Below are 101,148 nucleotides of genomic sequence, written 5' to 3' on the forward strand. Positions count from 1 at the left end.
TCTTTGTTCACTTGAGTTTGCTCGTGGGGACGCAACCCAGCGGCTAATGGCTAAAGACAACTTTATAGGGCACCGCTGTATTGGATGCCACGGGAGACACAGAAAGTGAAGACGAAAGCCTTTGCCATCAAATAGCCTCTGGTGAGCCAGTCGAGGAGACACAACACAGATGGAGCATAGGACAGCCCGAGGCTTCTCAACGGATACCGTCCAGACCCTTATTCTGATGTCATGGGTCTAGGGTCGGGCCCAGGAACCTATCTGATCACACTCCCCAGGAGACTCGCCATCTACGGCAAGTGGATTCTCCTTCCAAGCCTCAGGGTCCTTGGCACTGGGAGACAGTCAGACCAGATGATCTTTCCAGGGCTCTTCCTGCTCTGACATTCTGAGATTCCCCTGGGAAAGCCAATTAAACTAACCCAACACGCTGTCTACGATGGGTACCAGACTTGTGCAGGCAAAGAGCCTTCCAGGAGTTCAGAGGTGGAGAGGTCCTTTGCTGGGAGGGGCGGGGGTGGGGGCGGGGGTGGGGGGGGGTGGTGAGAATGGTCTTTTTTTTTCATGGATTAGCTGTAAGCCAGGCCTCCTGGGATGGAGGACAGATTTGGAGAGGGAGAGGAATTCTCTGGCCAAAGGCTCAAGGCCAAGTGGTATTTCTTCTCTAGTTCTCTATGTGCTTTTTATCTGGGGTTAGGAACAGGGAAGTTGAATTGAAGATAAGGAGTTACACGGAGCACCAGCCAAGGCCTGAGCTCAAGTCTCCCGAAATTTCTTAGATCTTGTCCCCGACAAAGTCCAGTAACCCTCATTCGGCACTGACCTATTGCTATTGTGGATACAGACTTCGTGAGGCCATTTGTTCATTTCACAAGCCTTTATCGAATGCCTACTTTGGCCTAGATCTTGTGTTGCATGCTAAAGATACAAAGATGAGTAAGATATTGACATGAGAGGCCTGTTTGAGCAGACAAGTTCAATGTGATGGGGGTGTCAAGGACTTCTACGTAACATTAATGTGCAAAAGAGGGACTGCAGTTGTGGGGAGAGGACAGGGAAGACCCTGCAGTGGGGGTAGGTTAGATTCACCAGACTGGGGGAGGAAGAGGGGAGCACTTTCTGGGCAGAGGTGGGACAGAAGGGTAAAATAGTATGACACATCAAAAATGAACTGGGGCAGTTTGTAGGCTTACGATCGGTCCCTTGAGGCCCCCAGGGGACGAGGGAGTGGTGGGTGCCATTTAGCTGGGGCCATTGCTTGTGTCTTATCGAATGTTTACACTTCACCCTGAAGGCCCAAGGGAGCTGGGGAGGTGCTTTGAAAGCAGGCATTGACAAAGCAGGTGCTTTGAAAGCAGGCTGGGGAGGTGCTTTGAAAGCAGGCAGATTTGAGTTTTAAGACGTTCCTTCCGGTGGTCTTGTAGATGGTGGGGACGGAATGAATGGAATAATGGCAAAAGCCCTATCGAGAAGACTGTTTCTCTGAACTAAGAAGAGCTGGTGAATTGGGGCCGCTCAATGGAGAGGGTGAGCTATGGGTGCACTGGGGAGCTCCTTAGGAGTTCAAATCTACACAGTTGATTAGCTGGCAGTGGAAAGTTGAGGGAGAAGGGGGAGCTGAGGATGACTTCCCAGTTCTTGCCTTGGAAAATCGGGTGGTGGTGGGGGGGTGGGGGGAGGTGTATTGGATTGTGGGTTAAGGAGAGAAAATGGGTTCCGTACTGGACAAGTTGAATTGGAAGTACCCGCGGGACATCGAGGCAGAGATATCCAGTAGGCAGCTGGATAACAAAAGAGAAGCCTAGCATAGAGGTGCTTCTGAGGAGGGATTTCTGGATCCTGTGTGGATTCTTCCCTTTGCACTTAAAAAAAACCCCAAAAAACCTTTTAATTCCAGCTTCAGGTGTACAATAGAGTGATTCAGCCATTCTATACATGACTCAGGGCTCATCATGGCAAGTACTCTTAATCCCCTTCACCCATTTCAGCCATCCCCCCACCCTTCTCCCCTCTGGTAACCATCAGTCTGTTCTCTCTAGCTAAGTGTCTGTTTTTGGTTTGTCTCTTTTTTGTTTCTTTGGTTTGTTTCTTAAATTCCACATAGGAGTGAAATCATACGGTATTTGTCTTTCTCTGACTTATTTCACTCAGTGTTATACTCTCTAGATCCATCCGTGTTGTTGCAAACGGCAAGATTTCATTCTTTTTATGACTAAGTCATATTCCATTATATATATACATATATACGTATTTATGTATATATATATGTATATATATACACACACACACACACACACACGTATATATGTATATATACCACTTCTTTACCCATTTATCTATCAGTGGTGGATACTTGGGCTGCTCCCATAATTTGGCTATTGTAAATGATGCTACAATAGGGGCACCTGGGTGGCTCAGTCGGTGGGGCGTCCGACTTTGGCTCCGGTCGTGATCTCGCAGTTCACCAGTTCGAGCCCCGCGTCGGGCCCTGTGCTGACAGCTCAGAGCCTGGAATCTGCTTCGGATTCTGTGTCTCCCTCTCTCTCTGCCCCACCTCACCTGTGCTCTCTCTCTCCTTTCTCAGGAATAAACATTAAAAAATTTATGAAACACATAATAGTGCTGTAATGAACATAGGGGTGCATTATCTTTTTGAATTAGTGTTTCTGTATTCTTTGGGTCAATACCCCATAGTGCAATTGCTGGGTCATAGGGTAATGCTATTTTTAATTTTTTGAGGAACCTCCATTCTGTTTTCCACGGTGGCTGTACCAGTTTGCATCCCCACCAACGGTGCACAAGGTTTCTTTTTTCCCCACATCCTGACACTTGTTGTGTCTTGTGTTTTAGATTTTAGGCATTCTGACAGGTGTGAGGTGATATCTCATTGTGGTTTTGATTTGCATTTCCCTGATGAAGAGTGATGATGAGGATCGTTTCATGTGTCTGTTGGCCATCTGGATGTCTTCTTTGGAGACAGGTCTGTTCATGTCTTCTGCCTATTTTTAATTGGATTCTTTTTTTGTACTGAATCGTATTAAGTTCTTCATACATTTTGGACACTAACCCTTTATCGGATATGTCATTTGCCAACATCTTCTCCCATTCCATCGCTGTCTTTTAGTTTTATTGACTGTTTCCATTGCTGTGCAGAAGCTTTTTATTTTGATGTAGTCCTAATAGTCTATTTTTGCCTTTGTTTCCCTTGCTTCAGGAGGCGTATCTAGAAAGATATTGTTATGGCTGCTGTCAGAGAAATTACTGCTTGTGCTCTCTTCTAGGATTCTGACGATTTCAGAAATTTCAGTAATTTCTCTGACAGCAGAGGCAAGAATATCCAATGGGAAAAAGACAGTCTCTTCAGCAAATGGTGATGGGAAAACTGGACAGCGACATGGAAAGAATGAAGGTGGTCCACATTTAGGTCAAAATGAAATTACTGCTTGCCTCCTTTGTCAGAGATTAATTGACCATATATTTATTCTGACCAGAATTTATTTCTGGGCTCTCTATTCTGTTCCATTAATCGATGTGTCCATTTTTGTTCTTTGCATCCCTAACACACTTCTAAGAACAGATTTTGGTGATATCCAAGGTTGTATACTTTCTCCTTTCCAGCACCCTCATACCTGCATTCATGAGACATCACATAGCCATTGAATTCCCCTTAATCGTAAAGACCTTTCCTCAAATCATGAGGGCGATTAGAAGGGGATTTCAGATCTTCACTTGCTGACTCCTATCACTCAAGTGTGGATATTCCAGCAGGCAAAGCAGGCAACCAGACGTTTGTTAAAGCTTCTGGAAGTCACTGTACTTTTTTTTTTTTTTTTTTTTTTTTTGGCATGGGAAGGAAGTAACAGTGGACCAAGCCTATGGACGTTGTGCTGTGAGGTCTGGCCTCCTGGGATGAATTGAAATCGTCACCATCACCATCATCATCATCATCACTAAAGAACTAACAGCTTGAAGAATTTCAAGCTTGACGCTGCGCTGAGGGCCTTTCATGCATGATGTCGCTGAAACGTGGTCATAGCCCCAAGGCGGTACTATTACTGTGCTTACTTTTATCGATGAGAAAACTGAGGCGCGGGGAGTATGAGTGAGTCGCTCAGGAACCTCAGTACTCAGGAGAGCTGGGTCTCCAAGCTGCATCTATCTGACTCCAGAATCCCCGCTCTTAACTGTATGTGGCCTGCTAAGAAAGGCTGTTCAGTCGTCATCGGCATTGCTTTTCCTTCGGAAACCTTTCTCGCTTTCTTTCATCTTCAGTATGTAGCCACCTGAACTGGGCAGCCAGTCAATCGACAGCCGGGATTGTGTACCCGTTTTAAAGGAAGATGGCATACACGTGGAGGGTGGGGCGTGGGACAGAAGCACAGTTCCTGTGACCCAAGGACCTACCTGGCCAAAGACACCCGTGCGATGAGTGAGACTGCACTCCGGGGCTGCGACTGGGTGGAATTCATAAGGCGGGGCTTCCTGGAAAAGAGGCGTACTCGCTCCTTCCCCATCTAGAAGGAAGAGACAGACAGATGGGGAGAGGCGCGCTGGATTTCTATCAGGAGAACTCAGGAGTCCTCGGAGCTTGAAGGGACCACAGAAAGCATCTGGTTAACTAGATTCTGGCCCACCCTTCTCATTTCCTAGGTGAAGAAACATAGCAAGAGAAGAGTGGGGACCTTCTCGGGTGAGGGTTCGTGGCTCCCCAGCCAGCGTTCTGTCTCTGGGGCAGGGGAGGTGGGAGACCAGTACGAGCAGAGTCCTGGGGATGCTAAGAGGTCACGGGCCGGGAAGAATCAGACCGGGAGCGGCCACAGAGCCACCTTGTTCAGAACGCCCTTCAGCAAAAGTCTGGGAAGTTCTGTTGTTGTTTTCTTTTTAAATAATTTCTTTTTTTTAAAAATGTTTTTATTTATATTTGAGACAGAGAGAGACAGAGCATGAGTGGGGGAGGGGAAGAGAGAGAAGGAGACACAGAATCCGAAGCAGGCTCCAGGCTCCGAGCTGTCAGCACAGAGCCCGACGCGGGGCTCGAACTCACGCACCGCGAGATCATGACCTGAGCCGAAGTCGGACACGCCACCGACTGAGACCCCCAGGCGCCCCTGGGAAGTTCTGTTTTGATGTCCACCTGCTCCGGGGGCTTCCACGTGCCTCCACAGTCCAGGCTGACAGCGAACATTTCATCGGCCTGCCCAGGCCGAAGCCACGCCGTCGATGGCACCCGCTTACGGGTTCTATTTACCCAGCACGGAGAATTTCCGACAGGGAACCAAAGCTTCTTTCCTCCAACCACAACTGACACATTTTCAAACAAAGGAACCATAGAGTCCTCATTTGTAAACTCCTGGCTGCCCTGGTCTTTGGTCAGGAAATACCAGGTTTTTTACACGGTGTCAAAAATGAATCGACTGCCCCGTCTCCTCCCACAAAAATGTTGCTCTGCAGACATCACGATGTGGGGGTTGGAATCCCAACCTGCCTGCCTCCCACGCTGCCTTGTCGCGGAGCCCTCGTAAATCAGGAGGCAACCCTTTGGGCGAGGCCCGTGTTTACCTTTGCAGATGAACCGAGGTGCCACGTTGCGGACGAAATCCTTGACTCCAGAGTGGGGATTCTGGGTGCCTTTTGCCTCCCGCCCAGCCTTGTCCTTTAGCTCTCAGCCCTGAGCGGGGAGCTCAAAGGAACGGCTTGTTCTCTTGCTGTAGCTACACCGAGTCTGGATCCTGCTTTATGCTTGCTGGGCTCACGAGTCGCCTCACTCTGGCTGGACATGGGCAGAATGCACCCCTGATGTATGGGGAGGCGACACCTGCGGGCCATGGGATGGGGGTGGGGTAGTAAGGATCTGGAGGGAGGGAAGCGGCTTTAGTGTCCATGAACCCGTCCCTACCTCATCAGAACACAGGCATTTTAAGAGAAAGGGTTTTGAGGAGCTTTAAGACACAGCAAAACACCCCACTGCTTTTATTTGGGATTCTTTTTTTTTTTTTTTTATTTTTTTCCCTCAACATTTATTCATTTTTTGAGAGAGAGAGACAGCGTGAGCGGGGGAGGGACAGAGAGAGAGGGAGACACAGAATCCGAAGCCGGCTCCAGGCTCCGAGCTGTCAGCACAGAGCCCGACGCGGGGCTCGAACTCACGGAGAGTGAGATCATGACCTGAGCCGAACTTGGACACCCAGCCGACTGAGCCACCCAGGCGCCCCTATCTGGGATTCTTAAGATTAGACATCTTATAGTTTGGAAACAATACCTTATGCTATTTTAATTTTTGTAAATGTTTCATTTTGTTCTTTCATTGCTCTCTGCTCTGGCCAGGCACCGTGCTGGCCATAGTGATGAGCAAAACTGTTTTACACATGGTCCCAGACTTCATGCAAATTATAGTCTGGTCGGCAAGCCACATATGAAGCACATAAACGCAGGAATGAACGCTAAGATGCACTTGCGAAAAGTTCTAGAAAGGGGTTCTGACTTGTCAGGAGATCAGGGAGGCCTTCCTTGAGGCAGTGAGGATTTTGCCGACACCGGAGGGATGAGTGGACTTTAACTAGGCGAAGAGTGGAGGGAGGGGTGTTTCAGGCAGAGAGAACAGTACAGATCTTCCTTGCCTTACGATGGGGTTACGTCCCAATAAACCCATCGTAAGTTGAAAATATCCTCAGTTGAAAATGCATGTAAGACACCTAACCTACAGAACATCACAGCCTCGTCTAGCCTACCTTAAATGTTCTCAGAACACCTACATTAGCCTGCAATTGGGCAAAGCCATCCAACGCAAAGCCTGCTTTATAATAAAGTGTTGGATATCTCGTGTAATCTGTGGAATACTGTCCTGAAAGTGAAAAACAGAATGGTCGTGTAGGTAGAGAATGAGTCCAGGAAAAAAAAATCAAAATGCAAAATTTAAAATATGGTTTCTACGGAGGGTATATCGCTTTCACACCATCATAAAGTCAGGACATCGTAAGTTGAACCATCGTGAGTCAGAGACCATCTCTGTGCAAAGGTCCTGTGGTGGGTCCTCAAGAAGGCCAGGCTGGTGGAGCAGAGGGAGGATCAAGGGGAAGCACGGTGGAAGCTGAAGCTGCAGTGAGTAGGCCTCCGAGGCCAAACAGTGAGGGGCCTTGAAGGCCTCGCTAAGGAATTTGATCTTTGTACTAAAAGCCACAGGAAATTCTTGGTCAAGTTCCTTTTGAAAATGTCAGGGGAAGTTTAGTACTTAAAAAAGAAAAGTGTTGTTTTCTTACTCTGAACATATGTGGGTACCTGAATATGTAAATAAATCTCATTTCCTACCGTCTTGGGTTCCCAGGAGAAAAGTCCTCCTGAAATGGAGCAGAAATCTTTGGATTTCTAGGAATTGTGGGTCTGGCGCTGTTCCTTTAACAGCACTTTCCCAATTGGCATCTCCCTTTTGTAACCTGGCCTAGGTATCGATCTTCCCTCCAGCCACTGCACTCATTTAAATTTTGATATTAAAAAAAATTGTGGTTAAATACACGTAACATAAACTCTACCACCTTAACCATTTATTTTTTATTTAAAAAATTTTTTTTCACATTTATTTTTGGGAGACAGAGCGAGACAGTGAGCAGGGGAGGGGCAGAGAGAGAGGGAGACACAGAATCCGAAGCAGGCTCCGGGCTCTGAGCTGTCAGCGCAGCTCGACGCGGGGCTCGAACTCACGGACCGCGAGATCATGACCTGAGCCGAAGTCGGACGCTTGACCGACTGAGCCACCCAGGTGCCCCAAGATTTGATTTTAAAGTAATCTCTACATCCAACTTGGGGCTCAAACTCACAACCCCGAGATCACCGACTGGTCCACCGACTAAGCCAGCCGGGCGCCCCTCCACCTTAACAATTTTTAAGGGTCGAGTTCAGTGGCATTAAGTACATTCACGCTGTTGGGCTCCCATCACCACTGCCCATCCACACAACCTTCAGTTTACAAAACTAAAACTCAGAGCCCATTAAACAACTCCCCATTCTCCCGCCCCCAGCCCCTGGCAGGGGCCATTTTACTTTCTATCAGTTTGACTGCTCTGGGTACCTCACGTCAGCAGAATCTCATTGTCTCTTTGTGACTGGTTTATTTCACTCAGCGTAATGTCCTGAAGGGTCATCCATGTTGCAGTATGTGTCAGACTTTCCTCCCTTTTTAAGGCTAAAATTCCATTATATGTATAGACCACATGTTGTTTATCCATTATGTCAATGGACATTTGGGTTCTTTCCACCTGTTTCCACCTGACTGATGCAAATAATGCTACTATAAATATGGGGGTACAAATCTCCTTTCAAGTCCCTGCCTGTATTTATTTATGTATTTACTTATGAGAGAGAGAGAGAGAGAGTGTGCGAGCAGGGGAGAGAGGCAGAGAGGGAGAGAGAGAATCCCAAGCAGGCTCCGCCCTCAGCACGGAGCTCGACGTGGGGCTTGATCCCACAACCCTGAGATCATGACCTGAGCTGAAATCAGGAGTCGACGCTCAACCGACTGAGCCACCCGGGTGCCCCTCAGGTCCCTGCTTTCAATTCTTTTGGGTATGTATCCAGAAGTGGGATTGCTGGATCATATGTTGGGTCTATTTTTGTTTTCTTTTTTTGAGGAATCTCCATATTGTTTTCTATATGGTTGCACCAGTTTATGTTCCTGCCCACGGTGCACAAGGGTTTCAATTTCTCCACATCCTTACCAACATTCATTGCTTTATGTTTTTTTCTTTTAATAGTAACTATCCCAATGGGTGTGAGGTGGTATCTCATTGGATTTTAAAAAAAATGTTTATTTTATTTATTTTGAGAGAGAGAGCGAGCTTGGGCAGGGGTGGGGGAGGCAGAGAGAGAGGGAGACAGAATTCCAAGCAGGCTCTGCATCATCAGTGAAGAGCCCGATGCAGGGATCGTTCCCACAAACTATGAGATCATGAGCGGAGCAGAAATCCAGAGTCAGATGCTTAACCACTGAGCCATCCAGGCGCCCTTCACTGCTGTTTTCATGTGCCTTTCCCTACTGATTAGTGATGTGGAGCATCCTTTTGTGTGCATGTTGTCCATTTGTGTATCTTCTTTTTAAAAAAAATTTTTTTTAAGTTTATTTCTTTTTGGGACAGAGAGAGACAGAGCATGAATGGGGGAGGGTCAGAGCGAGAAAGAGACACAGAATCTGAAACAGGCTCCAGGCTCCGAGCTGTCAGCATAGAGCCCGACGCGGGGCTCCAACTCACGGACCACAAGATCATGACCTGAGCCGAAGTCGGACGCTCAACCGACTGAGCCACCCGGGCGCCCCAGTTGTATATCTTCTTTGAAGAAATGTCTATCCAAGTCCTTTGCCCATCTTAAAAATTGAGTTGTTTTGGGACACCTGGGTGGCTCAGTCGCTGAAGCATCCAACTCTCGGTTTCGGCTCAGGTCATGATCTCACGGTTTCATGAGTTCGAGCCCCGTGTTGCCTCCGTGCTGACAGTGTGGAGCCTGGTTGGAATGATCTCTCTCCCTCTCTCTCTGCTCCTCCTCCATTCTCTCTCTCAAAGTAAATAAATAAACGTAAACAACTGGGGTTGTTTGGTTTCTGCTATTGAGTCATAGGACTTCCTTATATAGCCCGAATGTTCATTATGGTTCGCAAATACGAACCATCCACTCTATGGGTGCACTCATTTTTATAGAGTGACTTTTTTCAGAACAAGAGTCCCAGTAATGGTCTTGGTGCTAGAATTGGCCTAAAAGGGGAGAACACACCCCGCTCGGTGCAGTGGTAACGATAACACACATTTATCAAGCACTTACTCAGCACCAAGTACTGTTCTAAGTGTTTGCACATATTAACTTAATTAATCTTCCCACTGATGCCGTGAAGTAGGTGCTACTTTATTTGCACCCTGATTTTACAAATGACAAAACTGGGTTAGGAGACTATGTGACTTGCCCGGGGCTACACAGCCAGCAGGTGCCAGAGCTGTGACGCTCCCAAGCAACCTGCTTTTACAACCCAGGCGCTCCCCCATCCCACCGGGTGACTCTCTTACTCTGCTCTCGGGACGGGCCATGGTGTGAGGCAGCCCTGAAAACTGTTAAGGGCGTGAAAAGACCAGAGATGGTTTTCATTTCTGGACATATTCAGAGAACCGCGAGGCTCCGTTGACATGGACAAGCCACTTCTTGGCACACGGGGATCATGAGCATTCAGGGAGAGGCTTTTTCAAGGGACAGAGCCCTTGGTGTGGACAGTGGGCTCCAGAGCGCAGCCTCGAGACACAAAGAACACAAGAAGACGAGCCCTCCCTCGTCTGGCCTCTCTCTGTCACGACCCCATTGTAAATGTTTGTCCCCCGAGAATACTTGCATCTGTATAACACTTAGAAGATGAAACATATTCACGCACACATTGTTCCCTCAGATCTTCATAGTGTTCTGGCCAGCCAGGAAGGGTGGGCTGGTATTGTTACTATTTTATGGATGGGAAAACGGAGACCCAGGAACCTTCGGTGGCTTGCCGAAAGCCCCAGTGGGTGGGCAAGTCAGACAAACAAACAAACGTCTTGGGATCTTTTCCTTCCTTCTTTAATAAATCTTCCATACACCCATCGAAGGAGCCCGTCCCTTCCCCAGCCAGTAGGCCAAGTGGGCACGAAAAACCAGGTGTGTTAACCTCGCCGCGACCTGGACCAGAGCCTGACTCCTGGTTCCCACACGAAATCTTTGCAGGTCATTACGTGTTTGCTTTCTAGCCCAGTGGTCAGCAGTGGGCGCTTGGCTGAGACCGCTGCTCTGAGGGGCGGGGACCCAGGCATTTAGATCCCTCTCTAAGTCAACATTGTCTCCCTTCGGAGATGCGATGACTCTATGAAAGAGGTCCAGAGGTCATTACTGCTTCCACCTAAGAGATGTGGAAACTGAGGCCCAAGGAGGGTAAGTAACATGCCTGAGGTTCTATAGCTAATAATTGCTACAGTATCTGGTTTCAATATCAATATATTTTTTTTTATCACGACACCGAGCTACCAAGTTGCCCAAAAGCCCCCTCCGGGGAGGGAGAGCGACTTCACCACGAAAGCGCTGTATCACAATGCGGTCGGGGACGGTGCAGGTGTGCCCGTATAGACATTCTGGGCAGTCCTGGCGGACGGCAGGGAGCACGCTGGAATAGGCAGCCAGCTCTGTGCCATGGCATGGTGGACACAAACAAGGACTACGCCAATGAGAACCAAAAGAGGCTATTGATCCCGAGCTTTCTATACAGGAGAGTCGGCCAATGTCATTTGGCTTTGGCAGAGGCTCAGAAGCAGGCAGGGGAGCGGGAAAGCTTTACAGTGAAAGAAGGGAAGGCTTCGGGTATGACCTGACTGGAGGCCATAGGCATGGGGAAGCTGGGGGTGGGCTAACTCGAGGCGGGGTGTCCCATGTGATTGGTTGGTGACGCCCTACTTGGCTTCCTCTGGCTCTTCCTGAATTTGGAGGGGGTAGGATAGCGGCAAAAATGGGGAATCTGGAATGATTACTGAGGGGTTGTAGCTTACTTCCCTACCGGTTGCTGTAGAGGCATGGGTCAGAGTCCTGTTGTCATCTATGGTCTGGCTATTGTCCATTTGTACGTTCACCCTCTCAACACAAGGGAGTGAAAAAATTGCCCTTGTTGAAAAATCTATTGCGGTGCTCTCAATGTCCATTGTCAGCATTAAAGAGAATGAAAACAGGGGCACCGGGGTGGCTCAGTCAGTTAAGCGTCCCAACTTTTGATTTCAGCTCAGGTCATGATCTTGCGGTTCGTGGGCTCGGGCCCCGCATCGGGCTCTGTGCTGACAGTGCGGAGCCTGCTGGAGATTCTCTCTCTCTCCCTCTCTCTCTGCCCCTCCCCCACGCTCTCTCTCTCTCTCATTCAAAATAAATACATTTAAAAAAAAGAATGAAAATATTTCCTAAGGTTCTGAAACCTGTGTGTCATTTCCCACGGGCTTAGGGTACTGGGATGCCGGAGATTTTCAACACCAGCCCTAACAGAGTTTGCATTATTCGATTGACTTTGATTGACCCCTCGTGCCTGTCACTGTCGTGCAACACAGAGCAGTTTCCTGTGTATGGGAGAAGAGATTTCAGATAAAAGGTGCTGTTTGGTGCTGGGGAGTGGGGGTAGTATCCAGACTCTTGGAGCTCTGCTCAGTCTAATGAGACTAGGCTGGGGTTGGAGGAGGGCACGCAGGAGTGAGCACCCCAAAATGAAGTGGGGTGGGCATGAAGGAGCCTCCAGGAAATTTTTCAGCTGGGGCCCTCTATTCAGAACACCTTTGCAGCAAATCAGTTGTTTTCACTCTCCCGTGCCATGTCTCATGGTGACTTCTTTCTCTATTTGCATTAATCAACTTTTGTAAAGACTTCCTTTTTTTTAGAGCAGTTTCAGGCTCCCAGCAAAATTCAGAGGAGGCTACAGAGATGTCCCGTATACTCCCTGCCCCCACGACCGCTGATCTTTTTACTGTCTGCACGCTTTTGCCTTTTCCAGAATGTCGTGTAGTTAGAATTACACACTATATACAGCCTTTTCAGACTGGCTACTGTCTTAGTTCTTCTGGGCTGCCGTAACAAAATGCCACACGATGAGTGACTGACCAACCACAAACATTTCTCACAGTTCTGGAGGCTGGAACTCCAAGATTCGGGTGCCAGTACCGTCAGCTGAAGGCCCTCTTCTGGGTTCTCGGTTGCGGACGGTTGACTGCTCAGGGTGCCATCACATGGTAGGAGGAATGGGCTAGCTCTGGGGCCTCTTTTATAGGGGCACTAATCCCCTTCATGAGGGCTCTGCTCTCATGACCCAGTCACCTCCAAAATGCCCTACCTCTTAATACCATCACCTTGAGCATTTAGGTTGCCGACATGTGGATTTTAGGGGGACACGAACATTCAGACCACAGCAACTTCTTTCACTTAGTAGTATGAGTTCAAGGATCTTCAAATTCTTTTCATGTGTTGGTAGCTCAACTCTTTTTTTTGTGCTGAATAATATCCCATTGTCCGGATGCACCACAGTTTATGTATCCATTCCCTTGTTGAAGGACATCTTGGTTGCTTCCGAGTTTTGGCAATTATGGATAAAGCTGCTATAAACATCTGCACGTATGTTTCCGTGTGGACATATGATGTGGAACATCTTTTCAAGTTTCTTTGCCATCTGTGTATATCTGTATACATTCTGATGAGTTGTCTGTGAAGGTCTTGGACCCATTTTTAAATCAGGTTGTTTTCTTACTGCTGAGTTGTCAGAGTTCTTCGTATATTTTGGATAACGGTTCTTCATCAGGTGTGTCCTTTGCAAATATTTTCTCCCGGTCTGTGGCTTGTCTTCTCATTCTCTTGACATTGTCTTTCACAGAGCAGAAGTTTTTCCTTTTAACTAAGTCTAGTGGATTAATTATTTCTTTCACAGATTGTGCCTTTGGTGTTGTATCTAAAAGGTCATTGCCACACCTAGGTCATACCATGGTCATGTAGGTTCTTTCCTATGTTATCTTCCAGGAGTTTTACAGTTTTGTGGTTTTTTTTTTAATTTTTTTTTCTTAACGTTTATTCATTTTTGAGACAGAGAGAGACAGAGCATGAATGGGGGAAGGTCAGAGAGAGAGGGAGACACAGAATCTGAAACAGGATCCAGGCTCTGAGCTGCCAGCACAGAGCCCGACGCGGGGCTCGAACTCACGGACCACTCACGGACCGCGAGATCATGACCTGAGCCGAAGTCAGACACCCAACCGACTGAGCCACCCAGGAGCCCCTACAGTTTTGTGTTTTATATTTGGGTCTATGATTCACTGTGAGTTAATTTTTGTGAAGGGTGCGAAATCTATGTTTAGATTTATTTTTTTCATATGTGGCGGTCCAGTTGCTCCAGTACCATTTGTTAAAAAGACCGTCTTTGCTCCATTGTATTGCCTTTGTTCCTTTGTCAAAGATCACTTGAGTATATTTATGTGAATCTTATTTCTCGGCTTTCCATTTTGCCCCATCGATCTATGTCTGTTCTTTACAAATACCACACTGTCTTGACTACTACAGCTTTATAGTAAGTCTTAAAGTCATGTAGTATCAGTTCTTCAACTTGGTTCTTTTCCTTCAATACTGTGTTTGGCTGTTCTGGGTCTTTTGCCTCTCCATATAAACTTTAGAACCACTTTGTTAATAGCCACAAAATAACTTGCTGGGATTTTTATTGGGGTTATATTGACTCTATAGATCAAGGTGGGAGGAACTGAAATTTTGACAATATTGAGTCTTCCTATCCATGAACATGGGATATCTTTCCATTTATTTAGGTCTTTTTTGATTTTGTTCATCAGTTGTGTAATTTTCCTCTTTTAGGAAACTTGAAGATCTTATACACGTTTTGTTAGATTTATAGGTAAGCATTTCATTTGTGGGGATGCTAATGTAAATGGTATTATGTTTTTAATTTCAAATTGCACTTGGTTATGGCTGACATACAGGAAAGCAAATGACATTTGTAGATTAACTTTGTATCCTGCAACCTTGCTATAATTGCTTATTAGTTTTAGTAGTCTTTTTGTTGCTTCTTTGGGATTTTCTGCATAGACAATCATGTTATCTGTGAACAGGGACAGTTTTGTTTCTTCCTTTCCAGTCTGAATACCTTTTACTTCCTTTTTTGTCTTATTGCACTAGTTACTATTTCCAGTATGATGTTGGAAAAAAGTGGCGAGAGGGGACATCCTTGCCTTGTTTCTGATCTTAGTGGGACAGCTTCAAGTATGATGTGAATTGTAAGTTCTTTGAACATATTATCAAATTAAGGCAGTTTTTTAAGTTCCTAGTTTATTGAGAGTTTTTATCATGGATGGGTGTTGGATTTTGTTAAATGCTTTTTTCTGTATCTATTGATATGATCACGTCATTTTTCCTTTTTAGCTTTTTAATGTGATGGATTACATTAATTGACTTTTGAATGTTGAACCAGCCCTGTATACCTGGAATATCTACCATTTGTTGTGAAATAAATATCATTTGTTTATATGTTGTTGGATTCAATTTGCTAATATTTTGTTGAGGATTTAAAAAAAATGTTTAATGTTTATTTTTGAGAGAGACAGAGCACGAGTGGGGGAGGGGCAGAGAGAGAGGGAGACACAGAATCCAAAGCAGGTTCCAGGCTGTGAGCTGTCAGCACAGAGCCCGACGTGGGGCTCAAACTCACAAACCACAAGATCATGACCAGAGCTGAAGTTGGACGCTGAACCTACTGAGCCACCCAGGCGCCCTGAGGATTTTTGCATCTATGTTCTTGAGAGATATTGGTCTGTAATTTTCTTGTAATTTCTTTGGTTTTGGTATTAGGGTAATGCTGACCTCATTGAATGAGTTAACAAGTAGTCCCTCTGCTTTCATCTTCTGATAGAGATTGTAGAGAATTAGTATAATTTCTTACTTAAATGTTTGGTAGACTTCACCAGTGAACCCATCTGGGCCTGGTGCTTTCTGTTTTGGAAACTTATTATGTCAATAAGTAATTTAAATTGTCAATATCTATAACAGATATAGACCTATTTAAATTGTCTACTTCTAGTGTACATTTGGCAAATCGTGTCTTTCAGGGAATCGGTCCATTTCATCTAGGTTATCAAATCTGTGGGCTTAGAGTTGTCCATAGTATTCCTTTATTACCCTTTTAATGTCCATAGGATTGGTAATGATGTCCCCTCTTTCATTTCTGATATTAGTAATTTGTGTCCTTTCTCTTTTTTTCTCAGTTAGCCTGGCTAGTTTTTAACTCGCAGAGTGGGCCATACTGAACCTCCATCAACTTGTTAGTTATAGTTCAGGGTCCCCCCCCCCCTCCTGCCTCCACCCAGGTACCAGTTCCTGTGGCAGTTTTCTGCTGGTGAATCTTGGCTTTGGGAAGCCATGTCTCCTTGTATTTGCTTGTCTGTCTCTCCAATCTTGGGGGCAACAGTTTGCCTTAAGTCCTCCCCTCTCTTATAGATCCAAGAGGAGTTGTTGATTTTTCAGTCTGCTCAGCTTTGTACTTATTAGGATAGAATGGTGGCTTCTAAGCTCTTACATGCAGAACAGGAAACCAGAAGTTCTACTGTGTCATTTTTTTCCTAGCTTTATTGAGATATAATTGACATATAACATTGTGTAAGTCTAAGGTGTACAATGTGATGATTTGAGATACACACACACACACACACACACACACACACACAACTTTTTTCTTTCCTGGAAGGAACCCAAGAAGTCGGGTAATGGACTTTGGGAGATGAAGAGTCGAGAGGGGTGTTCATGTTTCATTATTTTATTTATTCTTTTTAATTTTATTTTTTTAATGTTTATTCTTTTGAGAGACAGAAAGAGAAAGACAGCATGAGAGGAGAAGGGCAGAGAGAGAGGGAGACACAGAATGTGAAGCAGGCTCCAGGCTCCGAGCTGTCGGCACGGAGCCCGATGTGGGGCTCGAACCCACAAACCGTGAGATCACGACCTGAGCCAAAGTCGGATGCTTAACCGACTGAGCCACCCCGGCGCCCCATGTTTCATTATTTTATACCTTTGTGTGCCACGAGAGTTTTTTTAACCATTTTTTCTTTCTTTGGGGGGAGTTCTTAGAGGCCAGCTACCCTGGCGACATGCCTTTACTTGTCCCACTGACCAGTCACTCAACTCAGGCGTGGGAGGAAGGGCTAGCAACTCCTTCTCCAGGATGTTAGGTAATGAAGGAAGTAAAATGACAGCAGGAGGCTGTTTGGGTAGGCCCCCCTGTGAATCACTGATTCCAGACCCAGCGGGGGTCGCTTCCCTCTCAGCTGCCTGGGCAAGGAAGCCAGAACAGTTCTGTGCCCGGCTGGGTGGTAAAAACCCAATTTACTGTGCCAAGCAAGTGTCCCTCCTCCAGTGGGGTGGCATTCCTGGCTGCGTCTTTGCTCCCTGGGCTGAAGGCTGGGTGGAGGGGGGGGCCTGTGGGCTGCCCCATAGGGGAAGTGACACTTGGCAGGGTCTCCACTACGGAGGTGGCAGCTGGGGGGCCCCAGCTGCCTCACACCTCCAGGCTCTGGGCTAAGCGAAGTGTGGGTGATAAATGTGTGTGCTTTCTGTTTCCTGGTGATTTGCAGGTTGGAGATCATCAGTTTGGCCATGGCTGGAGGTGAGGGGTAAATCGGCCTCCTTCCTTAGTACTCCTGAGGGCCAGGGAGAGGGGGTGAGTGGAAGGGATCATTCCAGAGTTTTCTCATAACCCGGGGAAAGGAAGTGAATGCGTCCAGAAAGAAGCTGGCGAGGACCTTCCGAATCCTTGCACCTTTCCTCCCAACAGCATTGGCCCCCTCTGGGCTCCAGTTTCCACTCGAGAAAGGGAAAATCTGAAAACAGGCCAATCTAGCAGGCAGGCGGATGGATGGAGCTGCGTTTAGAAACTTTCCACAATGTCTGTTTCCAGACTCTTGTCTGTTCAGTCACGCCCACACCTGGAGCCAAGTCTGTGCGATTGGATGTATAGCCTGAGAGTAATAAAACTACATTCGAAACGAGCTACACAAGACAGACTTCCTCCAAATCTGGTTGCTCTTCTCCAGCACAGGGACAAGTCTGGAGTGTGGCAAGTGATGGTGACTTTCCCGATTGTCCCCTCCCTTTCCCAGTCCAAGGTGTCCAGGCAGAAGGAGATCCTCGGTGAGTCTGAAAAGGACCTGATAGAGGGGGAGGGGGAGGGGGAGGAGGGAGAGGGAGGGGGAAGGGAGAGAAGGAGGGGGAGGAGGGGGAGGGAGAGGGGGGATGGAGTGGAAGGAGAGGGGGAAGGGGAGGAGGAGGGGGAGGAGGGGGAGGAGAGGGACCGAGGGGGAGGAGGGGGAGGGGGAGGAGGCAGAGCCGGGAACTGTTTTTAGAAAATACCCGGGTAAGCATCACTCTGCAAGCATTCTGCCTTTTATCCCTCCAACCCCAGGGAGGTGTCTTCCCTCGCCCCAGCCCCACCAGAGGATTGTACTGGGTTCCTCCTCCCCATTCCTTACCACTGTAGCCCTGAACGCCAATCCCAATCTACATCAGCCTCGACCTTCCTGAAACGTTGGGGGTTGGGGGAGGTCCCCGCTCCACCCAGTGTCTGTCATTTTCCCCAGGCCAACTCCCTTAGAGATGGTCCTGGCTCTGTTGGCCTTTGATTCGTGAATCCCACCGGCCCGCAGACGCCCTAGGATGTTGTGAGAGCAGATATTCCGAAGACAGGCTGAGATGTCAGGATGCATGGCTCCATAGAGGCCACAACCCAGCTCTCTAGCTTATCCCCCGAAGCCTTCGGAGATGTCGCTCCATCTGGGATGCTGTGAGCAGCAGTCACGTGGATGTGGACGTGAAACTGCTTTGTCTCTGTCATCCCAAACCCCTGAACCCACTGCTTCTTTGCCAGCCTTTAGCGGGAAGGGAATTCATTTAGTGAGCCTCGGGAGGTAGGGCTGAGGGGAGAAGGAAAGAGGAAGGAGGGGGGGCGCCTGGGTGACTCTCATTCGGTTAAGCGTCCGACTTGAGTTCACGAGTTCGAGCCCCGCATTGGGCTCTGTGCTGACAGCGCGGAGCCTGGAGCCCGCTTCGGATTCTGTGTCTCCCTCTCTCTCTGTCCCTGCCCCAATCACAGTATGTCTCTCTCTCTCTCTCTCTGTCTCAAAAATAAATAAACATTAGAACATTAAAAAAAAAAAAAAAAAGGAAAGAGGAAGCAGGGAGACAGGAGCCAAAAGAAAAGGGAGGAGAGACCGGGACTGAGAGGAACCTTCTGGAATGGTATGCATCTACTCAGAAGTCAGGGAGTCTCACCGTTCTCCATTTCAGGCTCTAGGGATTACAGAGATTTTTCAAGAGCCAGATGTTTAAAAGTCCTAGCAGGGTTTTTGAAGTCAGTCCTGAAGGTTTCAGTTGAATTTACCCTGCATGTTTTCGGCTCACTGGAATCAGTGGTTGGAGCCAGGAAGATCAGATTCCTTCCAGAAGCAATGGAAGCATTTCTCCAAGAACCGGCGTGGGGGGTCACCTGCAGTGTTTGTGTTCTCCCCGTTACTGGGAGGGGGCATCTGTACCCTGCCACCCCTGCAAATCTGCTTTATTGGCCTGGCGTCCTAAACATGTGCCTCAGTAGAAGTCCTCCTCATCCGGCAAGCCAAGTAACGGAATGCACGCCCTCCTGGAACTTACAAAAGGTGGACGCTCTTTCCAAAAGTCTGGCTGTGCACGAAGGTATCTACCTTCAACCTGAAGAATTCCCAAAGCCTATCCCCCGAGACTTGTCTCGGGCGCCTGCTTCCTTACCCAGGGCCCACCGTGCAGTGCTAACGTTCTCTTCTACTGGTCTGTCATCGATGATGGCTGGCCCGTGGGCACGTGAGCATTTTCCGGGCAATGCTATGACCACCGATTTCACAGAACGGTAACATCGAAGTCAACCCAGCGAGGCCCTCAGTTCCCTCGCTGTGGTTTCCGCAGTGCTGTGCCAGCTACTCTGGTAGACGCTAGAAAAAGGGTAAGGAGTGCGTTTTGCCCTCTGGAGGCTTAAAAATCGAAGGGAAGGATATAGGCTACCTGCATGCGAAACACCTTGAGAGCACGAGGAGACAGCACGCCATCACATGTTGAATGCCACTCGCGTGACAGTAGCAAATCCTAGCAGTTATTGAGGCCTTCGTAAGGGACAGGCACCATGTCAAGGGCAGGACATTTATTATCTCAATTTCATCCCCATAAACAACCTAACGGGATAGGTTCTATTATCTCCTTTCTTTCTTTCTTTCTTTCTTTCTTTCTTTCTTTCTTTCTTTCTTTCTTTTAGCAGGGGAGCGTTAGGGGCAGAGAGGGGGCAGGGGGAGAGAGAATCCCAAACAGGCTGCGCGTTCAGCATGCAGCCTGACGCGGGGGCTCCATCTGCGACCCTGGGATCATGACCTGAACCCGCTATCCAGCCAGACGCTCAACCGGCTGAGCCACCCAGGCGTCCCAGTATCTCCACGTTAGAGCCAAGGGAACTCGGATTTACAAGAAGTAAATAATTTGCGGCTGACGCAGTTGATCGAGGCGGGGCAGAACCCAGACGGTAACCCCAACTTTTAATTTTGAAAACACCTTCCAGGCCGCAGGCAAGTTGAAAGACTAGTCTAAGAAGACACGTGTAGGCTCACCTACAATCGCCGACTGTCAACACCTCCCTACATTTGCTTTATCATTCTGTCTCTCTCTCTCCGCACACGCACACACACACACACACACACACACACGTCCCTACCCATTCGTTTTCCTGACTTACTTGGGCACAAACTGAGCCATCATTGCGCTTCACCTCTAAGAACTTCAGCATGGACCTCCTGAGAACATTTTCTACGAAATCCCAATACGGCTATCACACATCAGAAACCTAGGCAGGATTTGAACCCAGTTCTGGCTCCAGAGCCCTGACCGCAAACGGTGTGATAGTTCAGGAGAAGGAGCCATCAGTGCGGTCTGGGAATTCCAGGATGAATTTTCTGCGGACCCTCCGCTACCGGTCATTCATAGCAAAGCATGTCTAGTCAAAGAACAAAATTCTGGGGTTTTCGGGGCGTGGTCTATTTGAGTGGGTGGGGAATGCCAAAGATTTGCCTTCCTACCTAGCTTCTTCTTCTCTGGCCAGCATCAAACCTGGTCTTTCCGGGGCGCCTGGGTGGCGCAGTCGGTTAAGCGTCCAACTTCAGCCAGGTCACGATCTCGCGGTCCGTGAGTTCGAGCCCCGCGTCAGGCTCTGGGCTGATGGCTCGGAGCCTGGAGCCTGTTTCCGATTCTGTGTCTCCCTCTCTCTCTGCCCCTCCCCCGTTCATGCTCTGTCTCTCTCTGTCCCAAAAATAAAAAAAAAAAAAAAAAAACAACGTAAAAAATAAACCTGGTCTTTCCTACAAATAATAGTAACAATGATAAAAATAATAAAATCGGTCTTTCCTAACCCTCCACGGATATTCCAACCCGGGTAGGTAGAAGTTGGTTAAACCATAATCGCAGAAAATCCACTAAGGGGGTAGGCCACCTATGAATCATGGAGCACTGACCATACATGCTAGCTAGAAAGGCATTCTTCCAGAAATCTTAGCCACAGGTGAGGATTCAGCATGCTCCGCGTAAATCTAGTCCTTGGGCAGTTGTGCATCCCTTTCCTCAACAAGTTAGGCAGAGAGGGGCCCATGCACCACCCTGCTCCAGAGACCCCAGTCCCCTCACCGGGTGAAATTCCAGAAGCAGGGTGTTGCCTCTTACAGACTGAAGAAGAAACAAGGCCCTCAGCTACAGACTGGCTAAGACCCCCTGAGGGGCGGGGACCTGGTTTTCTTCTTTCTCCGAGTTCAGGGAAGCCAGATTCAGAAAGGCTGCCAGATTACGCCCAGTCCTGCAGGGTTTAATGATCCCCGCACTGAATGCGCACACAGAAGCCTTGACCTTTCAAAACCTCCATTTCTCTCAATTTAAAAAAGCCAAAAGCCTGCATCTGCATTGGCTTTGCCTTTCACACTCTCACCGGGTGCTTTGAAAGTCAAAATATTGCAAACTGTTGCCTCTGCATGTCAGATGCCAGGGCGGGGACACCTGTTTCTTGAAGCCGGGGTGGGAAGGATGCCCTACAGGGCAGCAAGCATTAGGTGGCATTCGCACTCGCTCTCATTCTTTCGGTCTGATCAGCAGTATCTCCGAATCCAGGCAATGTAAATAAACCATGTTAGCACGTGTACACAATCTTTGCTGCGGACTTCTATCTGAAGGACACGGAGATTTCACAATTTTAAGGACATTCATGCTTTTTTCTTTCCTTCCTTCCTCCCTCCCTTCCTTCCTTCCCTACCTTCTTTTTATCCTTCCCTTCCCTCCTTCCCTCCCTTCCTTTTTTCTTTCTCTCTCTCTTTCTTTCTTTCCTTTCTTCTCTCCTTCTCTCTTTCCTCCCTTCTTCCTCCCTCTCTTTCTTCTTTCTTTCTTCTTTTTCTTCCTTCTTTCCTCTCTTTTTCCTCCCTCCCTCCCTTCTTCCTCACTCTCTCTCTTTCTTCTTTCTTTCTGTCTTCTCTCCTCTCTCTTTCCTCTCTCTCTCCCTCCTTCTTCCTTCCTTCCTTCCTTCTTTCCTTCCTTCCTTCCTTCCTTCCTTCCTTCCTCCTTGCTTAGGGTGTATAAATCACTTTCCTTAAGATTGAACAAGAACGGCTTGGACGGGTCAAAAATAGTGTTCAGACTGAGGTGGAAATGTATGCAGCCTTGCCTGCCTCTCTCTTCTCCCCTCTGTCCCTCCTGCCCCCCTTCTCCCTCCCCCGCCCCGAAGCCTGCAGAATCAAAAATGCCAGAAAGTGCTTATTTACATGGCCTTCCCAAAGCTGTTGTGTGTCCCCCTCTGCCTGGGTAAAGGCCTCTGCTAAGTCCTTAGGGCTCCTCGCCCTCATTAGCCCTGCAGGGACACAGACGGCCTAAGAGCACCTGGCAGTTTGCACCGAGGATGTTGTGGTCGCGGGAAGTCCGAGGCAGAGGAAAAAGGGGAGTTAACAGTTCCCAGCCCTGTAAGGAACAAGCCCAGCCCTTCTGGGACCTCGTTCAGAAGACAGCGAGAGAGGCCTCGGAACAGAAACTTTATCTGGGTTAGTGCATCAGCCCGCGGGCATCAGAGCTGCCCCACCTGCCTTCCCCCCCCCGCTGCGCTCTGCCCGGCCTCTGAGCGGGCCCTGCCGCTCCGAGGCGCGCCGTGGCTGGGTTCTACGGCCGCCCGAAGACTCCAGAGTAAGTGGCGGGTGCAGTCAGGGCTCCGACTAGGCTCCCCGGAGCCGAGGGTGGCAGAGCCCTCGGCCTCCGCCGCGGGGACCGCTCGCCGCCCACAGGACCAGCGCGGAGCGAGTCCTGGCCGGACCCGGGGCTCGAACCCGCGGCCTCGCGCCCACCGCCTGGGGGCAGCACGCGCGGGGAGCCTGGCGCAGGTGGGCGTGGGCCCGCAGACTCCGTCCTCCCCCAACACCGCCCCCCCCCCCCCCCCCCCCCCCCGCCCGGCTCCGGCAGCCGCGCGCGCGCACCTGCCTCGCCTGAGTCCCAGGGAACCCGGGACCGGCCGGAACGCGGGACGGTTTCTCCGGGGCTCTGGCGGTTGTGGATTCATTTCCTCGCGAAGGTGAGGAGGAGACGCTCCGAAGGGAAGATGTCGCCGAGCGGTAGGGATGCACGCGGCAATACCCTTATTCCCGGAGTCCCCTTCCCTGCGCGGGGGTGATGCCCAACCTCTCGGGGCGAGGGTCCTTTGTGGCACTCGTGCAGCCTCGCCGGCGCCAGCGTGTGTGACAAATGGCTCGAGGGTTTTGAGAAGGGACAGCTGCACGAGGACGATGTTTATAAACCAGGCGGGTTAGGGAGAGAGACGGGGGCAAAGCTACAGGTTGCAGCTTGCACGTGTCCAAGCGTAGCCCAAGTCGTCTTGAAATAAAGCACCCCACCGATCTGGGTTTTACAAGGTTAATTTCCTTGACTAGTAGCCCCGTTAGAATAACCTTCGCAGTAATCGGGCACGCAAGGGTACACGATTCTTTTCCATTTTCATTCATGAAGCTGGAACCTGGAATCCCGGCCAGAGATTCACCTCACTGGCTGCAGGTCTCCAACAGCTGAGGGTTGCAGGGGTGCACTTGGCCCCCGCCGTGCTCTCTCCTCTCCTGGAAAGGCATTTCTGTAGACCGGGACTGACAGCCCCTGACCTGCCGGCCCAAAGCACTGTTCCGTGTGATTCTTTGCGGCCCTCCGTTTGGAGTGCTGAACGGAGGTGGTTCAGACACGGAGGTGTGCGTAGACTGACTGCCCCCTTTTGCTGCTGCTTCAAAACTGGCAGCGGGCGCCCCTGGGTAGACGTCTACGCCTCTGTGTCATTCACCGGAGCCCCAGATGACAGAGAGGTCGGCGGGCATGGCCGGGCGCGCCTGGGAGGCCAGCGAGATAGAGCCATTGCCGTGGGAGGTGATCATGGCAATGTCATTGCTCCCAGGCGAGCATCCAGCCCTTCTTCCCCGGGCGCTCATATTAGATTCTCCTGTTTGCGGCCGAACGACGGGCCTTCCTCAGGGCCCCTTCATCCTGATGTCTGCTTTCCGTGGAGGGGATCAGGGGGAGCCTGAGGTCGTTGGGGGTGGACAAGAGACACTCGTGGACCAATGGCTACTCCTGTAGCCACAGTTGAAGGCCTGAGCTCATCAGACGGCTGAAGAGATGGGAGAAGGTAAAAGGAGGCATTTAAGGAGGTTAAGGAGCCACAGCCTCTGTAAGTGGCTCGGAGTCCCTCGAAGGACCTAACAGGCACAGAGGCTCCGTAGACGTTCCAAAATACTGTGTACCTGCTCCGGAGCAAGCTTTGTGCTCAACACTGGAAGAAAGTTTGCCTTTTTTTTTTTTTTTTTTTTTTTTCTGGAGCCAGGCCACAAGCATGTGTTGAAGGCATGCTCTTGACTGAACCGGGACACCCTTGAGAAGCTTTTGCAAGAGGTGGGGTGGGAGGTATGAGCTCAGGAGGAGGGAATGTAAGGGAAGACCGGAGCAGATGGAGGAACCCGGGCCAGAAATGGGAGAGCCGAGAGGAAGGAGGAAGGGACGGAAAGAGAGCGCGGGATTTGGATGAGTGGAGAAACCGCGTTAAATCTCCCCGAGTCGCCTTCGTTTTCCGAGTATGTTGCGCGCTGGACGGTATTCGGCCTCCCAGCTGGTGGAGTTTTCCCAGGGCTCCCTCCCTCCCTTCTTCCTCCCTTTCTTTCTTTCCTTGGCTGCCCCCTCCCCCCACCGTAAGCTTCGCTTCTCTCCCACCTTCCGTCCCCCAACGGCCCCAACAAGGGGGCGTCCTAGAATCACAGCTTGGCCATATGGGGAGGGTTTGTAGCCTTTCGAGGGGCCCCGGTAGGCAGGCTTTGGAAGTCGAAACGCACGGTGGAAACACAGGCTTGGCAGTTTCCTGTCCAGATCACGCCTGGGGTCGCGATTTTACCCGTAGGTGGGGACCTTTATTTTATGAATCGGAGGTGTTCGGGGTGTTTGGCCACTGGTGGAAATGGCTGTGTTCGGAGCCACCCATATGCTTCCAGGCCTTCCACCAGCCTCACTGATACCTTGCTCTACTCCACTTGCGAGGGTACCCGTTTTGGTGTTTAAATTCTGAGCTGGTTATTGTAGATACAGCTGTTGCTTAAGGTAGCTAGCTATTAAGTCCTGCTCTCATTTTTTTAAAGTTTTATTTACTTATTTTGAGAGAGAGAGAGAGAGTGCGCAAAGCAGGGGAGGGGGCGGAGAGAGAGAGAGAGGGAGAGAGAGAATCCCAAGCAGGCTCTGCACTGTCAGCACGGAGCCCGATGTGGGTGGGACTTGAACTCACGAACCGTGAGACCACGACTGGAGCCGAAACCTAGAGTCGGACACTTAACCAGCTGAGCCCCCCACCCCCACTCCCGGCGCCCCTAAGTCCCGTTACTTTTATACACATGGTATGACAGCCGGTGACAGCAGGAATTTATCAAGGGATCAGTGAAAATGCTTACTGGTAGAAGGGAGAAAATACAAGTAGTCTTGCCATAACTACGTGCCCGTGAAGGAGGAAAAGCAAAAGAACTTGCCAGAAAAGATCCCGTAATGGTGACATGGGTGAAAACGCCTTTATTTTAAGGGTGAAGAAGTTGGACCCCAAAGATGTTAAGTGATTCCCCTAGACCAGCACACTGCCACCCTGGGCTCCAGGGCCCGTCTCCCCGTCAGACTGGCAGGCGATTATGGATTATTCCCGACAGCGCGCGTGTCCATGGGACTTCAGTGCTTTTGCGTCACTCTGGTGCTTGGTGGTCATCTCGGGGAGCGTGCCGGGCCGGTGGGCCCCTCCCGTCGTACTAGTGGGCTTCTCCTCATCTAAGAACGGGAGCCGGGAAGGTGAGGCTTAGCGCCTCGGCGGAGGGCACCTGACCGACCAGGGCCCCTGGCACCCAGTGCTAGAAGAGGCCTGACCCCGCAGATCCTTCCAGTAGCTGAGTCTCCCACTGTCTCCCCATTCCACCTGCCTCCTGTGCTCCTGAACGCAGAGCCCGGCCCTGCATGAGCTTCCAGCTGGGGAGGCCAAACGTGAGCCGGCAGAAAGCACCAGAAATGTGTACCCACAGCCCCCGAGCTTAGACCCGACTTCCACTCCTCGCTGGAATTGTGTAATGTAGTCATTAGAGACCCCGGAGGCACTCTGCTTCCTTCTCTTTTTTCAGGTTTTTGTTTGTTTGTTTTCCTTCTAGTTTTAGAAGAAAGGCTGTTAACTCCAGTCCTCTGGCAAGGGGCCCGGACTGGCTATTGCATTTTGCTAACCTGCATTCACCTTGTGGCATCTGTCTGACGCACTTTCCATTCGTGAGAGCCACAGGGGAGCCCTCAAGGCCCTGTCCCAGCCCCCGCCCCCCCCCACCAACCCCCCCCCCCCCCCCCCCCGCTTCAGCCGGGAAAGTTCTTTTTGTTCTTTTATTTATTTTGACACAGAGAGAGAGAGAGAGAGGGAGAAAGAATTCCAAGCAGGTTCCACACTGTCAGCCCCGGAGCCAGACTTGGGGCTCGAACTCACAAACCATGAGATCATGACCTGAGCTGAAATCAGAGTTGACGCTTAACCGACTGAACCATCCAGGCACCCCGGAATTCATTATTTTATTTATTTACTCATTCATTCATTCATTTATATATTTTTAAAACTTATTTATTTATATTGAGAGAGAGCAAGCACAGGGGAGGGACAGAGAGAGAGAGAGAGAGAGGGAGAAAGAATTCCAAGCAGGTTCCACACTGTCAACCCCGGAGCCAGACTTGGGGCTCGAACTCACAAACCAGGAGATCATGACCTGAGCTGAAATCAGAGTTGACGCTTAACCGACTGAACCATCCAGGCACCCCGGAATTCATTATTTTATTTATTTACTCATTCATTCATTCATTTATATATTTTTAAAACTTATTTATTTATATTGAGAGACAGCGAGCACAGGGGAGGGACAGAGAGAGAGAGAGAGAGAGAGGGAGAGAGAGAGAATCCCAAGCAGGCCCACATTGTCAGCACGGAGCCCGACGCAGGGTTCAGACTCACCAACTGCGAGATCATGACCTGAGCTGAAGTCGGACGCTTAACCGACTGAGCCACCCAGGGGCCGCTAAAATGTTTAACTCTGGAAAAAGTCATTAGGAGGAAATGGTTTTAAAAGCTTTTTTTTTTTTTTTTTAATTTTAAAAACGCTTTTGGAGATTTCTCAGAAGGTGTAGTTGGCAGGTTTAATTTGGTCTTTAGCAGCATTCTGAGGGTTCCATTTGCTGCAGGGAGGTTTCGTTTCCTTGGGAATATATTTGAAATGTGGAAAAGTGTATTATTTCATCAGTAGCCAATTTCAGCATTTTATATGAGAATGCTTATACCAGTTCCATCGGAATCCTCTGCAAGCCTTTCTGTAGCGCCCACTTGGGCGTTTGGGGGATTTTTTCACTAATTTCTCAAGTGGCACAATTTTTTGTTGTTTGTTGTTTCCGGACATCAGTAGCCAAAATGTAGTATGCAACTGCTTCTGTCATTTCCTAATTGATTTTTTTGCTCTAACGTTCTTCTAGGTTTATAAACCAATCCATTTTTTTTTTTTTTTTTTTTTTTTTTTTTAGAGCGAGAGAGCACGAGCGAGGGAGAGGGGGCAGAGAGAGAGGCAGAGAGAATCCCTGGGATCATGACCTGAACGGAAATCAAGAGTCGGACGCTCAACTGACTGAATCCCAGACCAGTCTGTTTTTTAAATCTTTCCTTTCCAAATTCATAGTTCTGGTCGGCGGCTAGGAAGTTTGAGGAGCTGATCGTACAGAACATTATAGTAATCCCCGGTTGGCATCTCCACTCGGGTTCTGCTTTAAATGGCTTTACTCTTTTCATGAAATCTCCAATAGCTATGAAAACCAGCCACTCGATGCAAATTGCTGTAAGTCACGATTCAGTAGGAGAAGCGAGGTTGGGTGAAGTAGCTTGTTTTCAGAAGGCCAAGTTAAGGTAGCGAAAAAGTTGCCGTTCGTTCGTTCGTATACCTTACTAACCTTAACCCACAGGCTCCCAGCAGGGACACGGGGAGTGATTTTGCCCCCCTCCCCACCAGGGACCTTTGGCCCCGTCTGGAGACACTTTCAGTTGTCACAGCGAGGGGGAAGGCGTGCTACTGACATCTAGTGGGTAGAGGCTAGGGATGCCTCTGAACATCCTGCCGTGCTTAGGAAGAGGTCCCCCCCACCGCCCCCCCCACAACAAAGAATTTTCCAGCCCCCAATGTCAGTCGTGTCAACCTTGAGAAGCCCCGCCTGAAAATAATAACACGTGACCAAAGTTGTGGTCTGAAGAGGAACACCCTAAGTGTTTATTTAGACCAGCAACATCCAATAGAAGGTTCTGTGGTTTGTTCTGTCCGCTAATGAGAAGCACTAGCCACCTGTGGCTATTGAGCCTTTGCAGTGTGGCTAGTGTGACTGAGGAACTGAGTTTTGATTTTATTTCATTTATTTTTTAAAATGTTTATTTATTGATTTTTGAGAGAGAGAGAGAGAGAGAGAGAGAAAGAGGACAAGCATAGGAGGGGCAGAGAGATTGGGAGACACAGAATGTGAAGCGGGCTCCAGGCTCCGAGCTGTCAGCACAGAGCCCGACACGGGGCTCGAACCCACCGACCGTGAGGTCAGGACCTGAGCCGAAGTTGGACACTTCACCGACTGAGCCACCCAGGCGCCCCATGGACTTGAAGTTAAATAGCCCCATGGGCTGAGTGGCTTCCATACTAGACTCCACTTCAGCGGACTACCACTTTCTAGCTTTATGGTCTCGAGTCATCGAAGCCTTCCGAGCCTCAGTTTCCTCATCTGTAAAATGGGACCCTCACGGCATTACCACAGGCATGCCTCTTTGGGCCTTGGTTGTCTCATCTGCCAAATGGGAATAATAAAAATGATCATCACAATAATGCTACTTCCCTGTCTATGTCAGAGAATTGCTGGGAGGGTCAAATGGCTATGGAAGTGGGTTGTTTTTTTTTTTTAAGTTTATTTATTTATTTTGAGAGAGAGAGAGAGAGAGAGAGAGAACAGGGGAGGGGCAGAGAGAGAGAGGGAGAGGGAGAGATAGCATCTCAAGCAGGCTCTGTGCTGACAGTGCAGAGCCAGCGTGGGGCTCGAACTCATGAACTGTGAAATCATGACCTGAGCTGCAACCAACCAGGAGTCGGATGCTTAACCAACTGAGCCACCCAGGCGCCCGGAAGTGGTCTGAATAGCACAAAGCCCTCTGTAAGTGTCAGATTTATGGTAGGAGTCTGCACACAAGAGTGCTCTTTTTTTAGACGGCACAAAATTCCTGCCTCGGTAGAGTCGCCTTAATATTGCAGATGACGTGGGGAGGTTGTGTCGGAGAGCAGACGGAAACCGGGAGCTCTTCACGACGTCGGGTCCTCCTCCCTCTGTCACCCAGCCAAGCGTGTGGCAGGAGAGTCCAGGAGCCACTCTAAGTGCGCACAGAAGCTTGGCATTTGGGGTTGGGGGGAGAGACACAAAATCCAAAGCAGGCTCCAGGCTCCAAGCTCTGAGCTCCAGGCTCCGAGCTGTCAGCACGGAGCCCAATGCGGGGCTTGAACTCAAGAGTACAAGATCATGACCTGAACTGAAGTCAGATACTTAACCGACTGAGCCACCCAGGTGTCCCTGTTTAGTCCTTTCTTGAGAGAAGGAAAGAGGGAAAGGATTCTCTCTGCTGGGCCAGTGTAATGTCCAGAAGAGCAGGCTGAACTGTTCAGGGACAGGTGAGGACAAAGGACAGAGCACCAGGCTCTGAGCTGGTCACAAGTATAGTGTTCATGAGGGACGTGAGCAGCCTCACCTGAGCCTGGGGGTTCCCTGAAAGAAGCCATTGTGCTCTGTGTGCCCAGAGAGAGGCTTTCTGGGGACAGTGGGTTTCCTAGGCATCTGGAATTTATTTCATTAAAAAAATTTTTTTAATGTTTATTTGAGAGAGAGACAGAGCGTGAGCAGGGGAGGGGCAGAGAGAGAGGGAGACACAGAATCCGAAGCAGGCTGCAGGCTCTGAGTTGTCCGCACAGACCCCGACTCGGGGCTCGAACCCACAAACTGGGAGATCATGATCTGAGCCAAAGTCCGGGGCGCCTGGGTGGCTCGGTGGGCATCTGGAATTCAAACTCAAGCCGTATCTGTGGCCGGTGGACCCAGTGGCTAATAACGGGCAAAGGGCAGGGGTTGGATCCAGCTGGCTTTGTGCTCACGCAGCCCTGGGCCGTAGCCCTCCGTGCCGATGGTCACTTTACAAAGCGGGCCACCAGGGGGGTCCTGGAGAGTGTCGATAACTGCAGGAAGTCTTACCCCGTGCTTTCGGGACACTGACGAAGAACAGGGGTCATAGGTCATTAATACCTTGGGAGAGTAATCATGAGAATAGCTTACATGAACTGAGTGTTTACTATACGTTACGCTCATGCCCAGAGCCTTCCGTGAGTTAGTTCACCAAGTCCCCTGTGAGAGCAGGACCCTTCTCTTTTTTTTTTGCGCCCTGTTCTGATCTCTTCTTAGCACATAGCAGGGCTCAACAAACAGTTCTTAAACGGATGAGTCCTCACAGGTAGCCTATGATGAAGGCACTGCTCTTAGCCCCACTTGACAGAGAAGGAGGTTTAGATTTTGAGTAGCTCAGTGACTTGCCCAGGAAGCAAAACACCTACTCCCTCCGTCTCCCAAATTCTGTTCGCAGACAGATTCATTACATGGCTGAGGAAACTGAGGCATGAAGAAATGATATGACTTGTTCTAGGCCACACAGCTTGCGAAGATCTTCGTTGTTTGAGGTTCTGTCCTTAAAACCCTCAGAGCCCTCTAGGGAGAGGAAGAGTTCCATCTACTGGGGCCCAGGCTCAATGGGAAAAAATTAACAAAGGGCTCCATATTGTTAAGGCAACTTACTTGATTTTTTTTTTTTTTGAAAGGGGAAACAGAACATTTTACTCCTCAAATCTGAACATTCGAAGCTGTTTTCCTTGTCGCAAACACAACAAGATTATAACAATATTGTTCAGTTATCTACCATAGCATACGAGGGAGGTGTTCAAAATAAAGAACAGAAACAAGAAAGGACAGAAACAAGTGACACAGGGGTGGGAACACCTAGATAGGGGTAAGGACAGAGCAACAAACGGTAGGCACTGTATTTCAGAAAAGATTGCCACCGAAGACTGATAAAGTCCTGTTGCGTTTTTACATCAGCCAGGTCCTTATCTCTTATCTTCTGTCCTGTGGGCCCCAGGGGCCAAGGCCCAGCCCATATAAGCTGTGGGTCGTGTCACCTCCCCACCCTCCTTCAGATCTTGCTGCATCAAATCTTCCTTTGCCCTAAACCCAAATGTTCCGGGGGAAACGGACAGAGAAGCAAGTCAGAGGGAGACTCTCCTGACGTCCATGATGGGGGGGCGGGGGTTGGGGAGAGGAAACGGTCCTGGGAGCACACCTGCCTACCCACATGTTAAGCAGAGCCTAGTAGAGAAGGCAGGGAACGTCTACTCCCATGAGTCTACATAAAGCATACGGACGAGGCCTCTGTGTTAGTTCACTGTTCATTTGTGACACTTGGGGGGGGGGTCTCCAGTCTCCAGTCCCCACTCCTCCTCCATCACCTGTTGTTGAAGAAGATCATTTTACTGTGACAGGTGATGAATGTTTGTTTCTCCTGCGCCCGTGGCTCCAGACGTCAGTTGTCAAAGATCCTTATTTCGTGCAGAAATGGCCTGCGTTTGCTTATTCCAACTTGGAGGAAGCAGGGAGCTCCCTGATAGGGATGGATTCCTGATTTGAAAAGATTTTTTAAAAATATTTGTTTTGGGGGGAGGGGTGTGCCTGGGTGGCTCAGTCAGCTGAGCGTCTGACTCTTGGTTTCGGCTCAGGTCATGATCTCCTGGCTTCGTGGAAACAAGTTTGTTGTCCGTCTTTAAGAGCCTGATTTTTGTTTGTCTCTTTTGTTTCTTCGTTTATTCTTTTGCTCTGTTCCTTAAATTCCACATATGAGTTGAGTCAAATCATATGGTATTTGTTTTTCTCTGGCTGACTTCTTTCACTTAGCACAATGCCCTCTACGTCCATCCATGTTATGGCAAATGGCAAGATTTCAGTTTTTATGGCTGAGTAATATTCCAGTGTGTGTGTGTGTGTGTGTGTGTGTGTGTGTGTGTGTGTGTGTATCACGTCTTCTTTACCCATTCATCTCTCAATGGACACTTGGATGGCTTCCCTATCTCGGCTCTTGTAAATAATGCTGCCATAATTATAGGGGTGCGTATATCTTCTTGAATTAGTGTTTTCATTTTCTTTGGGTAAATACCCAGTAGTGGAATTACTGAATCATATGGTGATCCTATTTTTAAGTTTTAAAGGTAACCCCATATTATTTTCCACAGCCTGTGTGTGTGTTTTTTTTTAATTTTTTTTAACGTTTATTTATTTTTGAGACAGAGAGAGACAGAGCATGAATGGGGGAGGGGCAGAGAGAGAGGGAGACACAGAATTGGAAGCAGGCTCCAGGCTCCGAGCCATCAGCCCAGAGCCTGACGCAGGGCTCGAGCTCACGGACCGCGAGATCGTGACCTGAGCCGAAGTCGGACACTTAACCACCCAGGCGCCCCCTGTGCGTTTTTAAAATGGAAAGAATAGCTTAGGTTTCTAAACAATCTGAAAGTAGGAGAGTTTTCTGAAAATACTGACTGGTTTCTGAAGGGTCTGCTCTGTAGGCTGGTCCCCTGTTGGCCAGCTCAGGCGGGGTTTAGAGTGGGCCTCGACAGAATCTGGCCTCTCTGGGGATGAACTGGGGATTTTGATAGATTGTCTATCTCAATGAATCAGAAAATCCTAGAATGCCTGGGATAAAAGGAATCCTAGACTCCAAGTTTAATTGCATTCCTTAGCTCTTCGATGAGGAAACAGGCCCAGGGGAGGGACTTGGCGGGCCAAGGCCTCACGGCTAATTAACAGCAAAGCTGGAATGTCAAATCTCCAAAAGTTGCTATGGGCCCCGCTGGGGGCTCATGTGTTAGAGATGTTTATTAGAAAAACAAAATACTTTCCTTTGTGATCACAGTTCTTTCGAGATATCATTCAAGTTGCTCTTTCTTCACTACCCTTGCCCTGCCATCCATTTCTGGGACATGGCTGCCCCAGTCATGATTCACAACAGGGTTTCCTTAAAGCGGGGTGCCTGGGACCCTCTCCTTCAGACCCGCCTGGGAGCTTATAGAACAAGCAGATCTCTGGGCCCGCCGCCAATGGGGAATCAGAATCCCTGGGGCTGAGGGCCCACGAATCCATGTTTGTTATACGGGATGTCGACTTCCGCCTCGAACTCATTTCCCACACCCGCGTCCCTATCTGTTGTAGTTTTTAGAAAAACCCTACTATTTAGTGAGCACTTACTTTGTACCGGGGCACTGTGCTCTTTTTCACGGACTATCTCATTTATTCCTCGGACGCTGGCTGTGTGCTTCCAAGTGGAAATCACCCTCAAGTGGACGACAGAGCGGTGAGTGACTCACTGCTCCAAGCACATCGTTGTGGACCAGAGTTTCTAGGCTCTTCCCGGTCACCCGGGGTCCGTGGCTGTCATTTGCCCTCGCTGCCCCACCCTAACTCACCCACGCTGACTTTCCAGTAAGTTCCTCAGGGCTTAAGCTGTGAACAAATTTTCTTCCCGGCAGAGGGCCCATCTTAAGGTGGGTCTCATCTATCAGGCCTCTCATGATTACCCCAGCTTTACACGGATAGGTCCCTTGTAGTCCTTTTTGCCGCTTTATTTAAGAAAAAAAAATTTTTTTTAATGTTTTATTTAGTTTTGAGACAGAGAGAGATAGAGCATGAGCAGGGGGAGGGGCAGAGAGAGAGGGAGACACAGAATCCAAAGCAGGCTCTGAGCAGTCAGCACAGAGCCCGACATGGGGCTCAAACCCGTGAGATTATGATCTGAGCCGAAGTTGGGCGTTTAACCAACTGAGGCACCCAGGCGCCCCCCCCTTTTGCTGCTATAAACGGAGCCACCCACAAAAGCAGCCTTTAGAACTTCCCATGGCTGCACGAGTTCGATTCCCTGATTCTTTCGTTTGCTCTTTCCTCTTCACTCTCGCCTTCCCTCGTTCTTTTACGTCTCGATCTTAGTTCTCTGGCTTGGCTTTGCTGCTCCCCGCTGGACTTGGCTTTGCAACGTGTTTCGGACACGCTTCTCTGGCCTCACCTTGGCCCCCTGTACCACACATCCAAGCAACGCACATTCCGGCTTCCTGGTCCCAGACGCTCGGGGCTACAGACCCCTCCGCCGTGTAGTCACTACCCTAGAGTTTAGCCTTTGGGTCCTTGTCATAGGACGTCATAAGAGAGCACGTGATAGGTTTTGGTTCCCCTCCTCACGTTACACATGGGGGAACTGAGGCCCAGTGAGGAGGCATCACTGGGCGGCAAGGCCACAAAGAGAAACCGTTGGAAGGGGAGAGTCAGGCCCCAGGCCTCCCGATTCCTGATCAAACACCGTTCTCGCGTCCCTCACGTGTCCTGGTCCGTCGTCACCAGGGAGTGCGTCATTTTATGCAGCGCTCTTGGGCCCCCGGCCACTTCGGCTCAAATCCTGCCTTCCCCGCGTACTCACGTGGGACCCTGGGCAGCTACTCAGCCTTTCAGTCTCCCTCATCCGCAGAATAGGGAGGATCATTGCGGGTCTGCATAAGGACTTCGGGGTGGTAAGGAGAGGGGGGGTCCTGGGAGAGACCGTTCTGACTTTGGTTCGGAGGGAATGATTGCAATGGTGGGTATTTGGGGCCGTGTGGCAAGGGACGGCAATGTCACGGCTGGGGGAAAGGGAGAGATTTGGGGGTCGGGGAACCTTTGGGTAAGGCTTCCTGTGACTCCAAGGCCGCAGCTGCCTCCCGCTGCCTGGCTGCAGGGCTGTCTGTGGGGCTCAGGGCTAAGAAAATCTGACGCCTTAGGCTCTCAGGTATCACCTTGACCGAGAATGACCAGGGCTCTCGGATTCTTGGATGCGTTTTCACTTCAGGAGGCGTGTGCCTCTTGCGGACGGCGGCGTCCCCTGTTCTTCTCCCCTCTCCTCCCTCCACCCCTGCTAAGGCACAGGGCGCTCTGAGACCCCTGTCTCTTGCCCTTCAGAACCGGGAGGTGAAAGGCTAGTTACGGTACCTAGGAGGTGAAGCTGAGATGACCTCCCCCCGCCCCCACCCCGTGAGCGTAAAGGGCCTTGATGAAACCAAAAAGCTACAAGGTACCTTCATAGAAGGCGGATAGTGCGGCTTGTCGTGGGGGCACCTTCCTGTGGCCTGGTTTTCTTCCTCCTTTTTCTCTCTCCTGGTTCCCCCTCCTCTCCTCCGTGCCTTTCGAATTCAAAGGCCAGGAAGCCTCTGGGTCGTGGCGCACAGAATCCCCGCGGCCACGCAGAACTCACGCCCGGCCCCAGCACTGCCACCCCCTTTTCGCCCTTTGCCTTTTTCCCCCTCTTTGGAGATTTTTTCACACACACACACACACACACACACACACACACACACACCCAAAACAGATGGATCATTGAATGCTAGGAGCTGTAATCACAGAAACCACAACAAATACGTCATAAAATTAAAAGCCACTCTGCTGGGGAAGGACTTGAGCAGCGAAATCCATCCTCGGGGGCCCTTGACTCAATTCTGGCTCTACCCTGACTCCCCCAGGGTCCTCATGCTTCCTGCTTCCCTTGTGGGTGCCCTACTTCAGCCTGGCCACCCAAGGGGCCCATGCTGTAGACCTGTCCCCTGTAATACTGTGTGACACCTCCACCATAAGTGTGTCCGGGGACCCCGTTTTGAGCAGGACTCTTCATTGTTAACATGGCCAATGAATCTTTGCAAAAGATGTTAGGGGCTGATAGTGACCTGGCTAGTTGTCCGATTTTCGGGTCCTTTCATAGGCCAGGACCTGAGATTCTTTGGGGGCAGGAGCAGATTTGGCCAAGTTACGAAGAGGAAGAGTACGGTGGCTGAGTCCTGGGCTCTGAAATCCTCCGGAACCGGATTTGAGTCCCAGCTCTTCTAAGACTTACTGCTTGTGTGACCTTGCACGGGTGACCTCATTTCAGCGACACTCCGTTTCCTCCTCCGGGAAACGGGGATGAAAGTAGCAATGCCCACCTCATAGGGCTTCGTGAGGATTCAGTCAACACTGCCCGTGAGACCAGTTTTCACGGTGCTTGCCCGGCACCGAGTAAGGACTCGGCAGTTTCGTTCATTGTATTCACTGTAATGCTCACTGTAAGACCGGAGCCCTCCCTTAATCGTAGGATGGGTGGACTGACAGGACAGAAGGGGGCTCCGCATCAGCTAGGCTTTGAGGCCACTAGACAGATGGCAGAAAGAACGCTGTAGGCCAGGTTCTTTGCATTTGCAGCCCCCCCGGAGGATCTAAAGTGTTGGGGGTGGCGTCAGGTGGCTCTTTCTGAGCCTCTACTGGTTTGCCCTGGGGGGGGGGGGTGCGTGAGGAGCGATGGAGGGAAAGAAAAGGCAGAACTGGAGGCATGCTAAGTATCTTTTTTTTTTAATTTTTTTTAAAAACATTTATTTAATTTTGAGACAGAGAGAGACAGAGCATGAGCAGGGGAGGGTCAGAGAGAGAGGGAGACACAGAATCCGAAACAGGCTCCAGGCTCTGAGCTGTCAGCCCAGGGTCCGATGCGGGGCTCGAACTCACGGACCACGAGATCATGACCTGAGCCGAAGTTGGACACCCAACTGACTGAGCCACCCAGGCACCCCCTTTTTGTTCATTCTTAAAAAATGGTTATTTATTTTTGAAAGAGAGTGTGAGCAGGGGAGGGACGCGGAGAGAGAGAGAGAGAGAGAGAGAGAGAAACAGAATCCAAAACGGGCTCTCTGCTGAGCAGCAGAGATCCCCACACGGGGCTCAGACCCACAAACCCTGAGATCATGACTTGAATCAAAGTCGGACGCTCAAGCGACTGGGCCGCCCAGGCACCCCCTTAAAATGGAACCACTGGAAGAGGAGAAGACACCAAGAAGGAAAAAGAAGGAAGAAGAAGGGGAGGAGGAAGAGAAGAGGCTGCAGCCAGCGCGGCTATTGTCACTGCTGCTCTTAAGACAAGGCGGGACCTTTCCCGCTGCTCTCTTCTAGCGGCGGGACCGATCTCCATAGAAATTTCCAGCAGTCTTCCCGCCAGGACACCTATTCTTTTGAGGCTGCCTCCAGTCTCCGGGACAGAGACATGCTCCTTGGCTGACGATCAGGGAGAGAAGAGGTATTCCTGAAATGGGCTTCCCTGTGGCGGGGAAGCGGAGAGCGGCGGGCTTTCATTTGTCTCTGGCCTCCTAGAGCGGGAGAAAGTCCCTGGTGACAATTTCTCTAGAGCAGGTGTCCGAGGCGGGAGTCCCCAAGAGCGTGATTAGGCATCTCCTTCATGGTTCCGGTGGTCAAATGCCCATAGGCGTGAGTGTGGAGCGTAGAGAGGTGACCCTGTATCCCTCGTACGTCTTCCTGCTGACACCCGTGGGCTTGCGGAAGTCCCTGAAGGTGTCCTATCACGTGCCACCAAAGGCCATGTGGCAGTTTCTGCGTTGGGCACATATCCACCCAAGGACTCTCCGAGCCAGGATAAATGACCATCAAGATTGTTTCCCTCGGGGCGCCTGGGTGGCCCAGTGGGTCAAGCATTCGAATCTTGGTTTCCGCTCAGGTCGTGATCTCACAGTACATGAGTTCAAGCCCCGCATCGAGCTCCACGCTGACAGCACGGAGCCTGCTTGGGATTCTCTGTCTCCCTTTCTCTCTCTGCCCCTCCCCTGCTCACGCTGCCCCTCTCTCAAAATAAATAAATAAACGTTAAAAAATATATATTGTTTTCCTCTACCCGGGATACCGTGAGGGCGCCCACATCTGCTCCTAGGAGCATGAGGAAGCTAAGCGGGCTGGGGGACGAGAGCAGAGGATCCCCTCGAGGACTGCTTACCGAGTTCTGTGTTTCATCTTACGTCCTTACCCCGCGTCTGCCTTCTTCCCCAACCGGAGCTGAGGTCTGTGGGACTTGTATTTGTTTTCTCTTGCCGTGTAACAAATGACAAGCATGTTCGTGTCTTACGCAATGCAAATATATTACCTCTCAGTTTGCGAGAGCCGAGAGCCCAGGCACGGTGTAGCTGCGTCCTCTGCTCAGGGGGTCGTCAGGCTGCAATCGGTGTATCAGCCATGGCTGGGGGCGCCTCTGAGGTTCAAGGGTTTCTTCCAGACTGACTGGTTGTTGGGAGAATTCGGGTTTTGGAGCCCGTAGGGCTGAGGTCCCCACTTTCTGACTGGCTGTCAGCCAAGGGTTGGCCTCAGTTACTGGAGGCCACCTGCCATTCCCTGCCACGGGGTCCTCAGCACGACATAGGTGTTTGTTCCTTCCAGGCCAAAAGGAGAGTGTCTGCCGTGGCTTCGAATCTCTCTGACTTGTCTGTCTGACCTCTGGACAGGCTTTTCAGAAGAGCTTACCTGATTAGGCTAGGCCCACCCACACTCAAGGGGAGGCGATTTATGGGGATGCACACTGGGGGGGAGCAGCAATCTTCAGGGCCGTATTAGGATTCTGTCCACCACGGGCTCTATGTAAAAAAAAAAAAAAAAAAAAAAAAAAAGCATTTCAGCCCTTCCAGATTATTTAAAAAAAAAAGAAAAAAGAGGCCAGCTGCTTTCCATTAGCATTCCCCACTCTGGGAAGGGGGACAAAGCTATCAGGCAAAATCTTCTGAATCTTTGAACCTGAACCGGGCTGCGGTTAAAAAATGTCAACAACCTTGGAAGACAGGCCTTATTCCCTTTTTGTCTTTCTTTTTTTTTTTTACCCCCTAGAGCCCTTGTTCAGCCCTCAAGTCAGACAGTCTGAGAAGCGAAAGTCAGCTCCGGGGCCTCAGCATCTAGGGTCGGCCGAGAGAGAGCGAGCAAGCATTTAAATGATGACCCATAACGAAACTCCATGTCTCTGCGGGGCCAGGCTTCCCAGTGACCATTATTTTTTTTTTTCAATATATGAAATTTATTGTCAAATTGGTTTGCATACAACACCCAGGGCTCATCCCAAGAGGTGCCCTCCTCAATGCCCATCACCCACCCTCCCCTCCCTCCCACCCCCCATCAGCCCTCAGTTTGTTCTCAGTTTTTAAGAGTCTCTTACTTTGGCTCTCTCCCACTCTAACCTCCTTTTTTTTTTTTTTCCTTCCCAGTGACCATTTTTTTTAAAAAAAATTTTTTTTTCAACGTTTTTTATTTATTTTTGGGACAGAGAGAGACAGAGTATGAACGGGGGAGGGGCAGAGAGAGAGGGAGACACAGAATCGGAAACAGGCTCCAGGCTCCGAGCCATCAGCCCAGAGCCTGACGCGGGGCTCGAACTCACGGACTGCGAGATCGTGACCTGGCTGAAGTCAGACGCTTAACCGACTGCGCCACCCAGGCGCCCCCCCCAGTGACCATTATTACATGACTTTATGTTCCTTGGAAGTGGCTCTGGATAAAAACTTACATCATCTCCTCTTTCCTTACTCAGCTGGCCAGCTTTTGCATGGGTTTCGCGCACAGGGGATTTTTTACCGAAAGTGTGAATCGTCTTGCCCCCGTCTGTTTGAAAAGGGCGCCACTTTTGCCACCGATTTCCCATTCGTCACCGCAGCCACCCCCCACTCCCTGCTCCCGGGTCCATCCAGAAGAACATGCGGTGGGCACCTTCGATGCGCCTGGTGTCGCGCTAGGTGTTGGGGATCTCCAGATGAGCAAAATGCGGTCCCGGTCTTCAAGGTGATGTCAACTATGACAGAGGCGTGTGCAAAGGACCGAGAGCATGGGGCATGCGTGGGTGGCGACCTTTGAGGAACGCGTAGGATTTCAAGGCGCTGGGGATTAGGGCATTGGTATTCTAGGCCAAGCAGCCTGTGGAGAGCCCAGAGTGTGGGAGGACGTGGCGTGTTTGGGGAATGACTGGCGATTCTGGACGTGAGGGTGTGAGCGGGGGTGGACTTCTGGGACAATGGAAGGGGGCAGGGGACACCAGATTGCAGAGGGCCTTGAGCATCAAGAACTTGGCTTTCATCCTGAGGGCGGCAGGAAGTTGATGAACTCGTGGAAGCAGGGGAGGCTCGTGGTCAGAGTGTTATCTGAGAGCAAACATTGTGACTTTTTTTGAGATATCAGTGAGGTGACAGTTTTTGCTAAATGTCATAAATAAATAAAAGTATAGACCAGAGGTCACTCTTTTATATATATATATATATATATATATATATTTATTTTATTTTGGGGGGGAGGGGCAGAGAGAGAGGGAGACACAGAATCGGAAGCAGGCTCCGGGCTCTGAGCTGTCAGCACAGAGCCCGACGCAGGGCTCAAACTCACGAACAGAGAGATCATGACCTGAGCTGAAGTCGGACGCTTAACCCACTGAGCCACCCAGGCGCCCTCAAAAGGTCACACTTGACGAGCCCTGGTCTAACTAAGGAACACATTCACTTCAGATTTGTATTAGCCTTAATGGGACACGTGAAAGAAACACAAGGATGCTTCTCGGAGGAGATGTTCGGAAGGCCAAGGGCTGGTTAAGAAAGTCAGCCTGAGGGCAAAGGGAAAGAGGGTTGCTGGTGGTGGAGGCTATAAGTAGAAGGAGGCAGCATATCTGCTCCTGAAGCTTCCTCCGTGAGGATCCGGGCTCAGCCCAGCTGAGTGGGGCTCCACACCCAGGGTTCTGGAGCTGGGAGACGAGGAGCTTCCTCCCCCAGGACAAATGTTCCTCTGCCTCCTACAGATGCCTCTACTTGTAAGAAACTGCTGGCCGCAGGGGTGCCTGGGTGGCTCTGTCAGTTAAGCGCCCCACTTCGGCTCCGGTCATGATCTCACGGTTTGTGAGTTCCAGCCCCGCATAGGTTCTCTGCTGTCGGCAAGGAGCCCGCTTCGGATCCTCTTTCCTCCTCCCCTCTCTCTGCTCCCCCCCCCCCCACTTGCATGCACTCTCTCTCTCTCAAAAATAAACATTAAAAAAAAAAAAAGAGATTTCTGACCACAAAGACGGCTCTTGCATTCCTTCCCCTTCCTTTATTGAATGTAGGCATTCATTCAACAAACCTTTCTTGGGTGCCTGCTGCGTCTACGTACCGTTCTAGGGGCCGGGAGACTCAGTGATGAACAAAATTGACAACGCCCCTGACCTTAGGGAATTTAAGTTCCGGTAGAGAAGACAGACAAGAAACAAGTAATACAGAATATAATTTCAGGTGGCCCTGAGTGCTATAAAGATGCTAATAAAGGGTCATGTGACGGAGAGAGACAGGAGGCTCTAACTAAGATGCTCACGGAGGTCTTCTCTGGGAGGGGATGGTTGAGCTAGCCTAAATGCTACAAAGGGGTCAACCATGCAACTACCGGGGGACAGAGCCCTCCAGGCAAAGGGCGCAGCAGGTGCAAAGATCCTGAGACTGAAAGTGTGTTGTTGATTGTGTGTTGGAGTGTGTTGGAGATCAGTGAGCAGGCCAGTGAGGCCGCAGCAGAGGGACAGAGGAGGAGGGTAGCAGAATTGACAGTCAGGGGGCGTGGGGGTGGGGCCACATCTCATAGGGCCCAGGATAAGGAGCTGGGATGTTGCTCTGAGCGCGATGGCAAGCCACTGGGGTGGGGGGAGGTCGAGCAGGGGACTGACGTGACCGATGTGGCCACTGTGTGGACAGTAAGAAGGCAAAAAGGGAAGGAGGGAGACCAGTGGGGTCATTGCAGTAATGCAGCAACAAGCTAATGGCGGTTCAGCCGAGGCAAGAAATGGTCGGATTACAGAAATACGTAGAAGGAAGGACTCACAGGATTCCCTGTCGGGTTAGCTGTGGCATACGGTGGAAAGAGAGGAATCAGGAGCTCCTAGATTTCAGTCTGAGCATTCGGTTAGTGGCATTTTCTGAGCCTGGGAAAACTGGGGTGGGAGAGGACTGAGTACGAGTGAAAGCAAGAGTTCCATGCGCTGTTGGTTGGAGATGTTGGCTGGGCAGTTGGTTATAAGGATATGGAGTTCAGAGAAGACATCCAGTCGAGAGGGAGAAACTTTGGAGTCCAGTGTATAGAGGGTATTTCAGCTCTGAACGAGATCATTTAGGGGATGGTAGCCAGTAGTCACATGGGACCCTTGAGCACTTGAAATTGGCCAGCTCGAATTGAGATGTGCTGTGCACGTCAAATGCAAACCACATTTCAGACTTCGCGTGAAAAAAAAAAGAATGTAAAATATCCCATTGACATTAGTTTTAGAATGATTACACGTGGAGTTGCTAATATTTGGTCTCTGTTGAGTTAACTAAAATATGATAATGTGTTGGTTCTGTTGAGCTAAAACTTCAGTGTGGCTCCTGGAAATTTAAAAATTACAGACGTAGTGGGGGCACCTGGGTGGCTCAGTCAGTTGAGCATCTGACTTTGGCTCGGGTCATGATTTCACAGTTCGTGAGTTTGAGCCCCACATCGGGCTGTCTGCTGCAGAGCCCGCTTTGAACCCTCTGTCCCCCTCTCTCTGCCCCTCCCCCGCTCGAGCTCCCCCCAAAATAAATATTTTTAAAAATTCCATACATGGCTTGCAATTGTGGCTCATGTTAATGTTTCTATTTAATGGCACTGGTCTAGGAAATGATTGTAGATAAAGAGGGCCAAGGACAGAGCTTTTAGGTGCAACAATGTTTCATATCTGGGGAGAGGAGAAAGGTTCAGCAAAGGAGATTGAGGACAGCCAATGAGGTAGGAGGAAAATTCAGGGAGTGTGATGTTCAGAAAGGCAAAGCGATAACATTATACAAAAAGGGGGAGTGTCCAATGGTGCAGGGAAGTCAAGTAACTGATGGTTGCATTTAGCCAGAGCAGTTTTTGGTAGAGTGGTTTTAGAAGTAGGTTGGGTTGGAAGCCTGAATAGAGAGAACCCAGGAGAACAAGAAGTGAAGACATAAGCCTAGTAAGTATAGATGAGGTAACTCTTTAACGTTTTGCTTTAAAGAGATGCAGAGAAATGGGTGGTGATGGGAAGAGAATTTCTCTAAAAAAATTTGTGCTCCTGGCCCAAGGAATTCTCTTGTCTTCCCCTGGGATTTCTGAGGGGCTTCTGAATTTCTTCACTCCGTTGCTTCTCCCATATCTCCAGGTGGAACTGTGTGTGTGTGTGTGTGTGTGTGTGTGTGTGTGTGTGTGTGAATGGATACACATCCAAGTACAAAATGAGTGTGTAAAATGAGTGGATAGCAGATGATGATCTTTTGCTTTTTCACTCAATATTTTACTGTAGTGATCCTACTATGGCTGAATCCCTGAGGGAAGCTTCTGGAAGCCTGGAAGTTCTAGAGGCCAGTGATGAGGGTAAGTAGCCCAGTAAAATGTTGCTAACTAGACCTAGCTTTCTTTACTGTGTTGAACCCCTAGGGGGAAAAAATGAAGTCACAGGCAAACGAGTTCATATCAAATTTCTAATAATATTAGACCCAGTGCACATTTACTTTGCAGTCTTTTTACCTCTTCTCTTTCGTGTCCAACTCTGGTATCAGAAGGCTTGTCTGAGGCCCTGCAGTCCTCTGTGGGGATGGTTACCGGGTTCTACTTGCTAAGGCAGGAGAAGTATTTCTGCTTAATCAGAAAAAAAAAAATCGGAGCCTACCATGATCCAAGAGATTTGACTGAAGTTATACTATAGATAGTAGTCCAGATTTTTTTTTTTAACGTTTATTTTTGACACAGAGAGAGACAGAGCATGAACGGGGGAGGGTCAGAGAGAGGGAGACACAGAATCCGAAACAGGTTCCAGGCTCTGAGCTGTCAGCACAGAGCCCGACACGGGGCTCGAACTCACAGACTGCGAGATCATGACCTGAGCCGAAGTTGGCCGCTTAACCTACTGGATAGTAGTCCAGATTTAACCAACAGATAAGTTTGTAGTTTGAGGAGTAAAGGGGGGAGTACAGATAAAAGATGCCACCACAAGCTTCTGTTAAATACGACTCAATTTACAAAACTGCTTTTTGTAAAACTTACTCGGGTGTGAATCCATTCCGTAAACTGTGGGGCCAGCTACGAGTGATGCGTGGCCATGGATAGAGTATCATGTAAGGGAGGCAAAGGTCACTAAATGATGAACTTCACTGACACCCCACCCCCCAAAGAAAGGAACCATCAGACGTAAAATAAGACATTGAGTCTAAAGACAGAACTAAACGTGACAGTTCACTGGGTGGTTTTTCAAGTTTCGTTGAGTGTTCTTTAGCAGTTGCATGATGTGGAAGACTTGGTCTGGAAGGATAGACTGGAACTCTGTTGTGGCTTTCCAGGGGCATGATTTCAGTGATGATGGGGGGCGGGGGATGCTGAACTTGGTGCATGGATCCTTGAGAACAGAGCTTGGGTCTTCGTTTCTGTGTCACTAATGTTTAGTAGCGGGTCTCAGAGAGAGTAATTAGACACCCCAAATATTCGATCGATGAATGAATAAATAAATGAACGATAGGCCTCTCCACCAAGGCAGCTCCGACAACCAAACCAACTGACCTCTTTGGATATGAGTTAGATGCCTACAAAAGAAGGTGGCAATGCGGTTCATCTTGATGAAGAGTGGAGGTAAGGAAGTGCCTTTTCTCTGTTCCCAAGATTTTGTTTTTAAACGACCAAACATTTGGGTATGTTTTTAGAACTGGTCATTGCTAACCAGAGAATGACACGGCTGTGTGGGGGTTGACGGAAAGGAAGGCTAGTTAGAAATGTTTTCTTTCTAACCAGCGATGCAAGAGAACAAAGTCAACCGTTATGCGATGCATTTTTACAGCCCATTAAGTTCAACCCAGATGGGCTGCCTGTGCGCGTGGTGGATAAGGAAATCTACAACCCGGAAGCAATGATTTCTTCCTTGGAGTTAATGGTGTTTTCCTCTCTGGGGGGCAAAACTGCTTTCCACGGGCTGTTTTCTGGCACGTGACAGGCCCTCATTGGATGAGGATGTTGAAAGCTGCTGACTGTTTGGGAATACATAGTCCTTGGACTTGGACAGGGAAATCGATGGCTTTGTTACAGGAGAAGTGCAGACAGCTGTCAGCCGGCAGCTCACTGACCACCACTGCTGTACCCTGTGGGGGCACGAGTTACCCAGTGTAGAGGTGACCTACGTAAACATTGCTGGATACAAATGTGGGTTTTGACCTCTACCTGCTGCCTAGGTCCACCTACCCTTTGCAGTTAAGCAGCTTTTGAAAACGAGCTTGTGCCGGGCTCAAAAGGCCAGCTCGTGCACTTGGATATATGGCCACTGTGTCAGATTTCATTAGGGTTGCAAAAAAACAACAACGACAAAAAAAACGTAGCATGTGGACAATTCCCAGATTTGTATCTATTTCCCAGGGCTCATCTCCATACATGGGATCTGATGTGGTTGAGGGTGGGGAGCTTTCCTAAGCCAAAACAGCTTCCACCATCCCCTGCGAGACCAAGTCTTGGCTTCCAAGTCCACTGCCCTGGGTCAGTGAGCCACCAACCTGCCACGTGTGGTGGTTAGCGTGTCTTGGTGCCCCGCCCCCTGCCCCCAGCTCCACCAACAAAGCTCTCCCACCGCCATACCCAGCGCTACCCCACAGGGACGAATGGAAACATAAGTTTCTTTCTAGTGCCCATGGTTGAAAAGAGACATGCATTACTTAAGGTATTTTGGACCCTCGTGGGAAAACAAGTTGTTGTTGTTGCCTGGCAGGAATGGAAAATTGGGGGGAGATTGAAAGACATGCAGAATTAAATTCTTAGCACCCGGTTATGGTTCTAAAGTCACTAGACACGTTGCTAATTTAGGGGCATAAAAATGTGTGAGTGCATTGTTTTGTCCGCCCATACAACGACTGTGCTTGGTACGTTCAGTTGTATAGCCTGAAGAGTTTAGAGAAGTGTTTTTATTCAATTATTAAGCGTTTCTAGATTGTGTCACAAGCCGAGCCACTGGCCGCCGATGCTCTCCTGCCTTCTATTCTGGGATTTTGAAGCGAGAGGGGCAAAACTCGCCGTGTTTCTAAATACTCTTGAGCATCAGGTTGTTCCTCTTCCAGAAGGCCAGAAGGGGACTGCCGGGCAACAACCAATAAATCTTATTCCTTCTGGGTGATACACGGCAGTGTCTGCATAGGCTAAAATGATAATGGTGTGCTCGTTCCCACTTGTGAGGGGACGCTGGCCAGTCCGTCCTTACTGGGCAGCAATTATTTAGCTCTGGTTCGGGAGAAGGTGCACATCTGTTCCCAAATGGCATGTGGGAGCTTGCCCTTGACCGCAGTGTGAGTATTTACACCAGAGCAATGGGCAGATGCCACAGATAAGGGCATTCCCCACCCCTACCCCCCCCCCCAAGGTCCAGCTGGTAAACCTTTTCCGGCAAAGAACTGGTTATAACAATTGGTATAATGTAGCAATGAGGATTTTTCATAAAAATCTCACTATTGAATCAATGTTAGAAATCACTCGGGGACGGGGAGATCAAGAGAGGAGGCCAGAGGACAAAATATTGGTCATTTTCGAGCCAGCCTCCACTGTACCGCATGCTCCTCAGCACCTTCGCACTGAATGTTCGATGAGGCCAAGCATCATTGAAAATAACTTATTATTTAATGATTATTAGGCAATTTATCATAGAAATTAGTTTCATTATTTCCTGAAACAATTACAGAAGCAAGCTTGGACAAATTACGTTTCCTGCTATATCTTCATGTTTTATCCTTTCTGTCGGTAGGTAGATTTGCCAAGGTGGTCCCAACCGTGACCCTATTTAGGTACATCCTATTAGATGAGAAATTGCCTGAGCCATCGCAAACGGAAATTACTGAAGCATTGATGATCAAGCAAACAGTCCTATAGTCTTCTTGCCCCACCCCATGCTGGCTTCTGCTTCTAATCATGCATATCGTACGGTTCACTATTGAGTGATCGATATGATATTAACTGTAGATAGACAGAATTGATAGATCAGGAATTATGGGGGCGCCTGGTTGGCTCAGGCTGGTAGAGCATACAAGTCTTGATCTCAGGGTCATGAGTTCGAGCCCCACATTGAGCTTAGAGCTTACGTAAAAAAAAAGTTTTTAGAAAAAAAACAAGTGATCGTTGATTCCCTAGCGCTAGGCCACATTCATTAGCACTTGCGACACGCCAGATCCTATGTTAAGCTCTTTACGTACGTTATTTACAATTTATATCAACCCCGGCAAGGGCCAGTGTTTAAATTATACGATGCTTAAGGATGACTCTGCTCAGTGATCTCAATGTAAGGGAAGTGACAAGCTGTGTTGGTATCCTGCACCCCTCAAAGGACTCAGTTGTCCCTTGGGTGCTACTGTGTGCCTTGTGCTGTGCTGGATGCTAAAGAAGATGCCGACGAGGGCCAGCCTACAGCCTTGATGTCGGGGACAGTAGCTAAGACACAGAACTATATCTCATTCCTTTCTCGTTGATACCCAAAGCATAGTGAGTGCTTGGTCTTAAATATTTGTTGGATGGGTGGGTGGACGGACGGACGGATGGATGGATAGACGGATGGATGAGTAGATGAGAGAGCATTCAGATGTAAAACTTGGAGGGCCAACAGTCAAGCTTTAGGTGTGCAGAGAGAAGGGTTCATTGTCGTGATTGGTGGCACACTGGACTTAAGGCAGGCCTTGAAGTTTAGAAACCTTTCTAATAGGCGGGTTTGGGAGTAATCAGTTTGCAAATAGGCCATAGAGTTTCAGAGCTAGAAGGAACCCTAGTTCAGCCAGCGTGTTTTGCCAGACATTCTGGTTCTTTGCACTTGGGAGACAACGCTGTTGCCCAGTATCGTAGAGCTTCACCGTACACGTGGGCATCTTGAAGTTCCAGAAAAGTCTTGTTGGAAAGCAGAGCTCTAAACTTCGTCTAGTCCAGCGTTTTCCAGAACGACCGGACCACAGATCCCTTTCTCATGCAATAGACATAACGTACGACAGTCCTCTGAACGCACTTTGGGAGATGCTGATTAGTGTGATCCCTTCTTTTCCCTGTAGAGTTCCAGAGAGGTTGAGTCACTTATCCGAAGTCACAGAGCTAACCGATAGCAGGGCCAAGCCGAGGATTCCAGAGTGTTCTGGCTCTTGGGTGGTACTTTCCATTACATCACTAAGCCTTTCTAGTGGCAGCCCCATCGACCACCCCCCACCCCCCACCCCCTTGCCCAGACCCTTCCCTGCCAGCCCAGCATTGCTATGCTGGCAATAGTCCCTCCACACACCAGATTGTTAGGAATTGGGATGAGACAGCTACGCTGGTGAACGATTGCACGCGAAAGCAGTAAGAGCTGATTTCTCCCCCTGAAGGCTGCAGCACGGACTCCCCTGTCCTTGCCCGTCTCCTGCTGAGCCCCGATAAAGGCACATGTGCTTGTTAGGAGACTAACAACAGCCCAAACAGCCTTAGGAGCATCGACAGCTCCCATTCCGCGCTGCCGCCCTGGTAGTTATTGTAGATCGAGCAAACTTTCAGTTATTTGCGTGTGCAGAGGGCAGGAGCCCTGTCGATAATCCAAACCAACTGGCAGTAATTGACGAACGCACACAGTGCACGTAACACACGCACGCCCACACGCTTGTACGCACGCACGCACGCACACATGCACCCCTTGCAAAACCCTTTGGTGTCTGATTCTGTCATGCCTCTGGCACAGGCAGCTTCTCTCCCTGGCGGCCCTTTCTTCGCAATCCCCAGCCGGCTCCCTATCTCATAACCCGCCTCCTTGAGGACGGCCTCCAGGGCTGCGCCGCTCCCGACAGCGCTCACCCCGTGGGGCTGCACCCTTTCACACACAAGCTAGTGCAGAACCAGCCCCCGCCAGGGACTCCGGGGGTCCTCAACTGGATTGCCATGATTCCGGCCACCAGGGCGAAGTCAGGGGGATGCCCGGTGCTTCTTATTATTATCATTATTGGCTTAATAACTGCTGCATGTGAATGAACGTCTTAGGTCAGCAAAGAGGTGTGGGCTGGTGGGGGAGATAGAGAGGCGGGCTGATGCCCGGTGAGTTGTGCCAGCTTAGAGGCCGGCCCAAAGGCCGCAAGCTGGGGCCTGAGCTTCCGGGCTCCCCAGAGACTCAGCCGCTTTGTTAATCCTGAGCTGTGAACAAGAGAACAGGCCAAATGAATGGTGCCGGGGGGTGGGCGAAGGCCGAGATCTGCGGGGCACCGGGGACCCCAGTCCTCGTTCGTGTCACAAAGGCTCTGTTTCCTCCCCTGTCCCTCCCTTCCACTGTCACACCCTGCCTTGCTTGCCTTCCTACCCTCCAGGAAAGAAGAAATCCAAGTTTAAAGTCTTCAAGAGCTTCTTTGGCAAGAAGAAGAAAAAAGAGCCCGAGGATGCCCGGGGAGGGAGGAAGCTAAAACCAAGCCTGTCCAGCGGCAACATCAACATCTCTGCTCTGAAGCCAGTTCATGAAGATCAGACTGAGCCTCGGTAAGCTCAGGGGGGCTGTGGCCACCGCCAAGGCAGCCAAGGCCCCGGGGGCAGGGGGGGCGGCGGCGGTTTTCTCCGCGCTCAGGTGTATGCCTGAGCCACCGGCTGGCTCAGTTGGTTAAGCGTCTGGCTCTTGAATGCGGCTTCGGTCGTGTTCTCACGGTTCGTGGGTTCGAGCCCCCACCTCAGGCTCTGCACCGGCAGCACAGAGCCTGCTTGGGATTCTCTCTCTCTCTCTCTCTCTCTCTCCCTCCTTCTCTGGCCCCCCACCCCCACTCGTGTGCTCTGTCTCTTTCAAAACAAATAAACTTAAAAAAAAAAAAAAAAACCGTGGGGGAGATGGTTATGGGCGGACGGACGTGTTTCAGAGCTCACAAATCATACCACTATTGAGTGATCGACAGGATATTGACTGTAGATCGATAGAACTGATAAATAAATAAACAGACAAACGTTAACAATAACAACAACCACAAAAAAGAAGTGGCAAGAGCAGACATCCTTGTCTTCTTCCTGATCTGAGGGAGAAAGTATTCAGCCTTTCATCATCATATCTACTTGGTAATAGTGTCTCATTCTTTATGTTGTTGGATTCAGGTTTTTTTTAATGTTTATTTATTTTTGAGAGAGAGAGAGAGAGAGAGAGAGAGTACAAGCAGGGGAGGGGCAGAGAGAGAGGGGAACACAGAATCCAAAGCAGGCTCCAGGCTCCGAGCTCCGAGCTGCCAGCACAGAGCCCGACGCGGGGCTCGAACTCACGAACTGTGAGATCATGACCTGGGCTGAAGTCGGATGCTTACCTGACCGAGCCACCCAGGTGCCCCCAGCTGTTGGATTCGGATTACTAGTATTTTATTGAAGAGTTTTACATCTATATTCGTAAGCGATATTAGTCTGTAGTTTTCTTGTGATGTCTTTGGTTGAAATTTTAATAAATTCCCACATTCCAAAAGGAGCCTTTTGTGCCTTCCTCCTTCCATTTCTAACTTCTATGATTTGTCTTAGCGCTTAATTGTCATCAACCTGGCTTAATTCCCAGTCCAGAAGGTATTTCCTTCTGGGTTTAGCAATCTGGGGGTGACAGTGGGGTGGGACGTGTGCGTAAGATGACTTAGAGGATAGGACACATGTATCACAGAACCCTCGTGTGAACGAGGAAAAGATCTGGTGAATGAGAGTCTCCAGTACCTGGGCAGATATTTGATATTTTAAATCAAAACAAAAACACTAGAGAGAAATTTGGGTGTGAAAGATCTTTTATAACTCTCACCTTAATAACAGCAAGACTCAGGGGCGCCTGGGTGGCTCAGTCGGTTGAGTATCTGACTCTTGATTTTGGCTCAGGTCACGATCTCATGGCTCAAGGATCGAGCCCCGCGTCGTTGGGCTCCACACTCAGCGTGGGGCCTGCTTGGGATTCTCTCCCCCCCCCTCCAAATAAATAAATAAACATTTTTAAAAAGATAACAGCAAGACTCAGGGTCTTTTCCCCCATGCCACAGGGCTGCCACTATTGAATTGTACACATTAAATGCGTGAATTGTATGGTACGTAAACCACATCTCAAAACTATTATATAAAAAAGATGTGTGTCGGTAATTTAAAAACTCACAATTATAGAGAAGTACATAAAGTAGGAAATTAAAATCCCCCTCCTGTCCTCAGTGCCATTTCTCAGAGGGAACTACCACTAATTATTTGGTGGATATCCTCGCAGACTTTTTTCTATGATCATGAACTATGTATGTATGTAATATAGGCATATGTATTACATGGGACCATACTATCCTTTATTTTCTCACTTACTGTCTCGTGGAACACTTTCTTTAAAAAAATTTTTTTTAACGTTTATTTATTTTTGAGAGAGAGAGAGAGACAGAGTGTGAGCTGGGGAGGGGCAGAGAGAGAGGGAGACACAGAATCTGAAGCAGGCTCCAGGTTCCGAGCTGTCAGCACACAGCCCGACCTGGGGCTCGAATCCATGAACCGCGACATCATGACCTGAGCCGAAGCCGGACGCTTAACCGACTGAGCCACCCAGGCACCCCTCGTGGAACACTTTCTATGGCAGCACATGTGCCCTCTTTCTGACGTGTCTATGGTATACGTATCATTCTATGCATATACACGTATCTTCACTTCCTGTGGCCCTTGGGCTGCTTTTCCAAGACCCTTTTCTTCCCGTTCAGGGCCAAGAGCAACATGGGGAGCAAAGCCCTGTCCCATGACAGCATCTTCATGATGGATCCTGAGCCTGCAAGTAAAATCGACCCCTCTCCAGAGCTCCAGAGAGGCAGATCTCTGCAGGTAATAGTGAACTCAAGCCTCAGTGCCTAATTCGGCTGCTCCTCTTCCGTTCCCTCGTCCTGCTCTGCCAAAAAACAAGCACGGGGGGACTTTGGGCTTGCTTCTCGGCTGATTCTACCCCGCAGGGCTATTGTAAAGAATGGAGATGGGGCGCCTGGGTGGCTCAGTCAGTTGAGCACCGGACTTCGGCTCAGGTCACGATCTCACGGTCTGTGAGTTCGAGCCCCACGTCGGGCTCTGTGCTGACCGCTCAGAGCCTGGAGCCCGTTTCCGATTCTGTGTCTCCCTCTCTCTCTCTGCCCCTCCCCCATTCATGCTCTGTCTCTCTCTGTCTCAAAAATAAATAAAGGTTAAAAAAAAAATTAAAAAAAAAAAAAAGAATGGAGAACGTGTAAATGCGTGATGTGCTTCCCTAGCGCCCAGCATGCAGTGTGGCCTGACATTACCATGTTCACTTCTCTGGACACACCCCAAGAATGCTTCAAGTATATTAGGGTCGCGTCCCACTGTCAATGTGCAGGCATTCCGACCGCTGTGTTTTTTTCTTTCTTCTACAGAGATCTTATGTTTCCAGAACTCTGCCCAGAACCGGGACTGGTAGTCTGCACCGAGCTGTTTTGGGAGTTACGTTTGGACCTGTGCTCCCATATGTACCCAGAAGTGCACTTTGGGCCGGGGGATCCGACGTCACTGAGGTAATGGAGTGGGATTGTTCCGACTACGGTGGCTGAGTCAGACAGTCTGCTGCTTACGGGCTCCATGATCTTGGGCTGATCGCCCGACCAGAACGAATCATGCTCACAAAGCAAGGTTTTACTCTATCCATGACCAAGTGCTACACGGTTAGCTCTCCAGTTCAGAAAGGGGAGCCCTGTTTCCTGGAGGCCTCTTCTCTTAGTCCCGGCAACAGAGAGACTCTTATGGCAGAGATGGGGGGGGGGGGGCATTAAAGGTAAGGATTCTAGAGGCATTTCCTCTCACAATGAAGCCGGGAGGGAAAGCTGCAATAGCTCAAAGGCACGTTTGCCGGAATGGCTGGCTTGGGCCCCCTCCTCACATCTTTGGCCTAGTCCCTTAGTCCTTCTTCTGGGAAACAGGGCTGAAGACAGGGTAGCGTATTAACAGAACCCGAACCGTCAACCGCCAGTTTGACCTCCGCACGGGAAACTTCCCTTAGGCGCCAAGGTGACAACCCTACATGACAGGGTGGTTGACAGCATTCGGTTGAGGGTCCTGACACCCAATGCTGCATAGAAGCCACACAACTACGGAATTGGCCAATGGCTGGGTCCCTTGAAGGGACAGGATTCGTCATGGATTAAGTGGCGCTCAGATCACCTGGGAGATTGTGGGAGATGAATTCCCGGTATACAGTTCTGTCAGAAATACCAAGACTGGGGCGCCGGGGTGGCTCGGTCGGTTAAGCGACCGACCTCGGCTCAGGTCACGATCCCACGGTGTGTGAGTTTGAGCCCCGCGTCGGGCTCTGGGCTGACGGCTCAGAGCCTGGAGCCTGTTTCGGATTCTGTGTCTCCCTCTCTCTCTCTGCCCCTCCCCCGTTCATGCTCTGTCTCTCTCTGTCTCAAAATTAAATAAACGTTAAAAAAAATTAAAAGAAAAAATTAAACTCCCTGCACTTGAGTATGGGACATCCCTTTCCTGCCCCTAATAGTTAGGAGATAGGAGTCCACAGGGGTTAAGAACATGGGCTATAAAGGCAAGCAGGCCTTTCGAATGCCTGCGGTGCCGCCACGAGCATTAGGGCCAGTCCTATCGTCTCTCAGACCTGCTTTTCCCCATCTGTAAAATGGGGACCACAAGAGCTGATGCCTCAAGGAATTGTTGCAAGGTTCAAATGAAATCCGCCTCTGGAGAGCACTTCCTCCCTGTCCGGGAGAAAGAGCTCAAATCAATAACCTAACTCGCCACCCGAAGGAACTGGGAAGAAAAGAACAGACTAGACCCAAAGCTAGCAAAAGGAAGGAAATAATAGGGATGAAAGCAACGTAGAGGCCTCCGTAAAAGTTAGTTGTCATTATTGTAGTTCTTATTATTAGAATTGGGCTCGGGGATGGTGAATCTCTTGAGATTTCATCTCAGGAGCTCCCAGTAGGGCCTGGTAGGAATGAGGGGTCACCTTAGACACTGGCCAGGAGTACCCCAGGGGCAGAACGTTGGAAAAATCCTCGTCGGGGCCCCCTTTCTTTGGCTTTGAGGGTTTGAAGTCCATCTGTCCTGAACAGCAGCAGAGCCTATGACAGAAAGAAGCACGTCCGCTCCATGACAGCAAAACTTTTGTTTTGTTCATTGTTATAGGCCCAATGCTCAGATCGGGGCACGGCACGCTGTGGATGCTTAGCCAGTATTAAAGATAAACCCGGGGATTCTGATTCACGTCAAAATGACCATGGCGGGGACCAGTGCCTCAGATTCAAGTGTACCATGAGCTTCAAGGTAGAATCAACTCAATGAGTCTGCTGAAGCCCAAGGAAAACTCAAATGACCAATTTTATTCCCTTGGGAAAACTAGTAAAGCTGTTCTGCTCGGGGCTGGTTCTGCAGATTTTCTCATAACTCTAGAACAATCAGTCTTGACAGGATTCAGATAAACAATGGACACAGCCAAGATCTGATCCAGACAATTCCCGGAATGATAGGAGCAAGGCTCGTAGTTTGGATGCCAAGCCTAGGTCCTAACCCCCAAACTCACCTCCGCAAGAACTAGACTTCCAAAGATAGAGCCAAAATCAAAACAAAGATGGGACTCAAGTAAGATTTATAGTTAGCATCAGCAGAGAGAGAACACCATAATTCTGGGTTGGTTTGCGTGTTTTGTTCTTTGGTTTTTTTTTTAGTAAAACAGGATGCAATATTTTATAATGATTAAAGTTAAGAGCCAGCCAAGATTCTTTGAATGGGGAATTTTACAAGCTAGATGACCTGAAATATGTCAAAATGTTACAGTGCCTGCAGGATTGGATTGTTTTTTCCCTTTACATTGTAGTCTTTTCCAAACCTTCATTAATAATCATGCATTGTTGGGGCACCTGGGTGGCTCAGTGAGTTAAGTGGCTGACCCTTTTTTGGGGGGGGGTGGGGGAGTAGAATTTAGTGATTCATCACTTACATAGGACACCCAGGGCTCATCCCAACAAGTGTCCTCCTTGATGCCCATCACCCATTGAGCCCATCCCCCCACCCACCTACCCTCCAGTAATCCCCAGTTTGTTCTCTATATTTAAGAGTGTCTTGGGGCGCCTGGGTGGCGCAGTCGGTTAAGCGTCCGACTTCAGCCAGGTCACGATCTCGCGGTCTGTGAGTTCGAGCCCCGCGTCAGGCTCTGGGCTGATGGCTCGGAGCCTGGAGCCTGTTTCAGATTCTGTGTCTCCCTCTCTCTCTGCCCCTCCCCCGTTCATGCTCTGTCTCTCTCTGTCCCAAAAATAAATAAAAAACGTTGAAAAAAAAAAAATTTAAAAAAAAAAAAAAAAAAAAAAAAGAGTGTCTTATGGTTTGCCTCCCTCTCTCTTTTGATCTTATTTGTCCTTTCTTTCCCCTATGTTCATCTGTTTTGTTTCATAAATTTCACATATGAGGGAAATCCCATCATATTTGTCTTTCTCTGACTGACTTATTTCGCTTAGCATCGTACACTCTGGTTCCATCCACGTTGTTGCAAATGGCAAGATTTCATTCTTTTTGATCGAGTGATATTCCCTTGTGTATATATATACCACATATTCATTATCTGTTTGTCAGTAGATAAATATATGGGCTCTTTCCATAATTTGGCTATTGTTGATAGCGCTGCTATAAACATTGGGGTGCGTGTACCCCTTTGAATCAGCATTTTTTGATAAATACCTAATAGTGGAATTGCTGGGTTGTAGGGTAGTTCTAGTTTTAATTTTTTGAGGAACCTCCATAACTGTTTTCCAGAGTGGCCGCACCAGTTTGCATTCCCACCAGCAGTGCAACAGCATCCCCCTTTCTCTACATCCTCGCCAACATCTATTGTTTCTTGAGTTTTTAGTGTTAGCCATCGTGACACGTGACAGGTGGTACCTCACTGTGGTCTTGATTTGTATTTCCCTGATGATGAGTGATGTGGAGCATCTTTTCATGTGTCTCTTTGCCATCTGGATGTCTTCTTTGGACAAGTGTCTGTTCATGTCTTTTGCCCATTTCTTCACTGGATTATTTGTTTTTTGGATGTTGAGTTTGATAAGTTCTTTATAGATTTTGGATACTAGCCAAACCCTTTATCAGATATATCATTTGCAAATATCTTCTCCCATTCTGGCAGTTGCCTTTTAGTTTTGTGGATTGTTTCCTTCGCTGTGCAGAAGCTCTTTATCTTGATGAGGTCCCAATAGTTCATTTTTGCTTTTGTTTCCCTCGCCTCCACAGACATGTCTAGTAAGAAGTTGCTGTGGCTGAGGTGAAATAAGTTGTTGCCTGTTTTCTCCTGTAGGATTTTGATGGCGTCCTGTCTCACGTTTAGGTCTTTCATCCATTTTGAGTTTATTTTTGTGTATGGTGTAAGAAAGTGGTCCAGGTTCATTCTTCTGCATGTCGCTGTCCAGTTTTCCCAACACCATTTGCTGAAGAGACTGTCTTTTTTCCATTGGATATTCTTTCCTGCTTTGTCAAAGATTAGTTGGCCATGTGTTTGTGGGTCCATTTCTGGGTTCCCTATTCTGTTCCATTGATCTGTGTGTGCCAGTACCATACTGTCTTGATGATTATGGCTTTGTAATACAGCTTGAGGTCCGGAATTGTGATGCCTTCCGCTTTGGTTTCTTCTGAAACATTACTGTGGCTGTTCAGGGTCTTTTCTAGTTCCATATAAATTTTAGAATTGTTTGTTCTCTCTCTGTGAAGAATTCTGGCATTATTTTGATAAGGATTGCATTGAATATGTGTATTGCTTTGGGTAGTTATCGACATTTGAACAATATTTGTTCTTCCAATCCATGAGCGTGGGATGTTTTTCCATTTTTTGTGTCTTCTTTAATTTCTTTCATAAGCTTTCTGTAGTTTTCAGTGTATGGATCTTTTGCTCTTTGGTTAAGTTTATTCCTAGGTATTTTATGGTTTTTGGTGCAATTGTAAATGGGCTTGATTCCTTGATTTCTTTTTCTGCTGCTTCATTATTGGTGTCTAGAAATGCCACAGGTTTCTGTACATTGATTTTATATCCTGCGACTTTACTGAATTCATGTATCAGCTCTAGCAGTTTTTTGGTGGAGTCTTGGGTTTTCCACAAAGAGTATCATGTCGTCTGTGCAGAGTGAAAGTTTCGACTTCTTCCTTGCTGATTTGAATGCCTTTTATTTCTTTTTGTTGTCTGATTGCTTTCAACACTGTGTTGAACAGCAGTGCTGAGAGTGGACATCCCTGTCTTGTTCCTGACCTTCGGGGGAAATTTGTCAGTTTTTCCCCATTGAAGATTATATTAACAGTGGGTCGTTCATATATGGCTTTTATGATCTCGAGGTAGGATCCTTCTATCCCTACTTTCTTGAGGGTTTTTATCAAGAAAGGATGCTGTATTTTGTCAAATGCTTTCTCTGCATCTCTTGAGAGAATCATGTGGTTCTTATCCTTTCTTTTATTAATGTGACGTATCATGTTGATTGATTTGTGGATATGGAACCAGCCCTGCAGCCCAGAATTTTCATTTTGATCAAACAAGCAATTTGAAGTTTCCGTCTTTGTGTGGGGATTGGCAGAAGTGTGCAGCAACCCAGAGGGCAAACCAAAACTCTTGGGCTTCGGCTTGCATAGGTATAAGAACTGAAGACAGGGAGGTGGGAGATTCTTTTCTTGGCTTGTTTTCTCACTTTGGGTTCTTAGCCCTTCCGCCATCAAGCAACAAGAGGACATCAGTAATTTGGAAGAAAGCGCACAGGTTTTAACTTTTCCTTCTATTCTCCTCCTTAACAGAGCCCATCACTGCTGCCACACCAACGAAGCATCAGCCCACCTCTTATCCGTTCTGACACAATCTCTAAGGACTTTGAGGAAATCTCTGTTGATGAGGAGACACCTGAGAGCTCACCAAAGGACGTTTCAGAGCAGATCTTGACAATGAAGAAGGTGAGTGTTAGCCCCCTCCTAGGGCTTGGTTTGGTTGTGGGGCACAGGTCGGAGGCATGATCTCTGCTTGCACTCTCTTCCGCTGGAGTTGAGCACTAGGGGGACATTTGGGGAAGGAGCGGCCATTTTTTACTTTTGACTTGCATGGTGGTTTTCTGCCCAGTCTACAAACCAAATCATCAGCACTTTAGTTGATGAGCAACAGAAGACAGTATTTCAGAAAACAAGAATAGTTTGCCGAGGTTTTCAGTTATTTCGGGAAGAAAACAATGGAGATTTTTATGGGAGTAAAGGCTCTGTGTTTTCGAATGGCAGAATCTCAAGGGTTAGGGCATGTAGTATTGTTTGGTAGACGCACACCCATGTGAAAAATCATTTGACATGTGAAAGGGCATGTATTGTGCATTTTATGCATCTGGGTTTGTCCATGAAGTCATATCCATCAACAACTGGAAAATTAGTAGATTGTACCCATATCAATACTTCCGTTCTCAAACTAATGAATGGTTAATTTAATTGGTTGTTAGTGAACTTGAAAGGACTTTTAAATATATATATATATATTTATTTAATGTTTACTTATTTATTTTGAGAGAGAGAGAACACTAGCAGGGGAGGGGCAGAGAGAGAGGGAGAGAGAGAATCCCATTCAGGTTCCACACTGTCAGTGCGGAGCCCAATGTGGGACTCGAGCCCATGAACCATGAGATCATAAGCTGAGCCGAAATCGAGTCGGGTGCTTAACCCACTGAGCCACCCAGGTGCCCTAGGACTTTTAAAGTGAAGTAGCATTTAGAACAATTAACGTTGGGAACTAAAAAGTAAACAGGAAGGTAATTTATAATGAAGATAATTGACCAGTCAGCACAAAACTGTTTTGATGTTAAAAGATCCAATGGAGGGAAGCAGCCTTCAGTTAAATATGTCAACAACAACAACAACAAAACCCCAGTCAAGTTAGGAACAAAATTAAAGCATAGGCAAATGGTAGGTGGATATGGTTCCTCACCAGCCAATGGATTTAGACTATGACTGTACTTAATTTTCAGCAGAATACTGCTAAATCAGACAAATTAGTCTGAACTGGTGGAAGGATTGAATTAGATAACTTTTATTGTGATAAAATACACATAACGTAAACTTTATCATGTTAGGGGCGCCTGGGTGGCTCAGTCAGTTAAGCGTCTGGCTCTCGGCTTTGGCTCAGGTCATGACCTCATGGTTCGTGGGTCCCAGCCCCACGACAGGCTCTGTGCTGACAGCGCAGAGCCTGCTTGGCAGTCTTTCTCTCCCTTTCTCTCTGCCCCTTCCATGCGCCCCCCCCCCCCCAAAAATAAATAAATAGACTTCAAAAAAATCTATCACGTTAAAGCATACAATTCAGTGGCATTAATTCACAGCCATCACTCCTATCTAGGTCCCGAATGGTTTTGATTCCCCCACACTTATTAAGCGGTCATTCATCATTCATTCCTCTTTCCTCTCAGCCCCTGGCAACCACCAGTCTGATTTCTGCCTCTGGATTTGCCTATCATATAAGTGTAATCACACAATATATGGCCTTTTGTATATGGCCTCTTTCACTTCGTACCATGCCTTTGAGATTCACCCATGTTATAGTACTCCAGTTGTTTCTATGGCTGAATAATACTCCATTGTATGGATATACCATATTTTGTGTAGCTCTTCATCCACTGATGGATATTTGGGTCCTATCTACCTATTGGCTATCATGAATGGTGCTGCTGTGAACGTTCGTACACAAGTTTGTGTTTGAGCATATGTTTTCCGCTCTTTTGGGTGTATACCTAGCAGTGAAATTGCCGGATCATATGGTAATTCTGTATTTAACCTTTTGAGGAGCCGCCGAACTGTGTTTCTCAGCAGCTGCACCACTTTACGTTCCCACCAGCTATGTTTAAGGGTTCCGGTATCTTCACGTGCCGGTCAACACTTGTCATTTTCCATTTTTTTAAAAATAGTCATTCTAGTGGCTGTGAAGTGTATGTATCTCATTGTGGTTTTGATTTGTATTTCACTAGTGACTAATGATGTTAACCATCTTTTCTTGTGCTCATTGGCCATTTGTATATCTTCTTTGGAGACATGTCTGTTTAAGACCTTTGCCCATTTTTTATTTAATGCGTTGTTTTTTTGTTGTTGAGTTATGAATTCTTTATATATTCTGGATACTAGACCCTCTTCAGATCTATGGTTTGCAAACGTTCCCCCCCTATTCCGTGAGTTGTCTTCTAATTCTATCAAAAGAATAAAATTTTTAAAAAATTTAATTTTGACGAAGTCAAATTTATTGATATTTTTTCTTTTGATAACTTGTGTTTTTGGTGTCATATCTAAGAAGCCATTGCCCAACTTACGATCATGAAGATTTACCCCTATGTTTCCTTCAAAGAGTTTTAGCTCTTATATTTAGGTCTTTGATCCGTTTTTAGTTCATATTTATATATGGGGTGAGATAGGGTCTAACTTCATTTTCTTTTTAATTCAAGTTAGTTAACATACAGTGTTGCCATGGCTTGCATGTGACCACCCAGTTGTCCCAGCACTGTTTGTTGAAAAAACTATTATTTCTTCCATTTAATGTTCTTGGCGCCCTTGTTGGAAATCAGTTAACTGCAGATGAATGGAGACATATATATATATGTGTATATGTATATATATGTCTCCATTCATATGTATATGTATATATATCTGTAGATACATAATTTTCTATATATAAGATCATGCCATTTATAAATGGAGATAGTTTTACTTCTTCCTTTCCAGTTTGCATGCGTTTTGTTTCTCTTCCTTGCCTAATTGGCTAGAACTTCCAGTAAAACAAATAAAAGTGGCAAAAGCAAACATCCTTTTCTTATTCCTGATCTTAGGGGGAAAGATTTCAGTTTTTCACCATTGAGTATGATATCAGCTATGGATTTTTCATATAAGCTTTCTATCCCTAGTTTGTTAGGTGTTTTTAGTATGAACAAGTGTTGGATTTTGTCAAATGCTTTTCTTTCCTTTTTTTTTAAATGTTTATTCATTTTTGAGAGAGAGAGAGAGAGAGAGTGCGGGGGGGGGGGGGTGGGGTGGTGGTGGGGCAGAGGATCTGAAGCAAACTCTGTGCTGACAGCAGAGAGCCTGATATGGGGCTCAAACTCACAAACTATGAGATCATGACCTGAGCCAAAGTCAGATGCTTAACCCACTGAGCCACCCCGGGCACGCCTGTTAACAGTGCTTTTCTACATCAATTGAAATGATCGTGTAGTTTTTTTTCCTTCATTCTATTAATATGGTATATTATTACATTGAGTGATTTTCATATGAAACCTCCTTGCAATTGATTGCCGTGCTATACAATTGCCTTAATATGCTGTTGGACCTTGTTTGCTAGTATTTTTGCGTGTGTATTTACGAGGGACGTAGGTCTAAAGTATTCTTTTCTCATGATACCTTTATTTGGCTTTGGAATCATGACAGTGGTGGCCTCGTAGAATCAGCAAGTGTTTCCTCTTCAATTTTTTTTTTGAAATATTTGTTAAGGATTGGTGTTAACTATTTAAAAGTTTGGTAAAATTTATCGGTGAGGCCATCTGGTCCTGGTCTTTTTTGTTATTGTTGGGAAGTTTTGATTACTGATTCAGTATCTTTACTCGTTATCGGTCAATTCAGATTTTCTATTTCTTCTTGAGTCAATTTTGATACTTTGGATGTGTCTAGGAATTTATCTCTTTCATCTAGGTAATCTAATTTGTTGACATACAATTATGTATAGTATTGTCTTATAATTCCTTTTATTTCTGTAAAGTCCATAGTAATTTTCCCTTTTCATTTCTACTTCTAGGGATTTGTGTCTTCTGTCTTTTTGTCTCAGTAAATCTTCCTAAAGATTCGTCGATTTTGTTTTACTCTTCAAAGAACCAACTTTTGGTTTCATCGACTTTCTCTATTGTTTTTTCTATTCCCCATTTCACTGTCTCTGCCTTAATCTTTATTACTTACTTCCTTTTGCTAGCTTTGACATTTTAAGATACAGAGTTTTCTCTTGCTGTGAATTTGAGTAGGCTAACTATGCATTTTATAGGCTAATGAACAGAGTTAAATTATTTATAGTCAACATTTCCAAGCACCAGTCTAAACATTCGTCCTGCTGGAGTGTCATGAACTTCCTATTAGTAAATTCAAGAATTCAGTCAGGTTGCTTGCAGTACGTTAAGCGTTGGGCTGGCAGACAGAAAGTCTAATCTTTGGTGGTCTAGTCAACCTCCTATCACCCCCAGGCATGAGAGTTTCTTGGCTGTTTCTGCCATGCTTCTTGGTTCATTAGTTCACCGTGGTGAACACAAGGGGGACAGGTGGTGGCAACCGCGTCATCCCAAGAAATCGCTGGAATCACCATCCCAACCAGATATGCTGGCCCGGAGGCTTCTCTAAGCTTCCCATAAATTATGACCCCCAAGCAGTCTATCCCTGGAGGCCTCCCCACCAACCCAACTCCTACCGCCTTCTCACTGAGGATCGACTAAGGAGCTCGGCGCCAAACCGAATCCTCCAAATAGGAAAGTCAGACGAAAAGAGGACTCCATCTCCAAGGAGTCTTTCCAAGTTCAAGTTCGCTGTTTTATTTTCTTCTCCAAGCTGCTGCCTCCTACTGGTACCAGGGGGGAAACCCATTACCCTTCAAGGACACCAGGACTCATAATTAAAATGGCAAAAAGTAATGATAAAGAGAGGTTTTTCAAAGGACACCGCCGACCTTTTACTCCAGGTCCACCCCACCCCCTCCCGGGGGCAGAACAGGAAGGATTGCCTGAAGCCTCGCTGCCTCAGCCTGTGTCTTCCACGTTTCCTTGGGTGAAGAGTTGAGCGCTTTGCCCCTTGCAGTTGTGGTTAACGAAACCCCCCTGAGTGATCTTCCTCTTTCGGCCTCACAGCCCTCTGTCCTGGTTCAGTGGCTTGTGTCCTTTGAGTAGAGGTGAGACTGGCAATGGGGACGAACAGATATCTTTGTAGAGCGCAGGCGACCCAGTGACATAGTGAGCCATGGTGACTCTGTTTGACGTCGGCTCTTACCACACAGAGACACACAAGCCCAGACGGTCTGACCTAACAGGGCCTGACTCATCCACCCCGCCGGCCATCTTTAGCCCCCACCTTGGACCAGAGGATCTTCCTGCTTAGCACTTCCCTGACCCCCCGCCACTTTCCCAACCTGGCTCATGTTCATCTGTATTCCCTGATGAGCCCATAGATGATCTTTCTTCTTCAATATTGCTTTTCACGGGGAAAAATAAGTGTGCGAAAGAGAAGCCATGCATACACAACCCAATCGCTTTTCGCTCTTGGGAAAGGGGTGTATCAAGTACTTAGGTGCTTATAGTCTGAGCTGATCAAGCACCTGGGCTTTAGCTCCACTGCAGGGTGAATGTTGCTATTGAACGTGGTGGGGGTTAAGCCGTTGCCAGTCCTAACATCGTATAGGCTAATGAAGAGTTAATTTAGAGTCCGGCAAGGCTGCCTCCTTACCGCGTCTTTTGCTTTACCCCTGAGGGCCTATTCCATAATTCACCATTAGTATTTATAGATAGGTTTTTGAAGCCCAGTGATATATTTTTTTAAATCCCCTGACACATCAAAGGAGGGCGTAATGCCCCCACCCCCGCCGCCGTTGCATGGAAATTTGTAGCTTACAAAGTGATTTTGCACATATAGGTGCATTTGATTGTCTCAGTAACTCAGTAAGGTAGGTAGGGAAGATACTATTATTCCCGTTTTAGGTGGAAACAAACAAACCAACCCAAAGAGGTTCAGAGAGGTGAAATGACTTGGCCAAGGCTACAGAGCCAACCGAAGCTGATTCAAACGCGGGATTCCTGCCTAAATCCACACCACTTTTTCACCAAACCACGTGGACTCTAGCAGCTCTCTAAATTTATACAACCAGCGCCCCAAACAGCAACAGCTGCTCACACGTATGGAGACTTTCTTTTTTTTTACGTTTAGTTATTTTTCGGGGGGGGGGGAGGGGCAGAGAGAGAGGGAGACGCAGAATCGGAAGCAGGCTCCAGGCTCCGAGCTGTCAGCACAGACCCCGACGCGGGGCTCGAACCCACGAACCGGGAGCTCATGACCTGAGCTGAAGTCGGATGCTTAAGCGACTGAACCCCCCGGGCGGCTAAAATTTTAAATAGGTTAGCCAGGGAAGGTGTCTGTCACTGAGAAGGTGGCTTTTGTATCAAGACCTAAAGGAAGTGAGAGAGGCAAGCCACCGGAACGTGCAGGAACAGCGTGCCCAGCAATAACACGTGTTGTTCCTGTAGATAACGCAGGCAAATATACACCACCAGGAAGAGGTGTCCCATGAATTCACGAATAAAGAAGTTAAGAAAGGCCCGGGACCCCTCCTAATCTCGCGCGATCGACCCTCCAAAAGCTAACGTTCCTTCCGCCTTGCCTAGAACCGGAAACGGAATAGTGACCTGGGCAGAGCGTTGGCCGACCCGTTAACACCGTGTTATGTCCCCAGGCACTGGAGTCACAGGCCATACGAGGACCGTATCTGGAGCCCCGTAGGGTATCACCGGACCAACACACAGCAGAGGTGGGGACACGTGAAGAGATGTGAAAGCCGCGGATACCAGAGGGGCCCCGGGTGCGGTGACAAGCCAGGTTGGAAAGAGCCAACGAGTCCACAGAAATGGAAATTCCGTCCACCCGCGGAACCCGATCGCCTGCCACTGGTGTCCAGGGAAGAGATGGCTCATCACCTGGCCTTCGGAGGGGCTCTCCTAAACACAGATATTTGGAGTTTCTCAGGAGCGGGAGGTGCTCTGGGCTGTGCCTTTGAGGTGTAGCAAAGGCGACGGCGGGAAGCCCGGAGAAGGCTATTTGGAAACCTCTACAGAGGAGCTCGACTGGGGAGCCCCAGGCCCGGATGGTTTGGCAATAGGGGGAAGCCAGCCATAACGAGGCAAAGGTGACAGGATCCATCCCACCTCATCGCGGGTGAGGACGCTCAGTTCCTCAGGGTCCTGCTTCCTCATTCTGGAACAGTAAATGTCAATCAAAGCAGCGTGCTGTTTAGGCAAAAGACAAGCCCCTTTTCCACCCTGATTTTCTCCCCTCCGCGCCCTCCCCCCCTCCTATGGAGAAACCCCAGGACCCTATTGGGTTTTCTTGACACAGACTGGGCCTCTCACCCCAGTCAGCCCCTCCTGCTACGAAACGGGGGGTAGGGGATGAGAGAAAATACAAATCCTCTGACCCTGTAAGCTCCATGAAGTGGCTGAGTTCCTCTCTGAGGGCAGAGGGGAGCCCCCGCATCCTTTCGAAGCAGGGGAGCCCCCTGAACTTCAGGTTTCTTGCCCTCCCCTACGAGGGAAGCAGCAGAAGTGAGCCCGTTGACCAGAAGCGTGAATATTGCTGGAGGGAAAGGGACACGTAAAGAAATCAGGAGAGATTTCTTCTTTGGGAAGTCGTCAGGAGAGATTTCTTCTTTGGGAAGTCGTCAGCCGGAACAATTTCCAGCACGCGGAGCTGCCTCATTTCTTTTCTCCCACTCTCTCCAGAGCTCCTTTGAGCCCTCACCCGGACCCGTCCACTCAGTCCTTGACCACATTTACCATGATAACCTCTCCCAGCAGCGCTCAGCTGCCCATTGGTTTTAGCACCCCGGCCTCCCCGAAGGCCTGTTGGGATTCTTCAGCCCCTTGTGCTTGACACAAGATGGCTTTAAATCCCTGGAAGCAGAAGCAGAAGAACATTCAAACGACTGTGAGTCTTTCAAGAGGCCCGGGACAAAAACCCTCATATCCTAAGAGAATGGGTTCCAACCTTCACAAACCGCTCTTGGGGGAGTGGTATGGTTTGGGGGATCCATACCCCGAGGAGGGATGGTAAAGTCAAGGGCACGGTCCCAAACTCGACACCCCGCCCCACCCCCGAGAGGGGAGCGAACCCGCGTGCGGAACTTCCATAAAAGGGACTGAAGAAAGCAGACACAGTGACCTAAACCCCAGAAACTGCTGGGAATTCACTCAGCCTTTCTTTGTAGAGGGTATTCAACCGTAGCCCAGATCAGGTTTCTTTCAATTATCATTTTTGCAACGTTTCTTCAGTTTTGAGAGAGCACAAGTGGGGGAGGGGCAGAGAGAGAGCTCAGCTCGGACACCTCAATTTAGCTTCAGAAAGAGAACAAACTGTGGGTTGAAAGAAGAGGTGGCATGGGGCGCCTGGGTGGCTCAGTCGGTTGAGCGCCGACTTCGGCTCAGGTCATGATCTCGCGGTCCGTGAGTTCGAGCCCCGCATCGGGCCCCTGTGCTGACAGCTCAGAGCCCGGAGCCTGTTTCAGATTCTGTGTCTCCCTCTCTCCGACCCTCCCCCATTCATGCTCTGTCTCTCTCTGTCTCAAAAATAAATAAACATTAAAAAAAAAAATTTTTAAAAAGAAAGAAGAGGTGGCAGGACAGCAGGTCCGGGGGGCCCTCTGGTGGCCCTGAGAGGATCTCCTTGGTTGTCGAGCAGAAGGGGACTCATCCTTGTGCACTAAACCCTATTTACGTGCATCGTCGCCTGGACACCTCGCCACAAACCTAGGAGATGGGGGGTGGGGTAGCCGAGGGAGAGTTAGCGTGAACCTCTGACTCCCTTCCTTCTGCATGACCTAATTAAGAAAATGCCTGGGCATCGGTCTCTAAGAAGGTCAGCCCGTCTTCTTCCGTGCGACTCTCCCTGACTCGTGGGCGAATACGAAAGGGTCCGGGATCATTTATGACACAGAGGCTGCTGCCACCTGTTCCTTGCTCTGGAATCTCTTGGCCTTTCTCCTCACCCCCTGGTTTATAGATGTGGGTGTAGACATTTAGAGATAGACGTGGACACAGAGATTTCAAGAATCACTGGCCGAGGTCACACGGTGAGTAAATAATGGAGCAGAGACTTGAGCCCGGGTCTACCTCACCTCATTCACTCACCAGTAGATTACTTTGACCTGAGTCTGTCTGCACAGGCACTTCGAGTGAGGGCGTCAACGGTAACACACTTGATACATCAGATCAGTATCAGTATCAGTAATAGATCAGAGGTACGTCCATAAAGGCTCGCACGGACCAAATTTCGGTCACCGCTCGGCACGCTGCTCCTCTGACATTTCCAAAGCTGCGCTGTAATCATCTGTAAACCCGGTTTATTGTTAAACCAAGCCCAACCCTTTCCGCATAAGGGCTGAACCCTTCGTCGTGTTCTCTCTTCTTTCCCAGCAAACCTCCGATCCTCTTTGCTTCCTTGGAGCTGGAGAGGCCTGATTCGTGCTTTCACTAAATTCCCTGAAAAGAAGCCAAACGGGCTTTGAATTTGGCTCCCAGGTCGGGTGCAACGCATTTGGGAATGCCCGCGTCGCCAAGAAGCTGGTTGCCGTCCGGCCCAACAACCACGGCTGCAGACCGACGGCCTGGTAGCGTGGTTCGGCGGTTTCCGGGGTTAGTTTTAGAAGGTTCCCTGCAGCACATCGCTCAGGGGTCAGAAACTTGGAATTCGCGTGACTCGCTTCCAATAGGTAAAATGATCACTTCCAACAGGGAAAAGGATCAGCGGAGGATGAATGCCATTGGACATGATTTCTATGGTTAATGATGTCGTTATGCTCCCAGCTGAGCCATTTGGATATCAAGGACTTTCTTTTTCCCCCTGATGTTACTTTCTTTGGCACCCACGCAAGGGTGGGTGGGAAACCCTTCAGTCGGGTTCAAGCGCTTTCTTTCCCTCTTTTAGGGGGAGCCAAAACAGGGGAAGCCAGGCGTTCCGCTGGTGTCTCAAGAAGAGAAGAGTACAACGACATCCCAAGAAGCTGTCCAAAAGAAGCCGAAAAACGACAGTGCAGGTTGGCACATCCTTACCCTCATTCAGAAACGCGTATTAGGAGCTTTATGGCACCGGGCTAGGTGATAGGAGCTGTGAAGTGAGATTCAGCTAGGCCTGCTGCCTCCGGTCCTCGGAGAGCGTTCAAGTTCAGGTGCACACCAACGGGGTCCAGGTTCCTCCACTGAAACTGCCCGGCTAATACAATTGCCCCTTGTGGGGGATTAAGGTAAAAGATTATACCCGGATCTCTATTTTATCTAAATGCGTTTCCAGCCAGAGATCTGGGCAGCTGTGGATAGGTGTCCTTGACAGCCGGCACCTACCAAATCCCCCAAATAACAAATACCACTGGGGTGAAAATCTCTGTGTGTGTGTGTGTGTGTGTGTGTGTGTGTGTGTGGATGGGGACGTTGGTTGCTGCCGATGGCAGCCTAATTTCAAGCAATACTCGATACAACAAAATTCTAGCTCCACAATTAAGTTGAACAGGTATATTTTTGCCACAAAGGATTTCCCCGTGTGGGTTCAAAGACAGGAGCTCCCTAGACACATTTTCCCATGAAAATTCACAAAACTCATCTGCAGGAAGAAGGGGGAGGAGGAGGAGAAGGAGGAGGAGGAGGGAAGAGGAGGAGAAGGAGAAAATGCGATGAAAATTCAATTTACTTCTTCCTTAATCTTTTTCTCATATTTCTTATTGTTTAAGTTTTTTAACGTTTAAAGTTGTTTTAATGTTTATTTATTTTGGAGAGAGAGAGAGAGAAACAGAGAGTGACGGAGCACGAGTGGGGGAGGGGCAGAGAGAGAGGGAGACACAGAATCCCAAGCCGCCGAAGTTGGACGCTTAACCAACTGAGCCACCCGGGCGCCCCTCATATTTATTTTTAATAGTTGTCCCTTTTATACATGGAGGCTAGACCTGCTTCCGTGTCCGTGGGGGCAGACACGTTGGTTTTCCGTATAATTTGGAGTGCAGCCAGCTATGCCCAGTGCTGCATGCGGGACCGGAGACAACTAGACAGAGTTCGGGGCATGTGGCAGATGATGAGCAGGAGAAGGCGGTGAGGGCCCTCCCACCTGGGGACCCAATGGTTCCTCATAAATTACGAGGGAGGCGTGGGGCCATCTGTGTAACTGCTGTCTTGTGCTTGACCCGAAGCCTGTTTAGACTGATGTAACTGTTCAGGCTTTCCAAGAATTGCTTTGCATGTGCATGACATCAGATTGATTTAATACAAGAGAGTAAAAAGCAAAAGAAAAGGGGGCCGCAATCCTACCTCCCAGATGACCCCCTGTTGGCACCTTGCTAAAAATTAAAGCGACATCTGCACATGATATGGAAATTAGAATTAAGTAAAAAATCTAAATACTAATCAGGAAGTGAAATTCCCCTTTGCCCGGCCCCAGTCAGTTTCCTAAAGGGTAATGCTTGTTACGGACGGGTTCAAACCCGGGTGGCTCAGTCAGTTAAGCGTCTAGCTCGTGACTTCGGGCTCAGGTCGTGATCTCACGGTTCGTGGGTTTGAGTCCCCACATCAGGCTCTCTGCTTTCAGCGTTGAGCCTGCTTCGGGTCCTCTGTCCCCAGCCTCCCCCATCTCTGCCCCTCCCCCCCTTGCACGCCCTCTCTCAAAAATAAATAAACAGTTTTTTTAAAAATCTTACCAAAAACATTGCCTTTTATTGTGTCTCACGCCTCCTGGTGGACCAGACTACGGATTTGATGTTGACGAGCCAACGTTGTAGCCAGTTCGCAAAACTGGGATTTCACTTTGATGTCAAAATTTCCAGCTGCAGAGGCTGACGGTGACCAAGGGGCTCCCTTTCTTCTGAATGGCTTCGTCTTTTAGCCTGAGGAATTCAGTGGTACATAGGTACCCACGGGGCCGGGGCAGAATAGTCTTATTTTAGGAAGTCAAAGTCCCATATGGTTTTCTTTTCCTTGTGTCCTCTTTGGCACAGGTGCCTCAAGCCTGGAGCAGAGCAAGAAAACCGAAACTCCGGATAAGAAGACGGCAGAGCAGACCGCAAACCCAGAGGCTGCTGGCACTCAGGGCTACCTGTCGACGGCGGCGTTTGGAAGACAATGTGCAAGGAGAGGTCCCGGTGCTATAGGAATGAGTGAGTGTGGGCTCAGAGGAAGAACCTTCAAACAGTTTTCTGTCTTCTCTGCGGACCTCTCTCTGGAGCAGTGCACGACTCCACCGGCCAAAAGCGTGACTCCTCAGGAGGGACTCTCGGATAAAGATGGCCTGGGAAAGAGAAATACTGGGATGGATTTTAAAGCTGGAACCGCAGCAGGAGCCCAATCTGTACCTGAAGACGTGGAAGGGTCCACGGTTGGCGACCCATCGACATGCCGTGAGGACGGGGCCCCGGGAGCCAACAGGCCAGAAGCCATAGCTTCTCTCTCGTCAGCGGCAACCGAGGCCGAGGTGTTTAAGGATCCTTCTCGCACCCAGTCGGAGAGGGAAGAAGCCTGCAGCTCCGATTTGCAAGGTATCCAGCTGAAAATGGAGTCAGTTCAAGGTATTCCAACTGTCTGCAGAGAAAAGCCTCCTGGAAAGTGTCTCCCGGCCTTCACAGCAGGTATTTCGGCTCTGCCAAGTGCTTTGGCAAAGAGAGGCGTTTCTGTGGAGACGCCGCCTCTCAGGAGCCTTTCCCTGGCCGTGGTGAAGTTCCAAGCTGAAGAAGAGTCCTCTGATTCCGAGAGTTCTTCAGAGGTGGGGGGTGGTTCCGAGCAGGTGCCTCCCAGGCCTGCTTTCCAGCGGGAGAAGCCCAAAGGTGACCAAAAAGTCTTCCCCAAACCAGGAAGTTCAGCTGTGGAACCGAGCCGGCCCGGGCAGCAGCCGGCTTCTAGATCCCCCTCCTGGACCGCGGCGCGGCCCGAAGCTGAAGAGGCCTCCTTGGATTCCGAGAGTGCTCCTGAGGACGAAGACACCTCGGAGCAGCAGGTGCGTCCCAGGCGCTCTCTCCAGTCGGCGGGGAAGCCCGACCGTGGCCAGGAAGTCTTCACGGAGACCAAGAGCTCCGCTTCCGAGGTCTTGGGGGAGCCCAAAGCGTCCACCGAGTGGCACAGTTACGCTGACAAGTACAAGAGTGTTGACCCTGCCCGGGCCTGGAAGGAGAAGCCCAAGGACCAAGGAGGAACCCCCTCAGTTTCGAAGAGCGCGCTTAAGGAGTGGGATGTTTCCATGCAGCGGCTCGCTCTCCAACAGCTTCCTCAGTCCTTCGCGAAGCCGGCTGTTCGGCAGCAAGTGTCGTCCGGCCCGGCGAGGGCTTTGGCACAGCGGAGCGGCTCTGCGGAGCACCTGCTGCCCCAGTCCGGGACGGGCGCCAAGGCCGAGCAGCAAGCCTCGGCGTGTCTGGAGAGCACTGCCAGGGACTGGGGCCTCTCCCTGGAGCCGCTGCCTCCCAGGACCTCTTCGAAGCGCCTGATGAGGTGTAAAGTTGGGCAACCCGTCTCCAAAAGTCCAGAAATTGCTATGACCCCAGGGGTCAGTCCCGCGGCCCTCAAATGTCATTCTAAGCCTCCCCCGAAACTCCCGGCGGGGGATGCATTCCCTCCAGGTCCAGAGCACGTATCTATTTCGAAGCAAGTGCTGCCGCCCAAGGGTCCTTTCCGGACCTCGCTGAGATCGGTAGTTGAGGAACAAGTCCCCCCCGGTGCGGAAAGTGCTGTGGTTGAGAAGGACGCTTCTATGCAGCCGCTGGTCCCCAAACATCAGTCCCCGAGGCAACCTCTGGTCCAGCGACAAGTCTCTGCGAGTCCGGAGAGCGCTGCAGCTGAGGGGGGCGCTTCTGGGGGGCCACTGCTCCCCAAACATTCTGCTCGGCCCCTGGTGAATCCTCAAAGCCAGCAGATCTCAGAGAACGCTGCGGTCAAGGAGGGCACGTCTGCCGAGCCGCCTCGCAGAGGCCCTTCCCAGCCGTCGGGGAGGCCCAGACTCCAGGCACAGACCCTCCCCCCCGACTCGGTGAGGGCTTCTGAGGGCAGCGGTCCTGAGGAGAAGATGCCTCCCCCACACACCTCCCGGGCCTGGGTGAGCCCCAGAGTTGAGCAAGAAGCCTCCTCGGGTTCAGCGAGTGCTCCCGCAGCACGGAGCACTCCGGTGGAGTCAAAGCCTCCCAAAAGCGCTCTGCAGGCCCGGGGCAACCGTAAATCCAAGCAAGCGGCCTCCACGGGTCTGGAGGGCGCTGTGGCCGAGAAGGGCGGGTCCAAGGCGCAGCCCCCGCCCAGAATGTCTTCTCAGTCCCCGATGAAACCCGTGGGGAAACAAGCAGTCTCTGCAGGGCCGGAGAGCGTGGCCGCCAAGAAGGAGGCTTCTGCAGAACCACTGCCTCCCAGGCAGTTTTCCAGGTCCCTTGCGGGACACAAAGTCCAGCAAATATCTTCAAATTTTGAGAGCAATGCTGCGGAGGGCGCCGTCTCCGGGAAGCCACTGCCTCCCAAGAATCCTACCCAGGTCTTGATCAGGTCTAAAGTCCAGGAAATGTCCTTGCGTCTAGAGAACAAGGCCCTTGAAGGAAACATGTCTAAGAAGTCACCGATTCCTAGATATCCTTCCCAGTCATTTGTGAAGTACATGGCAGAACGAGTCTTTTCAGAGAGCCCCGCGGCCGAGTGGGGATTTCACACGAATCCCCCATCTACAAATCCACCTTCCAAACCTTCGATGAGGCCCGAGGCCCAGTGCCAAGTCTTCTCAGGTCAGGAGAACGCCAACATGGGGGGAGGCATTTCCTCACAGCTGCTGCCTTGGAAAGGCCCTTTACAGTCCTCAGGGAGGCCCCAAGACCCCAAAGAAGTCTCCTCGCATTCGGAGAGCGCTCCCGCGAAGTCGAGTGGTTCAAAAAAGCAGCCGCCTCCCAGATACCTTTCCCAGGCACTGGGGAAGCTTGAGTACCAGCAAGATGGCTCCCTGGTCTCTGTGAGCGCTCTTGAAGACAGGAAGAGTTTTGAAGACAAGCTGCCTTCTGGAGGCCCTTCCCAAGCCAAGAAGGGGCCTGAATCACAACCACATGTTTCCTCAACAGGCTCAGCGAGTGTGCCTGTGGGGTGGAGTTGTTCTGAGGAGCCCCTGCCTCGCAGATCCTCCTTCTGGGCTTTTGCAGACCCTGAACGTCAGCAACAGGTTCCTTCCGGTTCCGCGGGCGCTGCTGCTGAGGGAGCCATTTCTGGGAGCAATCCTAGCAGCCGGTCCGTCCCCAAAGGCCTGGCTTCTCCACACGGAACCAAGAAGCGTAGCCACAGCTCTGAAGACCTCATTAAGAATATCCTGGCTCCTGCTGCGAAACCCGCGAAGTTCACTTTTGCTCCCGCCAGCCAAACATCCACTTCCGGGGTCACGTACCCTAAGGAGGAAGTTGTCAAGAGCAGCGATCCAAATAACAGCCACTCAGACGTGTCCACCACCGAGGCTGATGTTGAAAACGTCTTTGGAATTCGACTGAGAAAAATCCCTACCTCGGACAAGTTCAAGGGTGAGACACAAGATGACCGGACCAAGCTTTCTTCACTCTCCCTGGGCCCAAAGTCATTTCCTGTATGTAAAGGGAAGCGAATCAGAAGAAGCACTTCCCATGGGTTCCTGGGCACCGCAGAGCACCTCATCCCAGGATATGAGTTTGTAGAGAAGCAACAGGACAGGCCCAAATCTGAAATCATAGCTGGGAATCAACCCGCTTACAAGGTCCCAGGTGAGACTTTCTTTTTCCAGAGGGCAAGTACCGAGTGGAGGGAAGCACGAGAAATCAAAGCCTTGAACGGGAGGAAGTCTGTTCTAGCCTGGCCGGCTGAGCTGATGCTTCGATGGGGCTGTCTTGGTGCATTTTCTGAGCAGGGTGGTGCCCCGTTCTAGATGAATGGACGTGGAGACGGTCAGTTGTGAATCTTCCCTTTCCCGAGGAGATCCAGCCATCTGGACAGCTGTCCACATTCTCTGATGGACACACGACCACCTCCTTATTCCTTCTCCCCTGACCCTCTGTACACCTTACCCTGAGGTGGAATTGTATACTTTTCTCCAAATACTTTCACACATCCTATGCTCTGCCCACAACACCGTGGGGATTTTCAAAGCCAACTCATTAGTAGAGCGCTATGGGCAGCCTCTCAGGCCGAAATCTTAATTCACTGGGAATGTTCATAGTTCCTTAGCTTCTTCACACCCCTGACATGCCTAAGAATCCTGAGCTAGGTGGTCTTTGGGGCACTGGTCTCTCTCAAAGCCTTTGTACCTTCAGACTGGCCACCACATACTCTTGAGTAGGCCTGTAACCCCACCCGTGGAACCACACACTTGGGTGAGGGGCCATAAGGCTATGAGGTATCCCTTGGGGTTACAGGAATGACATCAATAGCCTGAGCCCCTGGCCTCCGGGGAGTTTTCGCGGCCCACCTGGCAACGACTGTCCTCCCCTGACTTAGGGACAGGAAGAGGGATGGACAAGGGAGGGAAAGGGACCGGTGAGAGGACAGTGTGCAAACGTGGAGGTACAGCCTCTTATCTTCACAAGGAGCTCCTGCCTTTGCCAAGTTGTGGGGATGGCACAGAAGAAGGGGGCCTTTTCTGTGCGATAGCTGTTTATTTTCATCTGGCAATTAATGAGGATCCCATGCGGTTACGTTATCATGGGTCCGCCCCAGCCTGGCCCGAGACGCTGCCTGCCTCACTTCGGTTGTAACTACTTTCTTTCCTTTCTCAGGAAAGGCTCCTGGTCGACAGGAATATTATAGCATCTTGGAGCCAACTTGGATAACCGAGGTAAAGGAGAAGCAGAAGAGTTCTCAGGCCCTCCTTCCTAGGAAAGAGCTGAGAACCAAGAACAGAGCCGCGATCAAAGAGCCTTCACGTGCGGTAGGACGTGCGGCCGCCCGCAGAACACTCCCGAAGGGTGTTAGAACTGGTTGACTAAGCTCGCATTGGGAATTTGGCCAAGCGTGCAGCTTCCCACCTCTGTCGGTGCATTAATCAAGGCCGGGAGGCTCTTCAGGGGGAAAGGTCTTGCCTTGGACTCATACAATAATGTGTCCTGCTGGGGCGCCTGGGTGGTTCGGTCGGTTGAGCGTCTGACTTCGGCTCAGGTCATGATCTCACGTTTCGTGAGTTCGAGCCCCGTATCGAGCTTTCAGCTGGAGCCTGCTTCAGATCCTCTGTCTCCCTCTCTCTCTGCCCTTCCCACGCTCTCTCTCTCTGTCTCTGTCTCTGTCTCTCTCTCAAAAATGAATAAACAAAAAAATGACGTGCCCTGCTTTATGGTCTTAAAGGGCTCATGAAAAGTAATTAATACAAAAAGGTTCTGTAAATCCAATCCTGTCCTAAATATTATAGAGCAGTATTCCATGAAGTCGGTTGAGAAGTGAGGAATAAATCATAGAAAAAGCTATAAATGGACTCAAACTAGCCATATTTTTTTTCCATGTAACATTTCACTTCTGGATACCTTTCCATATCATACACAGCAGTTTACCTTATAAAGGCAATGTTTGCTATTTGGGGTTTCACATCTTGCTTTGGTTTGGTGTGGCACCTCCTTATAGGTTAGAAGAAAAGTTACGTGATGAGCTAGACTAATGGTCCCACATGCGGATGGGGGGTGATGGGGTGGTGTTTTGCTTTCAGTGTCCCATTTGCAATGTCTTTGGAGGTGTTGGAATGAGAAGCCCTCTTGTCGAAACTGTCCAGAAAACAAACCAAATTTGCATATCAAGAGATATATCTACGGGGCCCCTGGGTGACTCAGTCGGTTAAGCTTGTGAGTTTGGCTCAGGTCATGATCTCTTGGTCTGTGGGTTCGAGCTCTGCATCGGGCTCTGTGCTGACAGTTCAAGGAGCCTGGAGCCTGCTTCAGATTCTGTCTGTCTGTCTCTCTCTCTCTCTCTCTGCCCCTCCTCCACTTGTTCTGTCTCTCTCTCTGTCTGTCTCTCAAAAATAAACGTTAAAAAGGGCACCTGGGTGGCTCAGTCGGTTGAGCGTCCGACTTCAGCTCAGGTCATGATCTCGCGGTTGGTGAGTTCGAGCCCCGTGTCGGGCTCTGTGCTAACAGCTCGGATCCGAGCCTGCTTCGGATTCTGTGTCTCCCTCTCTCTCTGCCCCTTCCCTACTCGTGCCCTGTCTCTGTCTCTCAAACATGAATAAACATTAAAAAAAATTTTTTAGGGGCGCCTGGGTGGCTCAGTCGGTTAAGCATCCAACTTCGGCTCAGGTCACGATCTCGCGGTCCGTGAGTTCGAGCCCCGCATCGGGCTCTGGGCTGATGGCTCAGGGCCTGGAGCCTGCTTCCGATTCTGTGTCTCCCTCTCTCTCTGACCCTCCCCCGTTCATGCTCTGTCTCTCTATGTCTCAAAAATAAATAAACTTAAAAAAAATTTTTTTTACATTAAAAAAAGAGATATGTCTAAGGTCCCGTACTCGTAAGTGCTTCCTGTATTTGTTGACGGATCATGTTCAGATCTGTTGAACTCTGCTTTAAAGAGTTTTTTTTGACCTTCCATCATTAGTATCTTTGTGGGAACAGGACCATAGAGGGGCCAAGTCCACCTTAGTTAAAGCTGTTGTCGGGGGGAAATGCGGTAGGGTGTATAAACCCATTCGTTGAGACCAGTTGTGCAGAGGTTCGTTTGAAAAGCTTCAACTGTATAACTCCGAAAAGACTCATGGCTACATCTCTTTCTAATGCGAAGAGTGCAAGGCAGATGTCAACAGTTTGGCTAAGTGAGATCCTATGGAACTCACTTCCATTCGCTGACAAGATTCATTTGTAACCGCCACATTCCGTCAGCTTGCTGTTAAGTGCCGGTGATGTGCTTGGGAAAAGGTTGTTCTCAGGTTAAATAATCATGTTATTTTAAGCATAATTAAACCATTTGTGGGATTAGAACAGCCTTTTTCTTCCAGATCTCGGAGGTGGTAAACTTGACCCAGCTAAGGTTTTGTGAACCTCAATTCTGAACCAAGGTCTCCCAGTGCTATTTCCTTCCTTCTCTCTCTCTCTCTCTCTCTCTCTCTCTCTCTCCCCCTCTCTGTCTCCCTCTCTCTCTTTCCTTTTGACTAATGTTGAACTCATACCCGGGACGAGGCTTTGCCCCTTGTGGTTTTCTGAATAAGCGATTGGCTGGCTCTTTTCCATGTCAGGACTTCCAAGCCTTTCGTTGTCGCTTTTTGTATTAAAGGGAGATATCTTAGAAGATGAAAACCAACCGGCAAGTAGTTGTATTTTCAATGTCAATAAACAGGGGCAGATGGCACTGAAGAAGCTACTTCAGCCTACCAAAGGAGGTAAAAACACACCCTCCCCCGAAAAAGGACCCTGGCAACAACCCACGCCTTCCTTTTCTCACCCCGCCCCGAATCAGCTTCATGATTCTCACGGCTCTTCCATTAGGTGCAGATATTAGCTTGTTTTAGGCAAATCCAGTTATTACGACCACTCTAAGTCCACTGTGAAACTTCCAGAGGGTCTTCCGGGCTCCCACCTCATCGAGGATGCTGTAACAGGCACAAAATTGTGATCACTCACTAAAATGTTCCTGCGGCTGGTATTCAGGAGGAAAGAAGCAAAAGCTACTTTCCAGTTCATGGGAAAACAGTATCTTCTTGCCTCCTACAGCCCCAATGGCACTTTAATCCACTGTGAAGGCCCAGTGGTATTGAATTATTCCTTTTAACTGTTTATTTTTTTTTTTGATGTTTATTTATTTTTGAGAGAGAGAGAATGCAAGCAGGGGAGGGGTTGGGGGGGCGGGGACTGAGGATCCAAAGCGGGCTCCGCGCCGACAGCGGAGAGCCCGATGCGGGGCTCGAACCCATGAACCGCGAGACCGTGGCCCGAGCCCAAGTTGGATGCTTAACCGACTGAGCCACCCAGGCACTCCTCCTTTTAACTATTTAAAACGCCTGTTTCTCCACCTTCTGAACAAGATGTGAGAAGTGGGGCGATGTCAACAGCTGAGAGAGCACTGGGCTGGGATAGAATAGAATGCGGTCTCATCGGGACGCCCGGGTGGCTCCGCCGGTTAAGGAGCTGACTCTTGATCTCGGCTCAGGTCATGGATTCACTATTCGTGAGTTCGAACCCTGTGTCAGGCTCTGTGCTGGCTGCACGGAGCCAGCTTGGGATTCTCTTTCATTCTCTCTCTGCCCCTATCCCACTCGCGCTCGCTCGCTCTCTCTCTCTCTCTCTCACACACACAATAAGTAAATAAAATTAAGAAAGAATGTGGTCTCATCAGTAGAGTTGTGTGCCAGGGGGATTTTCTTTTCAGCAGGAGCCGGGGGGGGGGGGGCGGGGGGAGGGGGAGGGGTGGATGGATTTGTATTGAATCATCTTTGTCCTCTCCCGTAGTCCCTTTCGTGAAGAATTTGACGAGGAATTTAGGAAACCATGGTCTGGCCACGAAATAGTAGGACCCGACATTAACACCAGTCCGGTTTCTACTCAAATCTGTGTCTCCCGAAGCAAACAAATGTCTGATTGCTTAAAAGAAAGAAAGAAAGAAAAAAGAAGAAAGAAAGAAAGAAAGAAAGAAAGAAAGAAAGAAAGAAAGAAAAGCCCTTGGCGATTCTAATGTGTAACCCGCCTTGAGAACCACGGGGTTGAGTCTAAGCCACTAAGTCAACCATAAAGCAGAATGAAGAGATAACATAACTATCTGCTTCCTCTCTGGTCTCAATCCAAAAGTGCAAGGCCATCCAGTAACAACAACCGGCCAAAGATTGGCCGTTACAGCTGTAGGTGTTTTCTCTCAGGCCTTCCCATGCCCAGGCCCCTGTGGCCATAGCCACGTAGATTTTGTCCCTTCGACATCCCACCCGGGGCAGTGCACATGCGCTGGCTTTTAGAAGCCAGAGGAAAGCTGAAAGGAGGAAGAACTGTGCTGCTCTCCCATCGACGTAGCTCCGTGTCTCTTACCGCTTGTGTGTCATTTGCTGTGGTTCTTGTAGGATTTGAAGGTGACGGGACGTTTCAAGAGCTCGCCGTGGGAAAAGGAATCCAGCGCTCTTCCACTCCCCCCAGCCACGCTCCAAGAGCCGGTACAGCCAGAGGAGCCAGTCTGGTTCTCCGTGGCCAAGAAGAAAGCCAAAGCTTGGAGCCATATAACAGAAATCATGCATTGAGTAGTTCCTGGGTGGAGAGTCAACATTTCAAATGATAATCGCCAAGCGCTATATTAATGCCAAGTCGTGACTGACTGACTTTTAACCATTTTTCTTCATTAAGCAAAAGAGCCTTAAGATGGTCATGCAAGCTAATAACCGTTAGAATGCAGCCAATGCCATGAATGCCTAACCTTCAGGACAGTCACCGCCAACGTCTGAAAACCCAGCGTTTCCTCTATAAAAACGATGTGACAATGTTTGCACTGCCATAGGGTGGGGAAATCTCGAACGTTGGACAATGTGCCTTAGGAGACGGAAAGCAAAAAAACATTTTGTTGGAGCAACTAAGATGCGGTCATTTCCCTTGATTAAATAAATTAATTCGAATGGAAATGGCCAGATGGCTTGGCCCAAGGATTGGCTTTTAGGTTTTGTGAGCCTGGTTGAATGTTTCAGTTCTTTGGTTCCTGCTCCAAGCTTTGCAGAGGCCCCTAGAGGAGATGGTGGAACTGAAGCTCCGAGGAAAATTTTGCCCAGCCTGTCCTCCAATTCGCCATTGCCCTTTGAAGCACCGCCCTTGCCCTTTGAAGCACCGCCCTTGTATCCCTGGGGCTCCCCAGCGCCTGCAGTTTAGAGCTCCCTCTGTGCACATGTCCCCATGTCACAGGTCTGGTAGCCGTGAACACCTCCCACTGAGACAGAGAATCTCTTGGGGATTATCGTCCTCCCTTAGATGGTTAGCTCATCAGTGTTTGACCTCTTGCCCCAATGCCGCTGTGACTCTTTAGTTGCCGCGAGATGTGCTGAATGCCATATAGATCTTGTTTTTTAAGCAAAGACCCAATTCAAAATCCTACAGACGCCAAAAACTACTTTCTATCAGGCAGATGGGAAGCCTTCCTGCAGGAAGTCTGGGGCCCCTGGAGAGCTGTCTTCTCTCTGGCTCTAGTTTTAAGGTGGAAAGCTCCACGTAGCTCGGTTTCCAGTCTCTTCTCCTCGGCAGCCTCTGTTTCACGAGATTTTAGCCCAAAGCAAGACCACAACCCCAAAGCCATAGAACAGTTCACTTTCTGCCAACAGGAAACCTTAAGTAATTCCATCCGCCTAGCCTCTGCCTGTCCTCATTCCTGGAGGCACACACCTCAAAAGTCACTCGGCTAGACAGCCCCCACCTCCCCCCAGTGAACCACTCACCCCAGATCCCTTCCTTCCATTCCAGCCCCCAAACACACCGAAGGGAGAGCTTCTTTTGGGTGCCTGGGCCGTACCTCGCTCATTTTCTTAGGAGACCCAGAAGTGTCTTCTCGGTATACGTTTTACTGTGTCTGCCTCTGTCACCACGGGGCTGCTTTGCTTCAACAGAAATGTAAGCCTAGACATCTAACTGTGCCTTTAAACTCAGAGTGGGGCACTGCCTCGTGCAAAAACAAAATTCAGAGAGGCAGTGAGGTGCCAAAGTGAATTTAAACCCTCGATGCTTGGTTTTGCCGGTGATGGCGTGACGTGACCTTGTACAATCATATGCTGGATTTTGCATTTTCTTTATAAGGCAACGATTTTTCCCGATGCTGTATCTTTGCCGTTCTGATAATGCTAGGTTCTTGATTGATCGGGTTTGATTTCCTTTATATTCCCATAGTGAGCCGTTTATTTAGGTGGATGTGCTTTACCCAGTGACCCTGGTACTTAGCTGTTAACACCTCCTTACCCCCCTTCCCTCAGCGTAGACCACTATTAGCTCGTTCTCACTCTGAGAGCTCTCCATTAATCACTTCTTTCCCACGGTTAACAAAACTCTGTTTTTAAGAGGTTAAGGTTTTTTTCAATGCATAGATGCGCGTCCTGAGACGTTTTCAGCTTCTTTTGGCATTCTTGACTTTTATTATATACGCGCAAAGCAAATAAATTCAATAAAGCCTATTCGGTAGTCTGTCTTTGTCGCGTGGGGAGGGAAGTCGAATAGCGTTATTGATAACTCAGAGCTGAGGGCTGTCCGAGAAGCAGAATGTTCTTAAGAGGCTGTGCGGAGCACAGAGGGCCTCCACGCAGATGTGCCCAACCAAGCCGATGGCCTCCAGGTGGGGGTCTGTATGGGGAAGAAATGGTATCGAAGTTCTGCGTATAAATACCTGCTGTTGGGGGTGACGACAGGGGGAAAGATGGTTGGTGGCTGTACTCCAGCCAAGACTAGGGACTAGATCTACGTCTTGTAGCAAGATGGGCTATTAGAACAAGTGTTTTCAGAAGCGAGGGGCCCCGTCGTGCACAGGTAAGGAAGTGTAACATGGAACGCAGAAGGGAAAGGGGTGATGGACGAGGATATTTACCCTGGACCTCCTGTAGCATTTGCAGTTGTCAGAAAAAAAGCTCGGGGTGGGGGGGGAGCCACATACCATATATTTATAGATTTAAATCAGCACGTTTTACTGGATAGTTTCTCTCCTCCCATGACAAATGTACCTTCGTAATGACCTGAAAGGGCCAGTGGGGATTTGGAATTCTCAGACCCCTCTAAGTTCTGCTCCGATGGTGTAGGTCTTCCTGCCCCCCCACCCCCCACCCCACAGGACAGCTCCAAGAGGAGCGCGCAGGCCCTGGCAGCAGGCTTGGGACTGTTCCGGCTGCCCGGGGCCTGGAGCATGGGCAGCGGGGCGTACCCCTTGTCCCCGTGGACTCAGGTAATGATGACAAGGCATCTGGGCCTCTGTCTCACCCCCATGCGGTTCTAGCCATAAGGAATACACGATAACGCATTTTAAATGCTCCTTTAAAAAAAAAGGATGGTGAAAGTGTTCAGTTTACTTCACTTCAACAGGAGTTTGGTGGAGTATCCACTAAGTGAAAACCTCGGTGCCTAGGGCTTTGGGGGGAACAAGATAAAAACCTTTTAAGGTCCCAGTAATTCAGAAGTTCACTGGCCAGGGGGTGGGGAGGTGGGGGGGAGGTCGACGCATGTATGTGTAAGTAACGCACAAATACTTGAACAGGAATGCTCATAGCAACACTATTCACAATAGCCAAATGGTGGAAAGCAATGTAAATGTCTAGCAACAGAAGAATGGATAAAGAGATTGTGGCCTATACGTACAGTAAAATATTCTTTGCGGCGCCTGGGTGGCTCAGTCGGTTAAGCGTCGAATTAGGCTCAGGTCATGTGATCACGGTTCGTGAGTTCGAGTCCCGCGTCGGGCTCTGTGCCGACAGCTCGGAGCCTGGAGCCCGCTTCGGATTCCGTGTCCCCCTCTCGCTCTGCCCCTCCCCTGCTCGCGCTCAGTCTCTCTCTCAAAAATAAATAAACGTTAATAAAAAGTGAAGAAGAAAACATTATTCAGTCAAAAGAAAGAATGGAGTGCGGCTACCTGCTGCACCGTGGATGCCTCCGAAGAGCTTAAGGCTAAGTGAAAGAAGCTGGGGTCGAAAGTTCACATGTTGTATGCTTTTCATTTATATGTAATGTCTAGAATAAGGAAATTCTTAGAGATGGGAAACACGCTGGTGGTTGCCTGGGGCTGGGACAGGGCAGGATGGGGCGGGACTACTTAAAGAGTACAGAGTTTGAGGGTGATCAAAGTGTTTTGGAACTGAAGTGATAGTTGCCCAAAATTGTGAACGTCACTGAATTGTTCAGTTGTAGATGGTCAATTTTATTTTTTAAATTTTTTTTTAACGTTTTATTTTTGAGACAGGGAGAGACAGAGCATGAACGGGGGAAGGTCAGAGAGAGAGGGAGACACAGAATCTGAAACAGGCTCCAGGTTCTGAGCAGTCAGCACAGAGCCCGACGCGGGGCTCGAACTCACGGACAGTGAGATCGTGACCTGAGCCGAAGTCGGACGCTTAACTGACTGAGCCACCCAGGCGCCCCTGTAGATGGTCAATTTTAAGTGAGTTTCACCTCAATGAAAAAATAATGCTAATATAAATTAGCATATGAAATGAGCTACCACAAAATGCGAGAGAAGCTATCTCATGCCTCCAAGGCGGCACCTGGGAAACCTTAACTAAATGCAGAAATGAGGCCCCCTCCTCTCAAACCCCCGGGCCCTTCCCCTTCTCTGATCCTCTGGTCAGGTACGCCTGTACCTTTCTGCCCCCTTAAGTGGAGTCTAGAGATTAAGCTTCTTCTCTCCTCCTTTTGTTTTTTTCATTTTTTATTAGGAAATATTTCAGATCTATACAAAATTAGAGAGAATACTCTATCAACGTCTATGGACCCACCACCCAGCTTAAGAAATGCAACACTGCAGGGGCGCCTGGGTGGCACAGTTGGATAAGCATCCAACTCTGGATCTCTGATGGCGCAGAGCCTGCTCGGGATTCTGTCTCTCCTCTCTGCCCCTCCCCTGCTTGTGCTCGCTCCAGTGCGCGCGCAGGAGCACTCTCTCTCTCTCAAAATAAATAAACTTATGTAAACAAAGAAATGTAACATTGGAAATACAGTTGAAGCCACTGCGGACGGAGCCCTCCCCAGTAGGATTCTCCTCCCTTCGTTTCCCCAAGAGGTAGTCACCACCCTAAATGAGTTATTTACCTTTCCCACCCACACATGCTACATTTGTAGGCATCTCTCCTATGCATGCTTTTTCCTCTAGATGTTTGTATCCACGATCAGTACACGGTGATCATTTTGCATGTGCCGTTAGACTTTATATACATGGTGTCATGTTTGTATTCTTCTGGAATCAGGTTTTTTATTTCTGCAGTTTTCTGCCATCACCCAATGTGAGCCCTTCTGTGTCTCAGCCCCTGTGGGTTCTGGCCCCCTCCCCAGTCCAGCCCTTGCCACCCTGTTCAGTTGACCTGCAAGTCCCAAGCCAGTGAATTAAGGCTGGTTCTACCATAGGTGAGTCTCATCTTCCCCTGTGCCTCTGAAGCAGTGCTTCTGAAACCGTAGCTGCCTCAGAATCCCCTGAAGAGCTTGTGAAAGCACCCATTTCTGGGCCTGCCCTCGGAGGTTCCGATTCAGCAGGTCTTGGGTGGAACCTAAGAATTCCTGGCTGGTGCTGACGAGGCTGTCGTGGGGCCCAAACTTTGAGAACCACCCTCTAAATCGGTGTCTGGGTCGAGGCCCAGCAGCACCATGTGGCCTGCAGGCCAGCTGGGCCATCCACCAGGTTTCCTTCCAAACCACACTCTAGAGCAGTGCTAATAGACGTTACGATGCAACTCACGTGTGTCACTTTTTCTAGTATCCACGTTAAGAAGTAAAAAGAAGTGGCCACAATTAATTCCAGTAGTACATTTTAACTCAATTTGGTATCGTTTCGATATGTAATCGGTATAAAATTATCAGTGAGTTAGTCCTTTTTATGCCTAACAGCACGTCTCAAATGAGACCGGGCGTGTTTCAGTAGCCACATGCGGCTAGTTCCTGACACAGTGAGCCACGTAGCTCTAAAGACCTGACCTCCATCTCCCTCTTTACAAAAGTTGTTTTCACCTTGACATTTTAATTTATTTGGGGCCATAATAAAATAATTTAAAACAGGCTCGTCAAATGGTAGGCAGTGATACCTTTTAATGAAGGCATGGTGCGTCAAAACAAAGAGGTAAAATAAAAGAGAGATTGGAGTTAAAATGATTTATCTAAATAAAATCTGCCTTCCTTCCAGTTTATTACTTTAAAACAAACTTATTTTTGATGAGAACACATGCTGTCAAACGTATCTGTCAAGTGTAACAGAAAAGGCAGATTTCATGGGATATCACTCTTTGGGGGATGCGGTTTGGAATGACGTCAGTGTTAATAAAATTCCCATGCGCTTCTAAAAAATGAGAAACCGGAAACAGTGGAGAGATTCTTTCTTCTTTCTTCATCTCGTTTTGTTCCTCCCAGCTGCAGGATGAAATGAGAGAAAATTAGCAATCATAGAGCCGTAACCACCAACGGTGACTTTCCAAACCTATGAAAACAGCCCTATATATACCTGCTACGTCCGTGGGCTATTTCTCAACAAGGAGAGAACACAGTTTCCTCTTGTAACCTGCACCCTTGTGCCTGGGGTGCTCGTGCGGCCCATGGCTTCGATCACGTGCTCCCACCAACCTGGCCTCCCTCTTGCCTAATACCATCAATGCTTTTTTCTTTCCCTCGAGAGGATTCTGGGATTTAAGAAAATCACTTCACCTTAAAAGCCTATGCTCATTCCACAAACGATACTCCCTTACCCTCCCAGACCCTTGATTCTCCGTATCTACCATACGAGAAACGGGCTGTTATTGTAAAATACACAGCTTTGAAAACGCAAAAAAAAAAAAAAAATCAAATGTTAATCATTTAAATATATTCAAAGACAAGATATACTTCAAGACTTAATTACCAATTCAGTGATAAGTAATAGCCATACTATGACTGAGTTTCTTTGGACTGTCACATAAAATACAAAAGTCCACACCTGAATACTTAGGTATTAATCATTAAATGCAGTGCTACTTGAAATTCTGAACTTTTTGCCATTTGCATGTAATCACATTCGAAAGGGTATAGTCTCCTAGTTAGTACAAGGGGGTACATTCCCATGGCCAAGTAATGAATGCCCAAGTAGGAAACAGCCCAGCCACTTTAGCTGCTGCTTCGGCTGTTTTCTAAACAAAGACTGGTCTCAGTTACTGATACGTTTACCATTTGTTAGTAGTCTTATAGGTAGAGGACAAAAGAGCTCACAAGAACGAATGAGGAGCCATGAAATAGATTTCAAAATATACTATGATTTCTATTACTAGGTACCTGAGTGTTGTGTTAACATTCTAAGTAGGTAAAACGGAATGTCTGAATTCATTTTAAACAAACTTCTTAATTTATTGGGAGAATTAAGAAAAAAAAAAAAAACAACCCGGTCAGTAACAGGTAAATGTCAGGAATGGTTGGGTGATAGGTAGAGGTATACGGTTACCTGGATTTTTTGGGCCTGTTCTGTGGTGGGTCCAAATGCTTTTCAGTGAGATCCTTCTTGTTTGTTAAACGTCTCTTCTTCCCCGCTCTCCGAGACTTGCGCCTCCTTATCAGAGTTTTCCTGCTGATAGTTTGTTGTTCCTTTGGTGAAGAATAATACAGACTTTGGAGCAGACATTCACAGGAAGAAATAGCGTGATGCATAAGGAAGAGTGACGTCTAGTAGAGTACCCGCAGGAGAAGCGGGAGGATAGAAGGAACTAAGAGAAGAGCTGGGGCCCTTCCTCCTGGTTGATACAGCCCTTCCATGGCCCTCACCCTTCTGCTGCTTGGTCACTTTCACAGTGACATTCTTTCTTTCCAGTCAAGCTGCCACCCTGTGCTGCTATTATAACTGGCCCTCCGGAGAAGAAGGGATCAGAATCATCAAGTGTCTGCTGCATTGTGTGTGTTCTTGTCAGAGACTTCTTGCAACCATGTTTTGCCTCAACTCCAAATTCTCCCATGAAGCTCATTAGTCCCTCAATGCCTGAATATTTCAGTTTTCCCAAGTGCTCCCACGTCAGTTCATAACGATTGGGGATGAACGTTCTAAAACTTGGCATTTTTAACAGCCGTGGACAAAAATGAGGTGTGCCCCTGGCTCGCTCTATTCCTTCTGGCTGCACCCCCGTCTCGCCCTCTTGCGCACCCCTCCCACCCCTTGTACACCGCTGAACTGCAGACCCCTCCCGCCCCCTGCACCCCCATCTGCGCTGACCCGCACAGCCCCGCCCGCCCTCCTGCACATCCTCCCACCCTCCTGCACCTGCACCTACCCTGTGCAGACCTCCACCTACCCCGCGGCCTTCGGCTGTCTTAGCCGCGGCTGCCAGAAGGCGGCACGTTTCCTTCTCAAAGCCACTGGTAGCTACGGCACGGGGCTCCCACCCGGGCCCTCGGCCTTCAGTCTGGGGGCGCCCCCAACCTCGGCTTCTGTGCCCGGGCGCCTGCAACCGCCCACAGCCCCGGCCCCTGGGACGCGAGGGTCCCCCTCACCCTCTGTGGCTGCCGGCTCCTCCTCCTCAGGCTCCTCCGCGGTCTCCCAGGTAGCCTCCTCCTCTGACGACGACGACGATGAGCCCTGGGACTCGTGGGCCGCGGTCGCCGCTGGGGGCGCAGGGGGAACGTTGAGCTGCAGAGGCCGGGGCCGCACGAGGATGTGGTTGTTGTAGTGGACGAGGTGTAGCAGCGAATGCACCAGGTCCAGGAACGTAAAGCGGAAGCCCACCATTGGGAAATGGTGGGCGTCCACAATTACGTCCCCGGCGGCCTCCGGCTCTTCCGCCCCGTCCTCGTCTGCCGGCCCGAAGTCCGAGTCCTCGCCCGCCTCGAAGGCGTTCCCGCCCTCGGGGCCCACCGCCTCCTCCCTGAGGCCTTCCGCAGGCGCAGCCGAAACGGCAGCCTCGGCAGGGTGGGGCCCGGAGTCCCCGGCCGCTCCGTCTCCGCCATCAGCCGCTCCGTCTCCGCCACTGGCCGCTCTGTCTCCACCGCCGGCCGCTCCGTCTCCGCCATCGGCCGCTCCGTCTCCGCCATCGGCCGCTCCGTCTCCACCGCCGGCCGCTCCGTCTCCACCGCCGGCCGCTCCGTCTCCGCCATGGGCCGCTCCGTCTCCGCCATCGGCCGCTCCATCTCCACCACCGGCCACTCCGTTTCCAGCCACTCCATCTCCGCCATCGGCCGCTCTGTCTCCGCCACCGGCTGCTCCGTCTCCTCCATCGGCCGCTCCGTCTCCACCACCGGCCACTCCGTTTCCAGCCACTCCATCTCCGCCATCGGCCGCTCTGTCTCCGCCACCGGCTGCTCCGTCTCCTCCATCGGCCGCTCCGTCTCCACCGCCGGCCGCTCCGTCTCCGCCGCCGGCCGCTCTGTCGCCCATGGCCATCAGGTCTCCACCGCCGGCCACTCCGTCTCCAGCCACTCCGTCTCCGCCTCCGGCCACTCCGCCTCCGGCCACTCTGTTGCCCATGGCCACCACGTCTCCGCCTCCGGCCCCTCCGTCTCCGTCTCCGCCTCCGCCTCCGGCCACCTCGTCTCCACCGGCCACTCCTGCTCCGACCACCCAGTCTCCGCCGGCCACTTCGTTTCCGGCCTCCCCGTCTCCGCCGGCCTCTCCATCTCCGGCCCCCCAGTTTCCGCCGGCCGCTCCGTCTCCACCTCCGGCCGCCCAGTCTCCTCCAGCCACTCCACCCCCACCCACCCAATCCCCGCCGGCCACTCTGTCTTCGTCTCCGGCCTCCCAGTCTCCATCTCCGGCCACCCATTCTCCGCCGGCCACTCCATCTCCCCCCACCCGATCTCCGCCGGCCACTCTGTCCTCGTCTCCGGCCTCCCGGTCTCCATCTCCGGCCACTGCCTCTCCGTCTCCAGCCACCCGTTCTCGGTCTCCGGCCACCCCGTCGCCACCGACCGCTTCGTCTCCGGCCATCCCATCGCCACCAGCCACTCCGTCTCCAGCGGCCACCCCATCGCCCCTGGCTACTCCATCACTGCCGGCCCCCGCCTCGCCGCCGGCCACCTCGTTGGCCCCTCTGGCCGCCGGGGCCCCCGCCTCATCCATGGGGCTCTCCTGGCCACCCGGGGCCTGGCCTCCATCTCCGGAGGCGGACATGGCACCAGGGAGTACCTCACCGGGGAGGCGACAGACGGGGCTGCGGCGACGCCGGAGGCTGCCCGCTGCCGCCGACGGGAGGCCGAGGGCAACGGGGCCCGGCGGGAGGTGGCCGCCGAGGGGGACAGCAGTCGGTGGCGGTGCCCGAGGAGGCCCCGGACGGGAAGGGCAGGGGGCGGTCGTGGGGAGCGGCCCACCCAGGCCTCCCCTCGGGCGACGCTGGCCGCGGCGGGTGAGTCCACCGGCCGCAGGACGGTGGGCGGGGCCAGAGGCGTCAACAATGGGCCACGTGCCCTCCTCTTGAGCTCCACCCTCATTCGTCCAGACGCAAAGAGTGACGTGATCGGCGTCCAATGAATGACCGAGGCCCCTAGGGGTTGCTCCCACTTTACCTCCCTGTTTGTTCTTTGAGGCCTTAGGGTCTTGCCATTACTTTCGGGTCCGCGCAACTCTTGTCCTTTAAGTTTTACCATTGTCTGAAAAACTATAGTGGTCCAATGTGGACCACCTAGGTTGGGGAAACTCCTGTAAGAGGCAGAGAGGAAACATTTGGGTTTGGGGAAGCTCACAGGTGAAATCGGGACCATTATGTAGGTACTTACATAACAAGACAAAAAACACATTTCCACAAATATGTGATTGTTGAAATTAAAAATAAAATAGTAACTGGGGTGCCTGGGTGGCTCAGTGGGTTAAGCGGGTGGCTCAGTGGGTTAAGCGGGTGACTCTTGATCACAGTTGAGGTCATGACCTCACAATTGGTGAGATCAAGCCCCAGGTCTGGCTCTGCTCAGAGCCTGCCTGGGATTCTCTCCCTCTCTCCCTTTCTCTCTGACCCTCCCCTGTTTGTGCACTCTCTCTCTCAAATAAATAAGCTTAAAAAATATAATAACAAATTGCATACAGTTTTTTTTTTTTATCATAAAGGCCTATTAATGAGAAGAACGGAGTTCTTTTGGGAGAATAACATTTTGTTTAATGGGGGTTCACAGTGTTGTAGAGTTACACCAGCGAGTCCCCATTCACAGATGCCTAGGACTCATGGCTTGCCCTAGTTCACGGTCTAGAGAGGCAGCAGACACTTGGACACCGATGACACAGGTGACAAGTGCTAAACCAGGGATAAACACAAAGTGCTATGGGAATACGGGAGAAAGAATGCTTAAGTGGCGAGGGCGAGGGGAAGAGATTGGGGCCTGAGAAAGTGCTCGACAGGAAGCATTTCACCTGGATTCTGAAAGATCCTTAGATTACCTAGTAAGGAAGGGATAGCAAGGAAGGGATAAGGAGGGAGGTCACTGTAGGTAAAGGAAACAGCATCGATAGTACAAGAGATGTGTGTGTGTGTGTGTGTGTGTGTGTGTGTACCTGTCTAGGGAATGAAATGGCTCCAGCATGGGCAGAGTGGCAGAACACTGACACTGGGAGGGCCTGGCTTCCAGAGGTCTGGCTTCCAGAGGCCCTCTGTGGCCCACCCCGTCCCCTCTCACCTAGCACAGTGCCTCCCGGCCTCCTCACCTCCTACCCAAACTGATCAGCTGTATTCATTAAATCATGCATTTACACATCGATGTATTGGGTACCTTCCAATGTACCAGGGCTGTGTCTCACTGGAACTCTCATTTGTACCTGTTTTGGTTTGACACATGAGACACAAAGACGGCGGACCTGTCCATGGTCCCCATCCCAGAGCCTTGCATCACTCCTGCGCCCCTCTAGGGGGTTTGGCTAAGACTTCTGGAAGCCAGGCCCTCCCAGTGTCGGTGTTCTGATATCTTTGCCAAGACTCTGTTTATACTCAGTCATATCCTCTCTGGTTGGCTCCTTTACTCATCAGCGCGGTCGAAACATGAGATGATGACCTACCATTGATCGTGAAGTCTCCGGTGAAGAAGTGGGCACCTGGAACCTCTTCTCTGCCCAGAGCAGAGGACCAGGGCACTAGGGATGCCATAGGGTGGGCTGCTGTTAATGAAAACCTAGGGCTATGAAATGACAGGAGTGAGGAGGACGCTGGAAGAGACGGCCCTTTTACGGTGGCAGCAAACCATCCCCCAGGTGGTCGGGGTTGGCTCCGAGTCTGCGAGGGGTGGGGGGGTGGGGGAGAATAATTAACGCCAGCAAACAATGGAGACAGGAAAAAGCTGGGCAGATGTGCGTTCAGCAAATACCCGAAGCAAAGCTGGGGGAGAGTGTCCTCCCAGCTCCGACAATGAGGCTCTCTTCATGACAAGTACGTGGCCCAAGAAGTCCTTGGGACAGTCTAGGGCCTCGGTCATCTTACTGAGGCTTCCCGGGGGTGCAAACCCATCTAGGGGGTCAGAATCCCTATCTCTGACCCCTGTAGCTGGTGCCTGACCTCCATCTCTAGCCATCCACCCATGATGTCTGATCTTCTCCAAGCCAGGAAATTAGCACAACCCAGGATTTCAGATTTCCTTGGGGAAAGGTATCCTTTTTGCCCACTCAACTCCCCCTGTCGATCAACAGAAGTGGCCAAGTCCTTTCCATTGGCAGACCTGTCTCCAGGGTCAGGGTGGGACAGGGGGAAGGCCCCAAGGCCCCAACAGCTTGAAGGAGTCTCTATTTAATGTCAGGCATGGCAAGGGACACTCCCCAAAGACCAATCCAGAGGTTTCCTTTACAGCCTGGTCCAAAACTCACCGCCTCCAGGCGGCCTTCTTTTCTGTGTCTGCTCCCCGCCCCGCCCCCACCCCCACAGCCTCTCCTGAATTACAGTGCCCCGTGTAGACACTGTTTAGCTCCCCTATGAAAGCACAGGCCGTTGAGGGGGAACGTCCGGACCTTCAAGTTTGTAACAGCCTTGGTGTCTTTGCACAGGCAGGTGTCTGACAAACGTTTGTTGACTGAATCCCAAGAGCTTTGTAGTCACTGCCACCATCAATGGCGTCTCTCTTCTACCTGCCGAGGGCTGGGCTGTCTGCAGAGGGCCTCACTCCCTCTTCCTTTCTCTGGATCCTCTCCCCCCATGGCCTCCCGTGAGGTTTCTGCCCTTGTGGCCGGTGTGGGGCCCGTAGGGCCGTGATGCTGGGTACAGTGAGGGGTTATGGCCCCCAGGACAGACCCTGCCCGCGCCCCACACAGGGAATGACTCTGCCTGTCACCGGCGTCCTCGTCCACCGTGTCACAGCCAGACTGGGCTGTGGGTGCTCGCCAAAGAGAAGCACCCGCACGGGAGTGCCGTCTCCCTACGGGAGCCTGAAGCCCTCAGGTGAAGGTGCTCCAGGCCAGCACCCTCTCTGTTCACAGAAGCCCTGGGAGGGGCAGGGGACCTCCAGGAGCGCCGGCCTCTGGGGACTAGACCTTGCCTCCCCCGTCCCAACGGGGTCCCTGCACAGGCCTGTGACCTGGAGCCCAGCCCCTGGGAGAGGGCTGGGATGTGGGGGCTCCTCCCTTCCGGTCAAGCAGGAACCGCTGCCCTGCCGGGCCCTGGTCCTGGGCGAGCTGACACGGCCGGAGGCTCTTCTCCGCTCGAAGGCTCTCCTGGCTTGTGGGGTTTATGTCTCACCCTCCCAGACTCAGTTGTCCTCCCTAAACTGAAGCTCATTCATCATCCTTGGTGATCCAAACATCCACATGGGCCACTTATTCTTCACCCTGGACTTTCACCTCCATGACTTCCTTATCTGGACTTTTCTACAACCTTACGTCACACATTCATCTCCGCGATACGATCCTACGCTAGCCTGTGTGTTTGTTTTTATCACCGGAAACTGCCATTGAAATGACTTCTACTCTAGTTCCAGTTTTCCAGTCCCGTCAGATACTTCTCCAGTCCGTTTTCCATCCCAGTCTCTCCCTCTTCGTGTGCCTACCGTTTTCTCCGTTTGCCCCCTTACCCAGCGTAGCGTCCACCCACTGGCTTTTGTTATAATCGCTCTTTGGTAGGCAGGATGTTGGCCCCTGCAAAGACGTCCACACCCTAATCCCTGGGAGCCCGGGACTATGCTAGATGACATGGCAAAGGGGAACTAAGGTTGCAGAAGTAATTAAGGTCGCTAGTATTGGAGGGCTCAGCGTGCTCCCTCTAGTATATCCTGTGCACAGCAACCAGCGTGATTTTAAAATATATAAGGGGTGCCCGGCTGGCTCAGTCAGTTAAGCGTCTGACTTCAGCTCAGGTCACGATCTCGCAGGTCGTGAGTTCGAGCCCCGCGCCAGACTCTGTGCTGTCAGCGCGGAGCCTGCTTCGGATCCTCTGTCCCCCTTCTCGCTCTGCCTCTCTCCTGGTTGTGCACTCTCTCTCTCTCTCTCAAAAGTAAATAAACATTAATAAAATTATATGTGTGTGTGTGTGTGTGTGTGTGTGTGTGTGTATTTCCCAGATTCTTTCACTCCTGCTTAACTACCTTCACTGGCCTCGCGTGGATTAAATGAGATACTAACCCCTTATTCTACCCCATAAGGCCCTGCGTGATCTGGCCTCTGCCTGCCACTGGTGTCATGGTTTCTAGAACACACGAAATACTCTCCCGCACGTGCTGTTCCAGCTGCTTGACGTGGGCCGTGGGAAGAGTTGAAGCAGGGTCCTTACCCTCTAGTCCCACGTACGATGGCACGGCTTGCTTTCGACACAAGGGTACCCAGCTGAGGCCCATGGTGCCCTGAGGTGGAGCCCACGGTCTGCCCTTGGAGCTCTGTGCCCAGTTGTGGGGCCGTGACCGTCTGGAGGAAGAAGATCTCTCGACCCCCAAGTGCCAGTGAGCACTTAGCTCGGGTCAAAGTAGCCATTGGCTTGCCTGTCGTTCTCCCCGCAAGCCCCGTGAGCGCAGGGAGGGTTTGTCTCCTGCAGTAACGTACGTCTCAGCTCTGGCTGCACAGTCGCTCACCGAGAGGTGGCAGTTGCTGAGACGGAAGGAAGGGCCGGAGGAGAGAATGTATGGGCAACACAGCCGCTCCTCGCCACCACTTCAAGGTCCCATTCAGTCTGGGTGGCTCCGAAGGACAGCCCAAGTGCAGTGTCGAGACGCTGCCACTGGGTGGAGAGGTGTGACCGTGTTTTGGAGCAGAGGCCGCGCTTTGCTGCAAGGCGGAGAAGACACGTTGGGTTTTTTGTGGTTTGGGGGTTTTGTGGCTGTTGTTCCGTTTTTGTTTGGCCACTCGGACCTCAGATGTCATTACTCCTTCTGCCACGTTCACGATAAAAGGACACCCGCCTAAAGCTTCCCTCACCTCTCCTAAGCGCCCCCCACAAAGCTCAGCCACCATTTTCTCACCTCTGGTGGACCTCTTTCCCTTTCTCCCCCCCCCCCCCCAGCTTTATCGAGATACAATTGAAATATAACACTGTGCAATGTCAAGGCCTCCAATGCGATGATTTAATACACATATATATATTGTGAAATGATCACATTCATTCATGTTAACTAACAGTTAACACTACCAACATGCCACATAATTGCCACGTTTTCTAGGGAAAACCTTTAAGATATACTCTCTTAGCGACTTTCAAGCGGATAATGCAGGATTGTTTTTTGTTTGTTTATTTTAGAGCGAGAGAGAGCGGGGTGTGGGGAGAGGGGCGGAGGGAGAGAGAGAGAGAGAGAGAGAGAGGGAGAGAGAGAATCTTAAGCAGACTCCACGCTCAGCATGGAGCCCGATGCGGGGCTCAATCCCACGACCCTGGGATCATGACCTGAGCCAGAATCAAGGGTCAGACACTCAACCGACTGAGCCACCCAGGCGCCACTATAATGCATTATGGTTAACTCTGGTCACCGTGCTGTATATTGGATCCACAGAACGTATTCATCTTAAACTGAAAGCTTGTGCCCTTTGACCAACATCTTTCCATTTCCCCAGCCCCTCCCCCGGCTCCCCAGTAATCACCATTCGACTCGCTTGATGAGTTCAGCTTTTTTTGGATTCCACACGTAAGTGAGCTCATACAGTCATTTGTCTCTCTCTGACTGATTTCACTTAGCATAATGCCCTTAAGAGCCATTCGTGTTGTCACAGCCGGGAGGATGTCCTTATTTTTTTTTTTTTATGGCCAAATAATATTCCATTGTATATACCCCACATTGTCTTTATCCACTCATCTGCCGATGGGCACTTAGTTATTTTCAGGTCTGAGCACGGGCGTGCAGAATGTCTTTGAGATGGTGATTTTACTTCTTCAGATATATACCCAGAAGTAGGATTGCTGGGTCACAGGGTAGTTCTCTTCTTAACTTTTTGACGAACCTCCATCCTGTTTTCCAGAGTGGCTGCACCAGTTTGCATTCCCACCAGCAACGCAAAAGGTTCCCCTTTCTCCGCATCCTCGCCAACATCCGTTGTTGCCTGAGCTGTGAATGGGAGCCATTCTGACGGGTGTGAGGTGATATCTCCTCGTGGTTTTTATTTGTATTTCTCTGATGATGGGTGATGTCGAGCATCTTTTCATGTGCCTGTTGGCCATTTGTATGTCTGCCCTGGAAAAATGTCGAGTCGGGTCCTCTGGCCACTTTTAAATTAGATTTTTCTTTCTGGTTTTATTGAGTTGTATGAGCTCCCTATGTATTTTGAATATTAACTCCTTACCAGATAGATGGTTTTCAAATGCTTTCTCCCATCCCAGACGGTTGCCTTGTCATTTCTCAATTGTTTCTTTTACCGTGCAGAAGCACAGACGCACTGAAAGGTTTGACGTGGTCCCACTTGTTGATTTTTGCTTTTGTCGTTTGTACTTTTGGTTCATATCCAAAAGCTCATTGCCAAGACCAATGTCAAGGAGGGGATCTAATTTCATTCTTTGGCATGTGAATATCTAGTTTTCCTAATACAGTGAAACCTTGGTTTGCGAGCGTAATTCGTTCCGGAAACGTGCCTGTCATCCAGAGCACTTATATCAAAGTGAATTTCCCCATAAGAAATGATGGAAATTCAGATGATTCGTCTCACAACCCAAAAATATTCATATAAAAATGATTATACTTTTGGGATGAGCACTGGGTGTTGTATGGAAACCAATTTGACACTAAACTTCATATATTGAAAAAAAATGATTATAATACAGTAATGTAATACAGAATAATAAAGAAAATGCAAAATATAAGGAAAAATAAATTAACCTGCACTTTGAAAACTTTTGTGGCTGGTGTCAGGGAGACCAGAGAGAAGAGGGTTATTGTGTAGGACGACTTTCACGATCACTAACGGGATCACTGCTATCTATTGGCTCAATGGAATCTTGTTCCGCATGGGGGCCATTGTAGACGCTCGCACGGATGTTGACTACAGTACAGTGTTAATACTCTGGTCCTATGCTGTATTTAATGTAACTGGCAATAAGGCAGCAGAGGAAAGGGCTATATCTGCCGGCAGCCTGACCTAGAATGAAACAAAGCATTCCGATGCTTCCTCTTGTCTGGAGAAGCAAAGGACTGTCCAGAGGTGCTGTGAAGTGACAAAAAATACTCTAGTGTGGGCTGTGGGCACCTTCCAGCGTTCTGAAAGATCACTGATTTCTGCCAAACACCGTGGCCTGAGACCGAGCATCTGAGCATGGGAGAGGATCACGCACCCACAATCCCACAGAGAGAGAGAAAGAGAGAGAAGAACCATTGGCTCAGCTGTGATCATGTGACCTTCGGCATCATATACTACTCACATTGCAAGACATCGCTCGTTTATCAAGTTAAAATTTATTAGAAGTGTTTGCGGAACACTCGCAAGAGCAAGTCACCCGCGATGCAAGGTTTTACTGTAACTGTTGTCGAAAAAATTATCCTTTCCTGATTGAATATTCTCGGCTCCTTTGCCAAATATTATATGACCATATATGGGTGGGTTTATTTCCGGGTCTTGATTCTGTTCCGATGGTCTATGTGTCTCTTTTATGCCAGTACCATATTGTTCTGTTCACTGTGTACAGTACAGTTTGAGATCGGGAAGTGCGATACCTACGGCTTCGCTTTTCTTTCTCAGGATTGCTTTGGCTCTCCGGGTCTTTTACAGTTTCATGCGTATTATAGGATTGTTTATTCTGTTTCCGCGAAAAATGCTATTGGGCTCTTAATAGGATTGCATCGGATCTGTAGCCCCACTTTCCTTTCTCTCCTCTTTTACCGCTTGATCTTGTGTTCCTCTTTTCCTGGGAGCCACTCTGGGCCTTGGTTTCCCTACCTGTACAGTGAGGACCAGGGTAGCCTCGTGAGAGTCTAAGGAGATACTACATGCCAAGTCTCATTGATCTACCTTGGCATAGAGTAAGTTCATAGACTTTTCTCTCTCTCCCTGCCCCTCCCCCACTCGCGCTCTTGTCTGTCTCCCTCCCTCAAAAATCAATAAACATTTTTTAAAAATTTAGAAAACGAATGCCTATTTTCAAGAACCTGTGTTCCGTAAAGTGGGTTATACATGAGGAGTGTTAGGGGAGAAAACCACTCCCTGCCTGTTGCCGTCCATCATGAGCCAGCCTCTGACTATACCGGACGGGCACGGGGCAGAAGGGGTAACAGAAAGGGCTAGGAAGAGGCGTTTTGCCTTTATCTGCAAATGGAGATCATCGCAGTACTTACTTCACAGGCTTGTTGTGAGTATTAAATACAAAACCTTAGAGGGGAGCCTGGGACATCTGTGAGCTCTCAGCACAGAGTTCCCGCCCTCAAGGAGCTGGAGGTTCAGTTGGAGAGGTTAAGACTCACGCGGTAAACGGCAATTAACAGATTGCGCGTCGTGTTGGGCCCTAAGCCATGGTAGTGAGCCAGACAGTCTCGGTAGAACCCGAAAGGGCCCACGAAATAGAGCAAACAACAAAGTCTTTGGCAGTGGAACGGTCAGAGATAGCTTCGTGGAAGAGGCAGGACTTGGGGTAGGCCAGACGGAAATGCCTGTGGGGTGGACAGGGAGGTCAGAGTTATTTGAAATGCACGTAAGGAAGAGCTGGGGCACCCGGGGGGGGGGGGGGCTCAGTCGGTTGAGCGTCCAACTGCGGCTCAGGCCACGACCTCGTGGTTCCTGACTCTGAGCCCCGAGTCAGGCTCTGTGCTGACAGCTCGGAGCCCGGAGCCTGCCTCAGATTCTGTCTTCGGCTCTCTCTGTCCCCCCCCTGCCTGCGCACCCTCTCTCTCGCTTTCAAAAATAACTAGACATTAAAAAATAAGTCAATAAAAATACTGAAAACACACTAAACTGAGAAAGAGGAGAGCATCTCTTGACATCCAGGAGCTAGCCTGATACGGTCAGCCAAGCCTTGGTGTTGCAAGGAGGCAACCCGGCACCAGCAGTGACCCTAAACTAGGGCTCGATGGGCTGTTGAGCATACAGAATTTCACAGGACACTCGTATCAGACCAGGCGCCTCTAGAACTATGATGGTTCAAGACAAAACTAAGACTACCCCTCAGTGTCTGAACCCAAACAAAATATGAGTACTGTCCAAACCACAGAAATGGCTGAATCTCTCTCTCCCCGCCCCTCCCCCCGTCTCTCTCAGATAACACGAGTGACCACTGCTCCTCTACCAATCGTGGCTTCTGCTTCGCTTACGTCTGCCCTCCCCCACCCCAGATAAAATGTACAGAAATAACAATAACAAATAATACCAATCACAGGATCGTTCTGCTTTCAGACAGCCCCCGGCCTAGAGTGAACCACCGTTGCCCTTGACCTTCGCCCAAGTCACCCAACCGAAGCTTAAATCCTAACACCATACGGCATATTGATACTTCTTCCTTTTTTTCTTTTTTTTCTTTTTTAGGGAGAGAGAGCACGAGCAGGGGAGAGGGGGCAGAGAGAGAGAGAGAGAGAGAGAGAATCCCAAGCAGGCTTCACACTTTAGCCGCAGGGCCAGCCTCGGGGCTCGACCCCACGACCCTGGGATCATGACCTGAGTCGAAATCAAGAGTCGGATGCTCAACCGACAGAGCCACCCAGGCGCCCAATACCTCTTCCTTGAGCTGCCTCATAGTTCTCCACGGTGTATGTTCTCTCCCACTGCAGCAAGAGACAAACCCAGGTCGATCTGGCTAGGGAACATCTGGCCAGGTCTGTGGCTAGGGCACATCGACATTATCGCTACAATGAGTGAGGGCTACGGGTGCAGACCTACCACCCCGTCGGAGTTCAGAAATGCCCACAAACAACCGAAGAAGCGTCTGAAACGAAAGCGGCCCTACCGCACGCGACACGGCGTGGTTAACGAAACGACAGGGACAGTCACAGGTGCTGCAGGGACAGAAGGGCAGAAAGACGGAAATGTTGGTAGCAACACATGACAACCCCATGATCCCCTGGGCCTAGTACTTTCCTTTTATCCTGACCGTGCCCCAGTTCTGTTCCTACACCAACACCCGGGACAGCGCCTTTCCACTTCCCAGCAAGACATTCATCCGAGGCTGGGTTTTCTCTAATCGCTGGCTAAGGGCCCAGGGGAGATGGGGCCAAGCTTCAGGCTGGTTAAATACAGAGCCCAACATGATTCGCTTCTGGTCTTAACATTAGGAGAAAATTGCAATTAACGTGCACGCAAGAACCCTCCTCTAGCTATTTTTTTAAAATGCTTTATAGGGACAGAGACATTATGTTTATGACTTCCCCAAGCCCGTTTTAATTGTTTTGAGAGAGAGCGGGGGAAGGGCAGTGAGAGAATCCCAAGCGGGCTCCACGCCGTCAGCCCAGAGCCAGACTCGGGGCTCAAACTCACCAACTGGGAGATGGTGACCTGAGCCGAAATCAAGAGTCTAGGAAAGCTTTGTGGAGGAAGAAGCCAGGGCGGTAAAATACAATTTAGATCAAAGACTTTTGGGGCGGGGTGGTGAAGAAGAATGTTATGCTTTGATTTATTTTTAGTATAAAGAGAAGCGGGATAAGTAATTTTGAGGGGATCATACACTGCTCCCTTAGGACCTCTGGAACCAACCTGGGATGTGCTAGAAATGTCCCCTTTTAATTGCGATCCCAGCTCTCTTGGGAAATGTTGCCAAGCAGCTCTCTGCACATTTCATCAAATATCAGTTTTCTCACGTTTGGAAAAATCATAGACTCATAGAATCACAAGCATGTAAAGGCCTGCAAGGTGTGTGGTCATATGCTTATTTTTATTTATAACATTTCATATACTTTGTCCCCATGCGGTTCTCTGTGGTTTCATTTTTTTCAATACATTATACGCAGGATTCCATACAGTGTGATTTTTAAAATGCCTTTCTGATGACAGTGTAATTTTATTTTTCGGGGTGTTATTTCCTTTTTTTAACATTTATTTATTATTGAGAGACAGAGAGACACAGAGCATGAGCAGGGGAGGGGCAGAGAGAGAGGGAGACACAGAATCTGAAACAGGCTCCAGGCTCTGAGCTGTTAGCACAGAGCCCGACGTGGGGCTCGAACTCACAGACCAGAGATCATGACCTGAGTCGAAGTTGGACGCTCAACCGACTGAGCCACCCAGGTGCCCCATTTCCTTTTTTGACTGAAGTATAATTGACATGCAATGTCATATTCATTTCAGGTGTACCACCTATTGATTCAATAATTCTGTACCTTAGGGACCCTGGCGGACTCAACTGGTAAGAGAATGTGACTCTTGATCTCGAGGTTGTGAGTTTCAGCCCTACGTTGGGCACGGACATTACTTAAAAATAAAATCTTTAAAAATAAATAAATAAATCTACACATTACCCAGTGCTTACCACAATGAGGGCAGTCACCATCTGTCACCATACAACGTTATGACAATATTATCGACAATATTCCCTATGCTGTACTTTTCATCCCCACGACTTACTCCGTAACTTTGCTTTAGTTATACTAATGGCATATCTTAAGTGAAACAAAAGTGAAAACTTTTCTCTCCAGCTTGGCTGTTGCAATCATTTTTGTAGTTTTTTTTTTTTTAATTTTATTTAATTGTGATAAGAATTCAACACGGGATCTACCTTCTTCACTTGCTAAGTGTAGAATACATTATTGTCAACTATAGGTTGATCTCTACAGTTTATTCACCTTACTTAGAGGAAACCTTATGCCCCATGATTAGCAACTTCTCGATGTCCCCCTGCCCCCTGGCAACCATCATGCCCCTCTTTGTATGGAATTGACTATTTTAGATACCTCATATAAGTGGAATCATGCAGTGTCCGTCTTTGTGGCTGGTTTATTTCACTTAGCATAGTGTCCTGTAGGTTCATCCGTGTTGCTGCCTAATGCAGAATTTTTCTTTCTTTCTTTCTTTCTTTCTTTCTTTCTTTCTTCCTTTCTTTTTTTTGAGGCTGAATAGTGTTCCACTGTATGCTATATGCCACATTTTTTGGTTGTTGATCATTCACCCAGCCTCTGTGTTTTTACTATTAATGTCATTCTTGATCTATGTTTTTATCTTCAGTTTCTTGGGCTATAGTCCTCATGAGAGAGAAAGGGAAGAGTTGTGTGTTTGTCAGTTCCAATATGTATGTCTAAATGGTCCCACAACATTTGAACGGCTTAACATGTCCGCCGACTGTGAAAACCAGCTCCTATTTGGCTATGCAGTTAAGAGTTATTGGCTTTGTAAATGTATTGCTGGAAGGTGCATTAATTCCTACTGTTAGGGTTTTGCTTCTCCTGTAAGTATAGGACACTTATATTACGTTGTAGATGCGGCATGCTTCTCGTTTTCCTTTTCATTTTTTTCCTTTTTATTTATTGTTTTGATGTTTATTCCTTTT

General features: G+C 49.5%; 2 protein-coding genes across 6 annotated transcripts; one reads left to right on the forward strand and one right to left on the reverse strand.

Moving 5' to 3' along the window:
• The first annotated feature begins 23,074 nt into the window (after positions 1–23,074).
• Positions 23,075–79,528, forward strand: KIAA1210 (KIAA1210 ortholog). 5 transcript variants are annotated; one of them, XM_081793967.1, is made up of 12 exons: positions 42,870–43,072; positions 43,400–43,470; positions 49,419–49,584; positions 51,774–51,891; positions 52,449–52,586; positions 57,838–57,990; positions 67,765–67,873; positions 69,815–73,552; positions 74,561–74,619; positions 74,668–74,712; positions 77,028–77,133; positions 78,200–78,368. In XM_081793967.1, the coding sequence occupies exons 2-12, from the start codon at positions 43,410–43,412 to the stop codon at positions 78,256–78,258; spliced, it is 4,752 nt and encodes a 1,583-aa protein (XP_081650093.1). In that variant the 5' UTR covers positions 42,870–43,072; positions 43,400–43,409; the 3' UTR covers positions 78,259–78,368. The 5 variants fall into 5 exon arrangements, with proteins under 5 accessions (XP_081650090.1, XP_081650093.1, XP_081650091.1 ...); XM_081793965.1 differs by lacking the exon at positions 78,200–78,368 and adding an exon at positions 78,799–79,528 and having other exon boundaries at positions 42,871–43,072; XM_081793964.1 differs by lacking the exons at positions 42,870–43,072; positions 78,200–78,368 and adding exons at positions 23,075–23,155; positions 78,799–79,528 and having other exon boundaries at positions 74,561–74,712.
• Positions 79,529–84,452: 4,924 nt separating this feature from the next.
• Positions 84,453–88,496, reverse strand: CT47C1 (cancer/testis antigen family 47 member C1). Its single transcript, XM_081792602.1, has 3 exons — positions 86,885–88,496; positions 85,848–85,987; positions 84,453–84,790 (listed from the first exon to the last, which is right to left on the reverse strand). The coding sequence occupies exons 1-2, from the start codon at positions 88,494–88,496 to the stop codon at positions 85,890–85,892; spliced, it is 1,710 nt and encodes a 569-aa protein (XP_081648728.1). The 3' UTR covers positions 84,453–84,790; positions 85,848–85,889.
• Positions 88,497–101,148: the final 12,652 nt, after the last annotated feature.

The sequence above is a fragment of the Panthera onca genome, chromosome X, assembly GCF_046562875.1.
Source record: "Panthera onca isolate mPanOnc1 chromosome X, mPanOnc1 haplotype 2, whole genome shotgun sequence".
Classification (NCBI taxonomy): domain Eukaryota; kingdom Metazoa; phylum Chordata; class Mammalia; order Carnivora; family Felidae; genus Panthera; species Panthera onca.

What these genes read in the sequence shown, in the direction of transcription:
- CT47C1 (XM_081792602.1), bottom strand. Translation starts at nt 88,496, where the DNA reads ATGTCCGCCTCCGGAGATGGAGGCCAGGCCCCGGGTGGCCAGGAGAGC. An exon ending in GGAGCCGGCAGCCACAGAGG is followed by an intron (nt 85,988 to 86,884) that starts GTGAGGGGGACC and finishes TCTTCACCAAAG; the next exon opens with GAACAACAAACTATCAGCAG.
- KIAA1210 (XM_081793964.1), top strand. Translation starts at nt 43,410, where the DNA reads ATGGCTGAATCCCTGAGGGAAGCTTCTGGAAGCCTGGAAGTTCTAGAG. An exon ending in GGGGATCCGACGTCACTGAG is followed by an intron (nt 52,587 to 57,837) that starts GTAATGGAGTGG and finishes CCTCCTTAACAG; the next exon opens with AGCCCATCACTGCTGCCACA. An exon ending in AGATCTTGACAATGAAGAAG is followed by an intron (nt 57,991 to 67,764) that starts GTGAGTGTTAGC and finishes TCCCTCTTTTAG; the next exon opens with GGGGAGCCAAAACAGGGGAA.